General features: G+C 38.1%; 5 protein-coding genes across 7 annotated transcripts in view; 3 read left to right on the forward strand and 2 right to left on the reverse strand.

Moving 5' to 3' along the window:
* The first annotated feature begins 45,077 nt into the window (after positions 1-45,077).
* Positions 45,078-59,601, forward strand: dnaja2.S (DnaJ heat shock protein family (Hsp40) member A2 S homeolog). The gene is given in 9 exon segments (NM_001087156.2): positions 45,078-45,245; positions 51,431-51,490; positions 51,828-52,048; positions 53,498-53,578; positions 54,868-55,001; positions 56,263-56,459; positions 56,560-56,704; positions 58,180-58,307; positions 59,180-59,601. Coding segments are annotated over 9 exon segments (1,233 nt in total). The 5' UTR covers positions 45,078-45,167; the 3' UTR covers positions 59,369-59,601.
* Positions 59,602-63,777: 4,176 nt separating this feature from the next.
* cdca9.S (cell division cycle associated 9 S homeolog) lies at positions 63,778-75,917 on the reverse strand. The gene is given in 10 exon segments (NM_001092946.1): positions 63,778-63,975; positions 65,515-65,601; positions 66,447-66,564; positions 67,263-67,349; positions 68,142-68,209; positions 69,329-69,414; positions 69,491-69,551; positions 70,374-70,420; positions 70,931-71,059; positions 75,721-75,917. Coding segments are annotated over 10 exon segments (891 nt in total). The 5' UTR covers positions 75,869-75,917; the 3' UTR covers positions 63,778-63,915.
* A 5,887-nt stretch (positions 75,918-81,804) lies between these two features.
* On the reverse strand, positions 81,805-103,931 carry LOC108715485 (alanine aminotransferase 2). The gene is made up of 11 exons (XM_041561275.1): positions 103,273-103,931; positions 100,419-100,508; positions 99,329-99,437; positions 94,206-94,339; positions 93,394-93,637; positions 91,934-92,013; positions 91,666-91,802; positions 89,169-89,343; positions 88,714-88,869; positions 87,662-87,774; positions 81,805-87,543 (listed from the first exon to the last, which is right to left on the reverse strand). The coding sequence occupies exons 1-11, from the start codon at positions 103,558-103,560 to the stop codon at positions 87,453-87,455; spliced, it is 1,617 nt and encodes a 538-aa protein (XP_041417209.1). The 5' UTR covers positions 103,561-103,931; the 3' UTR covers positions 81,805-87,452.
* Positions 103,932-106,509: 2,578 nt separating this feature from the next.
* LOC108715486 (UPF0547 protein C16orf87 homolog) lies at positions 106,510-117,018 on the forward strand. The gene is made up of 4 exons (XM_018260676.2): positions 106,510-106,666; positions 111,212-111,308; positions 113,509-113,691; positions 116,523-117,018. The coding sequence occupies exons 1-4, from the start codon at positions 106,631-106,633 to the stop codon at positions 116,639-116,641; spliced, it is 435 nt and encodes a 144-aa protein (XP_018116165.1). The 5' UTR covers positions 106,510-106,630; the 3' UTR covers positions 116,642-117,018.
* Positions 117,019-127,559: 10,541 nt separating this feature from the next.
* Positions 127,560-144,179, forward strand: part of LOC108715487 (myosin light chain kinase family member 4) — a 36,956-nt gene continuing 20,336 nt past the window's right edge. The window contains exons 1-3 of one of the 3 annotated variants that reach the window (XM_018260679.2): positions 127,560-127,729; positions 143,429-143,519; positions 144,128-144,179. The exon at positions 144,128-144,179 is cut by the window's right edge and continues 375 nt beyond it. In XM_018260679.2, coding sequence (XP_018116168.1) covers positions 127,637-127,729; positions 143,429-143,519; positions 144,128-144,179 — 236 coding nt within the window. In that variant the 5' untranslated portion in view covers positions 127,560-127,636. Of the gene's footprint in view, positions 127,730-139,652; positions 140,347-143,428; positions 143,520-144,127 lie in introns of those variants that run through there. The other 2 variants (XM_018260677.2, XM_018260678.2) reach the window with 2 other exon arrangements.

The following is a 144,179-nucleotide window of genomic DNA, read 5'->3' on the forward strand; positions in this document are numbered from 1 at the left end:
TACATTGATTTATAATGTACTACAGACATAGCTAGCAAAAGTAAAAATACCTCAAAAAGAATCAGGAAAAACATTAAGTAGCTTAAATAGCCTGATCTTTTACCAAATGCTGAATATACACAGCAGTCATTAATTCAATAGAAGTAGGTAATTGTAATCTGTTATAAAGGGCTTGTTCAGAATTGGTGTGTCAATCCAGTATGTTTCCATAGTAATGAGATTGTAAAAATTGTATTAGACATTAGGCACCTTGCAAATTACAGCATGCTTTCATTATTGAAGTTTAATGTGTGTCCTGTACCTCACTAATGTGAAAGCAATGGTTTGCAGTGTAGTCTTACATATGTCTTTGCACTGCCTGAAAACCTTTATTAGCAATGTATTTGAACCCATCCCATCATGTTCCAGCCAATCACTTGCACACTCATTATCTCTACAACTTACACCCCAGTTTTGCAATCGCACCTTAATTTAAGGGAAATCATTGCTACTGTAGAAACATCCATTAATCTGTAGTGAATGTTTAATAAATGTTTGATAAATTGTCTTTATTTTTACAGGGTTTTGTATGTTTAATGACTTATTTGTGAATTTGTCAACCAAACTTTTTTTTTTATTGCTGAAACAAACACACTCATGCTTTAAGTCACTAACAGATTTTACTTGCTGGAGTTTTAATTGAGAATAATAATCAAAAACTGACCTTGAAAAATACCCCACGGTGGGGTTATTTTTTTATTTGCAGTTATTGACATTTTCCTCATCTTACTTCCCTAACCTGCATTATAAAATGCTATTTTGTTGGAAATGATTAAAAATACAGATTTGTGTGAGGCTACATTTTGATATAATTATCTCTATGCTCCTCCTTATCATCTGCAAGCAGGCCCCTAGAAACCAGGTAAAAGTTAACAAGGAATAAGGAGAACTAATGTTTAAACAAAGCTGAAATTCTGATTTAAAAATCAAAATTATACTCACTTCTGAGTACAAAATGTTTCTTTTATATGTAAGGTGATGGTACTTACTATACAATCAAACCCTAACCTAGCACTGTTGGGCTACACAGGAGGTCTGGTAAATTGTTCTTAAAGGGGAACTCCACAAAAAAATAACAAGCTTTTTGAAAAGTAAACATAATGTCAAGCAACTTTGCAATATACATCATTTAAAAAATATGCAGACTTTTCATGATTTTTTATGGTTTCTGACAGTTCCCTAAGCCTAGCCGCCTGTTCTCTTGTTGATCTGTCTGACTACTTTGCTGAGCTGGCTGACTACTGTTACTTTCTACCAACTAAGCTGTCCTTAGACTGCATCCTCCAAACCCCACAATTCCCTGCACATGTGATTTCAATAAGGAATGGAACATCAAAATGCAAATGCAATGTGAGTTATGTAGTACCTGCATGCTGTCTGTAAGCCAGTGGTCCCCAACCAGTAGCTTGTGAGCAACATATTGCTCTCCAACCCCTTGGATGTTACTCCCAGTAGCCTCAAAACAGGTGCTTATTTTTGAGTTCCAGGTTTGAAGGCCTGGATGAAAAGTTATGGTTGCATAAAAACCAGGTGTACTGCCAAACAGAACCTCAATGTAGGTTGATAATCCACATAGGGGCTACCAAATGGCCAATCACAGCCCTTATTTGGCACCCCAAGAACATTTTCATGCTTGAGTTGCTCCCTAACTCCTTTTACTTCAGAATGTTGCTCACGGGCTGAAAAGGTTGGAGATCCCAGCTGTAAGCTGTGGAGAAGTTGTTACAATTTGTAACATCAGTGTTTTAGCCCTTCCTTCCCTGCCAGGATTTCAAATGATGCAGAAAGAGAAGAACTGTTAACCAGCTGGATTTCAGCATAGAAAATGACATTTATTCATACTTTTTGAAGAAACAGGAAACTGCGATGGGTATATTAGGGGTTTCTGTGTTATGTGGGCCTCTTTATCAAATTTTGGTTTGGAAGCCAGAGTTCCCCTTTAAATGGAACAGGCTGGTCATACCCACACTGAAGAACTAGTGAAGTGGAAAGAACAAGTTTATAAATATATGGATGATATGGGTACTTAATTCTAAAATGAAAACCCCGGATGTGTTTTTCACCTCCAATCCCTAATTCTTCTATACTTTTTCTTCTATTTCTTTCTTTAATTGCAATGTTTCTTTTAATTTATGTAATGATACTTATGAGTATTAAAAAATCAATAAAAAGATATTAAAAAAATTGTAAATTTCAACTTTTGAAGCAATAGGAGGCCGCTTGAGGTGAGTTTATCGTCTCTCATCCTGGTATTAACATTAGCAACATCCGGCATGCACTGATTAACACACACTGTACTGATGAATTCCAACTTTTTTATGGTAGAGTGGGCTTATTATCATTGATAGCTTCAGGCCTCTTAGATCCTTCATCTGGCCCATATGTGTTCATTGTTGTTCCTGCCTTCTGAAATAACATTCTAGATATTCTAGAATCCATTAAAAAAGGATGTGTGAATAATATCTTTTGTTTATAACAATATTTGCCTCTTTCCCTGCCAAATAGACCATTTGAAAAGGTAATATAAGGTGTATTATTATTGCCATATTTTATATATTTCAAATATGACTACGAAACCTGGGGCCAATCACTACTGATCTGAGCTTTTATCTGAGTTTCTGGAACCACTAAACCTATATACATTGCATATAGGAGAATGATTAATTACTTGAATTCATTTGACAGTTTACAACAGACTACAACACATTACAATCTAATTTGCATAAATAATGCTAATTTGAGTAAGATCTTGACCATGACATAAAGAAAACACATTATAACTTGGTAAATGATTTGAAGAAGGTATCCTAAAGAGGGTGTAACCAAAAAAATTGCTACAACATTTAATTTCTTTAATAAACCTGTTAATCACATTATTAGAATAGTGTTTGCTTTCAAAACCTGTTAATTATATGCCTGTAAGTTTGACATCTGCCTTGAGAAAAAAACAGTGCCACAGAAATATTTACATTGTAAATATTGATCTGTTATGCCCATGACACACCAACAATTTGCAATATGGATGAGGGAATCTGCATGCAAACTAAATTCATGATATAAATGGTTGCCATTTATACCAGTCTTTGCTATTCCAATTGAATGTACAGGTACAAATGTAGCAGCAGCTGCAGATGGAGCCAAATGTATTGATGCACTGGTTACACTTCACAACACTCATTGAATGGAAAACTGTCTCTGACTGTAAGAAGATGCTTCATATGAACCATTATTTTGTAGAGCAGGAGGAGATGTTGGTGATGTAGACAATACTATTGTAAAACAAATTACCGTTGGTTTCACTTATACTAGCAACCAGGAACTAGTTTGAAAATCAGAATAAAAAACAAATAGGAGAAAACATACTCAATAATAAGTTCTACCAGTAATAACAATGTTGCCTTGGAGGTTGCCAGGGTTACCAGGGTCAGTGACCCCAACAACAAGAATCATTTTAAGTTTCTAGATGGAAAGTGCAGAATAGGATGTAAGTTCAAAACCCTAATATATGATGACCACTAAATCTTATCGTGATAAAATGTAATATAAAAAACAGCTATGTCACCTTCCCCTCACTCTAATTTGCTAAGTGGGGCAGAAAACAAAATAATGATTGCTCTCAACCAGAAATCCATAGAGGTAGAAAGAAGGGAATTCATGTAGGACACATGTAGGATAGAGCACCTTGGAGCCCATGAAATGACATGATTATCTGAAGACTCATGTCAATGTTAGCACCAACCAGAGCCAGAGGATGATCAAAGCACCTAAGCATGGCTTTACATTTAAGTCACACATAAGAGATTATTACACATGAGAGGTTTTGATGCTGCTACTAGCATGTTTATTAAAAGCCATGCTCCACTAGTCTCCCATACCTTTCTCCCATCCTATTTCCTTTATTTCTTTCAATTTAAATACAGAGGCTTCAGTAAGACATTAGCAACGTTCAAGTGTAAATGTGCCTTCAAGCAAATGCCTAAACCATAGTTGCTGTATAATTTTATTTATTAGACATGAGAATGATTGAATATTTTCTGCACATTCAATTCCATATTATTTGTAGAAATTTCCATCATTTCCATAACTGAAAAAAGTCATTTGGAAGAAGATTGAAAAAACACAGACCACAAAGATATCTGTGCCTAGGAGTGCTAATAAAAAACAAAGGGTCCTCTAATATAGAAGAGCAGAAAATGAATTACAAGTTTCCCAGTATATAGGTTTAAAACATCAAAAGAGAGATCTTAATTTAGAGCGATCTAGTTCATTCAGTTACTTGGGGATCTTATATCTTTCCTAGGTATTGCTTCATTCAAGGTAGTGATTTATTGGAGGCAACCTATTAAATTATACACAGCTAACAACATAACCACAAACAAAAAATGAATATATATAGTGAATATATAAATGAATATATAGGAGTAGATGCTGGTACTGGCCCAGGTGGATGTTATAAATGATCATTTAAAGGGAAAGTTCACACTTTTGCAAAGTCTTAGTCAAAAGAAATGCTCTTCTAAATACAATAGTCTAGCAAAAATTGATCATTTATGCTGTATTTAAAATCAAAGTGTACCCTTACTGTATTACAGAACAGAGATCTGGAGCAGATAAGAAGCTTCAGTGAGGAAATTGTGGCTTTATAAGCTAATGCTCAGGTTACACACATTTACTTGTACAGCATTAATTTGCTGCCAATGGAATTAATGGCATGCAAATAATTAATTAATTAAGGCATGCGCAGTAGTACTTAAAGTAACACTGTTCATATTGAAGATTCCTACTGGCTGATCATGTCTTCATTTATACTGACAGGGGTCAGTGACCCCCCCCTTCTCCAGGGGGGAAAAAGGCATGAGCAGTAGGGGTGCTGCACCAATGAGGCAGGTTGAAAACTCACCTCAGAGAGCAGAGCCGAGCAGGTTAACAGGGGTGGGAAAAAAGCATCTCCTGGTACCCTTAACAGTTTGATTTTCAAATTTTAACTGGAAATTCAGCTTTTTAGCGCAACAGAGCACAATTGCACTTTCTGCACTAGTGATGCAGTTCCCCCAGACCCCCTCTAGCGCTGGAAAAGATAATCGCTGGGAGGGCAAGTGGGCGGCCTCAGACAGCTCCTGCATTAGAAACGGCGCTGAAAGCTGCACTGTTCTTATTGAACATTCCCACTGGTTGAACATGTCTGCATTTATGTAGTGGAGGGGGCCAGAGGGGAAGACCAAAGGTGCTTAAAATAAAGGCTACTTTAATTGTTAATAATAATAAAGCAATCCATTTTTGTTAAACTAATGTATTTGGACACTTACTGGTTTAAAGTGACTGTATACAGAGATAAAAAGTATACAAATGTGACAGAGCCTGGAAAAGAAATAAATAATGCCCAATACTCCAAGGCAGTGATCCCCAACCAGTAGCTCGTGAGCAACATGTTGCTCTCCAACCCCTTGGATGTTGCTCTCAGTGGCCTCAAATCAGGAGCTTATTTTTTAAATTCGAGGCTTGGAGGCAAGTTTTGGTTGTATAAAAACCAGGTGTACTGCCAAACAGAGCCTCAGTGTAGGTTGACAATCCACATAGGGGCTACCAAATGACCTTATCACAGCCCTTATTTGGCACCCCAAGAATATTTTTCGTGCTTGTGTTGCTCCCCAACTCCTTTTAATTCTGAATTTTGCTCAGGGGTTCAAAAGGTTGGGGATCCCTGCTCCAAGGAATAGATGCAAATGATTTGATAACGCCAACACACAATGCTATGTTGTGAATACATCTACCTAATCTTGTGCATTGAACAGAAGAAAGGGGCCTGTAGCATGTGCCAAAGCACAGGTTATGTAAGATTATACAGTGAGGAGGGAGGAGTAAGGAAGTGCAGTATATGAAGGGATTGCTATGCCAGTGGAATAGAGGGGTGGAAGATAATATATAACAGACAGCTGAGATTGTTTATAGAAGAAACTCATGTTTAAACAAAAAACAATGTGGGGTTCACGTTTCATTTCAATCAAAATAAGGTTGTTTATGTTTTGTCCCCTTAAAAGAAATGATGAAGAGAAGCCTGAAGCAAATAAAATCAAAATACTGTAATCCCAAGTAAAAAAAAAATATCAAAAGAATAATTTATGATCACAAGTATAAAACGCGTCACAAATCATAAAACATACTGGTGCCCATACTTGTAGTAAGTGCCAAATTATTGTACCATGCAAAATTATGGGATGAACAGAATTCAAGATCAGAAAAACATTGAAGCTCTGGTTGTAGTCACTGTGGACAGCCCATCTCTCTTCCGAGCAGAGCAGAGAACTAATTGTGAAATATGAAATTGAAACAGGAGCTCCGGTGGCAGTAATGGAAGCAATCATTGTCTGAAAAATCCTCCATCTAGAATTATGTGTATTAAAGTTATAACATTGTAATATAGGCTCATTTCTTGGGAAATGTCTGTACATTTGTAATGTTTTCTTTTCCGTGCACATAAATGTCAGCATTGCTAAAGAAGCACTGCATGTTCCAGCCTAATGGCAGCTGCTGCAGGAAGTGAGAGATGGGATCTTACCTTCTGAATAATGCGTGTTTAATTCTGGGATCCGTTCAGTCAAATACTGTAAATCAAGCCTGCCTAGAAAATTCAGATATCTGTAAATCAACACGATAAGGAAAATAAGTCGACTGGAAGGAAAAAGATGCATAATTGCTAGCAGATTTTTTTTTTTAAAAAAGCAAAGGTGATAGGAAAGTCATGCTAAAGAAACTAAACAACTAAATGTAACTGCAGTCATCTCAAGAATAGATTCCAGCATTAACTATGTACCACAGGCTTAGACTGTTTTAGGGTGCTAGATGCATACTTTTATAAATTACCATGAGGGCAGGGTCCTAGCACTCTAAAAATGGCTTTGCACTAGATAATATACCTCTATATTTCTACATGTATGCTTAGTTTCATTGCAATGCACTACTGACAGCATGTTGAGTTGTTGGCTTGAGAAAGCACATGTAAAGATCATTTATATCTAAAATAAATTAAACATATTTGTAAAAAAAAAAAAAGTTACCATCCACTACAATTTATTGCATTTTGTTTTACTATAGTGAAGATTACCTTTAAAGTAAACGTTTAAAAAACGTTTAAAATAAGTGAATGTAAAATTGATGAGGGTGCTATACTAAGCACTATTGCAATGTAAATTCATTCATTATTGTTACTTTTTAATTTCAAGACATTAAAGGATACATGTACTGTTACAATGGCACCACCTGCTGGTCATTTTCTGACCAGTCTGACCACCAAGTAGTCAAGGAAGTGGACTGCTCTGATGTTCTTCTGATTAGGAAAAACCTTTCTTTTTCAACCTTTCTTAACCATAATAACATCAGACAAGCCCTGTTGTAACAAACTTGATTCATATTAACAGTACATGTATCATCTTATATCTTGGAATTAAAAAAAAATAATGAATGAATGTACATTGCAAAAGAGCTTAGAATAGCGCTTTCATCAATTTTATATTGGCTTATTTTAAAGGTTAACTTAGCCTTTAATATATTTAACAGGTTAGGATTAGAATCAAAACAGATACATGTTTTTTTGCTGCATTTGCATTTTACATCTTTCACTTAAAATGGAAACATAACACAGCAAAGGGGTTGCATAATTGTAGACATTATGGTTTATAAGGCATAAAATGGTTTCCCTGTTACAATGCCACTCAACTGTTTCACATTATTCATGGTCTCTTCTCAGAAAAGATGGCAATTTAATTTCACAAATATATTAATCAAGAGGTACGGGTACAGCATATTAAAAGTACTGGATAGTATTCGTTTTTACTGATGTTAAATAAATATTCAGTTTAGCCATTTCACGTTAAAGCTGATGTATGAATCACTTTCTGATGAAAAACCTAGAGACTAAGGGAATTTAATTTGTCAACACAAAACACTGTTTAGTAAAATGTCACCAATCATATCATTTTATGCTATTATTAATCTCTTTTTTCATAGGTTGGTAGATTTTCTCAATGCAGGTTGAATGATTTATGAATCTGAAAAACACCATTACAAGATATTGTGCATTAAATAGGAACCCCGATAAATATACATCTGTTTTATTTGGACAGACAATCACAGCTAACTCTACTTAATGTAAACATTAAAAGAAAATGGGATATGCAGCTGCAGGTGCAATCCAAGCTGTAATATAGTATAAGGATAATTTGTGCAAATATTAAAAAAAATACAAAAATGAATCAAAGTTTTAAGAAACATTAAAACCAGCTACAATCACAGTGTCTAAATATTTCTGTAGTGAGCAAATTATCAGCTCACATTGATGTTATATGGTGTATGATCAGCAGCAAATATGCAGTGGGGTAAAGAATATAAATGTTTTCTCTCTAGTACCACATTCGCTAGTTTCCCCCTTCACCCGTTCCAGCCTGACTCATCATCCTCTTTATTCTGTCAAGTCCATTCCTGATCTTCGTCCTCTCCGTCCTGCTCCACTCTACACCTGTTCCAGTGACTCATCACCCTCGTCAAACCATTCCTGCCTTTCCTTGCCGTTTTCCCTTTGGCACAGACAGCCCCTGCCTCAAGGACTCATCCTTCCCTCATCAACCTCCACAGCGCCCCCTACCTAATCCTTGACAATGTTATTGACATCTGCAGGATTTATGTCAAATCAAGGAGACCAAAGGGCCTATTAACAATGTCCCACGCAATGTGTAAAAAAGGCCACAATTGGCCTTTTTTGCACTTGCAAATATCCACAGGCCTCTGTGCTCCAAAAAGAATAAGCTTTGAATGTAACACTGCCATTCTATTCAAGAGGGGTGTGGGTGGATACACATATACGTAGGGAGAACGTCTCAATGATTGTACCAATAAAAACCCAATATAGGTTCATTTTCTACTCTAGGGTTTCTTCTTCTACTAGAAGACCGCCCATCAACGTAATACTCATTAAAGGCTAAACAAAGAAAAATAATTGTCAAACCATTTGTGAACCTGAGTATCAAAGGGCTGATTTATTATAATCGGGCCCCCATGTCAATATTACTGTCTTTATTGGTGGTAAGACTCTCTGTAACACCAACAGTAATAAATGGTGGGGATCAACAAGAATTAATAAGAGGTTGGCCAAATATACTTTACTATACACTAAACTGCCTAACATATAGAGTCATGGATTCTAAACAAATAAACAAATAGCGAGTGACAATAGTGTAGATTATAAAAAACATTTAAAAATTTTTATTGATGAAAATAAAAATGTGAGGTTAAAAGCGCATATCAGGCAAATAGTCTGTGCAGGAAACAAGCAGCTGGATCCTGTCACATTGCATGTGGACATTAATTGGCATACTTATCAGCATTCATCTTGAGTCCTGCAAATGTAGCCAATATGTAAGCCTTTCTACTCCACTGTGCTCCTGTACTTTTCAGCTCCTGCAGTCCTTCACATTTTTTACTGATATTATCAGCATGCAGTTAAGGGGTTGTACGGCCAGCTTATTCCTGCTCCCTGGTTTTATCCCTGTAGCAGCTCCCTATCAGGGGATGGCTACTGCACATAGCAGTGGTGATGGGGCAGTCCCATCTAGTTCTCCTTGTCAGAAGGAAAGAGATAGATAGAGCACCGTTAATTCTAAACCCAGCAGAGGGTTTTTAATGTAATAACTGGAGCCCAGGCTGAAGCCAAAGCAGATGAACATCTCCCAAATATGGCCATTTGGACTAAGTCAAAGACTAATACATTTTACTAATAAGTTTCACTTTCATGCACTGTTTACAAGAGCAAATGACAAAATTATATCTATGTTCTATTTTTAACACTAAAAGGAGTTGACGTTTTGATCACAGGTTGTGTTCTTTAGAAGTCATTCATTAATGTGAAACATATACAGTATGTTGGGAGAAATGTTAGCCCTAGCTGTTTCATATAACTATATACAGGGACTAGCACTTTACTTACCATCTGTAGTTAGGAGCATCCACTCTGCTTCAGGATAGTACTTTTACTGTACATGAACTTCTACTTATTTACTTTTATTGTATACATAGAGAGACAGTGTCCCTAGACAAAATTATCTTCATCATTTCTTTAAGAGCACAAGCTGTTTATATGGTATTTAGCAATTGTTTTAATAATTGATGGTGTTTAGTCAGATGCAAATTACCCCTTTGTAAGTTTGGTCCTTGTTAGCACTAAGGTCACAGGAAATGGCATTTTACTTGCTGCTAGTTTAGGACTTTCTGAGCTATTTATCACAGAGGGAGGCCAGAATCAGCTGTGAGATCCAGATGCCAGTTGGCTTCATGCTGTCTTCCTGCAGCCTTGAACACAGTAGCACATGCCTGAACACTGTCAAAATGTCTGTACACAAAGCGCAGTACTAACATTATCAGTGAAACAAAAGCTGATAACCCTATATAGTACTTTTACCAGTAGTTAGTCATATCTTTGTCTTGAAAAAAAAAAAAAACATTTTAGGATATACCACTATAAAATACAGTGTTGATATTTTAGCTTTTCTAACATTTGGGGGGACATTAACACATGCTAGTGTTGGATTTTTTTCTTAATAATGTATACAACTCTTCGTATGCCACATGCAACATATATGCATAAGTATCTGGAACCCATAGCATTGCAATTTGAATTATGTACATATGTGTGGAATGGAAGGTTTTTTTTGTTATTTTTAAAGGTCAAAAATGTTCCCTAGTGCTGTGCAATAAGGTATAGAGATACAGGGGGATGTGAAAACATTTATAAACACTTTGGGGCAAATTTACTAAAGGGCGAAGTGACTAGCACTGGCGTAACTTCGCTAGTGAAGTAGATAGACTCTAGCAGTACTTTGTACTCTAACACCAGACGAAGTTGCGCTCTGGCGAACGAATGTAACTACGCTAATTCACTAAGATTGAGATTTGACTGAACATTACCTCTTGTGCCAGACTTGCTGTCACCAGCTCAGACCAGTTGAAGTGCAATAGAGTAGATAGGAGTTGGTCAAAAAATAGTTGAAATTTTTTCTAAGTCCCAAAAAACGCTGGCGTCTTTTTCTTTTTACAGGGTGCAAAAGATCGTAAATTTTTTTTGGTTTACCCGACTTCCCCCCTACATTTCCTAACATATGGCACATAAACTATACACTGGGCACATGTGTAGGGCAATATAACAACTCTAGTTTATTTTATTAAGGTTCCCTGGGCTTGTGTAATGTAATGTATTGGCTACAGCATATACGGTACGTCCATTTAACTTTAACTTCCCGCCATATGCAAATTTGCCAGCACTAGTGTAACTTCGCTTTGCTTGCCGCAGTAACACTAGCGCAACTTTGCAAGTGTTCAGCGCCCTGGACGTAACTTCGGATTTTCGTGAATTAGCGTTGTCCTGACGAATCTACGCCTGGTGAAGTGTTGCAATGTCAGTGAAGCCGTCGCTGGCGCAATTTTGGAGGTAAGTACATTTGCCCCTTTGGCTGCAGGCACACTAGCATAGGCTCTGCTGCTTTTATCCTGCGTATTTTATTTGTGTGAGTACACATAAGTGGAAGTGATTAAAATAAATGAAGATGGGGCAGAGAACAGATTCACTTTTCTCTGCCTTAAAAAAATATGCAGGCTTAGATCAGTGTGCTTGCAGCCTTAAAGGACAAAGACCCTCCCCATTGGTTGTGTCCCACAATCTTTTGGCACATTAACCCCCTACAAAGCTGGTCAGTTTAGGTTTCTCAAAGAAGCTTACAAAAGCTTATTGTAGTTGTGCACATGTACTGAAATCAGAGCCTCGCTTCTGAGCCCGTGTCTAAGTCTGATACTCTGCAGCTTAAGGTGGCCATAGATGCAAAGATCCGCTCGTTTGGCAACATCGCCAAACGAGCGGACCTTTCCCCGATATGCCATTAACAAACATGGCTATATCGGGTGTAATCTGATTGTTCGGCCGTATGGCCGAACGATCCGATTACGATGTGCCCTGGGTTCCGGCGGGATAGGTCGGGTCAAAATCAAACCTGACCGATCGACCAAACGACGATTTCCGCTGGACAAAAGATGTCGGCACACGCCATCTGTGTGTCTATGGCCACCTTTAGACTTAAAAGAATTAACAACAAACTTTTGAAACCAGGTGTTCTATTTGTGATCTGCTGGGGACTGAGTGGATAATGGACCAGATTGGTGAGACCATAACGTTTATTTTAATGTGCCCTTTAGGGAGGTGGCACATGTGAAGATTCAGGGGAGATTAGTCGCCCAGTGATAAATCTTCTCCTCTTCGGGCGACTAATCTCCCCAAAATGCCTTCCCACGGCAAGAATACGAATCGCCGGCAGGATGGTATATGAATTGTTTCGGATTTCCAAAGTCACCCGAAGTTTCCTCGTGAGGCAAATTCGGAAATGTATGCCATTCTGCCGACGATTCATATTCTTGTCAGGGAAGTGATTTGAGGAGATTAGTTGCCCGAAGAATGGGAGATTTGTCACTGGGCGACTAATCTCCCCTGAATCTTCACATGTGCCACCAGAACTTCATTCTTTCTGGGGGTTTCCCGGTCATTTAAACTGTTTGTACACTTTAAAATCTGCATGCTTGTCAAGGTCCTACATGCTGGGCCAAATTGGGTTGACTTGATCAGTGCTGGGCCTAGCCGAAGGGCCACCTTGCCCGCACATTCCTTGCCATGAATGAGTGCATGTAAACATGGTGGCGACAGTGGGGTCAAGTAATGAGCAGCAGTGGGGGGATGAGGGTTGGAGTAGAAGTAGGCAGAGAGAAGAAGTACTTCTTGCTCCCCCCACCATTGTGCCTCTTCTGCCAGTTTCAGACTTGGATCTGATCATTTGCCAAGGATTCAGAAGCCTACAGAGACCCATTGTTTGAGGACAACATCAACATACTAAATGCAGCCCCTGCCAAACAGGATTTTCATTTGTGACCAATTGTGACTGATCATAATGGATAAATATTCAATGAGCCAACAGTTGAGAGGCCCAGATGCGTGGGCCAATAAGCTGCTAAGTATTTCTGTAATTTGGAGTTTTCTAGATCTAGAAAATGGGTTTCCAGATATGCTCTTGCCACTGGTTTGTCCTTCTTGCCTCCTCTTTGCAAAATGTTTGCCGCAGCCTGTGACATTTTAGACGGTTGCTCAAGGCTGCATTGGTTTCTAACAAAATGACTGAATTAAAGTGGACCTTTCACCCAGACACAAAAATCTGTATAATAAAAGTCCTTTTCAAATTAAACATGAAATCCAATTTCTATTTTTTATTAAAGCATTCATAGCTGCAGTAAACTCATTTAAAAATCTCAGCTGTCAATCAAATATTGTCTGCCCCTCCTCTATGCCAATGGCATAGAGGCAGGGCAGACAATTACTTTCACTTTCCATTCAGCACTTTCTAGATGTCACTGCTCTCCACACATTCCCCCATTCTCTTCATCATTTAATTGTGTAGCCAGGGCATGGGAATGGACATTGGGTCCCCCATTCTGGTGCACAAACAAGATTCTGAGATGATGCAAGGTTTTCCTAAAAAACAGTGTCCACAAAATGGCTGCTGCCTGCTTGCTATAAATTTGAAATCCCAGACTGAAGGAAACACGAGTCAAATAATTTATATAGTGTAATTAAAGTTCATTTTGCTTGAGTAATGTGATAAAATAGGATTTTGAATAATTTCTTTGGGTGACGGGTCCCCTTTAATCACTTTTCAGCCCTACTGCAAGTGCATTCCAGGTGGATGCATACAAGGTATTTTAATTTCTATGTGTTACTGATTCTTTAAGAAAATATACTATCGCTCCGATGCCAGGTACAAAAAAAATCGCACAACTTCGAGACACACACGTGATCCGAAGTTGTGCGATTTTTTTTGTACCTGGCATCGGAGCGATTGTTGGAATGTGAATTGTGCTCTAACAGTCGCGGGAAAGAATCAGATTCCGAGGAAGCAGAGAAACGAGTGGATCTTAGGGCAGTTCAGGTGTGTTGAACATTATCAGATGAAACATGTGGAGCTGCTGCTGATTTATTGATCCAAAATGTGGAGATGCTGATGTATGTGCCTAGATTCAGCAAAGGCACAGTTTGGGGGACACAACAGCCCAGAAGCAAGGCACCACGAGGGAGTCTGGAGTGAGTTAACAGGACTACCCCTTGGGACCCCACACAAACGTTTTATTGGACTGAATGCGCAAAACCCGCCAGGGTAAATGTGAGTGTAAAATTCTTTTAATTGATTTTAATTAGTTTTTAATAAAAAACGGTATTACACTATCACTGGTTTTATTCCTGGCTTGGGACCTGGAAGGAGCGGCGAACCCTGAAGGAGGGACCAGAAAGGGCTTCTCGTTATATGCATAACACCACAGCAGTGGTTTGTAAGTAGGCATTTTGCATAGAAAGTGGAGGCGCTTCACCCCTGGAATATATTTCGGTTTACAGGAAAGGCATCGTCTTTTCTTCACCTCAATCGCTAATTTATCCCCCCATTAACAGTCACCTGAAGGGAAAAGGGGAGAATACACCTATTTAACATCTAGTGTATGCACGGGGTGATATCCCATATTATGAACGTATTACGCTATGCTTGTTTTTAATTTATGTTGCCACAGGCGCTGATCTCTTCTTATACATATCCCTTTGGGAGTATATATACGCTTGATTTTGAACATTCTGTCTATATTAGAATATATATAAAAAAATAAACATCCTCAGAAATGAAATAATTTTTTTTAAAGAAATCTGTGTATGTAAGGATGTGGCAATTTGTCTCTGAATGTGTTGCACAGCAATACATCGCTGTATGTAGGTCACACTGAAAGCTGCATTATGTTGCCATGAGACATACTTGGGAAATCTGTAATATGCACGGCTAATGTATATGCACAAAAGGTTTGCAGCTAGAACTCACAACAGATTCTGGTGCATGCAGAAAATATGTGAACACATAATATTGTGCTTATTTAAAGCCAACCATCACACTATTTTTTAACATCTGGTGAAACATCACAGCCAAAAAGAAGCACATGTCCTGCACATACCTGTGCTGGCCATTGGATTACTTCTGCTTGTGATTCAATGAGTAACATTACTGCTCAAATTTTTATTAAGAGGGTAGCACATTCTACACATCTCTAAATATGCTAAAAAACACATACTACTCAGGATCTGTATGTGTGAAAGAGTTTGAATTAATATAATAGCCATGGAAGCAGAAAAACCACCATATAACCCACATGTAAAGAATTGTGAGTAGGAGCTGCATCTCATGCAGAGTCCTATTATTAAAAGGGTTGTTCACATTTGAGTTAACTTTTAGTATGCTGTAGAGAGTGACAGTTTGCAGTTGGTTTTCATTTCTATTAATTACCCTTAGAGCCATGCATTGCTTTGAATAAGAGATTGGAATATAAATAGGTGGGTGTCTGAATAGATGAGTAATGCAAAGCAATATAACAATAACAATACATTTGTAGAGCGTTTTTTAGATGGGGTCAGTGACCTCCATTTGAAAGCTGGAAGGAGTCAGATGAGCAATAATATGATGAGCAATTGAAAAGTTACTTAGAATTTGCCATTCTATAACATACTAAAAGTTGTACTAGCAGTATGTACACGGCTTTGATGGTTACTTGAGACTGGGGACCCCCCAATTATATCTGGCAAAGTGTCAATAGCAGGTACATGGCAGCAGCGTGAGTGGGTACATAAGGATGTATTTAGATAAATAAGAAAACATAATTTTATGTTTTTTTTAACATGAAAAAATGATGGGCAATATCTGATTTAAAGAGAAAAAAACCTCTCTCAGTTCTAGTTTTTTCCACTAATTCAATAAAGTGTTCACGTGACAGTTTCTCTCACTGAATTGCATCTGACTCCGTGGAAAAATCTAAAATTGAATTCTCATCAAATTGAATCTGGGCCATAGTTCCTTATCTTTCCCATCCATGGTCTGCAAATTGAACATGAGTCTGAAAGGGGTACAGTGCTTACTTTTGGTTTAAAACTGTGCCCCGGCCTCCCCCTCCATTTACATGTATTAGAAAGTGTCAAAAAAAGTCTTGTATTCTATTTTCCATCTCACATAAGGCTGCAGCATTTTCTGTCATGTTCTGTCTGTAAATATATATATATATATATATATATATATATATCCAGAACCAAAGCGAGCACTCTCAGGTCTTATTAGTCCAATAAAAGTGTTTTTATTTAGCAAACAGAAGCTGACGTTTCAGCTAGCACTCTGAGACTCACTTTGAGAAAGGCTAGAGTGCTAGCTGAAACGTCAGCTTCTGTTTGCTAAATAAAAACACTTTTATTGGACTAATAAGACCTGAGAGTGCTCGCTTTGGTTCTGGATATTCATGAAGCTTTCTTGCTGATAGCACCCAGGCAAATAACACAGCGAATTACAAGTTGTGCCGGCTCTTCATAGATTCTATGAATTTGTCTATATACTGTATATATATATATATATATATATATTTATATATATATATATATATATATATATATATATATATATATATATATATATATATATATATATATATATACAGTATATAGACAAATACAAGAGTCCTCTGCACTCAACCCATTATCAATATATTTAAGACAGAGACATTTTGTGCATGCTACTGAAAAATGCCTTACCCTTTAAACAAAACAGGGATTGTTTGTCCATATATTGCAATATATTTAAGCTGGCCAACTACATCAAGGTCATCCCATATCTGGCCAGTCCTACGCTTAATTTTTATCTGATTCATTAAGAATTCTATTGCTTCATTATACATTTTACAAAGGAACTAAGTTTTACCTGCAACTTACTAGCTGCTTTCAAAGTAAAACTCCCAAACTTGGCTGCCCTCTTATTAGACACCAGTGGGATCACCTGACTATAGCTGGGAGGGGTGGGAGCTACAACATGGAGCTGGTCACTGCTCCTGTATAAGTATATATATATATATATATATATATATATATATATATATATATATATATATATATATATATATATATATATATATATATAATGTCCAAACAGGTGAACGCACTCTTTCCGGATTTTAAATACATAAATGGGTGCGTAGGTCAAATCTTCCAATATAATAAAGCAAATGGACCCGCACTCCTTAGTAATCGTGAAGAAATAGATGTGCTTTATTTATGGAAATGCATTGTGAATAAAGCACATCTATTTCTTCACGATTACTAAGGAGTGCGGGTCCATTTGCTTTATTATATATATATATATACAGTATATATATATATATATATATATATATATATATATATATATATACACAGTATATATATATATATACAGTATATATATATATATATATATATATATATATATATATATATATACAGTATATATATATATATATATATATATATATATACAGTATATATATATATATATATACATATATATACAGTATATATATATATATATATATACATATATATACAGTATATATATATATATATATATATATATATATATACATATACAGTATATATATATATATATATATATATATATATAGTCGATTCACAAAGTTAATTAACCCTCGATATTCGACTGGGAATTAAAATCCTTCGAATATCGAAGTCGAAGGATTTTACTGCAAATAGTGCGATTGAACGATCGAAGGATTATTCATTCGATCGAACGATAAAATCCTTCGTATCTAACGATTCGAAGGATTTCAATTCAACGATCGAAGGAATATCCTTCGATCAAAAAAACTTAGGAAAGCCTATGGAGACCTTCCCCATAGGCTAACATTGATTTCGGTAGCTTTTAGATGGCGAACTAGGGGGTCGAAGTTTTTTCTTAAAGAGACAGTACTTCGACTATCGAATGGTCGAATAGTCAAACGATTTTTAGTACGAATCCTTCGATTCGAAGTCGTAGTCGTAGTCGAAGGTCGTAGTAGCCCATTTGATGGTCGAAGTAGCCCAAAAAACACTTCGAAATTCGAAGTTTTTTTACTTCGAATCCTTCACTCGAAGTTAGTGAATCGGCCCCTTAATGTTTGCAAGCAAGACATCAGTTTTTGCTGAACTGATAAATGTAGGAAAGAATTCCTTCGTGAAAGCTAGTTACATGGAAAATGATGATGGACATCATAAATACAAATAAGGTAACCATTTTGCTGGTTAAAAAATGGTTTGTCTACAGAACAAATTGGAGCTGAATTAATTGAATGTGTGTGATTCAGAACAACGCTCATTATAAGATTCAAAGACCAGCAAATTGCTGCCATACACAAAAAAAGCAAGATTATACATTGCTGGAAAAACTCCAAAATTAATATAAAATATTGTATTCTGTATCACTGTGTACATTATGGAATGAAACAACAACATTAAAAACTTGCGTGAAAACTTTGCTCTTGTAAACATTGCGAAAGGGGAGGCAGTAAGACTATCACAATGTAGAAATACCAATAATGCTGCAGAGAAAACCATCCCTATAGCTGTATAAATAATGCCAAGGGATTCAATGAAATGAAAGGAATGAGTTTAAAGAACATGTAAAAGTCAAAATATACAGAATTGGCAGGGTTGCTATTGCCGTTGAGCTAAAACTGGAGGCACATTGAATTTGTGGATTCAACCACTGGAAAGTGTATAAAGTACATATTATGGCATGCCGCTCCTGCTTTCAGTATTGTTCCCAAAACTGCATCATTGAGTCTACTGTGTCAACACAAGTCACATTTGTGATCAGAAAGAAACACAAAAAATGTCATCCCTCAAAATAAATGATCATCAATCATACACTTTGGGGATATTGCCATTAAAAAACAAGACTTGTTTTAAATATAGCAGAGTAAATAATCATGGTGAAGTTGCTGCCCCAGTGCCAATGGGGTAACTGTGATAAAATAGTAAAAAAGAGATTCTGTACTTTACATTAGTCAGTGTATGCCTTTAAAGGGCACCTGTTGGGCAAAAATATTATCCACAACCAAAGGTGCGGGCTGATGGAGCCCCGCACTCTGGTTGGGGGTAACAGTAGTTTTTTTTAATAAAATTGCCCTCCACCAAACTGGGAAGGAGCGCCCGGTGTGAGCAGCCATGTCAGTCAGAGTTCACGGGCAAATGTGCTTCTGACGTAATATCAGGGGTCACTGAGGAAGTGTGTCAGCATGAAACTTATCTCACTCAAGACAACTTTTCAGCAAACTGTCCGTATCCATGGTTAAATGGGCATTCTTTGATTTACAAACATATATGTATACATTTCAAGAACATAACATAAGATAGATGTACTTGCTCGCACAATTAATTGAATGTGTGTGATTCAGAACAATGCTCATTATTAGATTCAAAGACCAGCAAATTGCTGCCATACACAAAAAAGCAAGAGTATACATTTCTATAAAGATTTGAATCTTTTTAATCCTTGCTGCAGTCTCCAGCTCTTGCTGTGCTCTGTTGATTCAGACGATTGCAAGTTGTGTTCTCCACAAGCTACAGACTCCAGGCAGCTGCACCAGAGTCAGAGAAACAAGCGCGTATGTGGATTTATGAACTTGCTAATGAGAGCCATTGAACACGTTCTAAAGCCTTGGTAGGGTGACCAGAAGAAAAGTTGGGTCCCGGGCTGAGTGCACAAGGGAAAAGTACATCTGCCATAAGCCTCTTTCTTTGAGGCTTCTTTCCAGTTTTACCCTTAGAGCCCAAGATTTAAAGCACTGTCCAGTTGAAAACAATTAACTCCAATGTGCCTAAGATGTTTATTGTAAATTAAAGGAAAACTATATCCCCAAAATGAATACTTGAGCAACAGATAGTTTATATCAAATTAAGTGGCATGTTAAAGAATCTTATCAAACTGGAATAAATATTGCCCTTTTACATCTCTTGCCTTGAACCACCATTTTGTGATGTCTCAGAGATCACCTGACCGGAAATAATGCAGCTCTAACTATAACGGGATGAAGTGAGGAAGCAAAAGACTTTGTCCATTAGTTGGCTCATGTGACCTAACATGTATGGTTTGTTTGTGTGCACGGTGAATATTATGATCCCAGGGGGGCGGCCCTTGTTTTTTAAAATGGCAGTTTTCTATTTATGATTACCCAATGGTAGATACCACTAAAAAAGTATATTATTATGAAAATGGTTTATTTACATGAAGCAGGGTTTTACATATGAGCTGTTTTATGCAATATCTTTTTTTATAGAGACCTACATTGTTTGAGGGGTATAGTTTTCCTTAAAGTGCATATCTAATGTGCCCAGTCCACTTGGGATAAATAGTCATCAGATGATGATCATCTGTAGATGATGCTAGATAGGCAAACATGCCAATTACACGCACTTGCACACATTTAAATATTGATAAATGATAAATTCTAGTCATAGTAAATGTGTTTTTCAAAAATAAATATTGCTGAATCCAAAAATATCACATTCTAACAATCATTTGAGTGTGGCACCAGCAAAACTGATAAAGCCACCGCCTACACCAATGGTGCTTCTTTGTGATCAGTTTGGCCTGGTCAGTTGAAAACAATTTCTGTCCATGTCGCAGTTATGCTAAAACAAACTTTAATACTGCTTTGCCTAAAGTTCCACCAAGAGATTGTAATACATACCAGTTTTATCCATAAGACCTAATCTAGAAAATCTTTCTTTCACAAACTGATGCTGCTGTCAGCAAACTGTCTGTACCCATGGTTAAATGGGCATTCTTTGATTTACAAACATATATGTATACATTTCAAGAACATAACATAAGATAGATGTACTTGCTCGAACAATGGTTTCTCACGTTTAGAAGCGGCAATAGCATAAAGAATATACAGCTTTACAGAATTCTACATAATCCTACATGAACCAGAGAGAAAAGCAAGAAATTGTGCTTTTCATCTGTGTGCCAATTAAATGGATAAAAAGCTGTTTATTTCTATAAATATGTATGAGAAATGACATGAATCTTACCTTTTGAAGCTGATTTTTCTTTCGGTGGAAAGAAATAGAATTATGGAATGGAATAGCGCCAACATCTGAAGACAGTTCATGTCAGTCACTGACATAAGAGTATTCATGTAATAGTTATTAGTTGCTAAGAAACTTGTGAACCCTCCATGTATATTTCACCATAAATGGTATTGACGTATTTATAGAGCACAGGCCTGTATGCTTTGAATAGAATTTAACATATTGTGAAATTGTATTTCTCTCAATATAAGGACAAAAGTTGCATTTTTTAACATTTATTTTGTTTTTTCTCCCACTGCTTCATGATTATTTTTCATACTCTAGAGCAAAATTCTATAGTTATATGAGGGTCTAGGGATTAGCTTTCTCCCTGTAATTATCAGTTCCCACTCAGTTTAATCGCTTTAGATAGAGGACCTGCATTATGGATAGGAGATATAGCATATATAATACACAAAAGCCATGAATATTTTGTAAATTATATCCTTATAAATGGTGACTAGTGATGTCATCAGTTATAAACGGTGAGTAGTGATGTAATTTTTGTCACATGCCTCACTAAAACCTGTGTATTATAATAAAGTACCCCTTGTTGCAAAATATGAGAATTTTGATTATGGCCAATTTTGGACTATTTTTGGACTTTTTGGAATTTTCTTTTTGTATTTATAATGCAATTTACTTTTTGCACCTATATTCCACATTGTATTAATAACTTATTCAATTCTATATATATGAATGTTACGGTTTGGAAAATGTGTATAGAATCACTGTGGGTCTAATTGAAGTGTTTACCCAGAATACCCTAGGTTTAATTGGGTTAAAGGTTATTTTGGATATATATATGAGCACATGGCAATGGTCTTTGCACACTTGATAAAGGGTATCTGCCGAATCATGTCGTGTAACCACAACCTGGAATAACTCTGGATTGGCAGTTCTAGATGGGACTGATCTAGTAGTGGTGGGGAGGAGAGCAGAGACAGTCCTAAACAGATTGTGGTTGTAGGGGATTGAATTATTAGGAAAGTGGATAGGGTAATCTGTTGTCCCCTACAACCAGTTTGCTGTTTTTCTGGTGCCAGGATTTTCCATGTGGTTGATTGAATAGACAAATTATTGGGTGGGGCTAAGCATGACTCTGCTGTCTTAATACATATTGGAGCTAACAACAAAATTAATGGTAGATGGAGGACCTTAAAGAATTTTGACTGTGCCATGTGCAAGTTTAGACAGACTTTAGAGCTCAGGGAGCTAAATGTGTGGCTAAAGGCTTGGTGTTGGAAGGAAGGGTCTGGGTTCCTAGAGCACTGGGATACATAGTTATACATAGTCGTGACAGATTGCACCTCGATAGAAAAGGGGCCATTATGCTAGGAGAAAGAATGGCTGGAGGAGTCTTTAAACTAGGAAAGGGGGGGGTCGGTGGCTGAGCTAAAGAATTAGGGGGGAAGCTATGGAAGACTGAGAAGTGCGATTAGTAAGGAGTCATGAGGAAGAGTCAGGCCCAGATTTGTGCCGAGGCCAGGCCTAGGGCGGCGACATTTTAGGTGGTTTTTTACATAATAAGTTGTCTTATTCCAGGCAGTGTCATTCTGTGGCTACTAAAGCAAATAAAAAAAAGCATTAAGTCAAGGGATGAAAAAATAATTTAGCATTTTTATAGGTCCCTGGTAAGGCCTCATCTGCAGTATGCAGTGCAGTTTTAAGCTCCAGTTCTGGGGAGGGATATAAATGAGATGGAGAGAGTGCAGAGACATACAACTTAACTGGTTGGATGGATGGAAGACTTAAATTATAAGGGTAGAATCTCAAGGTGGGGGTTGTGTTCTCTGGAAAAATGATGATTGTTATGGGACATGAATACACTTTACAAGTACATAAGTGGACAAATAGCAGGGGACCTTTTTTTACCATAAAGAAGATCACTATACCAGAGGCCATCCCTTTAGACCAGAGGAAAATACATTTTATTTAAAGCAAAGTAGGTGGTTCTTCACAGTGTGGCCAGCGAGGCTGTGGAATATCCTGCCGGATGATGTTGTGATGGCTGATTCTGTTAATGCTTTTAAGAGGGCACAACAGATATATAAATAGATTCCTTTATTGGTCACATACAAAGTTACACAAGTACAACCTGTATCCAAGGCTACTGTGATACTAAACTCTACAATTAATATAGATATTGGTATATATAGTTTATGTGAGTGTATGGAGGGATCAGTGTGTGTGTGTGTGTATGTATGGGCGTTGGGTTTAAATTTGAAGGGCTTAAACTTGATGGACTTTGGTCTTTCCTTAACCCGATTTAACTATGTAACTATGTGAGCTTTAAGGTTCTGCTTGTTCACATAGCAAAACTCTTCAGTTAAGGTCTATGGTTTGCTTTTTTTTTGCTCTGGCAATTATAGAAGCCAAAGACTTGATTTTGTTACAATTTTTACCCCCCTTTATAATTTTTTTAATAAAAAAATTAGTGTGAAATTCCTTTAATATCATTGCAATGCGGTAAATCCTTGCGGAGGTATATTACTATAAACAATTTTACATGAGCACACACCACACAGCTGATGGAAACAAGTGACATAAAGGGAGGTAGGATAATGAGCGGGAAGAGAGGTAGTCCAGTATATTAGAGAAGGTGGATTATGAGGATGTAAAAATCGAGGGGAGTAAGATTGTGACTGGAATTTTATAATCTACTCAGTTTACTTTGAATCTGCTTCTGGCTATACTGCTGCTTCATTTTACAACTCCTCCTACTAAAAACCTAGTTGTTACCGGATACTGGACTTAATACCTTTTCCACAGATTTCTGCTCTGCAACTGACAGTTTACATTGGTAATTGCTGACTTTATTTTTACCTGCCACTTAGCTGACATTCTGAGCTGTTTATATGCATGGTGTACTTGTAATTTTCATTTGCTTTACTGGGCTGGTCAGAACCTCTACCACTTTACATACCTGTAGTACCCCCTATGTTTCATCTGTTGCAATCTCTCCATCCCTTCTGGCCTCCCCAGATATATTTACCCATGGGCTACTTTATTATCTTCAGTCACTAAGCATGATGTCTAACACTCTCTCCATGAAACCAAATAGTTAGCAATATTTTTCTCATTTGCACTAACACCTTGCTTCTGGTTTCAGGGAATATCAATCCCAATCCTGGGCCTTCCTCTATTCCTTTCTGCTGCCACCCTTACCCCACCATACACCCCTGCACCCAAAGTGGAGCCATAGCAACTTGGTTCATATCCCACATCTCCCCAAATCTGGAATGCCCTCTCTCTCTCTCTCTCTCTCTCTCTCTCTCTCTCTCTCTCTCTCTCTCTCTCTCTCTCAAACAAAATAACTACTGTGCATGATCTCTTTTTCTCACGCTCTGCTTGCTATTACTAAAACCGGGCTACAACCTTCAGACTCTGCCCTTGAAGGTCACCAACGATATTCATGTTGCTAAGGACCAGGGACACTATTCCATACGTATTCTCTTGATATCTCTGCAGCATTCAATACAGTAAACCATTGTCTTCTTTTAAATCATCTCCAAACATTTGGTATTAGTGGTTCTGCTTTTCATGATTGGCATCCTATCTCTTCATGCGCACCTTCAGTGTAACAGTTTCTGACAAAACTTCTCAACCTGTTGATCTCTCTGTTGGGGTTCCCCAATGTTCTGTCCTGGGGCCTTTTCTCTTTTAACATTCTCTCTCTTAGTGACCTCATCACATCCTTTGGGTTCTCCTATCACCATTATGCAAATGACACACATATCTTCCTTTTCTGTCTTGATCTCAGCCCTGCTGACGCAATGCCTTACTGCAGTTGCGTCTTGGATGGCTGCTCGTGGTTCACCTTTAAGGTATCCTTTAGTATTTTATAGAATGACCAGTTCTAATCAACTTTTCAATTGGTTTTCATTATTTATTTTTTATAGTTTTTTAAATATTTGTCTTTTTCTTCTGACTCTTTACAACTTTCAAATGGGCGTCGCTGACCCCTTCTGAAAAGCATCGGCTCTGTAAGGCTACAAATGTATTGTTATTGCTAATTTTTATTACTCATCTTTTTATTGAGGCCCACTCCTATTCATAGTCCAGTCTCTTATTCAAATCAATGCATGGTTGCTAGGGTAATTGGACCCTAGCTGCCCGATTGCTTAAAAAGCAAATTGAAGAGCTGCTGAATAAAAAACTAAATAACTCAAAAATCCACCCCTTTAAGCTTGACATGTTGAAGACTGAACTGCTTATCTTCCCACCAAAACCTGACCCCCTCCCTCTGTTTAACATTACAGTTGAAAATGTCATTCTACATCCAGTCATCCAAGGCAGGTGTCTGGGTATCACTTTAGACCCATCACTCACCTGAGCATGGTGCTTCTTTCTAAGAAACATTGCAAAGCCCCTTCCTCTGCCCCTACACTACCAGAACACTGGTCCAGGGTCTCATACTCTTCAGGTTAGACTGCTATAACATATTTTTAGCTGATCTCCCTGAATCATGTTTCCACCCATGGTCTCAATGCATCTAAATCACTCCCTTCCTCCTCACTACTTAAATCTGTCTCCTGGTGCATAAAATACAAGGGGAGCATAAAATACAAAATACTTATCCAGTCTTTCAGATCCGTTCATTCTTCTGTTCCTCTTTATATATCAGATCTCATCACCCCATACATTCCCTCCTGGGCCCTTCTCTCAGCTCAAGACTCTACTGACCATACAGTTCACCATAACAGCTGAGTCACGCATAAAACCTTTTTTACTGACTACACCACTCTCTGGAATGTTTTATCATCGTGCATCAGGAAAGCTGCCACACTAACACTTTTCTTTAAGAACCATCTACTAGATGAAGCACTTCACTAGCCTTCCTCTGCAGCAACACATCCTTAGCCTACACACTTATATCCCACCTCCTTGTTCTTTCTGTTTTTTTACTCTCTTCCTAATAGATTGTAAGCTTCTTGGGACAGGGACCTCATCCAAGCTGCGTATTGAAAGCTCTTCATTGCTAAAGAATTTATTTATCTATTGTTAATGTAAAACTTAATTATTACTATACTATGATGAAATCAAAACTGAAAAGAGTTGGTGTATTAACTGGGATAGATTGGGATTAATGAAACATGATTTGGGAAGTTGGGGAGAGATGGGAAACTACAGTATGTGGTTTAAAGTAAGAGTGACATATTAAGCAGATGTGGTGAAGGAAGAATGCTAAATTTTACTTTATATGTTTTGGTCTTACATGAGCAGCTGACAGGAGAAGATAATATGACCAGAACAGATGGAGTAACTGGTATGATTAACTGAATAAGACAGGCATGGCTAGGTACAGTAGATGCTAATGACAGATGGAATACATGCTAGAATGAGCTGGTGGCATGGGCAGATGAAGCAGGTGTCAGTGCCAGGTGGAAAAGGCAGTAGTGACATTTTGAAGAAATTCATCTCTTGGCGTGATCCACTACAAATTAAGACTAGTGATGGGCGAATTGGTCTTGTTTTGCTTCGCCATGAAAAATTTGCGAACCGACGATTTTGGGTGCCGGTGCCCATTATAGTCAATGTCGGAATGTCGCCGGCGTTGACAAAACTTTGTCAACGCGAATTCGCACCTGGCGAATAAATTCACCCATCACTAATTAAGACACAAGAACCAGAACAAGTAACAGTGGTATGGCAGATGGAGGTTATGGTATGTACAGTTTGTAGTGGTATGACTAAATCCTAGCACCTATAACCAGCTGAATGTTCAGTATACGTGTACAGTATATTAATTGGAAGAAGGTTTGTGAATCTTATAGTTTGCGCCAGTGCACAGTGAATGTAATAAAACTTTTTACTGAAAATGTTGTTATGTTTGCTCCAAAAGATTACGACACCTTTAAGCACTTCTTAAAAGTGGGCAATGCGCAGTTAAAATTCGCAATGTGCAATTACAATTGGCAATGTAAGGTTTATTTAAGAAAGAGTATTACATTGCGAAATGAGACTTTTTATTCTTATGTGTGCTACTTGTTTTGCTCTTTGCGACTTTTATTACATTCCCCCAATAATGTATAAACACTCTCTATATATATTTATCTCTATAGATATTTTTCCACTGTATGTATTTTAATGGCATGCCGGATTTATGAGCTTTGGAAAGTGAAGCTATAACTAAAACATAAATATTATATTAATAGAGACTGAAGATGAAGGCATTTGATCTTAGGCTAATCTATAACCTTCTTTCTATAGGCCAGACATCTAGGCATGACATCACACACTTTAACAACAAGGAGCAAATCAAACTCACATGTCTGATTGCACCTGATTCTAATTTTCGGGATTTGAGCTAGTAATAAAAGTACTGGTGCACTTATGTTTTCCAAATGCTAAACTTTCATTTATGTTCACTTACATTACACGAAGGACTACAAAATGTACATTGATATATAATATTTGTTATATCACCTTAATCTATTAGTATAGATGAAATGAAGAATTAATATCTATAAGACATTATGAGGGTGATTTAGTAAATTAGGTGCTAAACTTGGAAGTGCAGCAACCTAGAATGAATCAACCTTCAAGAATGAAAATTATTTGCCTGCCATTTTGCACCCAGAACTACACCTACGGTAGCAATTGAAAATAAGCTCTTGTGTGTGAAACAGAGTTATTAATCACCCGCTACCATTTAGTGGATATTGTTTTAGCTATGTTTTAACTTTAATAGGTTTAACCTGCCAGAAGCTTATATCATAATTCACAGGCTTCAAGGTACTTAGTGGTGGCTGAAAGGTAATCTGATCCTCAGGGCAACCTCCACCAACATACTCCATAATGTAGGTGTGATACAAGTTAAAGAGACAAGAGATGAAGAAACTGAGCCACCTCAACATTATTAGTTTGACAATGGTTACAAGAACAGGGAATGAGATTCAGCCACAGATTTATAAAATTGATTAATAATTGTTACACAACAACACAAAAATGGCACAAAGATATACAAAACAATGTATATGTAAACTATGACTGCCATATTTAAGAACTATCATCATTCTGTCATTCTAAAGGAAATAATTAAATACTTGTGGTTGATTTCCTTTTGCTAGCTTTGCTAGAATAACTATAAGACCATAGGGGTCAATTACTTAGAACTTGGAGAAAAATGTATGGTGCAGAGCAGAGTGTCGGCAGGCATAACATAGCACTGAAATTACCCCATGCCATGCCCTTTGCACCCTTACACTTAGGGGGTTATTTTTTATAAAATCGGACTTTTAAAAAATCATGAATTTTTTGGAATTTATTAAACCCAGAGGATGTAAAAGTCCAAATCTGAAATCTGGCATCTCAGACCTGTTGAGGTTGCATATAAGTCAATGGGAGAAGTCCCAATGATTTTTTGATGTGCGCTGGGTTTCGTGCAATACCCCGAAGTTTTCTGAGTTTTCTGGGGAAAATTCCGTAAAAATCGTGACAATCGGATGAAAAATTCGAAAAAAATTGGATAAAAGATCAAAAAATTGTGAAAATCTGAAAATGTAATAATAAATAAGCATAAAAAGCCAGAGCGGCTTTGATCGGAGTTTGTTGCAGAAAATATTGAGATAAATTCGAAATTTGATAAATAACCCCATTAGTAATTGATCCCTTATGACTAAATACCAAAATAGCAAAACATTTTCAAACATTTCATAGAAAGCTGATAATGGTTACCTCAAGTGCATCTAAAGCACAGTGGATCTGTGTTCTCACAGTGGGCTGTGAGGGGGTAGGAAACTCTTTTATTGGGGTTGATTTAGAGACAAATTAACAACACTACAAAAGTTAGAACAAACCTCTGATATACTTTTATAGCAGAAGTAAGGAAAACAACCGTTTTCTGTCCCTTTGTGACCTCTCCCCATAAACGCCAGAATCCTTTCACAACAAAACAGACATATGTGTAATATGTGGATCAAAAAATACAGTGATTTATTCATTTTACACATGATCATTAGCACATTCTTCTAACAAAAGTAAGTGCTATTTTCATCTGAGGTAACATGCGATTTCAAACTTATGTGAACAGATGACAAATCAGAGTAATTAAACCTATAGAAAACTGGCAGATGGTCTATGGAAATTATTACTAAACAAACCAAAATCTTTAGCAGTCAAAACAACATATAAACCACTCACCAACTGCTGATCTCCTAGCTCAATTCATCAAATGTTTCCCAGTTAACCTCCCCAGACCAGTGCCACCCTGCTATGGCATCTTTTACAGAAAGAAAGCAGTACAAACACCCCTGCTGCATTGTTTGCTCTAAAGTGATATCTGCCTGATAGCACAGTTTCCTTATAAAGCCCAGGGCCTACAAAGAATCTTTCCCTTACCTATCCCGTTTGTCCCACATGCACAATTTAAAATGAACCCCATAAACCTCTGTCAAATCAGCATTAAGCAAGCTATAACTCAAGCTTCAGTTAATTAGGTTCTGTGATGTCTTTACAGAAGCCTGTAACCATATGCTCAAAACAAGCAGTACCAAACCCTTAATAAACAACTGTGTATTAATAAACACATGCTGTGAGATCTTTTAAGGAAACATAAAAGTAAGGATAGCCTTTCAAAATGGAACAGCCCAAGTATAGCTAGTGGGAAGGTAAACTACTAACTTCTACCTGGGTTTGGATGTTTACATGAACTAGCACAATGAATGGATGTCCTGCAGCAATCCTTAGCACTTGCTGGATTTAAGGACAACATGGGTACTTAAAGCACTTTAAATAATGTCATTTCTGGTGTGCCAATGAATAAATAATAGCATTTCTGTACATTTTCACTAGTATGCTGAGTGTTAACTCCTAACATAATAGGGAAACACTGACAGATACTCAGTCAAAGGCAGGTGGTTGTTGCTGTGCACACTGTACTATGTGCCTTGCAAAATAAAAGCAGGCTAAGCTGGTGCATTGGAGTTAGACGCAGGTTGCAGAGATGTGCACAGGAGCAAACACCTTTACAAATAATTCAAATGTGTTTAATTTTGCATTTCAGTGTTTTGTCCTGCTTGCCTTAAATGATCTCTGCCATCCATCAAGCATCAAATAAGCATTTATTTTGCTTAAAAATATTAATTATTAATTGCTATCTAAATTCAAAACTGCCTATTGTACTATTTGCAGAACATAACTTTCATATGATTGCTGTCTTTCAATTGCCATTTGCTCTATCTAGTAGAGCAAATGGCAATTTCCCCCAATTCTAATCCTTAATGATGAATTGGGGAAAATTGGCATTTGCTCTACTAGATAAATGTATAAAAAGTCAAGCTTGAATGCCTTGAGATTTTGGGTGAATATGTATAGTAAAAGCTGTCCTAAATACACTTGGAACTGTTGAGGGAAAATATTTTTTCGAAATGTATCCAGCTCCAAAAATCAGATTTCTGCATTGAAATCCGTTTTTTAAAAGAGCAAACAGATTTTTGTATATTTCTATCGAAATTTGTCATGGGGCTAGATATATTGTTAGTTTCCCATGTGCCCTCGGGTCATGTGACTTGCTACACTGCAAGGTGGGGTGATATCACACCGCCCAGAAGCCCATCAGCAGCCTATCAACAGAACAATGGGCAGCTAACCACATAGCAGCTATCTGACACCTCTGTTTTGGATTTGTTTGCATTGCTAAACTCTGCTTTTTCCTGCTTGGGTGCTATTCTTGTGTCTACCATTAAGCAGGTCTAGGGAGCTTGACCTAGGTCATGGTAAAATACTTTGGGAAGGACAGAAACAATAGCTGTCTTAAAGCAGTTCCATCCTGAAGTGCTGGCTCCTCAAAGCTCCGAATTAGGCACAATGCACTGAGATGGCTGCCTCCACACCAAAATACATTTGTTGGTTCAAGAATAAATTTTAAATAGTAGAGGGAATTATTTGCAATGTCAACAGTGTAATTTAAAAATAGAAAGAAATTATAAAAATCATGCCAGAATCCTTTTAATGACCAATACATTGAACTTTACATTATCTGCACCAAATTCATGAGCCAAGACAGCCCTGACCTAGCTGTACCCTCAAGGGGTTTGAAATAAAAAAGTTTAAAACCAAACCTAAAGCCAGCAACCCAACATTTCACTAGAATGGTGGCGGCATGGCAGCAATTACCACTCACACTATGGGGAAGAGTGGCCCTATTTAAGATGGTATTTCTTCCCAAATTGTTGTACCTGTTCCGAAATTCTCAAGTGCATATACCAAACAAATTCTTTCAAAGCATTGAGAAGGTCACATTGACCTTTATATGGAACAATAAGGCCCCCAGAATAGCGAAAGAGACATTGTACGCGCCACTGGATAGTGGGGGACTGGTGCTGCCCAATCTCAGGGTTTATTACCTGGTGGCGCAGGCAGCGTATGTTGACTGGTGGCTTGTGCCTAGTGCGGAAAACATGAACATGCAACTGCAGGCCTCATTTCTGGGTTCTTTGGAAGCCATGCAAAATGTCCCATATAGAGCACTAACAGACATTCCTAAAGATTTGGTGGTAATAACAACAACGCACAAGGCCTGGACGTCAGCATTACGTATAACGGGAGTAGATCCCCCACTTTTATCCCCAAACCTACCACTTTGGAGGAACTCTAATCTTATACACTTTGTGGACCTACCCAATTTTCAAGAGTGGCCACTTGGGGCCATAAAAAAACTTAAGGATGTGCTGGTAGAGGACGCTTTTATCCCATATGTGACCCTCAGGGATAATGATACCGGGTAACCCTAGACTTCATTACTATTTTTAACTAAGAGAAGCCTTTACAAGGCAATTCCGATCTCAGTCATTAGTATTTGAGGACTATCCACTGATTAGGCTTATAAGCTCTGAGACGCCGGCAAAGCTCACATCTCAGATCTACGCGCTGCTAGTCCGAGCCCAAACAGCCCCATTTCACCGAATCTACCTTAAATGGCGAGATACACTAGGGGATTTGGGAGAAGACCAATGGGAGGAGGTGAATGAGAACTTATACCATTTTCTGGTATCCTCCCGAGAAAGACTGATACAATACAAATGTTTACACCAGGTTTATTTGACACCCACCAAACTTCACAGATTTGGTAAAAGGGATAATAGTAACTGTCATAGATGTCAGACGGATCAGGCAGACCTCCTACACATGACTTGGCAATGTCCTCATATACAAAACTTTTGGAGAGCAGTCACAACCTATCTATCAGAGCAGCTGGCCCTTCCCCCATTGCTGTCTCCCCACTGTTGTTTGTTGGGGGTGCTGGAAGGAGTGGTTGTGGGCAAGTATATGACTCTTCTCATTAGAGGACTATTATATTACGCATTATATATGTATTATTATGAGATGGATGGGGCCTAGGGTACACACGCTGGGAATGTGGAAATGTCAAGTTAATAATGTTTTACCTATGATTAAACTTACCTACCTGCCACAGGGCTGTCCAGAGAAATTTGGAAAAATTTGGCAGCCATGGACTGAGGCTGAAGGCCTTAACGACTAGGATGTTTGAGCTTAAATTGAAATGCGCATGCCTACCTGAGAATTGTATGTATATCCTGATAAATACGAGTGAACCCCAGGTGGAACTGTTCCCCCCCATGTTGTATTGTTTATATATGTATATATATTAAGAGACTACAGTAAGGTCAAATATGGCCAAGAAGAGATTTAGGAAATATAAGAGAAGTGGGAAAATGTGTATGAAAGACATTACAGTATTGTATTAACTACTAAATGAAGTATGGTATATATAGGAGATTTATTTAGGATCGAATTGAAAATTAGAATTTTCAAATTTGTTCATGGTCAAAACTGTCAAATTTGAATTATCCAAACTCGATTTGAGTTTTTTAAAAATTCAAAATTGATTTTTTAGATTTATCATATTCTGACCCTTTAAGAATTCAAATTTGACTATTAGCCACCTAAAACCTGCCAAATTACTGTTTAAGTCAATGGGAGAGGTCCAAGGATCAATTGGGAGATGTTTGCAGCCTTCCTGACATTCAAGTTTTTTTCAGAGAAAATTAGAATCTAATTCGATTCAAGTTTTCGGGTTGTTTAAATTTGTTTCGAGTTTTAATAACTCGATTTTATTAATAAATTTCAGCAAGTCGAATTTCGAATTCATTCGAATTTAAGGGACTTGCATGCATTTGAAATTCGACACTTGATAAAAGTTAAAATAACTGACAAAGAAAACAAGTTTTATTTTTAGGAAACACACTTTTAACAAAACTTAATGAATAATCTAGCAGATGGAAGATCTGGGTATAGCACGACATAAGATGCATATATTATCACCAGATATTGTACATGAAAGTATAATTGCAATTACAATGCTTGAAAACATATAATATATTAAGAAAATGCTATTTTTAACAGCATCAGTAAAATATGTCTATTTAATATACCATAATTACCACTAACTCAAATTAACAGTAATTGCGAATGTGTGAATATAAATTAGAACATACTGGCAGAACTAGGAGGAAATAAGAAATGAATATAACAAGCACTGGGCCGTCACTGAATCTTGTTCAGACTTAGTTAATTTGTCTAGACACTAAAAACCAGTTGTGATTTCCTTAAATGAAAGGGTGCAACTGTCACAAATAAATCCACCCCTCCCACTATTTCTTTAATATGTATTTTTAATCTTATAGTTTTATAAGGGTTTTTACTTTGTTGCATTCTAAAATCTAGTCAAAGCATACTGTAAGAATCCTTGATAAAGGCCCTAATGGGGGCTGAAACGTTGGATAACAGTTAATATATTCACTAAATAGTGTGGGTCCCTTAAAGGAGAAGGAAAGTGTAAAATAGAATAAGGCTAGAAATGCTGTATTTTGTATACTAAACATAAACATGAACTTACTGCACCACAAGCCTAATCAAACAAATGATTTATGCTTTCAAAGTTGGCCACAGGGGGTCACCATCTTGTAACTTTGTTATACATCTTTGTCTGACAAAGGCAATGCACATGCTCAGTGTGGTCTGGGCTGCTTAGGGATCGTCATAAACAAAGCTGCTTGTGTTCTGCATGGCTGGAAAGTAAGGCAGGGGCTCCCCCTGCTGTTCATAAGTTTGATTGTTTCCCTGCAGCAGTAAATGAAGGGAGAATGTCACTGCATACAGTCAGGTTTTTTTAAAAAACGGTACACATTTTTAATTTAAAGTATATTGGAGATAGGTTTCTTTTTCATTAAAGAAAGTAAAAATTGGATTTTACTTTTTTGCCTTTCCTTGTCCTTTAAAGAGTGATATATATATAAAACAGCGTTCAACGGACATTGATTACAGGTAATGCTAGAATGCACATAAAAAATAAAACAAGCTAGGGACCGCCATTCGGGGTTTACCTTGACGTGGTATGGTGGCTTATCAATTTTATGATCATAACTTTGTAACAAAATAACCCCTATTTGGGTACATATGTAATAGCATTTATTATACTTATATATATATATATATACTTTAAAGCCTTTAGAGTGCTCCCACAACCCCCCTGTTTTGATATTATATATATATATATATATATATATATATATATATATATATATATATATATATATACATACATGTATATATAGATAATCAATGTCGGCAGGTGCCCACTGGGAGCCTTTAAAAGTTAAAAACTTATTTTATTTATTAATACATTTTTAAAAAGAACAGGCCAACGTTTCGGTCCCCGTTTAAGACCTTTATCAACACCTATATATATATATATATATATATTTATATATATATATATATATATTATATATATATATATATATATATTTATATATATATATATATATATATATATATATAATAGCGCTGGTGTCGGCACTCCCAAATCATCAAAATCAAAGAAGCAAAAGTGCTGGTTAGAGCAGGTTTATTTTATCCTGCTCTAACCAGCACTTTTGCTTCTTTGATGATTTGGGAGTGCCGACACCAGCGCTATTGTACAATTTTTTTTTGCTCTGGCACCCATACGTCGCTATTCTTTTGGTTGTGCGCTCCATACTTTGCTTCTATATATATATATATATATATATATATATATTTATATATATATGTCCAAGCAGAATGAGTGCACACTGGGGACCTTTATTTTAAAACCATAATTGTATTAAGTTAATTAAAAAATAGGCCAGCGTTTCGGTCTACATCTAAGACCTATATATATATATATATATATATATATATATATATATATATATATATATATATATATATATATATATATATATATCCTTGATAAAGGTCCCATATTTGGAAAAATATGAGTGATGATTCAATAAAATCATTTTAAAATACAAGTGGAGTGCTGGTCCAATTTGAACTTTGTATGATAACCTTTGACCAAGCACCCACCACGGGACCACGACAGAGTGCGGATAATTTTTGAAACAGTATATATATATATATATATATATATATATATATATATATATATATATTGTATATATAGCATTCAAGTGGGGGTATTACCCAACTAGCCAGAATGTCCATGCAAATATGGGTTGCGTTTTTGGGCAATCAGTTAACAAACAAAACAGATATTGTTGTTTTCTCTTCCAACACCTTTTTCAGTTCCATTGGTTTCAGATAGTTCACCAGAAATAAAGACTCCAATTACTTTTGTAAGGCTATAGTAAATTGAGCATTACCGTTACTAACTATTCACTTTACCCCTATAGTTACTACAGGTGATATCTATTATTCTCAGGGGGTGAACCGTGTGGAGGCAGGGTACAATGTAAGCAGCAATATTTCCAAACAATGGGCACCAGTGGTTCTTAGAAAATTAATCAGAACTGATTTATTTAGAACAAATCCACAAAGGGGAATATGGTAACGATACAGGCACAGCCACTGAGAAATCAGTTCATACTCACAATCATGACCATTAGCTGAGCAATCCCTTCAATAGAGCTTGAAAGAGGGGTATCATATAGTCTACCAAGAGAGTCTCTTCTTCCTCTGGGTGCACCTTGTAAGTGGTACCCAAATGAGAATCCATTTAATCCCTATAACCTGTACACTGCTTCCCTGACTAGGCAACAATGCCAATGAGAATCAAATCCCTTCTATACTCCTAGATGGACCCAAGAGCTGCTCATCAAGGTAGCCCTAAACCTGGCTATCTCACTTAGACAGACCTGTGTCAAGATCTAGCTGCCCCTTACTAAATCCTGCACTAATAATGGCTCCATGGGTGGCTCCCATGCAGTTAGGGGAGTCCCTGGCAAAAGCCTCTGGAAAAAAGTCCTTGGAAGTATATGGCTTTCCTTTAGCATACTGCCACCTTGTGGCCAAACTCAGGAAAGCTAGGGGTCATGCTTTTAACCAGAAAGGGAAGAATTACTCCTCCAATAACTTAGTGGCCAAAGCTTAGAGGAATATACAATACATGAGGATACAATTTATCATGTGATTTTTTTATGATGATTTCTCCAATATTGAAGTTCAGAGTTTCATTTTCACATTCTTTCTTATGTCTTTCTGAAGCAACTGCAAACTGTTCTAAATTGATACATTATTTGATACATTTCTTACCTTTGGCCCTACAGAGTGGAATCCCTGGGTTCAGAACAAGGCAATATAAGACTGTTAAAGGGTAAGTAAACCTTATAAATAAGTGAATGTAAAATTGATGAGGGTGCTATTGTAAGCACTTTTGCAATTAACATTCAGTGTTTTTTTTTTTAATTCCAAGGTTTTAAAGGATACATGAAGGGGGTTATTTGTCAAAGTCAAAATTTATCTCAATATTTCCTGCTACAAATTGCGATCAAATCCGCTCGGGTTTTTTACGCTTATTTATTATTATATTTCGCGAAAATTCAGATTTTCAAGATTTTTTTGGATTTTTCATCAGATTTTCACGATTTTACAAGATTTTTCGCCCGAAAACTCAGATTTTTGACATAAAACTCAGAAAACTTTGGGGTATTGCACTAAACCCAGTGCACATCAAAAATCATTGGGACTTCTCCTATTGACTTATATGCAACCTTGACAGGTCTGAGATGCCGGATTTTCTGATTCAGACTTTTCCATCCTCGAGGTTTAATAAATTGCGAAAAATTCGTGATTTTTTAAAAGTCAGATTTCATTAAAAAAAAAAAAGTTTCATGATTTTTGCATTCAGAGTTTAGTAAATAACTCCTGTACTGTTAATATGAATGAATTTGTTACAACAGTGCATCCTGCTGGTCATTTTCCGACCAGTCTGACCATCAAGTAGCCAAGGAAGTTGTCAGGAGAAAGAAAGAGGCTGATCTGATGTTCTTCTGCTTAGGAAATATTTAAGAAAGTTTCAAATTTTTTCCCTAAGCAGAAGAACATCAGATCAGCCTCTTTCTTTCTCCTGACAACTTCCTTGGCTACTTGGTGGTCAGACTGGTCGGAAAATGACCAGCAGGTGGCACTGTTGTAACAAAAGTCATTTATATTAACAGTACATTTATCCCTTAATTAGGGATGCACCGAATCCACTATTTTGGATTCGGCCGAACCCCCGAATCTTTCACTAAAGATTCGGCCGAATGCCGAACAGAAACGGAACCCTAATTAGGAGTGGGAAGGGGAAAACATTTTTACTTCCTTGTTTTGTGACAAAAAGTTACACAATTTACCTCCCCGCCCCTAATTTGTATATGCAAATTAGGATTCGAATTCGGTTCGGCCAGGCAGAAGGATTCGGCCGAATCCGAATCCTGCTGAAAAAGGCCAAATCCTGGCCGAATCCTGAACCGAATCCCGGATCCGGTGCATCCCTACCCTTAATACACGGGTCCCCAACCTTTTTCACTCGTGAGCAACATTCAAATGTAAAAAAAGTTGGGGAGCAACACGAGAATGGAAAATATTTCCGGGGGGTGCCAAATAAGCCAAAATACTCCCAACCTTGTTCCTACAACTGGGCATGTATGTTGAATAAAGCCCTAAGAAGTTTAGAACATGTTCAACCTTCTACAGATTTCAAAAGAAAGTAGAATAGCAAAACTGCAGAAGTGGGGAAAGCAGTAATCTCTCATTTCTAAACACGAATCTGTAGCCAATAATTTGGAAAATTGTATTGAACTGAATACATATCAGCGCTGTCATTCGAAGACAAAGTACCAAAATGAAGATGAATACTCTGAGCAGGAAAACACTTTAGCACCTTTCCAGAATAATGCTCTTCTTACAGCAATCACATTCATCATTTTCTACACGAGTCAGTGTTTTAGACTTACAGAATTATTACCATTACATTTTATTTACAAAATGGTCATTTTTCTTTGTGCTGTCCAATTTGCAAATCAGGCAAATAAAATGCAAGAGCAAAAAACGTGAATATATTGTCGAAGACAAATTGCAATGTGTTTGGCTACGGAATACATATCAGAGAGGACTATTGCTAAAATATATTAAGTGGACAAGCACCCTAAACATTTTTTTGAGCTTAGAATATAAAGATTGTGGGGGCCATTTTGAATGCTGCTGTTATCTGTGGGAGGGCAGCAATAGTGAAAGCACCCAATGTGCCCCTAGCCAAATAATTAACTCTTTAAAACCATAACCAATTCTTATTAAAAATTGCTGCTGGAAGGAACTGACTTTGCTGATTTTTTTTTAGGGATAGATGTTGATTTGATATGGTTGACACTGCTTAATGACAGTGATTTGAGTGCTTTGGCACAAAGGTCCCCCTGTTAGTACTTTCTGTGACATAAACTATGGTGCTTGCCATTTAATACCATCTGGAATAGTGACAGGTAGACACGGGTGTTTTGACCATTGCTGTTTTCTGCCAGAAAACTAAACAAAATCCAAAAAGTGCTCATCTAAAGGCATTTGTGCCCAAGGGTAATTTGCACGTGTTTGTGTGTGTAACTAGACTGGAAAAGGAGATTAAACTATCAGGTTAGAATCTCAAGGTTGGGATTGTTTTGTTCTGGAGCAAAGGTGCTTGTGAGGGAACCAACTTACAATTTACAAGCTCATTAGAGGACATTATAGACAAATGGCAGGGGACCTTTTTACCCATAAAGTGGATCACTGTACCAGAGGCCTCCCCTTTAGACTAGAAGAAAAGAACTTTCATTTGAAGCAACGTAGGGGGTTCTTCACAGTCAGGACAGTGAGGTTGTGGAATGCACTGCCGGGTGATGTTGTGATGGCTGATTCAGTTAATGCCTTTAAGAATGGCTTGGATGATTTCTTGAACAAACATAATATCAAAGGCTATTGTGTTCTTAAAGGGGTGGACCACCTTTACATTATCTTTTAGTATGTTATAGAATGCCTAATTGTAAGCAACTTTTTAATTGGCCTTCATTTTTTTTTCAATAGTTTTTTTTTATTTATTTGCCTTTATCTTCTGACACTTTCTGACTTTCAAATGGGGCTCACTGACCCATCTAAAAAACACATTTTTGGTTATTGCTACTTTTTATTACTTATCTTTCTATTCAGGCTTACTCGTATTCATATTCCAGTCTCTTATTCAAATCAATACATAGCCACTAGGGTAACTGGACCCTAGCAACCAGATTGCTAAAACTGCAAACTGAAAAGCTGTTGAATAAAAAGTTAAATAACGCAAAAACCAAAAATAATAAAAATGAAAAACAATTGCAAATTGTCTCAGAATATCCCACTCTACATCACACCAAACCTTAATTTAAAGAACAACTCCTTAAAGATCTACAGCTAGTTAGTACAGGTATGGGACCTATTATCCAGAAGACTTGGGCCCTGGGTTTTCCGGATAAGGGGTCTTTCCGTAATTTGGATCTACATACCTAAAGTCTACTAGAAAATCATGTAAACATTAATTAAACTCAATAAGCTGGTTCTGGTTCCAATAAGGATTAATTCAATCTTACTTTGGATCAAGTTCAAGGTATTGTTTTATTATTACAGAGAAAAAGGAAATCATTTTTAAAAATTTGGATTATTTGATTATAATGGAGTCTCTATGGGAGACTTTCTGGATAACGGGCTTCCGGATAACGGGTTTCCGGATAACAGATCCCATACCGTATAGATATTGGTGTATATATAGTTACTATATGTGAGCGTATAGTTAAGTGTGTATAACTATTTTGGAGGGATTAAACTTAATGAACTTTAGTCTTTTTTGTCAACCCTAATTAACTATATCAACTTTTCATCTAATAAACAAAATCAAGACAATTATAGGGAGTTTTCAAGTTAGATGCCAAATGTGTTTTTATGACTGCATTCTTGGCTTTTATTTTTAAAAGGAGAAGTTATATATATGCTAAATACCTACAGTATTTCTTATTTCAACTGGCCAAAATAAGCAGAATGCAAAATTCATGCCGATCCAGTTTATATGTAATGCAAAGGCTCCCCCTACTGTTAATAACTCATATCATAAAACTTAGTTAAAAAATACAGAAAATAGCCACATAAGCAGATACTGACCTGTGCATTACAAATCATATATTTCAATCATTCATTTAATTCATTCTAAATAACTGTCTATTTTTAGCAGCCAGTTTAATTAATTAGCATGGATGATCTGTGCCTACAAAGATGCCCCCCGTAGCTCCCCCCCATCTTCATTTCTGCTGATTCACTGCACATGCTCTGTGCTGCTGTCACTTACTGAGTTTAGGGGCCAACTCAAAATATACAGTACACAGAATATAAATGTCACGCTATGAGGCTGATTAGTAATTAATACAGATAATTACTACATGGCAGCACAGAAACCAGTGCAACTAACATCAGAATTTAATAATCTGCCTTGTACTATCAGTTTATATTACAGACAAACCTAATTTTCTGCTTGATAATTTGCAACAACCCCTAAACTTTGCTTCTCAACAGCTGCTCAGAGTCCACTGAGCATGTGAGTGTTCCAGACACTTTCCAAAGTTATTGATTCCTACTGTAAATACAGACGCACCACCAGTTTGTTAAAAAAGTTCTATTCTAGTTGTTCAACATATAGCAGTTCAATCAGCAGGATGATTCATACAGCATCAAGAGACATGGAAGATTGTCACTTATATATAAATATATGCTTGCTGTCTTTCTTTTGTATTACGTCATCAGGTATAATATTCTTGGGCACGTAAAAATACCAAAGGAGAAGGAAACCCCCTGGGCGCAAAAACCCTCCCCTGTGTTGCTCCCCCTCCCTCCTCCCCCCTGGCCTACCTGTCCCACTGGGCAAATGCCCCTTGTTACTTACCCCTCTGAGCAGGTGCAGTACAGGGAGTTCACAGACGCCATCTTCTCCCAAGCGATCTTCTTCCTGCTTTGACAGGCGTTTTGGCGCATGCGCAGTAGGAGCATTTCGCCGGTACGGATCTACTGCGCATGAGCCAAAAGTCACAAAGCTTTCCGAGACTTTTTCGTGACTTTTGGCGCATGCGCAGTAGATCCGTACCGGCGAAAAAGATCGCTTGGGAGAAGATGGCGTCTGTGAACTCCGTGGACTGGACCTGCGCAGAGGGGTAAGTAACAAATTAGGGGCATTTGCCCAGTGGGACAGGTAGGCCAGGGGGGAGGAGGGAGCAGCACAGGGGAGGAGGGAGGGTTTTTGCCCCCAGGGGGTTTCCTTCTTCTTTAAATATGTCTAAGAAGTTTAGCCTTCTCTAACACCAAAATTTACATTGCTGAATTGCCTTTAAGGGGACCCGTCACCTATATATATATAAAAGCTGTATAATGAAAGTTCTTTGCAAATTAAACACTGAACCCAAACTCTTTTTTACATTAAAACATCCATACCTGTTATAAAGGTATTAAATATCTGAGCTGTCAATCAAATGTTACCTGCCCCTCCTCTATGCCTGAGGCATAGAGGTGGGATAGTCAATAACTTTCACTTTCCATTCAGCAATTCCTGCATTTCATTGCTCTCGTCACACCCCCCCCCCTTCCCTCCTTACAGTCTATAATTGTGTAGGGCACTGTGCATGGGCATTAGGTCCCCCATTCTGGCGCATACACAAGATTTTGGGGTGACACACAACTTGTCTTAATAAAAGATTGCCACAAATGGCTCCTGCCTGCTTGCTGTGATTGTGTAATTCCAAGACTGAAGGAAGCAAAATGTAAATAATAAATATAGTGAAAGTAAAGTTTATTTTGCTCAACTAACATAATAGAAAATATTATGGAATTATTTCTTAAGGTGACAGGTCCCCTTTAAGAATCTACTTTACAAACCAACCCCAATCACATAAGTGGAACCCAACTGCAAGTACAAGCCCATGGCTGCCAGATCTGATCTATGCCTCGGCCACAAAATACACAATTACTTTAGGGTTTATTTGAAATGGTATATATATATATATGTGAAGGGGGGCATGTGCTTGTCCTCTGAGATGGCCTATGACTAAATGCTGAGAAGCATGAAACGTGTTGGGCTCCATGTGGGGTAATGTTGTTCTTTTAAAGATGTTTTTGTAAATATAATTCTTATATAGCATGACCATAGAGTAATTTTTGGATTCTGCAAATATTCGAATTGGAACTGTTTCCATGGTCAAGGTGTGATAAATCTCACATTCAGATTTACATTCGAGTTGGTGCTTTCAAATTTGAATTTGTGAGTTTTGACGCACAAAAAAATTTGAAATTCAATTTTACCATTTGAACCTTAATAAATCTGCCCCTTCAATAGGATTCAAGGAGTATTGTAAATGTTGTATAGGTATGTATTCAGGAATAGGAATATTTTTTTTATAATTTAAAAAATATCAGATGAAAGGAAATTGAAATTGTCTTGTTAAGTAAAAATGAGCTTCAATCACAACTGGAGAAGCTATGCAGCACATCTGCAAAGAGAAGGATTGACCATGAACCAGTAGGATTTTAAAACTGCAGCCTTCCATAGGACTGAGTATGTTACAGAATTGACAATATTCTAAGGGGGTTATTTACTAAACTTAAAAAAAATCACAAATTTTTTGGAATTTATTAAACCCCGAGGATGGAAAAGACCAAATCGGAAAATCCGGCATCTCAGACCTGTCGAGGTTGCATATAAGTCAACGGGAGAAGTCCCAATGATTTTTTGATGTGCACTGGGTTTCTTGCAATACCCCGAAGTTTTCAGAGTTTTCAGGCAAAAAAGTATAATAAATCTGAGTTTTCGGGTGAAAACCCTGAAAAAAATAGTGAAAATCAGTTTTTTTTTTCCTGCAAAGCAAATTTTCTGGAATATGTAATAATAAATAAGATTTAAATACCCGAGCCGATTTGATCAGAGTTTATAGCAGAAAATGTTAAGATAAAATCGGACTTTGATAAATAACCCCCTAGATTAGTATAATGCGACAGATTGCAGTAGACAACAAAGTGTGATATACTGTATAGAAGATAAAGAATATACAGTAAACATGAAAACCTTCACACTGAGGGGCATATTTATGAAGGGTCGAATTTCGATTTGAAAATTCTAATTCAAAAAGACCAACCGAAATTAAGTCGAATAGGTCCGTTTTCGATCGAATAGGTCTGATCAAATTAGATTTGAATTTTTTCCCCCAAAAAAACTTTGATTTTTCAAAGTCCACCAATTGACTCCATATAGGTTCTAGAAGGTCCCCCATAGGCTAAAACAACAAAATAAATTTGCCCCCTATAGGGTTGCCACTTGGCCGATATTTTACCGGCCTGGCCGGTAAAAATGATGCTTGATGCCAATGTTATTAATAGGGAAAAATGGCAAGATTATAGGAAGGCCGGTATTTTTTTCCAGAAAAGGTGGCAACCCTAACCCATACCTCCCAACTGTCCCTTTTTCGGAGGGACAGTCCCTCTTTTTACAGCTCAACCCGCAGTCCCTCATTTGTACTGGAAAGTCCCTCTTTTCTCTGCACTGAACAGCCAGAAAAAGAAACAAAGTTTCTCACTTAATTGGCTTTTAGCAGAGAGCCCAGAACACCTAACAGGTGCAAATAAGATACTTTGTAACAATTTTGAGACACAAAAAAACAGTTTAGATAAGGAGAAGTATTTTCAAACTTTCATAAACTGCCAAATTTTGTAAAATGAACATAGTAATTAGGGAGTGTGGCCACAGAAAGGGGCGTGGCCAAACCATTTTGCTGTTCTACGTGTGAAAAACATTTTTGTCCCTCTTTTTACTTCCAAAATGTTGGGAGGTATGCCTAACCCCCTAGTGTGCCTACTCTGCTAATAAACACATTGCAGTTTAAAAATACTGCCTGGAGCTGTTTGATTCAACTGCTTTCCTGAATATTGTACCTTAAGGCGTAACACAGACACCTGAATCTGCAGCCACAAGGAATTGAAATTTGGGGCCTGAACCAAAAACTTCTTTACTGTCATTGCGATAAGCAGGGCCCCTCAATCTGCTGCTAAATGTGCACTGCTAATGTATCTTTTGGGTGGTTTAGTCAGACATCCCTGTGTTGCTGAGTTCATTCATTAATATAGGTGATAAACTGCACCACTGCTGTAACCCTTAGCAACCATTTGGGGATTATATCAATCTGATACAGGACTCGGGTCAATAACTGCTAGGCCAAGGCATGCTGCATTCATATAACATACATTAGTGACATGCTCACAAAAAAACAGATTCTAGTTCTAAGAACAGGGACAATTAAGAGTCAAACCAAGGACTAGGTGGCCAATTGTGGTTTTATCTGTCGCACTACCAGCCTCAGCCTGGCATAAATTACCAAAAATTACAGACCCACCAATGGCGCCAGTTTCAAAAATGGCGCCTGTTAGAATGTAACGTTACCATAGCAACACATTTACGGTCAGGTATTTGTCTATTTTTTTTTTTTCGTATGTTTATTACGAATACTATTTGGTACTGTAGTCGCCTAGTTGATCCCTCTGCATTATAACGGAGCCTACTGTAGTCGCAAGACTTGCATTCTAGTAAAGCACTACTGCTTCTCAAGTAAGTTCCAAATGCGCCATAGGTAGAGGGGCGGGCTGGTGACGACACAAGGCGGGGTCACGTGCGAGTGACGCTGACGCACAGCGTTTCCGGTCTCTCTCTTTCAGTCCTTGTCCCCAACGGAGGGCTCTCGGCTTCTTCCGTCTTCTCGCTCTCTAAAGGCCCTCCGCCGCCGCCTTCTTTCAGCACCCCGCCATGTCCAACGTCGTGGATACGAAGCTCTACGACATCCTTGGGGTGCTTCCCGGTGCAAGTGAGAACGACTTAAAGAAGGTATTTGTGCGGGGTGATTGGTTGAAGAACACACCGGCTTTTTGAGGCCTTCGCAGTAAAGCCACAAAGATAGAGACAAGGGAGCAGGCGTTATTGCGATTGTAGAGATGGGGTCAACGCAGGGTTGAAGTGTAGACCGCGTACTTGGCCCCTCCTCCATATTGTTATTTCTTAACGGAGTCTTGTTACATATAGGGCCAATGCTGCTTGTGATCAGCTGCTTGTGAACTCTTACCCCGACATTTTATTTGCTTAACAAGGACATAATGCCCCCATATTCTGTGAACTGTGAACACGCACCCCTTTTAAGCTGAAGTGTATCCGAGGATGCTGGGAAATGTAGTACCAGCACAACTGGCTGCTCAGGTTTAGACCTGCCTTATTGGTTTTCATAGTTCAAGCAGGTTCCATCTTGAATGCAGTTGCCCATTCATTCTTCTTAGGCAGGTTACTTCATTCGGATCCAGTGGAAAACCCAATTGCTTTATTCTTTTTTAGGAATAAACATCCCCAAAATAGTAGAAAGTTCTCTTGTAATAAATGATACAATTGTATACCCTGTTGTTGAATTTGATTTGAGTGAATGAGGCTTTTGCTAAACATGCTGAAAATGTTTATTTCTTGAGCTTAACGGGGAAGCCAGAAGCCTATATAATGGGCCGTTACAACAAAGGGTTAAAGGAAGGGCGTTTATGCAGTGGTGTATCAATCTCTTGCATATACATAAGTCTAAGGGGCGATTTAAGTCAAATTTACTAATGATTTTTTTCCTGGATTCAAGAAAATGACTGCAAAAAAAATTGCAATCACCAGCAAACTAGGGACGTATTGCCACTTTAAAGGGGTTATTCACTTTTAAATTAATCTTTAGTATGATAGCGATATTCTGCGACAATTTGCAATTGGTTTTTATTATGTGCGGCTTTTGTTATTTCGCTTTTTATTCAGCAGCTCTCCAGTTTGCAATTTCAGCAGTCTGGTGGCTAGGGTCCAAATTACCCTAGCAACCACGTAGTGGAGGGGCTTAATAGAAATGTGAGTAACAAAAAGTAGCAATAACAATAAGTGTGTAGACTTACAGAGCATTAGGTTTTCAGATGGGACCAGTAATCCCCATTTGAAAGCTAGAAAGAGTCAGGAGAAGGCGGCAAATAATTCAAAAATAAAATAATAAAGACCAATTGAAAAATTGCCCAGATTTGGCCATTCTATTGCATATTAAAAGTTAACTTGAAGGTGAAGCACCCCTCTAAGAGACGATGGGGGTCGGTCACTGCTTATCTGTTGTGTGTCCCATGGCTACACAGCAGGTTGTTTATATAAACAATAGTGTTTCTGAAGCAGACACACCTGTTGTACCAATGCAGGGCTACTGTACATATTGCCATTTCTTTAAAACAATTTAATTTTTAGATGTTACTGTTGATTAATCTCACACTACAATTAGGGGCTTATTTGGGCCATTTAAGCGTATCGGAGGCTTCAACTTTATAATTATATCATTACCCATTTAACTTTTCACAGTATCAGTAGCATCAATTTGTGTATGTTTTCATTGAGTTCCAACGATAAAGCTATTTTTTGTCAACGGATGTTCTATTTTCCTGTGTAAGAACCAAGCCTATTGTATTTTACCCATCTTCTCTTTTATCTGCTATATAAATATGGCATTTGCCCATTTTAACCCTCCAGCATTTACATAATTGTATTATATTTTACTGTTTTTGGTCCTTTAAGAAGTCTAAGTATACAAGCAATGTATAATTATTGTTGAGTATTCTCTTAATTATGTAAAATATTCCAGTCAGACATTGTCTTGCAGTTTCATCATAGCAAAAATATTAAAATGAGTTCTTCATAATTGCTATTTTGCAAAGATAGCAGATGCTGACTTAATGTATTTTAATTGCATGCTCTTGGCACAACTAGCCTATGTTCTAGAGCAGGGGTCCCAAACCTTTTATATGCGTGAGCTACATTCAAGTGGAAAACATGTTGGGGAGCAACACAAGCATGAAAAACATTTTCCAGGGCTGCCAAATAGCTTTTGAGTGGCTATAACAAACAAGGAAAAGTTGTGCTCACCACTATTTTTTAAAAACCATTAGGCAGTGGTGCAATGAGGCTGTGACCACAAAATTCACATAGACAAATGCAAGAGGTCCTCTGCACTCAACCCATTATCAATATATTTAAGACCGAGACATTTTTGAGTGGCTGTTTGCTAGCCCCTATGGGAACTGGAAGCCTACGGAATGTTCTGTTTGCCATTACTTTGGGTTCTTATGCACACAAAATTCTGGAATTCAAAGCCTGGAATTCAAAAATAGGCCCCTTCTTTGAGGTCCCGGAGAGCAACATCCAAGGGTTTGGTGAGCAACATGTTGCTCAGGAGCCACTGGTTGGGGAATCCAGTTCTAGAGTGGAAGAGTAGTTTCATCAAATGCTCTTTAGTGATATGTTATTAGGCAAGGACATAAGATAAGCAGATGTAGATATGATTGCTAATATCCAGATAAAAAAAATAATTTCCTAGTGGCAATGACCCATATAAAAATCGCCTACAGAAAAATCACAAAAAAACAGATTTAGTGCACCTTATTGGAAAAGGATAACGCAATAGTGTTATACAAGCTTCTCAAATCAGTCCTTGTCTCTCCATGTGCTTCATAGGAAATTCACTTTCTCTCTACTAAGACTAAAGGTGGCCATAGACGCACAGATAATATCTTATGAAACAAATTTTCGTACGATATTTGGTGCATGTATGGTGGGGAAAGAACAGACCGATATCGGCAGAAGATATTGGTCGATCGGGCTGGACCGAAAATTTTGGTTGGGTGGCTTTGAAGACACCCAAACATCGGCCATTGTTAGTGCTGAATCGTCAGATACAGGTAGAATTCTATTGTTTCTACCTGTATATCTGACGATTCCGCTCTACACATGTGTATTGAAAGGAACGATCTTTCTTGGAAAGATCTTTTCCAAGAAAGATCGTAATTAAGTCTATGGCCACCTTAAGGCACATTGCATCACTGTTCCCTTTGTTTGTCAGGGCAATATAAAAGATAAAAAATACCTTGTGTATAGGTATAGGACCTATTATCCAGATTGCTTGGACCTGGGTTTTTTTTTTCAGATCAGCAATGCTTTTGGAATTTGTATCGCCCCATTAAAGGGATTTTGTCAGTGTTTTGGTCCAATTTTAATTTCTAAATTACATTCTGTACATTGCAAATAATACAATATACCATTTAAATTTATTCTTACAACAATAAATCTATTGTTTTACCTGTAATATTGGTGTGTAGGCAGCCATGTCAGGTCATTGTGCCTGATCCTGAGCTTCAGCACTTCACCATGGAACTGCTTTCAAATAAGCTATTGTTTCTCCTACTCAATGTAACAGCAGGAGTCATGACTTGGATGATCCAAACTTGGATTTATACTATTGAGTGCTATTCTCATATGGATGGGTAGATGTGAGCATTTTTATCAATGCTGTTGTCAGGGAATGGTTGTCTTGTTACCTGACTTTTTCTGCTTATAGGCGGCTGGGGGTAAAGGGAAGGGGTTGATGTAATTCCAACTTGCAGGAAAGGTGGCCATAGCTCAGTGGTCCCCAACCAGTAGCTGGCAGGCAATATGTTGCTCACCAACCCCTTGGCTGTTGGTCCCAGTGGCCTCAAAGCAGGTGGTTATTTTTGAATTCCTGGCTTGGAGGCAAGTTATAATTGTATAAAAGCTAGATATACTGCCAAGTAGATCCTCCTGTAGGCTGCTAGTCCACATAGAAGCTACCATATATCCAATCACAGCCCTTATTTAGCATCCCCAGGGGCTTATTTCTTATTTTCCCCATCCATTGTTTTGTAGCTAATATGCCAGAACACAATAAAGGCCAAGATGTAGTTCATCAGTGAATGCATGTATTGTTTAAAGGCTTTCTGTATCAATTTCCCTGCTAAATTTTGCTTTGTATTAAGGCCCCCATAGACACAAAGATTTTTCTTTGATGAACGACCGTTTTTAGTGCAATCCAACCAATCCGTCAAATTATCGTGAGGTTAATGGGAATCGAACGATCCTGCATCTAACGATTTTTCATCCGACATCGGTCAGAAAATTGATTGGCCAGGTTAGAAAATTTTCATCGCCCACAGTGAAATCTATCTATTGTCCAATTGTTTGCAGGGCCAAGCAGGCAGCTCCCCTCAGTTTTCCTGGCTTCAACTAGACCACATCGCTTGAAATGGTCTTTTTAGTTGATGGACAAATTGTACATTTAAACAATCGTTTCAAGAAAAGCTTGGTATAATGAAAAGATCTTTTAAAAATCTTTACATCTATGGCCAGCTTAAGGCTTATGATAACACCGTTTTATTGCATCTTATTGTAAAGACTTGTATTGTTCCTGCTGCAGCTATGTGTGTGAAAAGCCATGAGTAACTTTTTGTCTAACCACACCTGCAATGACGATCTGTGGAATGTGTTGCACATCTCTTGTTATTTTCTGACTGAACTGGCAATTAACAATGGAAGTATATATGTATAAAGATTAGAGTACCGGGCCCTTAGATGCTTTGTACATATTTTTTATTTAATGTGCAGTATATTGGTCTCCTGTTATAAAACAAGAATTCCGTTGAGAAAAACGAAGTGCTATTGTTATTACACAGTAAATTATCAAGATAACACTTTTATTGGACTTTTAACTATAGAAAAGTCATAATTAAACATCTCTTAGGGCAACAATAATCCGTCCTTTTAAGTCACTAAAATGTGATGTGCAGCTAGAGACTGGGAATAATTGAACAGCTTCAGGTCATGGGTGTTTTAGAGGGCAATAGAATAGTTTAGAGCTAGTTTCTTGTCTAGTAGCAAACTGATGTTTTCTTTTACACATGGGGCCAGTAAACTGCTTGTTTCTTACTATCTTCACTATTCCTGGTGGAAATGTTTAGTACTACAAGCAACTTTTAGTTCATTAACTGTTAGGGGGTTACTTCTCAATCTCAATTTTTGTCCTGTTTTAAATTAAAAAAGTCAGACCAAACTAGAATCCACAATTTACCCTTAATTATCATTTTAAAAAACACAAAAAAAATTGGAAATCGCTAAACAACTTTTTCAGATTGTCGCAAGAAAAACGCAACTTTTTTGATTGTTGCGTGATGAAAGCAAATTTTCCGGATTTGACACCTGAAAAGTCTGATTTTTACTCTTGAATTTGGAGGAATCGGCAGAAAAGCCCAAAATGTTCAGATTATCGTACGAGACCCAGAGCAGACCATAATATCTTCAAATTGCAAATACTACTTCTGACATTGACTTCAACAGGACCTCATCAGATTGAAAATTGAGTATTTTCAGTTTGGACTTTTTGTATCTTTAGAATATAAGAAATTGCCAAGAAATCAAGGTTTTTTTAGAGTAAAAATTTGAATTTTATAGTAAAAAATAAAAATAAAAAAACCTTCAACATTTAAGTTTTTTGTTTTTTTTTTGCATTCAGACTAGTAAATAATCCTCTTGAAGGGATTATGTCTTGATTTTTATCATGTAGTTTTTAGTTCTAATCACACTGTTTAGACTGCAGATAATTCACTCTACAATATAAAATGTAATTCCTGAACCAGCAAGTGTGTTTTTTTTTTTTTTAGTTGTAAAAAAAAAAGAGCCAGCACTTTAGGATGGAACTGCTTTCTGGCAGGCTGTTGTTTCTCTTCAATGTAACTGAATGTGTCCCAGTGGGACCTGGATTTTACTAGCGCTGTTCTTAGAGATATCACTCCACAACTTGCAGAGTGACTGAAGTTTATCAGAGCACAAGTCACATGACTGGGGGTAGCTGGGAAACTGACAATATGTCTAGCCTCATGTCAGATTTCAAAATTAAATGTAAAAAAAATCTGATTGCTCTTTTGAGAAATGTATTTGAGTGCAGAATTCTGCTGGAGCAGCACTATTAACTGATGCGTTTTGAATTTTTTTCCCCCCATGACAGTATCCCTTTAATGTTCTCAAGTTTCAGAATGCTCTTTTCATTGTGGCTGCCACTGTTAATAGAATTTTTCAACAGACTTATGCAGTCTTTTTCTGTTTTGAATAATTAGATAAAAACCCGTTTACTGAAATATTGGCATAGAAGTGCTTCAAATTGTATTTATTCTCCCTACTAGGCATATCGCAAATTGGCTAAGGAATATCACCCTGACAAGAACCCAAATGCAGGAGATAAGGTAAGCAACCATTTGTTTACGACCATCAAAAAAAAGAAGGGTATATAGCCACTTCTAAAACTTCACTGGGTTGTCCTATATATAATATATTATTTTTATTTAGCCCACCTCAGACCTAATTTTCACATTATAGCTCTCCCTCCACTGGTTTCAAATGCAAGCTTTCCATAAGAATATAATACTTTTTATAAATGATGTCAACCAGTATCTCTTCCATTGTATTTTGCATTATAAGCTTACAGGTGTCAAAGATTAAAACTGGGAACTTAATACCGTGAGACAATATCTTGGGTTTTTTTCCCTTAAAATATCTTCTTTTCTCCTCATTATCTTGCAGTTCAAAGAAATAAGTTTTGCTTATGAAGTTCTGTCCAATCCAGAAAAGCGTGAACAATACGACCGATATGGAGAACAGGGTCTACGTGAAGGAAGTGGGGGGAGTGGCATGGACGATATATTTTCACACATATTTGGCGGCAGTCTCTTTGGGTTCATGGGTGGTCAAAGTCGTAGTCGCAATGGGAGAAGAAGAGGAGAAGACATGATGCATCCACTTAAGTTAGTATCTATATGTAGTGGGCAGTTGTAGTTGCAGTTAATCTGTAATTTTGTTATTTTCATTAAATAATAAAATGGTCTGATAACTTGCAGGCTGTGGACTTAGTGATTTTGGATTGATTTTTAGTTTTAAAGTAACAGTAATACCAAAAAAATGGAAGTGTTTTGAAGTAATTCAAATATAATGTACTGCTGCCTTGCACTGGTACAACGGGTGTATTTGCTTCAGAAAGACTACTATAGTTTATATAAATAAGCTACTGTGTAGCTACGGGGCAGCCATTGAAGAAGCCATTGACACAGGCTACATAGTTGATAATAGATGCACTCTGTTGAATGCCATTGTATTATATTACAAAACTTATCTGGTATCTGCTCTGTAGCCTGTACCCTTTCTCCTTTTTCAGTTTGAAGGACTGCCCCTATGGCAACACAGCAGCCTATTTATATAAACTATAGTAGTCTTTCTGAAGTATAGACACCTAACTGTTACCAATGCAGATCAACAGTACATTATACTTCAATTACGTTAAAACACTTGTGTTTTGCTGTTCCTTTAACTTGCATTAATCCATAGCACAAATAAAAAAGTTTGAGCACCACTTGCAGGCTTCGGTAGCAAAATCTTTTAAAATATTTTCAAGTTGATTAAAGGATAACAGGATTTGGAAATCTGATTTAATGTTAATTAAATCTTTAAAACCCAAAAGAACTGAAGCTGTGCCTCAGTAAATGAAAGCTCATTCTTTCATTGAACGCAAGACTTGAGTTTAATGGGTAATTAAAGCTCTTAAAGGAATTGTTCAATGTAAAAATTAAAAATGGCTAAATAGGCTGTCCAAAATAAAAATTGTTTCTAATATGCAGTAGTTAGTTAGCCAAAAATGTAATGTATAAAGGCTGGAGTGACTGGATGTGTAACATAATAGCCACAACACTAATTCCTACTTTTCAGCTCTCTTGGTTTCCAGGCAGTATCCAATCAGTGACTTGATGGAGGGGCACAGGGGTCATAACTGTTTGCTTTTGAATCTGAGCTGCATGCAAGGGTCAATTGCAAACTCACTGAACTGTTATGTCCCATGTGGCCCCCCTTCAAGTCACTGACGAACTCAGAGTTAGAGAGCTGAAAAGCAGAAAGTAGAGTTCTGGCAATTATTGTGGTTGAACATCCAGTCGCTCCAGCTTTTATACAGTACATTTTTGCCTAGCTAACTATATTAGAAACATTTTTTATTTTGCACGGGCTATATTTTTACCCCATTTGTATTTTTCCCACTGAATTGTTCTTTTAAAAGGCATCCTTACCATTTAATGTACTCATGTACTAGCCTACAGTTATAGCAGCCCTGAAGCAAAAGTTAACTTTCAGGATTGCCTCTATGCTTTTAGCAACAGTAAAATGTTTTGTGTTTTCTTATGCATATCATTTTTTTTTAATTATTCCAGGGTGTCTTTAGAAGATTTATACAATGGCAAGACAACCAAACTTCAGCTCAGCAAGAATGTTCTGTGTAGCTCCTGTAATGGGTATGTTCTGCTTTATTGATATTGTTACCTCTATACGTATATTTTGCAAGTACAGCCTCTAAGAATAATGCACTTAGTCTTTAATTAGCAGAGTCCTTTTTCTTTCTCAATGCCAGTTTATTTCAGTATCAGGTGAACTTATTTACTGGGTTCAGTATACTAGAAATGCATTCAGATTTTTTCATTCTAGCGGGACATAGGAAAATTCAACTAGATATAATCTGGCAAAGGGGAATGTAACTCCTTGTTAAGCAGAGTGTCCATGGAGATGCTCATTCTTCCGGGACTTAAAATAGATTGTCTATTAGAATTCTAAAGCAAACTGATGAGTGGTGAAATGTTTTCACTAACAATGTGTCCACGTGCTTTTGACTAAAATTCTACTAGATACTGATAAGCAATGTTTTTCAAGGAATATTTGCTAGATGCTAACTTCCAGCAGTGTTTTACATTTTAAATATTCACCAGCAAATATGTTCTGTAAACTTTAACTTTATTTTGACCTCTTACAGACTTTCAAAACAGTAGTTGTGTATGGAGTTGTCTGGCTTTCTTTGCTTATAAAACAGTACACTGTGGCACTACCACAAGGAACACATTGAAGTGATTAAAATTTTGAATATACTAAAATTGTAAAAAGAAAAAAATGGAAGAATATGCCAAATCCAGGATTCAATGAGTTTCCCTGAACTAAATTTAAATCTTTCATGACTTATAACTTTAGAGCTGTGGCCAACTGTAGTGACAATTTTATTTGGGGGGGCTCATACTGTCATTATTTTTATGGTGTCGTTTTTATTTCTAAATTACATTGCTTACACTGCAAATAATTCACGCTTCCATATAAAATTGTATTCCTGAACCAACAAGTATATATTTTTTAGCTCATTTTGCCTGATCCTGTGCTTTCAGAAAGAGCCAGGACTAAATGATGGAACTGCTTTCAGGCAGGCTATTGTTTCTCCAACTCAATGTAACTGAAGGAGTTGTAGTAGGACTTGGATTTTTACTATTAACTGCTGTTCTTATATCTACCAGGGAGTGGTTATCTTCACATTGTTCTATTGTAAAGATACTGGGGGGGTTTGATATAACTCTAACTTGTAGTACAGCAGTAAAGCGTGACTAAAGTTTATCAGAGCACATGTGACATGACTGGGGGCACCTGGGAACTGACAATATGTCTAGAAACTTAAACTGAAAAACATTTTTTTTTTTCCCCCCCCATTGGAGTCTATGGTCTTCATTTTTGTTGTGTAACTACTATGGGGTATTGTATTTTCTTTTAGGCAAGGTGGTAAAACGGGTGCAGTTCAGAAGTGCTCAGCCTGCAGAGGACGGGGTGTCCGTGTCATGATTAGACAGCTGGCTCCAGGCATGGTACAACAGATGCAGTCTGTGTGCTCCGACTGCAATGGTGAAGGTAAGTTATATCCATCTTTTCATGTGAATGTGGCATGAGGTGTCCTTTGCAGAGTCTAAAATACTTGGTTCTTGATCATTGTTCTAATATTTCTCTTGCTTTAAGCTGTGCTGAAATTGAAACAATTGTGTATTTAGCAACTCTTGTGCGGTAAAAAAAGAGAAGTGTTGAAATCACCAGAAACAAATGGCCACACTAATATGTTCACTTTTCAGCCTGTAATGGATCTGGACTGTCATGTGCTTTTTATGATCAGCAACAGCCATGATTTTGGCCATTTCTTAGCCAGCTAAAATACATGTCTGCAGAGAATATGAGTGCCACTGATCTGAACCTTGATCTTGATGGACTGAATATTTGTCCTTTTAATGGAAAACTAAACCCTAAAAATGAATAGGGCTAAAAATACAATGTTTTATATACTGAACTTACTGCACATGTCTAAAATTTCTGCTTCTCAATGATCCAGGACTTCAAACTTGTCACAGGGGGTCACCATCTTGGAAAGTGTCACATGCTCAGTGAGCTCTGAGCAGCTGTTGAGAAGCTAAGCTTAGGGGTTGTTGCAAATTATCAAGCAGAAATGAGGTTGGCCTGTCATAAGATGATGCTACACGGCTGAATATTAAATTCTGATGTTAGTTGCACTCATTTCTGTACTGCCATGTAGTAATTATCCATATTAATTACTTATCCTCCTTATACTGTGATATTTATGTTCTATCTGTACTGTATATTTTGAGTCAGTCCCTAAGCTCAGCAGCTCAGAGCACCTGCAGTGAATCAGCAGAAAAGAAGGTGGGAAGCTACTGGGGCATCTTTGGAGGCACAGATCTTTACTGCTAAATGACTTTGGTTGTCTGGGGCTGGTACAGAAGCCCAAAACATAATGTATAACATTTCTAGCCTTCTTTAGTTTAACTTTCCTTGTCTTTAAATATGGCATATGTACAACTGCTATGTACTTGCAGCCATGTCCATAATGAGATTCATAATAGTTCCTGGCATTTAAGTACTCTGATGCCCAAAAAACTGCAACAGATCTAAAAAATATTGTAGGTGTATGGCATCTTCTAGCAGCTATTAACTCTTACTGTGCACAATGACATTTTTTTAAATGGGAACTATCGTGAATATGAAAACGTAACGTACAATTCCTCGTTGAAATAAGAAACCTATCATAAAGTTAACAAGTTTTCGTGTGTTCTAGACTTCCTATAATGCCTACCTTATCTAATTTCTTTATGTGTTTGTTTTTTAGGAGAAGTAATTAATGAAAAAGATCGTTGTAAAAAATGCGAAGGCAGTAAAGTGATTAAAGAGGTTAAGATTATAGAAGTTCATGTTGATAAAGGCATGAAACATGGTCAGAGAATCACATTCAGTGGGGAAGCAGACCAAGCTCCCGGAGTAGAACCAGGAGATATTGTTCTAGTTCTACAGGAAAAGGATCATGAGGTAAGATGCAAGCTGTTTTAATCATGACAATTGACTGTTCAAGAACCTGTAATTGTCCTCATTATGGAAAATTACTTTTATATTTTATTTATTTTTTAAGGTTTTCCAAAGGGATGGAAATGACTTGCACATGACACACAAGATTGGACTTGTTGAAGCCTTGTGTGGCTTTCAGTTCACATTTAAGCATCTTGATGCTCGTCAGATTGTTGTCAAATATCCTGCAGGCAAAGTTATTGAGCCAGGTAAATCTTTTTATTTATTTTTTATCCCTTTGGTTAGTGAGCAGTTGTTTTTAATTTAAAGGGGAACTCGGATGAAAATTTAAAGAGACGCTGACACCAGAAATTAAACTTTTTTTGCATCTATCATAATATTGCCTTTGAAAGCAATTTATAACTTTGCCATGAAGTATTTGCGCAATACTTTTATATTGCCTGTCTGATTCCACATGTTCCTCTGCCATATTTGTGCAGCAGGAGAAACTTTAACTGACAAGTTAAGAAGGGACAGTCAGGTTGGCAAAACAGTCAGGTTTAGAAACTTCGGCTAACAATAACTTACAAAACTAACATCGCAGCAAGAAACGATCAACATGACCTATAGGTAACTATAGGTACATTCATTTTAAAAAGTAGTATTTTTAGTGTCAGTATCACTTTAATATAAGCTTCGGCATACTGAAATAAGAAACTTTCTAAATACAATCAATTAAATATTGTTCTGTTTCTGAAATAATAAAGTTCATCTTCTCTATTCTCAGCATCAGTTTCTCTTCATTCTCTCCATGCACCAGTTGGGTGTCAGATATTCATTGACAGTTAGATACAATATATCTGATAGGAGGGCTCCGTTTACCTAGAAGATGTATTAGAGCTCACTCTATTAAAATCACCAGACATCATGTCTCTCTACATGCAAAAGGCATTTTATTATTATTTTATTAGATTTTGTTTGTACTTTAATAGGTTATTTGAGTGAGCTCTAATTCATCAGCTAAAAAAGGAAGCCCCCCCATAAGATAAATTTGTATTGGTCAATGACCGTTACACCCAACTCCTGCATAAAGACAGAATGAAGAGAAACAGATGCTGAGAGAGGGATAGTGAAGATAAACTTGATTATTTCAGAAACAGTACAGAATATTTAATTGATAATATTTAGAAAGTTTCTTATTTCAGTATGATGAAGCTGATATAAAATTTTAATTTTCACAATAGTTCCCCTTTAAGTTTCTACTAGGGATGCACCGGATCCTGGATTTGGATTTGACTTGGATGATTTCAATTCCCATTAATATTTTTGGGTTTGGCTGTGACTTTAAAACTCTGGAAAACTTATGCAATGTTTGTATCTATCTCAGATTTGAATATGCGAATTAGGCTGATGGAATTGGTTCACTAATCAGGCAGACCTTTTGTAGAAAGGATTCTGCATTTGGCCGAATTCAAGTTATGAATTAGTAGGGCTGTTCTAGTATGTGAACAGCAGTTTTGTGCTCTTTGCCAGCATTATTAAATTCAAGAAGACATTTAGCATTAGAATTGTTACTTCAAGCCATAAGGATTATGCATAACGTTGACATTAATAACTTCTCCACTGGTATTCACGAAACAGGATTTTATTGCTTTAAAAAAACATGGAATTAATCATTTGTCTGCACAAGTGTGTTTTACTTTTGTTTTAAACACTGAGTAAACTCTTGTCTTTCCATACACAGGCTCTGTTCGTGTAGTTAGAGGTGAAGGCATGCCACAGTACCGCAACCCCTTTGAAAAAGGAGATCTCTTCATCAAATTTGATGTTGTTTTTCCAGAAAACAACTGGATTAACCCTGAAAAGCTTACAGTGAGTAATTATTTATCGAACAAAAAGTGATCCCCTTATTGAATATAATTACCCTGCGGTAGAAGCTGAGGTCTGACCTAAGTCAGTGCCAGTAAATAATTTAAAAATTAGTGGGGTACTTTTTCTTCAATTTTTAAAAAGTGAGTAATTATTTGTGTGAGATATACTGAAGTTTTTTATAGTTACATTTCTTAAATTTTAGGCTGCTATTGGTCAATCTCGAGCTCCCTTCTGTTTTCTTCCTGTTTTTTGTTTTTATGCATATGGATATGGATTTTTTAGTCTAATCTAATTATTCTGTCGCAGGCCAATAGAAATAAACAGTTTTGGTCACTCACCATGGAAACCTTTAATGATTTTTGATAGGGTACATGTGTGAACCAAAACATTTAACGTACATTGATATGAAATGATTGTATTATTATTGCATGGGCCTTTATTTTCTACATGGACACCCTTGGGGGTCTGCCTAGGGCTGCAGTTTTGAAGAGGTGACCCACAGATTTATGTATAGAAGAAAAATATCACGTTTCCAACATTTTTCAAACTTCCCTGCTGCTGTGAAATTCAGTTGTGAAGCCTCCCCTCTCCAATCTGTTTGGTACAAGGCCATCCTTTTTTTTTTATTTTTATTTTTTTGTGTGCAAGTCAGATAGTAAAGGTTTTACCTAGGGCAGCATCATGTATTAAGGCAGTGCTGTAGATTAATCTATTTAAATTGTTTGTGAACCCTGTCCAGGTATAGATCCTAGCCTCCCACGGTTTCTTCAAGCCTCCTAACAGACTAAAAGTTTTTTTCTCTGAATTGTGATGGTTTATTAATGCTAGTCGTTTAGTTTTTATAATGTGGCACTTTTTTGATTTCTGTACAGGAACTGGAGGATCTTCTGCCATCCAGACCAGAAGCCCCCGCAATATCTGGTGAAACAGAGGAAGTAGACCTGCAAGAATTTGATAGCACTCGAGGATCTTCAGGTGGTCAGAGACGTGAAGCGTATAATGATAGTTCTGATGATGAGAGCAGCCACCATGGTCCGGGAGTACAGTGTGCACACCAGTAAATATTTGGGGCGGGGGGGGAGTTATGCAATTGGATTTTCGTTTAAATTTTGCCTGGTTTTGTTTCTGCGACCTGGCTGAGTTGCCCAAACAATCAATATCTGATGGACATTTTTGTTGCTGTATGTGTACCTTTTTAATTAGTTCCATAGTATTTACAGAGTGTATAATTTAAAATAACCATTATGCTTACATGCAGTTTTGACTGTTCCATAGCAAAATAAAACACTCAAAAGAAAGACACAAGACGTATAATTTTTGGTCTTGGTATCCCATGCTTGATTTTTACCTGTTTATGTAGATTTTACGTTTCATATTTTAAATCCATACATTGTAAAAACAAAAAAAAGTGTACAATTTTGTCCTGGTGCATTTGTATTTGGCTGCACTTGCATAAGCTGCTACAAATAGAATAAATAATTTCATAACCTGTATCAATCTGCGATGCACGGCAATTTTGTTGGTCTTGCACAGTGAGCTTGGGTCACAGATGGATGTGTGGGGAGAGGAGAAAATATGGCCAGTTTCTTTTAAACTTCTTGTCAATAGTTTCTCAAATTAAATAAAAAATATTGGTGTGTAATTTTCTTGAATTCACAACTTATTTTACCATGCCAAAGATGTCTTTAAGATGAAAAAGCAGTGGGATACAGCACCTTTCAATTTAAACATTGGGGGGGTCTGGAATTGTTTTTCTTGTGTCAGCTTCTCTTTAGGATGATCCTTGTGCCAACTGGGGCATGGTCCAGGACTCTAGATCAAAAAGTTGCAGCGGTGCATAGCAAAAAAAAAACAAAACAAAAAAAAACACTAAAGGACATGTAAACCCCCATGCAAAAAATCACTGAAGAGCCTCTTTGAAATCTTTAAATACTTGCCACTCTGGTTGTTCAAAGGCTAACAGTAAGGCTGCAGTCTCCCCTTAATCACTTAGGATTCCTTCTACTCCTCTAACCCACTCTGTCCCCTCCTTTGGGAATTTCCTTTGGCTGTTGGCTCATGAGCATGCTTAGTTCTTCTCAACTCAGATTAATAAACACACCCTCCAGCCCATGAAGATATGACATTGCTGGTTCCAATAGAAACTCTAGCTGTCTGTTCCTATTTTTTAATTGTAAACCCCTCTCCTGAGCTCAGAGTAACAATTACAGTGCTCCTTCCAAGCAGGGCTTGTCATCATAAGAAATTCTGCCTGTGTTAGCCTGCATTCTTTAATTTCATGAACTTTACATTGCATATGTGCAGTTTGTAGATAAAACATGCACTTGTGTGTCAGAGGGAAAATGGCCCTGAGTGAAAGCTATTTGTTTTAAATAAAATGTTACAACGCAGACAAACAGAGGGGATGTATGCAGTTCAAAACTTGTTTCTGTCCCCGCCCACTTTTGATGATGTCACTTTTTTTTGATGGTGGTCGGCAGGTTGTGGATCAAAGTGGGTAAATTTTCAGGTTTCGGTCCGGGTTTTAGAAATTGGTTCCGCGCAGGACTCTCCCGAAGAGGTTACAATATGCCAAAGAACACACTGAGTGGCCTAAAGAGAGATGGCACAGCAACTAATGAAAGCAAGATTGTCCTTTGGGTCTAGAGGCCACAGACAGTTCGTCAGATGACCCCCACACACTGAATTCAAGTCACAGTACTCTGTGAAGACAGTGAAACATGGTGGCACAAACATCATGATATGGGGATGTTTCTCATACTATGGTGTTGGGCCTATTTATCACACACCAGGGATCAGTTTAAATACGTCAAAATAGTTAGAGGTCATGTTGCCTTATGCCGAAGAGGAAATGCCCTTGAAATGGATGTTTCAACAAGACAACGACCCCAAACACACCAGTAACAGCCTAATATTCCCCTTTCTTCACTTTCTGTAAAGGAATAACAGAACTTTGATTTGGAATACTATGTGCAGAGTTCCAAATGCATTTGTGTGTGTATAGAAATAAAAGCTATAAGGATTTTGAGCTTTATTTACTTTTTAAACACACTGCTATTATTCTGAACACAACTGTATACATCTACAGTAGACTGAAGGGAAATATGTTGCATCTTTACACACCTTGCTTAAAAGTAGCTCATTGAATAGGAAATGTGCTGAAATTACATTTGCTTATTTTAATTTGAAAAGAAAATCCTATTTTGCCATTATGATGAATGTATTTGAAAGTCAGACTATGTTCACTGAACTTGCCCTCCTCCTTTAGGGCTAGTCCACACGGGGAGATAGCCACGCGTTTGCGGTCGCGGCGACAAAGCGCCGCGCCAGTCGCCGCAGGCGACAGTTTTGTATGGGCGCCTATGTAAAAACGCCTGTGCTAACCACACGAGGCGATGCGCTTTTCAACAGTCGCCTGAAAATGCCTCGCCAGGCTTTTTCAGGCGAATGTTGAAAAGCGCATCGCCTCGTGTGGTTAGCACAGGCGTTTTTACATAGGCGCCCATACAAAACTGTCGCCTGCGCCGGTCGCGGCGACTGGCGCGGCGCTTTGTCACCGCAAACGCGTGGCTATCTCCCCGTGTGGAATAGCCCTTAACGGGGCCATTTGATCAGAGCTCCCGATTAGCCTGTAGGCCATAGGCAGATGGAATGTTGGCTCAGCTGCTCTGCATATTTTTTCAGTCAGAGAAGAGGGTCTGCTGCATGCCCTATCTCCATTGATTTGAATAATGCTTGTGTGCAGTCACGGAGTGTAGGTTGGCCTAAAAATACCTGCGTTTGCATATTTGGACCAACCCCAGCTTGACAAAGCAGAGCCGCATCTAAATATGCAGGCTGAGAGCAGTCTGCCCTTGGTCTTAGGTCAATGAGCCAACTTCACACGCTATGGTTCCATTTTTCTGTTCACCAGTGGAGAAGCATGTGGAGGAGATTAGCACAGGCAACTAATCTCCTTCTGACATTGCCCTTAAACAAACCTATGTAAGTAGCAGTCTTGGAGGGGCTTATCATTGTGAACTGGCAATTAGTTTATCAGCTCCTTCAAAGTTCTTTGGGATCAGAAGTAACAGGGAGTACAAGTAAAACTGGCTATATTCTTGTTTAGTGCCAGAAATAGAAACCATAGTTATGTCTTATTAAAACAATAGAATATGTTCCACACAAGCCCTATTCATTCAGTTAGTGTTGAAAGAGATGTATACTGTCCCTTTTATGATTAACACAACTCCAAAGAATTAAGAGGGGTTGCCAAACTTTTTTGTGACTGTATACTAACCACCCTAAGCAGCAACACAGTTTGATCAGGCAGGGGTGGGGCTTTGGCTGCTATTGCATTATTCCTATTTTCAGTAATGAATGATAGACCCACCCCTCCTTTTAGCCTAGACATGGAGCATAGGGTCCCTCTGCAGCCCTGTTACATTTTGAAAACGTAAAATATTTAAGGCATGTTTTTCTTTGGACCTTTACAATTAGAGGAAGGGACATATATTCCTAGGAGCACAACACTCTCCTTTTACTACAATACGACTTCTATAAGCAACAAAGATTGCCCCCACTCTTAATTGCATCTTATTACAAATGTCTGGGATTTATAGAACCAAGTCACCTTCTTATATAGAACTAGCCGCCCTCTTGTTCCCTTATTTATTAGGTTCTACATTATTTCAAACTCACCCTAATTTGCAAGTTGTATACACAGTCACCATTTCAAATAGGACTTAATTTATAGAAAAATTGCTACATAGTAAACCCATGTGCCTGGTGTAGAATTTCTCATTGCCAAAAAGCCACCCAAGTTATAGCGATCAGTCAAACCAGCCTAGGAACTAAGTGCCAGTTTGGTTATGATACAGCTCCGCATGCGTAGTTATTTTTGCACAGTTTGTACACGACTATTGTTTGCAGGTTATTAGCATTGCAAGGACAGATTAAATCTTTAAAGGGATACTGTCCTGGGAAATAAAGAAAAAAAAATTTCCCCAAAGCACATCAGTTCATAGTGCAGCAGACTTTTTCAGTGCAGAAGAGCAAACAAGATTTTTTTTAATATTTATTTTGAAATCAGACATGGGGCTAGACAGTCAGTTTCCCAGCTGCCACTTGTCATGTGACTTCCTTCCCCCCCCCCCAGCAGCCTAACAGAACAATGGGAAGGTAACGAGATAGCAGCTCCCTAACACAAGATAACAGCTGCCTGGTAGATCTACGAACAACACTCAATAGTAAAATCCAGGTCCCACTGAGACACATTCAGTTACATTGAGGAGAAACAGCAGCCTGACAGAAAGCAGTTCCATCCCAAAGTGCTGGCTCTTTCTGAAAGCACATGACCAGGCAAAACCGACATGACCCGAGATGGCTGCTTACACACCAATATTATAAATTTCAGAAATTAAGTTTTATATTTGAGTGAATTATTTGCAGTGTAAACAGTAATTCAGAAATAAAAACTACACCATAAAAATTGTGACAGAATCCATTTAAAGTGTTTATTAGTACACAAAGCCATTACAGATAAAAAGTACAAAAACAAAAAGCAGACATTAATACTTTACAGAATTTGTGGCTGGAGACAAACATACAAAGATTCCATAAGTCAAAGTCAGAGGGTATTCCCGTGGTGCTGAATGGAAGCTTTTGCACATAGGCTGGTTAGCTGGCCCTGAAAAGAAATACACCGATTGGTAAGTGGACTCTGAGTAGTACTACACAGATAAACCCATTTACATTTACAAAGGAATTAACTCTCTTCAACATTTTTATTGAGTTTTCCAAAAACAAAAAAAAACAAGCAAGATTTACTTATCACAGCGCAAATGGAGTGTGATTAAGCTATTTAACTGCATGCATACATCATGCTGTATACAACACAAAGGCATAATAACATGTAAAAAAAAAAAAAAAAAAAGAAATTATAAATGACATATTAGTGTAATGAGTCCCTTGACCCATACAAAGTTTATTAACTAGATCTACTATAAGCTAACAAAAGCAACATACAACTAAAACAAATCTAAACCTTGCATGGTGGAGTTATAACAACACTAAGTATTATGTAGATACCAAGTTAATTTTGTTGCCCAGACATTAGGAGAGTTAGATCTGTAACAGCTCCTGAGTTTTAGTTTTGTGTTTAGAGTCTATTTGATCAAAGCAAAGTGACCAATTTTCAAAAAATGTAGTTTTAATATGTGGTTCCTCAAATTTAATTTTTATGGCCTCTTGCCAGCATAACTGGTTTAGATATGCTAAGATTTCTTTTAGGGAAGGGGTAGACTCTAAAATCCAGAGCAGAAATAGGGCCCTCTTAGTAGCCGCCATAAAGCGTAAAATTAAGTTTGAGATCAAAACAGGGTCGGATTTACAATGTCTACTCAATGTAAAAGAAGGGGGGCCAATATTTAAAAGGGCATAAACTGGAGATACATTAAATTTATTTTCAACTTTGAGCTGATAAAATCTTTTGCTTTTTGCCAAACTAAAGTAATGTGGGGGCAGCTCCAAAGATAATGAAAAAGATTTACATTTTCCTGATTACATTTGGGACAAAACGATACTTGACCTAAACCCTTAAAAGAACGAAAAAGTTTTCCATAACCAAGATGGATTAATTTAAAATGTTGAGTTTTCCATTCCTCAGAGAAAAAACATTTGTTAAACTTAACCAGTGAAGAAGTTAATTGAGATGGGGTAATGTCACATAAAAAGGTAGTTGGACCATCTCAGAGCCGTATCTGAAAGGGGGTGTTTTTGGTCCGGAGGGGGACCCCAAAAAGTACGAGCCAAATAGCTGATGTTTAAGAGCCCTACATTGGCGCTCAGATTGATTATCGTCTCTGCTATCCAGTGTTTCTGAATGGCAAACCACCTTTTATTAGAAACAGAGAGAATGCACTTTTAATAATCATATATTGGTAGTGGTCAGAGATTTTTAAGTTCGATTGATTTTTAAGGAATTACTCTTTGTAACAAACCAGTTCAGTTGTATATGGCTGACCCGCACAGTTGTACTCAAGTTCCCCATCCTCTGTACAGCTGCACTTTTAGTTGGATTTTCTGAGAATGTTCATGTATTTTGCTATACTCATACTGAACATAAGTTATATTGCAGGTTTGGTTTCTCTTTTACAATGTTTATTACTGGCCATTAACACCAAAACACCTTAAAGCACAGGGGAACAGTAATTGGATGATTTCTTACCACTAGGTTGTGAATGTGCTGCACTGTATCTCCTCTCAGTAGCTCCACATTTAGACTGTCCAAATCATCTCCTGCTGAAAAGACAGTCTGAACACACAAAAGAAAATTGGAAAGTTAAAAATCACTGTCCAAATATTACTTTCGGAGGGATTTGGAGAGGGTAAGCAAGGCCATGGTTACATACTTCCATGCGACTGAATGGAAGCTGCATTTGCTTTAACCTGTAGGGCTAAGGTAGGTGCTCCTGTGTGCTCTGGGACGGACAACAGTATGCTGACCTAGATTTAGGTAGATCTGCCAGAATCATGAAGGTGTGCCCCCCCCCCCCCCAGAACAAAGCAAACCGGTTTAATGGATTTGTAGTTGTTTCAGGGACACTCTTGCCAATACTTTTTAATATATTGGCTGTACTGTAATGGTGGGCTCTATAAGTTTCCAACGAGGGCCAGATTTGGGGAGGTGAAAATGTGGCCATTCAGCCTGACATTCGCCGTAATATTTGGGCACATTAGTGAAATGATCTGCCACCTGGTCTATACTGCTGCCTGTGTGCTGAAGGTGTTAGTTATAGACACATACTGGCACGCCGCTCTAGCTATGCGATTCCTGATCACACTGTGCTGGTGGGCGCGTTATTATTCATTTTATGAAGGAGTCTGACTCAGTGTAAATTTGAAAATGGCCCACGGGCCAGACTTTGGACATACCTGCCATAGTTTTTCTACCAAGCCAACCCTTGCAAACTAGAATTCAGTCTCTAACCAAAGAAGCCCATAGCTATCCGACCATGGTCCATGACAGGACCCTCCAAGGGATTTTTATGGTTCCAAGCTTTCACAATCGACTGTTGCATACCATTGTACAATTTATTTGTTATCCAAGCAGTGCCAGAATAAGGCTACTCCATACCACATTTAATGTGTAGGTTTTACCTTCCCATCAGCCAGTGGTATCTTGACAAACGGGACACCTTCATCCAAAAAAGCACCGTCTCCAAAGGTGAACATTGTATCACTCCGGGCAGAACGAGTTAGTGGAGTCATCGCTGTTCTGGAAAGACGTTTAAGAAAAGAAAAAGTAATTTTAAATACGGGTCTAGCACGACATAAGTACTGAAATGTACATTAATAAACAAGCAGGCAGATTAATGGCCTTTGTTTTTAAATTTGCCCCCCGTATTTGCCAATATAGGAAAGGGACCTTGTACAATACTTTCTGCTGTGCTAAAAAAAAAAGTGCCAACTGGAGCCCTTAGCCACTTATGAAAAAAAAAATATGGCTAACACCTTCAGCACACAGGCAGCAGTATAGACCTAGTGGCAGATCATTTCACTAATGTGCCAAAAATATTACGGCTTACTGTATTTAATGCATAAAGAGGTATTGAACCCCATGTCTCCTACTTAATGACATACATACGCCAATTGATCTGTGTAGGCGTTAGGACTATGGTTGCATTTCTTACAAAACAGGTTTGTGACTGCTTTTTCCCTGTGAATAAAAACTAGGTAGAGAGATAAGGAAGTCATTTGTGCAGTACTTCTTGCTCCACAGAATTCCATTCACTGCCTTCTGATCATTTAAATACCCCGACAACTAAGGTAGAATAAGGAAAGATAAAACACCTTTGACCTATTTGCAACTGGTCAAAAATGCAGAAGTGAAGGGGTGCATCTGTAGAGTAATTGCTATACATAGTACAGGTATTATGATGGTGCAATAACAATCCACTTTTAGATGGCTTATACCTTGAGGACCGCTGGGCTGGTTTGCTGGATGAATTGGTTACCAATAGCTTTTTAGAAGCTTTGTCTAAAGGTGTGGCAGATACAGACCTAGAAGCACAAGAAATCCATTCAATATTTTTAGTCACAGCATTAGTTTTATATATTGTGTAGAAGGTTGAGATTGAGCCGCTCTTGCTGGATCAGATCTATATAGTTCAGGGGTAGGCAACCCACGGCTCCAGAGCCTCATGCGGCTCTTCATCCCGTTTGCTGCGGCAAACGGGATGCAGTCTATACAGCCCTTGCACCTGCTGGTGGCTTCTTGAGCGTGCGACCACGCCAGCAGGTGCGAGGGCTGTATAGATGTCCCAGGAGAGACAGGCAAGATCGAGCCGCAGCAAGATGATTCATCATGGTCCTTACCATGGTCACACACTCAAGACAAGAGAGGGAAGATCAATATGGAGCTTCGGAAACAGAAGTCACATTAAACAGATGAGAACATTAGCATTTAATAGGGCTATTCAGTGTTTAATTTATTTCAAAGTAGGCCTACACATATACACTGCACTTCTGTTTGTTGTATTCTGTTGTTGTAACAGTTAAAAAAAAAAAAAAAGTTAAATCTTTTAAAAGTTGTGTTATGTTTTGTGGCTCCAGACTATTTTTCTTTTGTGGAAGAGGGGGCAAAATGGCTCTTTTGATAGTAAAGGTTTCTGACCCCTGATATAGTTGTTAAGAAGCCATATCACAGACAAAAAACTATTTTGGAGTGATAAAACACTAAATGTGCTAGAGGTGTAGTTACTGATACAGTTATATTTTAAACTTGAAAATTATAAGCAAACACCATTGCTAGTACAGTATATGTAAAGGATGCTTCATGCAAGTAATAAATACCTGGTTAGAGCAGTAGTTTTCTTGCCATTTTTACCAGTAAGTGAAAGCATAGATTTGCTTTTTGGCACCTAAAATAAATTAATAGACATTGGTAATAAATAGAACTTAACCCCATATAGCAATTGCAAAAAACTAGTATCAGTTGTACAGAAGATGCCCATATTCCAGTATAAATATGATCTTCACCATAGAATTCCTCCCTTGTTGTATATAACCCTCTGCAACCAGATCCAAAATGTTTTTGTTTTTTTTTTTTTGTTTTTTTATGTAGACTGTACTACTGCTGCGGATTAAGTGTAGGGTTGGGATGACCTAGTGAAGCTGAACTACTTAAGAATTGCAAACCAATATTTGCAAATAGACATGGCAGATATTAAAGCAACAATGCCAGTGGGATAAGAAAATTAAGATGTTATTAGAATTAGGAAAGACATTTTCCATTAATAAGTTAAATTTGCAGTCTACTACGAGACATGGGATAACTATTCACAGATGAAATACCTTTTGTTTATATGGTCCCACTTCCCAAGAGTAGGATTAGTATACGTGACGTACAGAAGACACTGTCAGGGGTTCAGAAGACATATCTATACCTCTCTGTAACCAAAAGCCATATATATTTTAGGCTAGGCAAGGATCGTAACAAGACCAGATCCTACCAAATCTATCAAATATACTAAAATTTTGACTTGAGTTTTAGCAAGTAAATTAGGAAAGGTTATCTGATATACAAGTCTAGAGCAGTCTAGGAACATCAGATGCTGTATGTGAATCATCAGATCTGTCCTAATAACCAATATGGACTGGTTTTAAGTAATTTTGGTAATTCAATTCTCACAAATGTCAACCACATACAATAAAATGCAACAGAAGCTGCATTATTTCGAAATTCCTCCAGTGCATCCGTGTATGAAGCCATCAGATATCAAGGGAACTTGCTTCCAATGAAAGGTGCCTTCCAATCATTTAGATAACTAGAAGGTTTAGCTGGAGAAAAACTATAATTGTCTGACTTTTGTGGCTAGACTAGAAATGTTTTTGATGTTCAGAGTATCACATCTTTGGTAATATTGCATACTACATGTGTTTTGGAGGTTATTACACCTCGTACCTTAGTGTGGTCAGATCATTTCAACATGTGCATAACTGCAACAGTAGCCATAAGCTGTACTGTTCTTCTAGGTTACCTTTTGTACAGTCCTGTTCTTTGCGCTGGTTGTCATCACTTTTGTTCTCACATCATCCTGATATTCTACATTTGTGGTGACCTTAACTGGCATGGGGAAAACAAAGGTTTTGAATCTCTCAGCGTATGCAGATTTTCGAAACAACCTTTTGTTCATACATACCCTTCTTACTGTTTTTTCGGACTAGTTTTGGCTCGGATAGTTCATCAACTGAACAGTCAAGCTGTTTTTTTAAAAAAAGATAAAAAAATAAAATAAGTCTTTTATTCAAGAAGTAGCACATTTTTATACTGTTAGTTATAGCTGATGTGTCAAAAATATATACATTCTATTTTTTTGTGACTAAAGATACAATTTTGGGGTAGTAAGTAACATTCTTAGGAAGAACAACTGGAATAACATGAACTTTAGGCACAAAATATAGACCGAGTCGGCAGCTTACCGGCTCTATAAAAGGGCCTTTTGGATATTATATGTTGGGCCATGGATATTATAATCTATAAACCAATCTTTAAATTTAAAATAGCCTGAGATTTCAGTTCTCATTTTAAGGGGCCAAATAAACCCACTCAAATTAATCTAAAACCAATACTCAAACTAAGTTATCCATTAGTATTTTTTTTTTATTTATTTTTTTATCAAATTAGGAATATATATTTTAAAGAAATCAGCACAATCAGTTTCAAAATTGGGAATATATATATTTTAAATAAATAGGCGTAATCAGTTTCAAAACAATCCTTTTATATTATTTGGCTTACATTTAATACAAGGTACATAACCCATTAATTCAGCCGATAAAAAGCTCTACCATAAAAGACATGGAGCAGACCATTTATTGTGAATGTTATTACAGCACTCACAATATATACAGACACTATAGAGTTGAATGTTTTTATCAGAATTAATTCATGTTGTAGAAAGTTGATAAAGACAACTTAATTTTCAATTATAAACTTTGGCCTGCAGGGTAACATTATCTGTGTTCATTCATGCCTTCTACCTTTACAGCTTTTTTTGATTCTTGGGTGATTAGAATAGATACCTTCACGGCAGCTGCGGCAACAGCACTCTTGTCACCTCCCATTAAGCCTATAATTAAAAAGGGAATAACAATATAAAAAGCAACATCTTACCAAGATGAGAAATTGCTAAACCATCCCATGAGGTGTCCGCATAAAAACAAAAATGCAAAAGAAAGGGAAGCAGGAAAACTTTACATGATGTGGATGAATCATAACCTTTAAAGCTTAAGTCAGTGGTCCCCAACCAGTAGCTCGTGGGCAACATGTTGCTCACCAGCCCCCTGCTTGTTGCTCCCAGTGGCCTCAAAGCAAGTGCTTATTTTTGAATTTCTGGCTTGGAGGCAAGTTTTGGTTGTATAAAAACCAGGTCTACTGCCAAACATAATCTCCTGTAGGCTGTCAGTCCACATAGCCAAACACAGCCCTTATTTGTCACCCCTTATTTTGTGCTTGTGTTGCTCCCAATCTCTTTTTACATCTGAATGTGGCTCACAGGTAAAAAAAGGTTGGAGATCCCTGGCTTAAGTGAATGGTCACCAAAGCTACTTCTAGGAGGTTGACTTCACATAGCACTTACTAAGATAGTCTTGGACTTTCATGTGTCGGATAGCCAGGGGCATCTTCAAGAGCTCCACTTCCAAAGCTTTATCTGCTGTAGTGCTCAAAGATTCCAGATCTTTCTTTAGTTCTGCCAGTCTGTCTTTTCCTAGGGTGCCATAAATATACAATAGAATTATAATGTATGCCATTAAAGTGCAGGACTGCAAGATACAGTGTTTTTGAAGTATATTTGTAGGCAGAGGGGACTCATTAAGTAATCGCAGCAAATAATCCGGCGCAACCAAATGTATGCACATGCAAATACATTTGTGTTACATTGCCCATAAAATATTTTTGCAAAAGCTTTTTTTTTTTTTTTTTTTTTTTAATGTGCATATTTCAAATAGGCAATTATAGCTCAAGTAATGAGATCTTTCTTGGGGGCATGGCTACAGTGCACAAGTATTACAGGAGTTAGGCAATTGGTGCGCCTACAGGGCTCCATTGATATTACGTCTGGTAGTTTGTGGTGTTACTTCTCATGTAGTTGTGGCCAATACCGGTAGTATGTGTGAATCAGTCTGGTTTCCTGCAACACAAAATGTCAGCGTCCAAAGAAACATAAAACATTTGTGAATTAATAAATAAAAAACTGTTTAACCTTTTCAGTGGCACGCTAATAAAGGAGCCCCACTGTGATCTTGTTTTTAATGCGGACAATATCAACACCACTGATCAATTAAGGGTTAGTTATGTTCATGTGCTTCAGTATATTTCAGCATATACTAGTTAACATTCCATAGGTACAACTGTAATTTCAAGTGAAAGAGGGAAGTAAGGATCATTTTATGGGTCCTCTGCAAATCATTCACCTGCATAGGGTAATACTTAACATTATCTATCTATCTATCTATCTATATACACATATACACATATACCTCTCATGTTAACGAATAACATAATGAAGAACAATTAGTATAGGAAAAAATTGTAGGGCAGCAGTGGCAGACGGCCGTATTTCCCCAATGCCCGCCCCCCTCCCACGCAAGCACCGGAGCATTGAGGAGCTGCAAGTCCCCAGTGTTCCTTAGTATACAGCTGGGCAGCATGCCATCTCTAAAATGTTTCCGCCTCCCCACAAATTGGGGCCTGGTGGCAGAAGGATCAGGCTACGCACAGTAAGTTAGCTTATAATGGCTTGGATATAAATCTTTATCCAAACTTTGAAACAAGAATTCTTCATCTTGTAGGGATCTATTGACCCAACAAATTAGATCGTTTACAAGTTAAAATATATGGCACACTATGCCCCACATCTTATGCAGTTTTCGCAGACAGTCCCTTAACTTCTTATCTAATGGGCTCACCTTGTTAGTTAGGTCACACTGTAAAGGCCAAATATTCGACAGTTCACGTAGTATGAAGGAGGCCACAAATATCCGCAGTATTGTGCTGCAGCTTTTTATTCCAAATTCCACAATTCGTTGTGGAACTTGGAATAAAAAGTTGCAGCACAGTACTGCGGATGTTTGTGGCCTCCTTCATACTATTCTCGACTATGCCCCATATGGACTGGAATGTCCTGATAAAACATTTAACATATTTATTGCCGACATCCATTCAGTAGTTCGTTATAAATGGTTTAAAGCGGTTCTTCAAAACAGCTTACAAAAATGTTGGTCTACTTATACACAAACCCAAGCCATCAGTTGACAGTATTCCATTTATTCATATCCTTTCTACAGGTGCCCAGGTCATCTACCACAGTCAGTACTCCAGTTATAGGTGTCTGTCTAGCCATTACTCGCACCAGCTCTGATCAAGTTGGTTTAAAAAGGCTCATTCACATTCTATTCTAGCAAGGACCTAACCTCACTATACTTGTTGTAGTCAAGAACTGCTCAGTTACCCGACTCCTACAACAAACTTTTACAAAACTAGGCCTACTGCAAGATCTTCCACAGGAGTTCAAAGATGGGTTCTTCTCCTTTTGTACTAAAGAGCAGTTCATCTTGTGCTTGGGAGTCTACAGGAACCTCCTCCCACCCAAACCTTATCAAGCATGCTAACCAGTCAGGGAGCACCTTATAATAAAGTTGTACAAAATCAGTTGCTTACAGCATTAATGTTTGTTTTCATGTTGTTCAAGAGCTGATAACTAATAGCTGATTTGTTTTGTGTGTTTACTCCACTGGTACAATGGGCATCTGTCGGTAAATGTGAAATAAAATGATTCAGGAACTGAAAGGTTTAGGAATGGTTTTGAAGGCAGTGGCATAGATACTTTCCTAAATTGTAAGAGACCATTCGGGTTAATGTAAGGTGTACCTTGTGAAGTAAGCCCAAGGTTATCAAGTGGCATCATTATGGGCTTTTTTCACTTTATATTTATATCCCAAGATAAGGTGTGATCTGGAGCAAAGTAAACAATAACAATAGAATTAAGTACAAGATGGGTCATAAAATCTTAAATATGCAAAAATATGAAATAAATTTCGGTGAATGGCAGTTTATGGTCATCAAAATAATCATATTTAGTTTGTGATAAATATAAAAGACAATTATCAATTGAAAACAAAGAGTGGTCTGTCCACTTTAATGTGCAAAATAAATATGTACTATTAAGAAAGACTTTTAAGACATTGCCACATTAAGCTCAGAAGAGAATATGTTAAAGAAGCATTTTTTTTTCTGAAGGAACTCTACAACAAGGAGACAACATGAAGAGGAAAATGGTAAGGTAGTATAAGGAAGCACTTCTTTACAGAAAACGGGATGCTTATTCTTTACCACTTCCAGAATCCCATGCTAAACATTCCTTCTGAGAGAATAGTGACTGGTAATTTCATAGAAAGCGAGTAAGGGCAGCAGAACATGTTAGCTGTAGTTAAAACACCCTTCCTGAAATTGTGGATCACTTTTTTAAAAAAGCGAATGAACCTCAAAATTGTCAACCCATGTAGTTATCAATATACTGGGAATATGTAACATAGGAAACATTGTAAGCATTTTTGCACTAGCCGTGGCCCTGTATACATTCTTATAGCATTGTTAACATAGAAATACCAATTTCTGCTTTAAGCACTGTAAAGAAAAACATGTGCTAAACTAGTGCAACGCTATTGCCCTGAATAAATAATGCAGACAGAGGAACTGCAGCATAGTCATCAAAATTTAGAAAACTATTTGTGGATTCTACATTTAGCAATGATCCGAGATACTAAGCCTCTGGGTGATCAGTAATCATACCTGCAATATGTAAATAGTCTAACTACTGTTTTTCATTTATAGGGAAAAGGAGACTTCTATAGCAGTGGGCGAATAAATTCGGCAGGTGCAAATTCGCTGCGAATTGGCACGTCGCCACCGAAAAAGTAAAAAAATAATTTCTGGACGCGCCACGGAGAAGTCGCTTGCATCTAAACCAACGTGCATCAACATTATTCGGACGTCCATTGACTTTAACGCCAGCCTCAGAATTGACGCGAGCTGTAAGGTTTGTGATTCGCAAATTTTCACCATTTCGCCCATCACTGGACTTCTATCCTTATTGCTACACAAATGATATCAACCTCTCTCTCCCAAAGGCTTTAATGAGACCTACCTCTTAAGGGTCTCAACCAGGACGGCGTCATGCCTTTATAACCAAGCACACATTAAAATACATATGTTACTTGGATTATTAGTTAAGTTACATAGCATATCACTTATAATGCAGCTCAGACTGCATCTTGCTATTAATTGGCCATGTAACAAGTTATATAATCCCAAATTATAGGTATTTAAATTGCCATAGTCATGGCAGTAGTAATATTTAGAGCAACTATTTTTGCTTTTTTAATATGGGACCTTTAAGGCAGACCACATACACCCCCCCCCCCCGAGTGTATACTGAACCTATAAAAATCAACACACATGGAATACAGATTCTGCAGATATGAAAGGCAGCCCTTAATGGTTTGAGGGTAGAAGTTGATTGATTCTGACAAGGAAGTGGTAGTGAGCCCTGACTGGAAGCAGATGAAGCAAGAGGAATGTTAAGCTTGTAAATATGAATGTATTGTGATGCAACACAATCTCTCTACAGTTCTATACCTGGTTATTCTCCCTCTTAAGGGTCAGGGCACACAGGCAGATTCGGGGAGATTAGTCGCCCGGCAACAAATCTTGAACTGCCTTCCCTGGTGACTAATCTCCCTGTGCCTTTGTGCCCTGACCCTAAATGGGTTGTTCACCTTTAAATCAACTCTTAGTATGATGTAGAGAGTGATATTCTAAGACAATTTGCAATTGGTTTTCATTTTTTATTATTTGTGGTTTTTGAGTTATTTATCTTTTTATTCAGCAGATCTTCAATATCAGCAATCTGGTCCATATTACCCTGGCAACCACGCATTGATTTGAATGAGACTGGAATAGGAGAGGCCTGAATAGAAAGAAGTAATAAAAAGTAGCAATCACAATACATTTGTAGCCTTACAGAGCATTTGTTTTTAGATGGGTCAGTGACATCCATTTGAAAACTGGAAAGAGCCAGAAGAAAAAGGCAAATAACTCAAAAAAGTAAAAAAAACAAAACAAATAATGAAGACCAATTGGAATTGGTCATTCTATAACATACTAAACATTACCTCAAAGGTGAACTACACCTTTAATAGGGGAATGCTGGAACATGTGCAAATGGCACACCTGCTCAGGAGTGTTTACAGTTCCGGGCAACAAAAGGAAGGCATATGGACTAACTCATGGTTTACTACAGCTACACAGAGAAGTAGAATTAGTTAGTTGCTCTACAAGACCGTAAAAACTTTAGATCTTTAAACATACCTTGTTGCACAAAGTCCTGCATGAACAGTCTGATCTTCTCTTTCTTATGCTCCTGAACTGCATCATTCCTTTCAAACATCCCAACCCCAGAGTCCCCACTTCCCTCACCCCGAGTTCCTAAGCGATTTCTGTTCCTCTTGGGCGGCATTTTTCCTAACAGGCAAGAGCAGACCTCAAAATATGTCCATGTGGGTTTTATTAAGGCAACTAAGGGTTGGTTATAGGACACACCTCCAGATAGATCCACTACCAGCTTCTAGGGAAGAGCTTCCCATTGGCTCATTTTGAATTCAGCGGAACATTCATGATTAACCCATTGCCTTGTGTTATAAACCACCCCAAGTGTACATAGTGCCTTACAAAGCTTAAGCAATGTGTTCCATGCAAAAAAACACAGGGGTACAGTGAATATAAATACATTTGTTTTGGAATAAGGTTTTTGTCCCAAAGGCCTTAAAATCTCTAAGCAGTTAATCAGCAATTAACTTAAACTTGTCTTCTGTATTTAGGGCAATGTCCCCCCATGTGACTTGCAGCCTGTGTGTCATCTCCCATTAAAATCAGTGAAGCATATTTTCCCCCTGCTGCACATAGACATTCATGTGACTGAATGAGACCATAGGCTTCATACCATAGGTACAACAATACGTCTGTGCAACCCTTTTAGTGTGTAACAAGGGCAAAACATCATTATATCAGTCACTCAGCCACAGCCGCAAATGTGTTCACCTCGCATTTAACTCCAATTATGCTTTTAGCTTGCCAAATCTCACCTTAAAGGGCACCTTCAGGTTAACTTCTAGTATGTTATAGAATGGACAATTCTAAGCAACTTTTCAATTGGTCTTCATTATTTATTTTTTATAGTTTATGCATTATTTGCCTTCTTCTCCTGGCTCTTTCTTACTTTCAAAAGGGGGTCACTGACCCCATCTAAAAACAAATGCTCTGTAAAGCTACAAATGTATTGTTATTGCTACTTTTTTATTACTCATCCTTCTGTTCTGACCCTCCCCTATCAATATTCCATATTCTCATTCAAAGCAATGCACGGTTGCTAGGGAAATTTGGACCCTAGCAACCAGATTACTGACACTGCAAACTGGAGAGTTGCTGAATAAAAAGCTTAATAACCACAAATTAGATTGTCTCAGAATATCACTCCCTACATCATACTAAAAGTTAACTCAAAGTTGAACAACCCCTTTAACTGGCCTTCAGGCTGGCCAACCACTACTCAGGAGATGGCACCACCATTTGGGCAATGTTTGGTACTGTAAGTTAGTACAGGGTTGCACAGATATTTATTAATGTCATTATGTTATCACCAATAGGAATTTTCAGCGTGGATAGGATGACCTGTTCTTAGCAACTTTTCCATTGGTCTTCATTTTTAATAGTTTTTGAATGATTTGTCCTTGTTCTGGCTCTTTCCCGCTTTCAGAAAGGGGTCACTGACCCTGGCAGCCAAAAATCTATTGCTCTTTGAATCTACAATTAAATTGTTATTAACACTTTGTCTGTTCAAGGCCATATCCTATTCATCTTCAAGCCTTCATTTACACTACTGCCTGGTTGCAAGGTTAAACTGGACCCTAGCAACCAGATAGCAGCTCAAATACCAAACTGGAATCCTCCACTATGTTTTTATACCAATAATTATATAAATAATTATGTTGGTTTGAAAAAAACAACATATTGTTCTTCGACTACAGCTTCTTCTTTTTAGCGCCCCCGATTTTCTAAACTCTTCTCCTCTTACATTTTTAGGGGTACAACACCCAAACCCTCTGCACTTCTTCGTCCTATAACAGGTTGTTTGTTCTTTTCTCAGTAACCCCGCCCTCTGTCTTTTTGTTCCAAACATCCCAATTTTTCCATTGACTTTGACAGGGAAGATTTGCAAACTGCTGCCAGCTTTGAAGCTGCACTCAACAAAGTTGAATCACATAATCATGGGATCACCCTGAATGAACTGATGTTTGTTGTATGCCCAAAAGTGGAAGGAGCCAACAACAGCCAATCAAATTTCACCTATTGACTTTCAAAGGGGAAATTTAAATTGGTGCCACTTTTACGGTTTTGAGGCTACACTCACCAAACTTGAATCACATAGTTATTGGGTGAACTTTAATGAAAATGCGATATTGGTTGGACGCGCAAAAGTGAGAGGAGCCAACAACAGCAATAACTTTGAAGGGGGACATTTAAATTGCTGCTACTCTTACAGCTTTGAGGCCACACTCACCAAACTTGAATCGCATAGTCATGGGGTCATCTTGAATGAAAAGTAAATATTTATTGGATACCCCAATGTAGGCGGAGCTACCAACAGCCAATCAGATTTCACCCTTTAACTTTCAATGGGGGAATTGAACCTGCTGCCAAATTTCACACACAGTATTAGCACCAGGGTCCCAAAACTCTTCACAGTTGGTCACTAGGGGACTGCAGTTTTAGTTTAAAAAAGTAGGTGGAGCCACCAACAGCCAATCAGAGTTACCTCATTGATTGTAATTGCAAAATGTAAACTGCTGCCATTCTCACGTTTCATGCACGTATTCCCAAACTTTTCAGAGTTGGTCAGAGTTAAAGGTTGAAAAAAGTGGTTGAACAACAGCCAATCAAATTTCATTCAATGAGTTCACATGTTTTTTGAAACCATCTAGTTATTTTTGATTTACTTCAAAAATTGTATTTATAGATGGAAACCCTCATACGAATGTAAGGTTTGTCTGTTGTATGTTACCTAACAAATATTCATGGTACAGGTATGGGATCTGTTATCTGGAAACCCATTATCCAGAATGCCCCAAATTAAGGAAAGGCCATCTCCCATAGACTGCATTTTATCCATATAATCCAAATGTTTCAAAATAATTTCCTTTTTCTCTGTAATAATAAAACAATAGCATATACTTGATATAATTAATCCTTGTGGAAGCAGAACCAGCCTATTGGGTTTATTTAATGTTTACATGATTTTCTAGTAGACTTACGGTATAAAGATCCAAATTACGGAAAGCCCCGGATCATTCTGCATAACAGGTCCCATGCCTGTACAATGAAATACAATTTTTACAAATGATATCCTGAAAAAGCTATTTCAGTACCTTATATAGAAGGGGATGTGTGTCCATACATATTTATATAACTGCCAAAGCATCATATGCAATTAAAAATGACAAAAAACGGAAGACAAAATAGTATTTTGCTCCTTTTTCCACATATTATAATGTTGGTCCATTAGGTATGATTACAAGGTTTGTGGCTCTAGTCCTAATGAGGGAGAAGGGGGTGAAGTTATTCAAAATGCCTAAAGAAAATTACAGTACAAATTGTTGTTGATCATTTTTACAAAAGCCTCAATTTAGTTACTTGAATGTAGCATTTGTTTTACACTTTGACTCTAAATAGTTGTTTTATGCACCAGTTTTATAGATTTGGAGTACCATATACGAATCACACAAATTTGCCTGAACAACTTAAAATGCAATGGTGGTGGTGTTTTTGTTATTAATGTAGTTTTGTGGGGTACAATTGCACCAGCATTAGTGAATACACTTGAGGCAACTCTGGTTGACTGGAAGACAAATAGTACTGTTAAGATGGTCAAACACTGGCCAACACTTCAACCAATTCAGTGTCAAATGGACAGAATTGTACGAGTGTCTCTACATGGCAGGTCCACCTTTATTGTTATGGTTGTTTGAGCCAACTCCTCAAATGATCTGAAGCTTAGAGGAGCTTCATCTTCTCTTCCTGATGAGCTGATGCACCAAGCACCGGCCGACATGGTGCAACTTGGCTGAAGAATCTTTAAACCTGCATAATCTATGCAGGTCTGTACTGGGATTCACAATAAGCCATGGCATTCCAAGTACACCGAGGCAAAGCCAGCCCATTAAATAGTGACTGGCTATGGCAACTTACAACTGTGCCAGAACCCTCAGATTGCCAGTCCAGGCCTGGATCTATGAACTGCCTGATGTCCAAAGCACAAAGATATGGGTTTGGATTGTATATATTCCCAATTTGTCCAGCTTTAGCATTTGTTTTGGAGCTGCAGTGATGGCAGAGGCCAGCGTTCTCACCAGAATGTTGGACAAAGTACCTACAGAAAACATTATGGCGCTTGACATACATGGAATATTGTCATGAACTATAACTTCCAGTAACTAGCAATGAGAATTTTATCACCAAGTACTGTTTATAAGGATATAATTTGCAGGATATTCATGGCTTTGTGTATTATATATATCTGTGCATGAGTATACACGAGTGTACTGTATAGTATACAGTATATTCGGTGACACTTGTTTTATTCAATAAATCAGTGCTAAATTAGTTGTCAATTATATTTTTAAACACAACTGTGTTTTTGTGAGTTCCAAATGCAACCTTTTATTCCACGGTCTCTTGAACACATCCATTGTGCAAGAATGTAGTAAGTTGCATCTAAAAAATTAGATACAAATATGAGTAAAACCAGGCAGACAGAATATAATGGAATCATTAATTTTATGTGCACTTAAACCTGCCCTTATGTAACTACCTACCTCAGACCTACTGCTTCTGGTTCATGCTTCAACCATCAGCCTGAATTACTCAGGACATCTAGGGGCACATTTACAAAGCTCGAGTGAAGGATTCGAATTAAAAAAACTTCGAATTTCGAAGTGTTTTTTGGGCTACTTCGACCATCGAATGGGCTAGTTCAACCTTCGACTACGACTTCAACTATGAATCGAACGATTCGAAGTAAAAATCGTTCGACTATTCGACCATTCGATAATCGAAGTACTGTCTCTTTAAGAAAAACTTCGACCCCCTAGTTCGGCAGCTAAAAGTTACCGAACTCAATGTTAGCCTATGGGGAAGGTCCCCATAGGCTTGCCTGTGCTTTTTTGATCGAAGGATATTCCTTCGATCGTTGTATTAAAATCCTTCGAATCGTTTGATTCGAAGGATTTGATCGTTCGATCGTAGGATTATCGCTAAATCGTTTGACTTCGATATTCGAAGTCGAACGATTTTAGTTCCTAGTCGAATATCGAGGGTTAATTAACCCTCGATATTCGACCCTTAGTAAATCTGCCCCTAAATCATGCAGGTTCCAAGTTAATCTAATGGAAGATATACAGTCTGAGAAGAGGGAATGAACGATAGTGGAGAACCATTTCAATGTTGTTCTCCAGCAGATAATGGCAATTGTGAAATGAACTTGGTAAAGATTTTCTTATTCTACAATAGCTTCACAAAACTAATTGTTCCTCTGCTCAGTGTGGCTTAGTAGCTGGTTATTATGAACACCAATCACACTGTATAATCATGTTTATATTTCCTGCATTGCTGTGGATATTGGTTTTCACATTGCATCTATTGCTGAGTAAGCAAACCGTTTAGCAGAGTTGAAATTCAGTTGAGCTGTTTTGCAAATACATGTATGTGTCCCCTATCACTGCAGGCAGACATAATGTATGCATCTGTCCTAGAGAGTTGTAACTCTTATAGAAACTAGAGTGCACATATTGTTATAGAAAAACACAACTTAAAAGCAGAGAAATAACTTTTATTTCAGAAATCTTATAAAACTACTTCACCAGGAAATGAAAGTGCCCTAAAAGCATTTTATATAACCTAAAGGGCAGATTTAGCAAATTTATTATACCCTTAAGAAAAAATCTCCTGCAGATCAAGATTTGTAGCCAGTGTAATATCATTTTGTTAGGCATACAGTACATAGAACAGATCTTATAAAATGCCTACAAAAACAAAATAAACCCAAACTATGAATATCATCATTATCATCGCTGATGTTTTCATCACAAGACTTAAACACTGATTGAATTTCTGCCTGATATTAAAGGGGCATGTCTTAATTTTTTTAGTGATCTGTGAAATATTTACAGTCTTTTTGATTGCAATCTCTCAGACTTGGAATTTTCACAGCTACCTGGTTGCAATTAAAAGCCAGGGTCAGTGACCCCACCAAACGTATATCATTGTCAGTTGCAGACTTAAAATAGGCAACACAGGAATGCTAATTATTAAGGAACAAATACAAAAAAAGACCAATTGAAGCATTGTTTAGAATAGTTTAATCTTTAAACGCTAACCGTTCAAACTGTACATAGTTATAGAGTCTCTCAATGTGGGCTCCATCTGCAGACAGAATAGAAAGATTTCTATGCAGATTCAGAGTTACATATGTTATTATACACTTTTCTTGTGTACAGTTAGCACAAATCATACAACCAGCAGACTACAAGGGGTAACTAGGGCTTGGAATTAAGGCAGAAAGAATTGGAATTGGTCAAATCAACTGGACTTTGTTTTTTTTTCCTGAAGACATTTCACCAGTCATCTAGCTGGCTTTCTGAATTCAGAATTGAGAAAGCCAATTGGAAAACTGGTGAAACATCTTCAAGAAAAACACAGCAAGTCCAGTTGATTTTACTTATTACTACAGATATACCATGACCTGGATAAATGAGAACCTTCACAAACATTGTCATTTCTGCACCTGCAGTTTGCTTGTATTTTCTCCCCTATATTTTTGAGATCATATTCAGTGTTATACATTTTCTTTGGCAATAAATTATAGACTTAATCTATAATTCACTTCAGCATGAAAGTAAAATGAGTCATACAATCACCAACGCTGAAATTATACCTTTGCTGTGCATTGCTGTGCTCACTATTGTATTTATAATAGGCGGAGTGCCAAGTTCCTTTTCAAGTACATTGGCTGTGTAAATTGTGTGCGATTGGAAATGCCCAGTAGAGCTCTATTGTAACAGAATTCAGCACAACTGCCAAACAGGAAATTTTCTGTATACGTAGCTACATTGTGCATCAAGATTTGATTGGCAAGTTCCACCGAAACTACTATTTTTCCATATCCCTGTGATATGTACAGTGTCGGACTGGCCAACCGGGATACCAGCAAAACTCCTGGTGGACCCAGGTGTAAGTGGGCCTCTTGCTTTAGCTTATTTCATGGTCATTCCCTATTTCTTTATTGAAAAAAAGAGGCTTAATAATGGAAGAATAGAGTATAATAAGTAGGTATAAAAGACTAGTAGAATAAAGAGGTTGAGTAAGGAGAGGAGGAAAAAGAGTTCGAAAAGTGGGGCCACGGTCTAAGGTTCTCTGGTGGGCCCCTGAGATCCCAGTCGACACTGAATATGTAAAAGGAATTCAGACAAAAGACGCAAACTCTACTAAAACACATAAAACAGTGAAAAATGTGGTATATCTGAGACAAAAGCATGGTCTCATGAATAGGTTGTATAGACGTAGAAAGAGGTAATGTGTATTTCCACTATCTTGTAGACCTACAAAGAACAAAATAATTAAGTAACACAATCTTTTCTAAAGTAAGGCCTTTTTATTTATAGACAGACATTCTCTTTTAAAAAGGTATTTACTTTGCAAATATATAATTAGTTCAAGCATTAATATAAGCTCTTTTTTTCTTGTTGTTTTCTAGCTTATGGTGCCTTCTGGATACTATGGATAGGTCAATTCTTATCGATGGTAATACATGTAACATTTTAGTCAATATCCATGTGCAAGAGAGCTTCCACTAATACAATGTGGGCAGAACGATGCTCTGTAGCCGCTGCATTTAATATGCATCTGCTATGGCCAGGCAGGTGTGGAATGAGGTTACAGGGACTTTAATACATATCAATTATCTGTTTAAAAACATACATGGGTTGTATGGCCAGACATGCCATCATTTTACCAATAATCTGGCCACTTCCTAAAGACAAGATGACTTCATTAAAGAAATTATAAGTTCTAACTGATATGAATCAAACCAAATGAAAAAAAAGAAGGCCCTTGTGAAATTAAGCATTGCTACTACAAAAGTACCCAGGGCAGGTGCAAACAGGACCACCAGATTGGGGTGTTACAAATAATAATCACTGGGGGGTACATAACATTTTTGCATCCCCCCTTGGTTATAACTTTCCTTCTCCTTTAAAAGACAAGGAAAAGCTTAATTAGTGGGGGGATGTCAATTTGTTAGGAATTCCCAAGTGATTATAATTGCTAACCTCAGACCACAGGCTGGTGCCAAAAAAATGCACTGGCCCAGGGTACATAGTGAGTGCCACTATGCTATCCTATTTCATATTCCTGTGATGCGGTTTCCTGAGCTGAAGACATGCATATCAGAGGAAAGGTTCTGCTTTTAGCATCCAAGTTTCAGTTTTACTCTACTGCAAAGCCCAGCCACAAGGATCCCTGGGTGAGTCGACAAGATGGTGGTGCTCACTCAAATACTACCCAGGACTGGTGTGTTTTGGATATGTGCTAAACTTGTAACTGTAGAAATCCTTTAGGTTCCACCAACTTGAAGTTTTGTAAATATGCCCCATAGTTATATTTATGAATTGTAACATTTAAACATTAACATTTTATCTTATAGAATACAAATGAGAAGACCAGTTGTGGCACATTGTTGAGCAGCACTACAACTTGTCAGCTGCCTAGGTCTATGAAAAGTCAGTATAAAATAAAATAGAATAGCAATCAAACCAGGGGTTACCTGCTGCTTAATCACTACAGTAGATACAGAAAGATTGCGTTTCAATACGCACAAATATTCGTTTCATGGCCACAATACCACTGTATGAAATTTGCACCACATCCTGTTGCGGCCGTGGCAGTATAAAGCCTGCAGGGCTCCACTACATTGTGGTCCATAACCATTTTAAGTAATGCACTTAGGTAATGCACTTAGGTGTTCTAAATGAGTCCAGAGATAAAAGTGTAACAGTAATTCCATGTAACAGAGGGAACAGAGCTTTAAGGATCAGGAATCTGAAGGATTCTATAGACACGATAGTATGCAATTAAAGGAGAAAAAGCAGGACAATTAAGGATAACTACAATAGTTGGTAATATATACATGTAAGGCATAATAAATTAGTTAATCCAGCAGCTAGAATCCCTGTTCAGTGCACTTCAGCATTTCAAGAACACCTAGGAGCAGATTTATCAAGGTTCAAACTGGGAATTCGAATTTTCGAGTTGGATGTTTGGTCAAAACTCACAAATTCTCGATATGATATTTATTATACCTGGACCCTGGGAACAATTCGAATTCGAATATTCGCCACCTAAAACCTGTCGAGTTTATGTATAAGTCAATGGCAGAGGTCCAGTGACCCATTTTAAGATGTTAATAGCCTTCTTGACATTCAAGTTTTTTTTTTTCAGAGAAAAAACACGATTCGAGTTAAGTCGAATTTGATTCGGGTCTGTAATATTCGTTCAGGTTTTAGACGTTCACATTTTTTTCTTAAATAGCCTCCCAGTCGAATTGTGAGTATATTCTAATTTATTCTTATAAAAAAAAAAAAATAATTCACATGAATTCAAATTCGACCTTTGATAAATGGGCCTCGCCATGTACAGCTAATGCAAATCCTCCAACTTCCAGCAGGGTTATTTGAACACTCCTTGCCATATATTTTTACCATCTTGCCTATATATTCATACAAACTTTGCCTTTGTTTTGCCATCAAAATGGACTGCAGGGCATAAAAAAAGTTCCCCAAAAATGTTTTTGCTAAAGGCACACACTGTACAGTGTACATAATACACAAACTATTTTACAAGATGTTACGCACTAAAATAAAGAGGTATCTGGTGTGTGTGTGGGATGACTAATGTTATTAAAGGGGTATTAAATGAAGTTATTAAAAGGGTTGAATATAAAATAATCCTCTAAAATATCAATACACAGCTGATAAAGTACAATCAACTAAAAAACTGTAATAAAAAAAGTTCATTAACTGAAAAGATGCAGAATACTACAGCGGAGACTATTTGGAATTGCATTTAAAAAATAGGCAGGGCATTCCATTTCAGAATACTTTTCTGGTATCCCCTAAAGTTAGCATTGCAAGATGTATAATGTATGCTACAGTTGAACCCCTAAAGCCACTCTCTTTGGCATAGAAATGTGGCTCTTTAAACTACTTTGAAGAGCTATATGTACTGCAGTGTGCTCAACCCCTACAGTATTTCCAGTGGTAAAAGCCCAGCAAGGTCCCTTAGCAACAGTAGAAAATTCACGGATCGGCACACACTCTATTTATCTGCAGTTGGGGACGTGTCCCCTCTTTTTATTAATTTTTCACCACAAAGATCAACGTTTCAGGGGTTTCAACCTCCCTTTATCAGGATAAAATCTCAAGTGTCGCACACACCTTTATGTGCAAAGCCTCATCTTTTTCTCCCATGATTCAATACTTTACCATACACCTTTTGTTATTCACCCCCTTAAACATATCAATTCTTCAGTTCCACCCCATTGCAAAAAGTCCATTGTATATAAAAAGTCCTTCGTAGTTCAAAGTGCACATTCATAATAAAAACCTTTTATAATGGTTCCTAATAAATAGTAAAATACCCCCATATTTAAAACCATTGGGAATGATATAAAAAAGTTGTGATGCTTTTTGGATTTGGCAACTCAAAATGCTTTCTCCAAAGGGCCTCAATGAGAATTTTAGTTTAACATGTTTTTTTGTAATGGCATGGTTTTAAGTGGATTGTGATCCCTAAACTTTTCTATCTTCCTGTTTTTTACAGATGAGAAATATCCATGGGTTAACTATGAAACCGAGTGGTGGTTAAAAATTCACTGGTAGTGAGTAATGGTTATAAATGTCCTTTGTATGGTTAATGCATTTAATACATTGCATTATTTATATGGCTAAATGCACTTTAATGTATTTTACTATTTATTAGGAACCATTATAAAAGGTTTTTATTATGAATGTGTACTTTGAACTATGAAGGACTTTTTATATGCAATGGACTTTTTGCAATGGGGTGGAACTGAAGAATTGATATGTTTAAGGGGGTGAATAAGAAAAGGTGTATGGTAAAGTATTGAATCATGGGAGAAAAAGGTGGGGCTTTGCACGTAAAGGTGTGTGCGATACTTGAGATTTTATCCTGATGAAGGGAGGTTGAAACCCCCTGAAACTTTTCTTTGTGGTGAAAAATTAATAAAGAGGGGTCACGTCCCCGACTGCAGATAAATAGTGTGTGTGCGGATCCGTGAATTTTTTACTGTAGCCATGGGGGCAGCCATCCAAGCAGGGAAAAACATGAGAAAAGGCACAGTTTACATAGCACATAACACTATAAGCCCTGTCCAATACAATGGAGTTTTTATCTGTTCTGCTACTGTATGTAACCTGTGCCTCTTTTTTCAGCTTGAATAGCTACACAGCAGCTTGTTTATATAAACTATATTTGTGAAGCAAATGCCAGTTTTACCAGTGCAGAGCAACAGTACATTATGTTTTAATTACTTTGGTGTTTCGGTTTCTTTTAAAACAGAGGAGTCTGAATTGGAGGAACCATACACTGAGGAGTCGGAGTCAAAGATTTATGTATGGACTCCGCAGCGAACTTATATATACCCAATATGGGCCAACACAGCTTTTAGCACTCCTGAAAGTAGCATTTTTAGAACAGTATGATTTAAATGAGACTTGGTATTCTAAGTATATTTCTTCTTCTGCCAAATAGTTGTCCTGTATCAGACATATATTCCTGGCCAGCCGGTAGAGTAATAATATTAAGCCCTCTTTAAAAAAGCCCACAACCAGCAGCACCTATGTTTTTTTGCAGCACCAGACTGCCAATGTTTTCAGTCTAATTCACATTTGTTAGTATAATGTCACTGCAGCACCTCATGCATAGTCTTCAAGGAACTGTATATGGAAGTCTTTGACTTTTTGCAACAGAATCTTCAGTTTTTCTTCAGTAGGAAGTATGGTCATTCTAGAAATAAAAGGATGAAAATATATTAGCACTCTGTGGAATTAAATGTGTTTTTCACATTGCTAAATTCTTGTTGATACATGAATAAGCCCCCCAGGGCTGAAAATCATTTGACTACCTAAAATGATGGGTTCCCTCTTTCTGGCCAAATCCACTGCCTGGGACAACACAAATGCCAGTTTCTTCCAATAGGCGCATACAGTAATACATGTCTGGAGCCATTTGGTGTTCCTGCAGAGGGGTGATAATCATCAATTGGATACAAACATTACAATATAAAATAAGTTAGTAAGACTGTTTATTGCTAAATGAAATTAAAAAAAATGTTATGCTAGAGAATAACATATCTAATAAAAATATAGGAAAAGTATTGTTATTGCATTTTGTCTCCCTTCTAGTGGGTACCTTATAAACCCCTGCTTACTTTTCTTCCATTGTATTATTCATTAAAACTCTATGAAATTAAGTGCAACCTGATAATTAGCCTGTCACTGATTCTGCTTTTGCCTTAACAGGAAAAAGGCATTCAATAGTATGTAATTTGTATGCTAGCTTTTAGGCTAGTATGAAGGACAGAACAGCTTTAAAGGAACAGTAACACCAAAAAAAATTAAAAAATGAAAATATAAGCACTGCTCCAGTACAGCTGGTGTGTTTGCTTCAGAAACTCTACTATATTTTATATAAACAAATGTATCCACGCGAGCAGCTATTCAAAGGAAAGGCACAGGGTATATAGAAGAAAACAGATATGTACTGAAAAATTCCATTGTATACTACAGTGCTTATCTGTGTATCCTGTGATTGAATAGTTTCACCCACGGCAACACAGCAGCTTGCTTATATAAAATGTAGTGTTTCATAAACAAACACCAGTTTTACCAACACAGGGCACCAATACATTATATTGTCATTCCTTTAAAACACTTTTTTTGTGTTACTGTTCCTTTAAGAACTAAGCTCTTTTGGTGTTGGAGAGAGCTTTGCACTTTCTACACATGCAATCACATTCCAGTCTGGGTCCAGTGGCCAGAATGATAATCAGATGAAGGGCATGGGGTGTGGAATAGACACAAATGTCATTAGTCAGGTCAAACCTAGCCAGTCTGACTGCTTATGTTGCATTAACAATGTTATAATCTCTCAGGTGCCCTTTAAAGCTCCACTGACCTTAGCCTTTTCAATTGCTTTATCTGGAATGAAGATTCTTGGAAAGGCATACATGGCTCCCTGCAGTGGATTGCACTGAATGCCTGGCACTTGGTTAAGCAATTCTTCTGTCAGTTTAGCCTTCACTGTAAGATTACTCAGAATAATGTCCTTTTCCTGTGAAAACAAATAGGGAAAAAAAAAAAAAAAAAGTGTCTAATAAAGTCATTCACTCTTAGAAAATGTTGGTATTAAGGATTACATATTTGTTGTTTTTATCCAGGTCCTGCCATGAGTACTAAATAAAGACATTTTATTTTAGGACAATTAGGTGCTGTATGTTACATTTACTTCAATATGAGAATGGACTGTGGCCATTAATTGTACGTGCACCAGATATTCCTGATCAAGGGGTTATTGGAACAGATTTCTTGCAAAGATTCGTCAACACCAGAATAATGTAGACTAGCACCTACTTTTATGAACTGTTCATATGATTCTTCCCCAGGTTGTGGTGGGTTCACTACAACATCCATAGCTGCCTGGCCCGACACTGGAGGACACAGGCGAACAGAAAGCAATTTCAGCAGCTGCGCTGTAACATCTGGGTGCAGGTTCACCACCTCCATATAGCCTCCTCTGTAGCCACACCTAGGAACAGCATTAATACAATATCATTTAAAATAACTAAAATAATTCATCAATGACTAAGCCACAGCCATATAGAAAACTTTTACCCTATTCAAGTTGAAAGGCAAGATGAACTGCATGCAGGTACTATGTACACAAGAAAATGGATGGACTAATACCCTGGCACAAACATCTCAAAGCTTAAATATAACATTATTCTAAGAAGGGTGAAGCAGACAGTAAGGGGTACATAACATTGTAGATAAATATCCATATGTTTTAAAAGAGAACTAAAGCTTAAAGGGATACTGTCAAGGGAAAAACATTTTTTTTCAAAATGAATCAGTTAATAGTGCTACTCCAGTAGAATGCTGCACTGAAATCCATTTCTCAAAAGAGCAAACACATTTTTTTATATTCAATTTTGAAATCTGACATGGGGCTAGACATATTGTCAATTTCCCAGCTGCCCCAAGTCATGTGACTTGTGCTCTGATAAACTTCAATCACTCTTTACTGCAAGTTAGAGTGATATCACCCCCCTAACTTCCCCCCCCCCAGCAGCCAAACAAAAGAACAATGGGAAGGTAACCAGATAGCAGCTCCCTAACACAAGATAAAACAGCTGCCTGGTAGATCTAAGAACAACATTCAATAGTAAAAACCCATGTCCCACTGAGACACATTCATTCACATTGAGAAGGAAAAACAGCTGCCAGAAAGCATTTCTCTCCTCAAGTGCAGGCACAAGTCACATGACCAGGGGCAACTGGGAAATTGACAAAATGTCTAGACCCATGTCAGATTTCAAAATTGAATATAAAAAAATCTGTTTGCTCTTTTAAGAAATGGATTTCAGTGCAGAATTCTGCTGGAGTAGCACTATTAACTGATGCGTTTTGGAAAAAATAAAAAAATACATGTCTTCCGATGACAGGATCCCTTTAACTAAAAAAGGAAGCTAGAAATCTTGTACATTATGTGTTGGGCTTCTACCAGCCCAAAGCCACACCAGCCCTTTAGCAGTAAAGACCTGTGCCTCCAAAGATGTCCCTGTAGCTCCCCATCTTCTTTTCTGCTGATTCACTGCACATGTTCTGTGCTTCTGTAATTTACGGAGCTTAGGGACCCACTCAAAATATACAGTACACATAGAATATGTGTCACAACATAGGGCTGAATAGTAATTAATACAGATTAGTACATTGCAGCACACAAACCAGTTCAACTCGCATCATAATTTAATAATCAGCCTTCTAACGTCAGTGAATATTACAAGCCAACCTCATTTGCTTGATTATTTGTGACAACCCCTAAAGCAGGGTTTCTAAAAAGCTGCTCAAAGTTCACCAAGCATGTGAGTGTCAGACACTTTCCAAGATGGTGACAAGTTTAAATTCCTGGATCATGCTTCTATTCAGAAGTTGAAACTTTAGGCGCAATAAGTTCAGTATATAAAATATGGCATTTTCAGCCATTCATTTTTAGGGCTTAGTTCTCCTTTAACGTTTACATTATTTAAACTAGGATCCTGCAACTTAGGGAAGCAAATTCCAACAAGTTTTCAGCAGATTCTAGAGAGAAAAAAATAAACCTGTGTGCAGAATTTACTGACTTTCCAAGAGCAACGTAAATTAAAAACGTAGTATCGCAGATCTCTTCTTTTGGTTATGCAGGTTATCAACTAAGCATATAATTAACTTATATAGAATTCAACAATTTACTTTCCAAATTAGGTATTATAGTTCAGCACATTGTCTTATGGAGCAGCTTAGTCCCAGAAACTATACTAAAACTGCATTCTAGCATTTTATTTATCTTGTTTGTAACTGCATGCCACTCTTTCATCTTGTTCAAGTGTAAGAGCATGTGAACATAAACATCTTAGTGTACTTTTGGTTAGCATTTGTCTGGCATTAGCTATAGAACTCATTTGTCCCACCAATTCATCTTCTACAAGTTTAGAGATCCAATTACAATGCTGAGACAATATGCAAGGTACTAATATGCAGCTATGTCTAAACATGTGTACCTCTGTGCTTACTTCTCATCCTGGTGGTAATAGAACTTGGTTACATTAGCCATATATTAATTAGTTTATCAAATGCTACCATGCAGCTCAGGAGTGCCATTTTGGCTGTTGAAATATTTAGCAAGAATCGCTTCCACCTTGAAACACCTAAGGAAATTGTCCCTAAATACAAATGATTATTATAATTTCCCTTTTCTAGTTCTAATGTAATAAATGTTTCATTTTATCAGACAGGATTATAAAAATATTGTAATTATCACAGCCTTATATTTATAGAAGTATTCTCAGAACTGGATATATAGATGACATACTCTCCCATATATCCCTTTGAGGTTGAGTGGAAAGAGGCAAGCTCCACATTGTTAAAATATTCTGGTCCCATTTCATACAGAACTTTCTTGAAAGAGTGAAACTGGCAATTTTTGGAGTATATATTATCCTGATAGACCTGAAAGACAAAACCAATATGTAATAAAGGAAAGGCTGTCTCCAGTATACAGACTTACAGTCGTGATGTGTCCGTTCAAATGTACACAAAGGATTTATCCAAATCCATGCATCCCTTATTTTTACACATACCTCATCCGCAAGAAGAAACAGCCCCTCCTCCAAGGCAAAATGGATCACCTCTTCAATGCAATGTTTATTCTGCACTTGACCTAAACAAAGAAACTTATGAATGCTTTACCTCACAGGCTTGCACCATGCAAAGAAGAAGCAGTTATAAAAGAATGACATCTTACAAGACTTCCGTCTTGAATATAGTAAACTAGTATACAATACTTAATCTTCTGGTATCACCTGGACCCCTGGTTTCATCGGGCTCGGGACTCAGAACTAGGGATGCACCGAATCCAGGATTCTGCCTTTTTCAGCAGGATTCGGTCGAATCCTTCTGCCCAACCGATATGAATCCTAATTTGCATATGCAAATTAGGGGCGAGAGGGAAATTGTGTGACTTTTTGTCACAAAACAAGGAATTAAAAAATGTTTTCTACTTCCCACCCCTAATTTGCATATGCAAATTATTATTTGTATTCAGTTCGGTATTCAGCAGTATCTTTCACAAAGGATTCGGGGGTTCGGCCGAAACCCCGTACTAATTTTTAGTAGGAGTAAACATTGTATGTATACATTTTAAATTATGGTAAGATGTTTAGTTAAAGGGAAACTATCACGAAAATTCAATATAAGCTTCATCATACTGAAATAAGAAACTTTCTAAATACAATCAATTAAAACTTCTGTACTGTTTCTTAAATAATCAAGTTTATCTTCACTATTCCTCTCTCAGCATCAGTTTCTCTTCATTCTGTCTTCATGCAGGAGCTGGGTGTCAGATAATCATTAACAGTTAGATCAAATATATCTTATAGGGGGCTTATTTTGCCTAGAAATGTATTAGAGCTCACTCAACAGAAATCCTGTCTCTCTACATGCAGAATTTATGCAAAAGGCTGTTATTTTGTTAGATTTTGTTTGTACTGGAATCAGTTATTTCAATGAGCTCTAATACATCTGCTAGGAAAGGGAGCCCCCTATAAGATATATTGGATTATTCATCTGACACTGAACTTGATTATTTTAGAAACCATGTAGAATATTCAATTGATTGTATTTACAAAGTTTCTTATTTGAGTATGTTGAAGCTTATATAAATTTTCCATTTTCGTGACAGTTCCACTTTAATAATAATAGCCAAAAATACAAAAAAAAATCTCAAGCCTGCTTACCATTAGGTGGTTCGTTTTGGTTAATCAAGTTTCTGACATGGACACCTAAAGGGCCCTATTTCCTAAAAACAAAACAAAAAACAAGCAAGCAGCAGCTAATACAACCCCTGAAGAAATTCTTCAACAAAGAATTTTGCCGGAAGAGGAATGCCCAAAATTGCCTACCATTGACTTTACTGGCAACTCCCTCCCTCTCTTCCAGGAGGATTTGGCCACTTCAGTTTACACTTTACGGAGAAACAACATCTGTGTGATTTTGAAATGTCAGTCTAAGTTAGTATATTTTATGATGAAGTCATATGTACCTGTTGGGTTTCCAGGATTGATGATACAAAGCACCTTAGGATTGCAGTATTCCTTGGCATGGTAAAAAGCTCTTCGTAGCTCATTAACATCCAGTGCCCAACAATTTTCTTCATCAAGATAGTAATTAACCTGGATGGCATTCAGCTCAGAGATAGCAGCAGAGTACAAGGGGTATTGTGGGATTGGAATCATAACTCCAGTTCTTGATTGCCCCTCTCCTGACACAAGGATCTTCAGAATACTCTGCAAACAGTAGGAGAGTCACTAACAACACAACTAGGGATAAAGGAGCTTAATAAAAAGTCACTTTATTATATTGTTTGATTTTGCAATCACCGGTGACATGGTCTAGACTAAGCAGTCCAACAAGGGGAAGTTAATTTTCCATGTAAGTTAGATTGTTAAGGACAATAACAGCAATTTAGTGGTCAACCTAGGGGCATATTTATCAGAGGGAGTAGCAGAGGTCGCCTTAAATTGCCAAAGGGAAATTTCTAAACTCTTATCTAATTGTAAAGAATTATTCAGGAAAGTAAAATGTCCATGTCCCTGTGGCAAGTTTGGTTTCATTCTTTGATAAATATACCCCTATGTCTGAACTACACCAATGGACACAATTTGCAAACACAAAACAAATTTTCAAATTCAATTAAATTAAAAAATGAAAGTTGATCATCATTTTTATGAAAATGTTTTAACAATTTGCATTTCTTTTCACCTACCTCCAGCCAAAAATAGTCACCACAACGCATGTCATTACCTACGCTAAATTACCGTTATCAATATTTTCAACTTGAATTAGGCCACTCACAGATATTCCATCACTTGCTCCAGTGGTTAGGTAAATATTATCTGGGTGTGCAGGAACACCTTCATCCCGTTTCTCTATGTATCTGGCAACATCTTCTCGAATACAGTTCACTCCCTGGCTTGCACTGTATGAACCTGAAAAACAAAACAATATGTTTAAAGGGATAATGTCATGCGGTTTTTTTTTCAAAACACATCAGTTAATTAGTGCTGGTCGAGCAGAATTCTGCACTGAAATCAGTTTTTCAAAACAGCAAACAGATTTTTTTATATTTCATTGAAATCTGACATGGGGGCTAGCCATATTGTCATTTTCCCAGCTGCCCCATGTCATGTGACTTGTGTTCTGCTAAAGTTCAGTCACTCTTTACTGCAAGTTGAAGTGATATTACCCCCCACCTTCCCCCACCCTAACAACAGAACAATGGGAAGGTAACCAGATAGTAGCTCCCTAACACAAGATAACAGCTGCCTGGTAGATATAAGAACAACACTCAATAGTAAAATCCAGGTCCCACTGCGACACATTCAGTTACATAGAGTAGGAGAAACAACAGCCTGCCAGAAAGGCACCCTAAAGTGCTGGCTCTTTCTGAAAGCACAAGACTGTTCACAAGGGCTCCTCCATGACATGTGGGTATTTTCCAAGTGACAGCACTCCAGATCATTTTCATTAAAACTGCCTTTAATTATCTAATTTCTCTGGCCAGAAACATGATAATTAAAGGCAATTTTAATGAAAACGATCTGGAACACAATTCTGCAAACAGGCTTATACGTACTACAATGTACAACCCCACAGATTAGGTTACATCTAAATCAGATTATTAATGTCATCCAGAAACACATTAAAGTGATATTGGCACTTGGTCATACGGAAATGTTTCATTGGTCTACCAACAGGTCAACATTTCGATAGGGACGGGAAGACCTGTGTCCCCCTATCGACTACAGAGAAACAGATTTAACAGCGAGTATCAAAAAATCCTGTTTTCTCTGTCATCTCAGGGGGACACAGGGAACTTAAAGCAGCCCCAGACCAGCAGGGAGGGGGCGAAATAAGGTTAGAATATCAAACCTAGTACCCTCATTGCTAGATGGACTGTGGGTCGCTAACTGGAAAGAAGAAGATTGGCTTGTTCTCTTATCTCCCTCTGTTTGTCCAGGGGTAATGATACCCGCTGTGTTAGTGTATTGAACTGGAGACCCAAGAACATCATCTGGGTGACATATTGGATTTGTCCCAGTTGGTGGTCCAACCGAAGCTCTGGAGCAACATATTGCTAAACGAAGGTCTTTTCTGCACTTTTCTGTTGTTCTGGCCTTCAGGAACAGATCGTCGAGGTACGGGGTCACCTAGATTCCCTGAAGTTGTAGGGTTGCTGCTGTTACTGCCATGAGTTTGGTGAACACCCTGGGGGCTGAGGACAACCCGAATGGGAGTGCCACAAACTGGTAGTGGCGATTCTTGAAGGCAAATCTGAGAAAACGGTGGCGAGGAGGTCATATTGGTATGTGGAGATATGCATCCTTGATGTCCAAGGAAATCATTAGTTGTCCCTGCTCAATCCCTCGGATGACTGATTGTAGGGTCTCAATCTTGAACCATACTGAACTTATGTGTTTGTTGAGGAATTTCAGATCCAGTACTGGTTGGAATGAGCCATCCTTCTTTGGGACCAGGAACAGGTTGGAGTAAAAACCTGAGAATGTCTCTGACGGGGGAACTGGTATGATCACTCCATTCTGTTTCATGTTTGCAATGCAGTCCAGGAAAGCCTGAGCTTTGTTGGGTTTGGATGAGACTCTGGTCATGAGGAATTTTCTGGGGGGTGGGGAAGAAAAGTCCAGATGGTAGCCTTTGGAAATGATTTTGTTGACCCAAGCGTCTGACGAATTCCACACCTCCCTGAATCGTAGCAATCTGCCCCCTATTGATTGCCGAGACTCCGAAGGGGGTGCCAGTCAGCCAGAAGTGGACTTGTCGGCTGAAGGTTTCTTGTGGAACTTCTTGGATTTCCAAGGCGTGCGTCCCTTATCGCCTGGTTGTGAGCGAAACTGGGAGCGTTGAGGAGGGCTGTTTCGTCTGGAGAATCTTCCGCTGTGGCCACAAAAAAACTTTCCTCGCCTGGAAGACGTTGTAGTTCTGTTCTTGTTTTCAGGAAGAAAAGTGCTTTTCCCTCCTGTGGCCTGGGAAATGATCTTTTCAAGTTCTTCCCCAAAGAGTCGTTGTTCCTTGAAGTGGAGCGAGGTTAGAGATTTCTTGGAGCTGAGATCAGCCGTCCAGTTTTTTAGCCAGAGAGTTCTGCGGGCAGCCACGGATAGTGCTGAGGTGCGTGCGATAATCTGAGTTCTGTCTAGAGTTGAGTAGTAGAGTCTGATGGGTCCTTAAAAGCTGCGGCATCTGTGACTGGCGCGGTTGTGGACTTCGAGAGTCTGGTGATGGTGGCATGGACCATTTTTCCACCAAATCCTTGGTGAATGGATAGGACTTAGATTTAGATTAAATTTTCGAGTAGCCTGGAACTTTCGTTCAGGGGAGTTCCATTCATCGCGTATTATACTGGTTAGGTGATCATGCGATGGGAAACATGCTGAGGATTTGCGTTTCCTCTTGAATAAATTTGCAGATGAAGTTTGTTGCTCTGCTGTCTGTGTGATCTTTAGTACTTCCATCACACTCTTGATTATGTTGTTAACGTCACGAGGGACCTCTCTGCACTTGGTCTCCTCCTCATTCTCCCCCTCTTCCTCTAAGGAAACATCAGATGGGGGGGAGTTCGCCCTGTGATTGAGAAGCATCCCCTCCCGCTGAAGGCCCATCAGATGGAGTATGGGTGTCATCATCAGCTTTGGGGCTGGGAGGTCTTTTGCGCTTTCCGCTGGGTTTTTGACCTAGCTTGGCTATGGCCCTGCCCAGATTGTCAGCAATGGAAGGTAGACTCTGTATGGATGCCAGAGACTGTGAAAGCTGAATGGCCCATAATGGGGCTGGGGGGTTAGATGATGTGCCTGCCGCCCCATACTGTGCAGCAATATCCTGTGAAGACTCCCCATATTGAGGATATATGGGTGGGTGGGTTCCTGAGAAGGTGCGGACCCCTGTCCCTTGGAGCAAGATCTGCAGAGGGACTCAGCCTGGCCCCAGGAATTTTAGACTGACAATTTTTGCAGGCAAAGTAAGTCACCTGTGCTGCTGGTGCTCTCCCCCCCCCCCTGCCCTTGGGAAAAGTCTGTACCTGCTGAGGCATGGCTGGTTGGAAGTGGTTTGGACTCCCTGAGCACTTAAGGAGCGACTGTCCTTTAACCTGCTTCCTGAAGGGGAGAGTGGGGCCGAAAGAAAATGGCGCCTGGAACGCATCAGATGTTTATGGGGAGAGCAACCCGGGAAGACAGAGCATGAACACAATCATGGTACTCACCCCGGTGCCTCACCGTTCAGATCTGCTGTCCCTATTGGCTGGCAGGTTTTATCTGTTTGGGTCGGATATAGCCTGGTATGGCTAGGGAATGAATTTCATCCAGTAGACAGCAGTCTTTATTCTTATTTGGACAGCAACATCATGCAACGTTTTGAGTGGCACTCCACTCTTTGTCAAGTGGAGAAAAGGGAGTGCTGTCTACTGGATGAAATTTGTATACCTTGGAGCAGCCATTGTGAATAGGCTACTAGACGTGCACCCAATTATCAAATTTGGGCAGAAAAGTAAGTGCGGTCTGATTTGCTTTTATATGGCTAGGGAATGACCCAGGTGAAGTATCCCTCAATGGGGGGGTTCACTCTAAGGAAACATGCATTCCTGCACTTGGAGACACCCCATAATGGTGAATGAATGCTTCTGAATAGAAGACAGAGTCCATCCTCCTTGGAATCAGGACACTTAAAAACGGAGGTATGGTTATATGTGTGGGGTTAAAGGAGAAGGAAAGCTACAAAGGCATTTTATTGCCAATAGATTAACTGCAATAGTGCAAGCTAGATTGCTATATTTATTATGTAGAATGTTTTACCATACCGGAGTAAAAAGCTCTAGAAACTCTCTGTTTGTTTAGAATAGGTGTGACATCACTTCCTGCCTGAGTCTCTCGATGCTCTGGGCTCAGATAACAGTTGAGAAGGGAGGGGGGGGGAAGAGGAGCAAACTGAACATGCTCTTGCCCAGGGCAATCAGGTTTAAGCTGAAGGCAGGAAGTCTGATACAGAAGCCCATGTGACTGTACACAATAGAAGGAAAGAAATGCAGTGTTTCTTTTGACAGGGAACTCAGAGCAACATTACATTGGGGGTTTACTGGTATATTTAGATGGACCTTTCTGATAAGGCCTATTTAGTTTTAACCTTTCCTTCTCCTTTAAGCCAGATCCCTGGCACACCCCCTTTATTCTTAGAGTTGTTTCTCGTCGTCTTAGGGGGACACAGGGAACTCGGGGTTAAGCTCCACCCTCCAGGAGGCAGGACACTATCTTCCACTTTAACCGGTCTGTGTTGGCCAGTGACACAGCTTCTTCTTCTAGTTCTGTCTCAAAATTATATTTGGCTTTGTGGGGCGTGTATAGAAAATCTGCTTGGGGCATGGTTTAAATTAGTCTTTTCAGTCTTTCACTAGATCCACTGGTGGACACAGGCATGTAATGTGGGGCTGAGGGAATAAAATGAGGGATGTGTATCCCTCTAAAGCCATATGGACACGCTCCTGTTAACAACTAGGATGAGCCAGTCTTTAAATTGTGTTTTAAATCTGTTAATCCAGAAAGACAAATCCTGTTTGGCTCATTAGGGAATAACCATGCTCAAGTTAATCCTATATATTTTGCAGGTAAAGTTGTTGTAACATGTTAGCCAGTAAAAATGTTATAGGGCAACCCTTTTGAAATCAAAAAAAAAAAAATAACAGTGGTATAAAGGTAATACCTTTATTGGCAAAGTAACAGAATTATAGCATGCTTTCAGAACATTTTAGTTCCTTTTTTTTCTTTTTCAAGCTGATTAAGGAACTTGAAAAATGAACTAAAATGTTCTGAAAGCATGCTATGACACACACACACTACTACTACTGCAGTGAGATGTTTAAGGTAAGGCATGGAAAATCGGATGTTCATGATTAACAGTATAATTATTCTCACCCAAACTCTGTCCGCTACAGGAGTCCAAAATACGCCTTGCTCTTCTCTTTGCATCCTTGGGGAAACTTGGATTATCCAAAAGATCTGGATAGGTGCACAGAGCTACCACCTGGAACCAAATACAATTTAGACATATACCTGGCAGATTAAAAAGGACAGATTTTAATTTCTTTGAGGGGAACAACTAGGCAACTATTTGTATTTGCAAATAAACCAAACAAACATAGTGGTGTTGCTCACTTTTATTGGCTACCAGCCATTTCAACATGACATTTTAATGTTGTTACAACAATTAACATTCTGGTTTTTTTAAGTACCCAGAAGTTCCTGTTTGTTTAGAGCACTTCTTGGAATTAGGGAAAATATAAGCAGGGGAAATCACACAGGGATGCTTCAGGTGACTTGAAAGTTGGACAAAAATGTGGCCTAACAACCACTTGTCTCAGGGCTTCTCAGGTAATTGCATCCATCCGCTTTTGTTGCCATTGTGTTTTTGGGCTACTTAAAAAGCCAGCGTTTTGAGCTATTATTCACATATTTGAAATTATTTTTTTGTAACATTTTCCATTAGGGAATCATTGTTTATTTATTATATTGTAGGTGCAAAAATGTGTACCAGTACAATAACTTACAGTAACAAACAAATTTTTTATTCACCTGGCACGACAGGGGTGGGAGTGGAAGTAAAAGGCTGCGAGTTCATATTAATGGAATGAAAAGCAAGTGAGGTCATATATGTGGAGGAAGGGACCCAGAAGATTCAGGCTGGGGCTCTATGGTTTATTGGTGCCTCCTGTTTACGTAAGTCGACATCACAGAGAAGCTAAGACACGTATCTATTGTTACAATCATTATTTGAGTTATTTTCTTAATACTCTAAAGATAAATAACCCTTCTAGAAAAAAAGTATATATACATATATTTTTGTTTACTGAATATTGCTCTAACAATGAAATTTATGTGCTACCAGCTCATGAAAATAATCAAGGGAAGCACAGGCTATATAAGCAAAATATTTATAAAACTTGTGATAAGAATGTCTGGGTTTGTATCGCATACAGGAGCAGATAAATATAGTACAGTGAAATACCTGTCTTAGAAATGTAATTGGTTGCTGTCCCATTGCATGAGCATCTCCGATATTCGCTTTGATCACCTCGTCAAATGGTTTTTTGACTCCCTATGGTGAAAAAAAAAAAAAAAAACCACAATATAGTTTTTAAAATCTTTAATACATATAACTATACATTTTCAAATAAATCAATATTTAAATAATATTTTCCATGGAACAGAAAGCTAACAATGCTATTATGAATGCAGATCATAATGGGACAACATCAGTAAAAGTAGAGCTCGCATTAGTAAAGTATGGGCACTCCTGCGAAGATAGGTGGTCATAATACATGTAATTTGGAAATAACAAATGTAATTGTATTGTAATGATAGGATTCTCTGGGAGTGGATACTAGAGGTCCCGATTAGGACAATAACAAAAAAATACTTTTCTTTATAATACAAATTCTTCAAGGACAACGAAATCCAGATTCTCTGGGGGGCTGACAATATGTTGGGCACCCCCAGTGAATGTAATTGTAAAGTAATTACCCCCCGAGGGGGTGCTCTTTTAAACAAAATTCACTGGCCCAGTAAAAATCAGAATGCCAAGCAGCAATGTAACATACCTTTCTAGGACGTACTCTTCTAAATGCATTTAGGTTTTACTTTGCAGGCCATGGTATGGTCCTGTGCCACAATTCATCTCTTGCTGGTATTACTGGGTTATCTGTTTACATTTTCTGTTTCAATTTTTGACTTTTTTTTTTTTTTAGAAGGTATTAAGCATACATTGTAGTTGTAGTTGTACTTTAATATACATGTTAACAGAAAAATCACATTGCAATAGAACCTATTACAGAGTCAGGAAGAAGCAAGCTTACTGCCTTAGATAGATAAGCAAAAGGGAAATTTTCTACATTTAGACTCCATGATCCATCTGCCCTGGTAAGTGTCAACAATAGGATGGAAAAGGGCATATGTATTTTAGAAAATGTTACATATGTATTAAACAGGCTTTTATCTTTTTATATAATGGTAAATTCCTTCTCTGGTTAGGAAACCCCCAACAACTAAAAATCCTTCCCCTTTGTGTTATACCTGTAGAGTAGGCATTTGACTCATTTTCATATTTTCAAGCAGGATAGAAAACAAAAAGGTGTACAGGTCATGAGTATAAAAGCCCCTTTACAAACCTGCCCCTAAATACCAGATCCTATCACAGTGCCTCTGAAATGAACTACAGCTCTCAAATGGAAGTTACATAACCTGAGCAGAAAGAACCCTACAGCTACCCAAACTATGAATTGTAGCACACAAATGTAAAGCATAAGGTAGAGGACAGCAGGTCATAAATCTAATAAGCAGATGAAAGGGAAAACAAGGGAGTGACAGAGATATTGCATTACTTTACATGCCAACATAAAGACAGCGTGCTGGGGAAGCCCTCATGGAGGAGGTAATAACGTAATGTGGACACAGATGGAAAATTGTTTTTGAACTGTGGGGAACCGCTGCATACCAAATGCTCTGAATTTGTGTTTTTATGTATTGTACTTTACTGTACTTACAGGGTAGTTTCAAGGAAAGAAATCTGAAAAGGTTGCTGCAAAAACCAAAAGCCTACCACTCAAACCAGCTAGAGGCAACCCTGTTATTATTTTTATAGAGCCAACCTGTGTAATCTGTAAAGTGCCGTGCAACATCATTTACATCAGTCCCTGTCCTAACACACCACATTCACACACGCTATGGTCAATTTAATCAGAAATCACTGAACCTGCCTCTATGTTTCAAGAATGTAGGAGGGAACAGGAGCACCCAAAGGGAACCCACACAGGCACAGGGAAAACTTGCCATTGGCTGGAATGGAACCTAGAATCCCAGCACCTCAAGGTAGCAGTGCAGTGCTTTTTGCACCACTGTGTGATGAAGTGCCTCTCAAACCTTGTATGGCCTGCACATTTGTGCATGCATTACACTACAGCTTCTGCTCACTTGCTGAATGCCAAAATTTCCTAAAACAAAGGTACACAGACAGCAAGGGAAAGCTGAAAGGGGCACAACTTATGGGTGATGTACAGGTCTCGGTCAATGGAAACTAGATGGACAACATTAGATGCTGAAGAGGGTGTTAAACCAAAAAACAGATTAAAAAAATCACAAGTTATTTGTATAGAACAGTTCTGCAATTTACACTGATTTTGTATTTTTAGTGGTTTCTGTGATATTTTCAGTTTTAGATGAGGCTTTTAGTTTTGTAACTCACTTTGAAAGAGACAACTTGAAAGCTAATTACAAGCTTAATGTAAATTGCAAAAATGTTTAGAGAAGTATTAATTGTAAGCTCACGTCACTTCAACTTTTTTGGTTTATATACCCTTCAATCACCGATGGGCACTCAGCCACAGGGTAAAAATAATCAGTCGTTGCAAGGTAATGGAGGAGGAGCACAAGTGAACAATTAGTGAGGACTTCAGGTTCATAACTAGTGGGCGCTGATGTGGTTCCAATAAGCAGATTCTATTGGGAGCAACATGTGTTATGGCAACTCAAGCAAGTCAGTGCTCTCTCTCTGGGTACCTAAGGGGTCCTTGAATGTAATTATAGGAGTATTTAATGGGCATCTGGGGGAACTGTGGAGGAGGCACCAGTGAGGGGGGGGCTGTGGAGGTGGCACCAGTGAGGGGGGAACTGTGGAGGTGGCACCAGTGAGGGGGGAACTGTGGAGGGGGGAACTGTGGAGGTGGCACCAGTGAGGGGGAACTGTGGAGGTGGCACCAGTGAGGGGGGAACTGTGGAGGTGGCACCAGTGAGGGGGGAACTGTGGAGGTGGCACCAGTGAGGGGGGAACTGTGGAGGTGGCACCAGTGAGGGGGGGTGATACTCACATTTTGCATCTCTTTTTCTATTTCTCCAGCTTTCAGTACAATGGGACCGCGGACCGCGTACTCTACCGCCCGAACTTGAGGGTTCATGGACTGCAGGGTGAGAATCTTCCGGCGGGCTCTCCCGGTCCCGGCATGGTGAACTGCTGGAGACTCCACCGCGCTGCAATAAGGTGACTGCCCCGAGACTGCCATCCTCCGTTGCCCATTACGAGAATGATTGTGCCACTCACACCCCTTTCGCCAAGCCACCCGCCTGCCGAACATCTGGATCACACTCACGCCCGCCATCCCTAATGTCTTCTTCCTCTTTCTCACAAAGATGCCACGTTCTTCTATAGACTATAAAAATGCCCAATGCAATGAGCAGACGTGGGGGATCTTTTGCTCCGTGTGTAAACTGTCACCGCATGCAGCTTTATAGGCGAAATCCCAATCTCCTGAACAGAATCAATGCGCAACGTGGAGACAAGCTGAAGCCACAAGGCGCTAAGGGAGTTGTAGTTTAAATGAATACGAGGTACCAAAATAACTGCGCGGTTCGAACTACAAAGCCCAGTATGCACCTCGAGATAGAGGGTTTGGCGGGTTTTCTGTTCTAAGCGGATGAACTACTGGGAGGATGAATCCCAAATCGGTACTGGCCTGTCACTATACTGGGAAGGTTGCAGCTGTGTCTGTGCCTTTATTGAATGGACAGTACTGAGTACACGCCCCTACATTTAGTTGGCTGCCAAAGCAATGCAAAGCTTCAGTTACAATAGCAGCTCCAGTTACATTTCCATAGTATCCTACAACACGTTTAGTAGTTAGAATTAAATTAGTTAACTTGAAAATTCTAAATTCAATTCTAAAGTTACAGTGATGGATAAGGACAATACAATCACATGATTTATATAATGAAATACCCAGGTTTAATATTGTACCCTAATATGGAGTATTGCTTCTTGTGGGTCTGGATAATGGGTCTCTTGGCAAAATTGCCCAAGCATTAGTCCAGAGTCAAACTTGGCCTTCGGAACCCCTGGGAAAAAATCTAGTGACTCCACCAATCGGGTCTGCTGACTGCTCTCTGTGACACGATAATGGCATTATGTTCCTTGAGGTTGTAGCCCTGTGGGCCCCGGACACTCCAGTTCAACTCTGTATTAGTATATTTTCACTTGTAGCGGTGTAGCGTTCCCCTGCAGCCCATCAAAGGCATGCAAATCATTACTAAATATATCCCAAACATTGGCATCGTCTTGTAAAATATAATAATAGAGGTCACAGAGGAGTCCCATGACTGTAAAGAAGGTATTAAAAGTCACCTTATAGCTCCATAGAGCTGAATAAAAACACTGTCTTATGACATGGAACACCTCTGTAATTTCTAATATCCTTACATACAGACAGAGGCCCAAACAACTCCCACATGGCCAATTATGAGTGACTATAAGGCATCTTACAGCAGCCCCTCTGGCTTTTACCAGAATCCACAGATTGCTAGTCCAGGCCTGTGCAATATTCCATATTATATATTGCTGGTTATGTGAGAAAAATATACATTAGTAAGTACTTCTGGAATATATTTCCAGATTTAATTACCCAATGAACCTACTCAATTGCCCTTTTTAAAAAATTACAGACAGTCATCACCACCTGATCTCAGTTTAGGGATGTGGATCCCCGACTGCCCCTATGCCTCTGGAAAAAAAACTCTGCATCTAAAATACTTGGGGGACCCTGGACACCAATGTTTTTTTTTTTTACTTGTACGGGTCCCTGGCCACCAATGTTTTTTTTTACTTTGAGGGGGGCCTAGCCACCAAGAGTTTTTTTACTTGTAGGGGGGCCACACCACCAATGTCTTTTTTACTTGGGGGGGCCAAGCCACCAAGAGTTTTTTTTTTTACTTGTATCGGGGCCACACCACCAATGTTTTTTTTGTACTTGTAGGGCGGCTCAGAAAATGTAGTTGTACAGGGCCCCACAAATTCTGATGGGGCCCTGTTGGGAAGTACACTCCTACACTGCTCTTGAAGATTCCCTGTCTTGGAACCAGAGGCACGCACAGAAGTAGAATATACAGCGAGAAGACATGGGTATGGGATGGGTGAAGCGTACGATGACAACATTTTGTGGGTTAGGATTGGGTGCAGGTTGTGTGTTTTCTGACCTGCTCATCACTAGTATGCACTGAGCACCTCCTTGACTGAGGTTTTGAAGCAGGGCATATGCCAGCTCAACAAAGTAGTCACAAAGATCAGCAGAAGAGCAAGGGGTTAGGCTTAGGCAACCATTAAAAATCATGAAAAGTCTGCATATTTTTCAATTGATCTATATTTCAAAGTTGGTTGAAATTATTTTTACTTTTCAAAAAGCTTAAGTTATGTTTTTGTGGAGTTCCCCTTTAATGAAAACCCCAGTGATTCTGCTCAGCAAGGACAAAGATAAGAACTGTATCAAGTAAATGTCGCTATAATATCAAAGGCTATTGTGATACTAAACGCTATAGTTAGTATAGATATGGGTATATATAATTTATGTGAATGTAGGGAGGGGTGTGTGTATGGATGCTGGGTTTTCATTTGGAGGGGTTGAACTTGATGGCAGGCCCGGACTGGCAATCTGTGGGTTCTGGCAAATGCCATAGAAAGGCAGTATTTAGACGGCTGGTGGAGGTTGTTTGGGCCTCTGTGTAGGCTGATTGGGCCTCTGTGTACATGAAATGCCAGGGCCTATTTTAATTCTCAGTCCGGACCTGCTTGATGGACTTTGTCTTTTTTCAACCCAATTTAACTATGTAACTAACTATGTATCTATGAATTTAGAACAGTTTGGAGGGTCGGCGACCCCCCCACCCAGAGCTGCTTTAGAAAGGTGAAAAATTAGACTTACACTTCAATATTAGAAAAATGGTCACATATAGAAAGCAGAAAGTAATTGGAAAAAGTCTTTATTTCTGTTGAACTATCTGAAACCAACTGAACTGAAAAAAGTGTTGGAAGGTGAACAACCCCCTTTAAGACAATATTATTACATCACATTTTTTTCCGGTGCCTGTCCGGCTCTGCTATTATTATAATACAGTTACGAGAATTCAAGGAATTTGGCCATGACCTTGCGCACGCCCACCCAACTGATTCTTTTTTATTCGCTGGGCCAATATCCGCCCATTGCAACACCCGCTATGACGCACTGGAAAGGCTACACCAACTAGGGGCGTGGCTTAGCTCAGTCAATAGCTAAAAAATTAAAACGTCATCTTTCGAGCGAGGGCGGCTTCTGCTGCCAAGATATGTAGGTGGGGCGGGAGCGAGCGCCGGAGACGCGCGAAGAGGGAGGCGCCTGTCCTAATACAGAGCCAAGAGAGTAAAAAATGGCCACCAAGTCGTGTCCGCAGTGTGACCAACAGGTGAGAAGTGGTACTAGCCCTTGGCAAGCCTTATTATGCAGTATGGGGGTGTGGGATATGCGCTAAGCCCAATTATATTTTATTTATATAAAATGTATGTTATGATTCCAGTTTGTTAGTATAACACTGATTTACACTAGTCTCACTAATTATAGGCATGATCACAAACATCTTGCAGTTACCATAGTTTCTTCCCCTTCTTTAAATCGGCGTGGAACGTGCTGCTGCTGCTGCTGCTTCATGTGTGAGCTGATAAGCCAGATGCTTTCTGTTCATGGTTTGTGCTGTGAGTGTTGGCACATGGGTGCACTGACAATGCTCTCCTTATTATAGTCACGGCTTGTCATTGGGCTAGGGCATCTCTGTCCTGTCATTTCTAACCAATCAGGTATGGGATGTGAAGATGAAGCCTAGTAAAATACTATTTAGCTATAAATTAAAAGAAAAAAAAAATAGGATTGTTTTGCCTTGAACGTGGATTTTAATAGCTTGGTTATCAAGTTTCTTATTATCGCACAGCAAATCAATCAGGCATGAAGGACTGAATATTAAATACCACTAATAGGAAGTGTCATTCCTGTCTTTCAAAGCTTTCTGGATAATGGATCCCATGTGACACCCTCTGTTTTGTCACTACAGAATACATGGTTTAGTGTGGGGTGGCCTGGCACCAGCAGGGTATTATGGGACACTGTGACTTTTTGATTATATTTTATTCCCATAACCCAAGTTCAATAATTGAACTCCAGCTTTCGGTCATCAAGAACACGCATATCCACAATTAAACACATCCCCTTTGATTTTAAAGAGATACTGACACCAGAAAATAATCTTTTTTTTTTTTTATATCTATCAAAACATGATATTTAGAATTTTGCCATAAAAGTATTTGCCTGATGCTTTTACATTACTTTTCTTACCTCTATGTTCCTCTATGAGGGGGCTGCCATATTTGTGCAGCAGGAGTCCGTTAGCATTAGAAAGTCTTACTGACAGGCTGAGAAGGGACAGTCAGGTTGGCAAAACTGTCAGGTTTAGGAACGTAAAGTAATAATTACTTACAAAAGCAGAACTATCCGTGAAAAACAAGACCTATAGGTAACTTTTAATGTAGATTCATTTTTTTGAAAAGAAACATTTTAGTGTCAGTATCACTTTAAGGGCTCTTACACATGAGCGTTCTGACCTGCGCTCCCCTGCGTTCCATTTTTTGGCGTTCAGCCGCAGGGGAGCGCAGGAATAGACGCAAGTCATTATTTGAAATGGGGCTGTACTCACTCAGGCGCGTGTAGGCGCCGAACGCAGGTTCAGACGCAACATGCTGCATTTTTCCTGCGTTCGGCGCCTACACGCGCCTGAGTGAGTACAGCCCCATTTCAAATAATGACTTGCGTCTATTCCTGCGCTCCCCTGCGGCTGAACGCCAAAAAACGGAACGCAGGGGAGCGCAGGTCAGAACGCTCATGTGTAAGAGCCCTTAAGTTTCCTGGCCAGGATTATATACAATTTTCACATGAGTAGTCAGATGCAAACTGCTATCCAAGACCTTTTTTTTATGGTACAAACTGTCGAATTAGACTAGGGAATTATCCAAACTCAATTTGAGTTTTTTTAAAAAAAGTTCAAATTTGATTTTTGAGATTTATCATACTCTGGCCCTTTAAGAATTTGACTATTCGACATACAAAGCCTGCCCAATTACTGTTTAAATCAATCGGAGAGGTCCAGGGATCAATTTGGAGATGTTTGCAGCCTTCCTGACATTCAAGTTTTTTTCGGAGAAAAAACTCGAATCAAATTTGATTGAATTCGAATCAAATTTGATTCAAGTTTTCAGGTTGTTTAAATGAGTTTGAGTTTTAATAATTCGATTTTATTAATACATTTCTCCAAGTCGAATTTCGAATTCATTTGAATTTAAGGGAGTTTAAAAAACTCCCATGAATTCGGAATTCGACACTTGATAAATGTGCCTCCCTATGTCAATTGTTTATTTTTGATGATGTATTTCTTTAATGTTCCCAGTTGAAGCCAAATGTTTTTAATTTCAAAGCAGAAATGAATTATTATATTACTACAAACAGCTTATATTTTTATCTCCTATTTTATTGTTTTTTATAGGTGTAGAATTTTTAGTACTGGTTGGATATTGCATTAAAAGGCTTCTGTATATGCAGTGCTAATCCCTTTCTGTATGTTTTATTGTATGCCATTATTAAAGCACAGGGATTTATAGTGCATTTTTGATGTGCTCGCCTTGAATTTATAGGTGAATAGTTTTAAAGGGACAATGTTATCAGCTCTCTCTAAAATGTATGTGGCAAATGGCTGATTAGTGGTTTGTTCAGCTGTGTGTTTTTGTATAGAAATATATAAGTCAGCAATATACTTTATGGTATACTCACTATAGCACTTCTTCATTTTTATATCACACAAGCAACTAGGAAATTCTCTGCGTTCTTATAGGGACTTCCTGGCAGGGCCACCATCAGGGGGTCACAGGGGGGACAGTTGTCCCCGACCCGCAGGATTTTGTGTCTAAGGGGGGGGCCTGGCCATGCTTCACTTACTTGATTAGCCGGACCCCCCTGCTTTCAGCAGCAGCTCTGTGCACAGAAGATTTTCTCCTATTAAGAGAAACCTTTAAGTATAAGTTCCGGTAAATCTGCATTGGGATTGGACTCCCTTATCAAATCCCTGTACAGCTTTACCGGGACTTATTCTTGAAGGACCACGAGGGTACAAGTAAGTGGAGCATGGCCGGGCCCCCCCTTAGACACTAAACCCTGGCAAGCAATTTTTTTTAAAACTTTGGGGGGATCTGGCCAATTTTTTTTTTTACTTGCAGGGGGGCCCCTGATCACCAATGGCTTTTTATAACTTGTGGGGGGGGGTCAGGCCATCAATTTTTTTTTTACTTGCAGGGGGCCCCTGAACACCAATGGTTTTTTTTTAAAAAAAAAAAAACTTATGGTGGGCCCTGGTCGCAAATGTTTTTTTTTAACTTATAGGGGGCCCTGATCACCAATTGTTTTTTACACGTTAAATGGTGTTAAAAGTCTAAACTAACATGGTGTATCTATTTGTCTGTTTCTGAGGGCTTAAAAAATGTGCATTTGCTGAAAAGTATGAGTACATCAAATGTATTTTTGAAACTCAACTGAATTTTTGAGGCCAATGTGCATTTCTTCATTGTATTGTATTTTGAATGTGTCTCAGACACAAACAATTGCAGCATATTGCCCACAAATTTAACTGGCCTTGTGTCAGTGCCCCCTTTAGGTCCCAATTGGAGGGCCCACCCCTCAGCTTGGGAATTATAGTAATGGTGAAATCATGTAATTAACCATTTAGTACTAAGCTCAATTTTGCTGCTTGAGAAACTATGGGTGTAATTCAAGTATAAGGGACTCATTTTTTTTAGTCTCTTAAAATTGATTTTTACAGGTATGGGACCTGTTATCCAGAATGCTTGGGACCTTGGGTTTTTCCGGATAACATATCTTTCTATAATTTGGATCTTCATAACTTTAGTCTACTAGAAAATCATGTAAACATTAAATAATTTGGTTTTGCTTCCAATAAGGAATTAGTTGGATCAAGTACAAGGCAATGTTTTATTTTTATTTTTATTATTATTATTATTATTATTATTATTATTATTACAGAGAAAAAGGAAATAATTTTTTTTTAAAATCTGTATTATTTGGATAAGATGGAATTTATGGGAGACAGTCCTTCAGTAATTTGGAGATTTCTGGATAATGGGTTTAAAGGTAATGGATTCCATACCTGTATACTAAATTGTGTTATATAGGTAAACTTTGATTTATAATTATTAACAAATTGAACTTGCTTCTGGATCCTGTGTAAATTATTCCAAAATGCTATGAGCAACGAAACAGATGGGAAACATTTATTCCGTGGTCAGGTATTGACGTCAGAAGACACAACTACAGTCCTGGTTTCCTTTCATAATGCTATTTACTTGCTCTGACAATTGGATCTGGCCTTTTATAGTACGATGCTATTATCAAAACACTGCACAAAAGGGAAATTATGAACAAATCAATGGTTGTGTCAAAAAAATATTTGACTTGTTTAGTTCCCTTTGTGTTTTCGTGGAAAATAGTATTGGTAGGTAGGCAATAAATAGCAGTGCTGTCTGCTCCAAAACATGCCAGTGTCCACGTGCGCATGTCATGGGTTGTAGCCCACTTCCTTTGTCACGTAGACAAAGTACAAAGGAATACCTATGATACCATGAATGTGTCCCTTGTGCCATTAAGGTCCCCTTCTATTGTGCAAACCCCCTTGCCTGCCACGCCACACCTTCTCTGGGTTTATTGTAATAGGATAAACACAATAGTAGCCTTCTAGAAGGTATTAAGGAGCAATGGCTGTTCAGCAAGACTAATACTGGATGAAGAGCAACTAAAAAAATAACCAAAACTTTGGATAAATAAAGCAAACAAAAATAAAAACAAGCATTTTTAATATTTCAATTTGGCAAGCCTTGTGCTAAATGTACTGTTTACTCTTTAGGTTCCCGTTGCCTGCAAATCCTGCCCTTGTGGATATATATTTATAAGCCGAAAACTTCTACATGCAAAGCAGTCGCAGAGATTACCTCCTACATCAGGTTACCACTTCTTTGTAGATGTCTAAACCATGCTTATAACATTTAGGGGGTTGTTTATTAAACTCCTAGTCAGACTTTTAAAAGGGAAAATACCTTTTTTTTTTTCGGAGAAAACAAATACAACTTACATTCTTACACAACCTCTTCATCCCTGCTCCCAAGTATCCCTTTTTTCTGAAAACCACTCTGACTAAATCTGCACGGACCCCCCCCCCCGATTTATTAATAATTTTCATAAATTTTCTACGATTTTTTCATAAACCGCTCCAAAAGCTACGATTTTTTTCAGAAAACCAGCGCAACTGGTCTCATTAACAATCTAAGATAGTTGTGCTGGGTTTCCAAAAAATCTTAGCTTTTGGGGCGATTTTATGAAAAAATCGTAGGTTTTGAGTGCAAAATCCAAAATAAAAATAGTAGGGTTTTATAATAATTTTATCGTGACTTTTTCCACATGAATTATGAAAATTATTAATAAATGGAGGGGGGGGGGTCTGTGCAGATTTGGTCAGAGTGGTTTTCAGAAAAAAGTGAGAAATGTTTTTCTCTCCAATACTACCCTTTGTAAACTTACTGTAAGTTTCCATTTTTACACAAATTGTAACAGTGCTGTGTTATTTAGCACCCAATGACAAAATTGAGTAACTGTATTGAAATACACTAAGCATTCCTTTGATTAAAGAGAGCGAAAGAAAAAATTATACGGAGGTTCCAATTTTTCAGCACCCTCCAAGAATCCAAATTTGTTTTCCCGGGCCACCATTATTCTTCTTTTAAGAAACTCGCAGGTCCAAAGGACTTTTCATCAGGGTGCTCCTATTCTCTTTGCTCCCACACATTCCTTGCTGGGTACGTGCACAGTATAGTTAAGTCTGAAAATAACTGTACTGCAAATGCGCTCACTGAGTGTGGCACAAGGGATACTTGGGAGCAGGGATGAAGAGGGTGTGTAAGAGTTTGTAAATTGTAATTGTAAATATCATAAGTTCTAAATTATAGCATTAGCGTGGCTTTAATGATTTATACATCATAATAAATACCATGCCAGACAACATAACATTTCCCCCATATGCCCACCTTCAGGTGGTTCAAATCAGCTAGAACAAACAATCCAGTCACAATGACAGCAAATTCAGGCTGTAGAGCAAGAACTGCATAGGCTTGTTAAAGGAAAAGGAAAGTTAAACTAAAGAAGTAGCTAGAAATGATGTACATTTTGTTTTTTGCTTCGTACCAGCCCAAGGCAACCGCATCCCTTTAGCAGGGAAGATATGTGTCTCCAAAGATGCCCCAGTAGCTCCCCATCTTCTTTTCTGCTGATTCACTGCACATGCTCTGTGCTGTTGTCACTTACTGAGCTTAGGGACCGACTCAAAATATACAGTACACATAGAATATAAATGTCACAGTATAAAGCTGAATAGTAATTAATATGGATAATTACTACATGGGAGCACAGAAACCAGTACAACTAGCATCAGAATTTAATAATCAGCCCTGTAGCATCAGCTTATATTACAGGCCAACCTCATTTTCTGCTTGATAATTTGTGACGACCCCTAAGCTTAGCTTCTCAATAGCTGCTCAGAGCCCACTGAGCATGTAAGTGTCGCAGACACTTTCCAAGATGGTGACCCCCTGTGACAAGTTTGAAGACCTGGATCATTGCTGTTATTGAGAAGCTGAAACTTTAATCTGGTGCAATAAGTTCATTATGTAAAACATGGTATTTTTAGCCCTATTAATTTCTAGGGTTTAGTTCTCCTTTAATGTGGTCCTCACCCTGCAGCCTGCATTTGCTGTTGTTTTGAATGCTTGGCCTAGCTGATTTCACCCATCTGCCTAATCGATATTTTGCATTTTTTTGGGCAGACTGGAACAATTGGTCAGCACTCACCCAAACCACAAGCTCGATAGACAGGTGCACGTGCAAGGTTGTCCACTCCAACTTGCTAGATAATTCAATAACAAAATCACAGCACCATCCAAATTGTGTATAATCTTAAAAAAGATGGTGCTGTGATTTTGTTATTGAGTTTTTTGGGCAGGCCCATTGTTGGGACTTGTATTGTCACCTTTAAAATATATTTCACATTTGTATTTTGAGTACAGCTGTCCTCAATTACACACTGGTCACACTACGTTGTTTTGGTTACAGTGCAGTTAAAGGCAGCTTCCTATTCGTCCCTTTTTTATTTAGAAAATCGATCAGATCCAAAAAGACGTCGAACTGAGCGGATCAAAAGAGAGAGAATACACACTACAGTAAATAGAGATTTAGAGAACAGGAAAAGATCACGATCTAACAGCCAGTCTGAAGCATCAAGACGGGGAAGAGGCCGACCAAAAACAGCAACAACAAAAAAGCAAGAAGAAGAGAAAGGTAGAAGATAATTTCTCAACAGATGTTAAATCTGTCTCTTCTATTAAAAGGAAAGTGCATCCAGTTTGTAGGGTTATTTAATTAAAATAAAAACATTCCTACTCATTACAACGTTACTTAACGGGGAACTCCACAGAAACATAACTTATGCTTTTTGAAAAGTTAACTTAATTTCAAGCAACTTCACGTTTGCAATATACATCAGTTAAAAAATATGCAGACTTTTCATGATTTTTAATGGTTTGAAACAATTCCCTGATCTCTCTGACTACTTTGCTGAGATGGCTGACTACTGTTACTTTGTATCAACATCCTGCTGTCCTCAGCCTGCATCCTCCAAATCCCACAATTCCCTGCACATGTGATTTCAATAAGGAACAGAACATCATAGTGCAATGCATTGTGGGTTATGTAGTTCCTGCATGCTGTCTGTAAACTGTGAAGAAGTTGTTACAATTTTTTACATCAGTGTTTAGTCCCTCCTTCCCTGCCAGAATTTCAAATGATGCAGAAAGAGAAGAACTGTTAAAACAGCTGGATCTCGGCATAGAAAATTGCATTTATTCATACGTAAATGTGATGGGTATATTTGGGGTTTCTGTGTTGTGTGGGCCTCTTTATCAAATTTTGGTTTGTAAGCTGGAATTCCAGTAGCAAGCTTTAGACCATTTATGATATAGACCCAATAAGTGAGAAAAAAAAACTCTCAAAAGCTGGATTTGAAAGGAAGCTACTTACAGGTTGTACAATTTGCCACAGTTCTAGCCACCACAGTAGTTGATAGGGCAGTAGCCATAATAAAGCTGCCGCCACATGCATGCTGCAATTTAATTATACTAAATGGCTTTTTACTTCCATTACATATAATGTAATGTGATTTACTAGGAGTATACTTTTGCAAGTAAAATAAATTTTTCAATAAGGTTTCATCTAGGAATCCGAACCCTAATTTGCATATGCAAATTAGGGGCGGAGGGAAATTGCGTGACTGTCACAAAACAAGGAAGTCAAATTTTTTCCCCCTTTCTACCCCTAATTTGCATATGCAAATTAGGATTTGGTTCGGCCGAATCTTTCGCAAAGGATTCTGGGGTTCGGCCAAATCCAAAATAGTGGATTCGGTCCATCCTTAAGGTGGCCATACACGGAGAGATCCGCTCATTTGTCGCCAAACGAGCGGATCTCTCCCCGATATGCCCACCTTGAGGAACGGGCTGATCCGATTGTGGGCCCTAGGGCCAAATGATTGGATCCTAACGAATAGTAAAGGGAGGTTGGATTGCGGGACCGCATCAACGAATAGATGTGGCCGCAATCCTATGGGATTTTTCGTCCCATCCGACGAAAGCCGTCGGGGGGGGCCCATACACGGGCCAATAAGATGCCAACATGGTCTGTCGGCAGCTTTTATCGGCCCGTGTATGGCCACCTTTAGTTTCATATCACCAGTACTAGCATGATGAAAATGATCTCTTTTCTGCTCTGTCCAAGTGAATGGCAAACATTTCTTACTAATGCAGAAAGCATTGTTTGATGCTTCTGCGCTCAATTCTATCACTATCACTAAATCACAGTGTGACAGAAGCAATAGAACTGGAAAACAGACATCAGTATCTTAAAGGGCAAGTACACTCCTAAATTACAATCTGGCTAATAAAATAAATTATTCTATGCAACTTTCCAATATACTTTTCATGAACTGAAAAATTTCAGCCGTTTTAAGTTATTTGTAAAAACAATTGCTTTTTGAAAGTAGCATTTGCTTAACTCCAGGTTGTTACTTTTTAAACAGTGTTGCAAAATTCTTAGTTCCCAAGCCAGCACGGGTCTGTTAATCAACTGCCTTGTCTTACATTGTTTCTACAGTCTGAGCCATCAGGGCAGAGAATAGAAAGGGACAGACAAACACTGCTTTAAACTGCAATTCATACTAATAACTTAAAAACCATATAAATATTGTAATGAATATATATTGCAAAGTTGCTTAGAATTCTGTTTTGTTCTATTAGACTTTGTTCATTACCACATGGATAGAACATATGAGGGCTTGCCTATTCATGATATTCATGTTATCAGCAGTATAAAAGCTGCTAATGTTGATTTAAAAAAAAAAAAGAGATAATATACAAACCCCCACATGTAATAAAAGGCACTAAGTTTGCCCAGGAGCAGTAACCAGTAGCAACCAATAAGATGTTTGCGTTTAAACATGTGACCAGGAAATTCTACCTGCTGATTGGTTGCTATAGGTTACTGCCCCTGGGCAAACTTAGTGCCTTTAATTACATAACCCCAAAAGTCTTCAGAAAAGCACTCTGAGAAATGTTGTCTTGGTTTATGGGGAGTATATGTTCACTTTATATCAAAATACATAATATGCCATTTTTTCCTTATTTTATTTAATGGCAGAATCTGAAATAAATATTTTCTATTCTTAGTTGTTTTCCTTTTCAATTATTATTTATAATGATTTAACTTGATTTGCTGCCCCACGATTAAGTCCCTTCATATATATGCGTTGATTCTACAAGTTCTAGTGCTAAATGGGGACACTTGAGTCAGCTTGCCTGTTTATATTAGTTTGAAATTGAATACAGTTTAAACTTCGTTGAGGATAAAAGTCAGATGTTGATGAGCACCTGTCTCCCACATTGTATCTTTACTAACGTGCATACACTTGCACTTGCACTCAGCCCACCAACTGTTTAGCCTCCCAGTTGTGTGTTGTCTGCCTCTGTGATTCATTCTTAATTGTGCCCCCTTCCATGCAAGAACCACAGTTGCCATGTATTGTTAATGATGAATGATATTTCCTCTCTCTTTTTCTTTAGAAAAGCAAGAAAAAGAAGTTGATATGTATGCCAACCTGTCAGATGAAAAAGCGTTTGTGTTTTCAGTTGCTTTAGCTGAAATTAACAGGAAAATTATTAACCAAAGGCTAATACTCTGACTGTTTCCATAGAACCAACCTCCATGTTATATACAAAGTAAAGCCCATCTAGCTGTATCAGCACAGATCATGGACTCTGCATCTTTGGGGAACCCCATAGAGTATTCTGCGTGAAAGACTGTTTTTTGCCAAGAGATTCAGCATTGCTATACAGAAACTTTTTTTTTTTTTTAATGGACATTATCCAGTTTTCACCCTTTCAGAAGTGTAGTACACTCTGGCAGCCAGCCAGTGTACGTGTATTTAAATGCTTGATAAATTGATATATATATATATATATATATATATATATATATATTGTATATCTATATATTACATTTTTTTTGATAAATTAATGTATAGTTTATATAACCTTTATATATTAAACAGTTGTTACACTAAAATGTGCCCTTTGATATGGTATGTTAATGATTACATTTGCATCATTGCAGGGTATCACTCCAACAGGGGCATAATGCTTTTAAAATACATAAACCCTATAACTGTGCACTAAGGAAACTGAATTAAAATAATGGTCTTGCCTGTAACCACGAAGATTTAGGAATATCTCTGAACCTCCACATTGAATATATCAAGTTCCTGCAAATAAAACACTGTATTTTAAGCTCCACGAGAATGAAAAGGAGCAGCAATGGGTGAAGATATCAGTTTACCTTTATATCACATATGAAATCTCTCTGAACTTTTACAAGACTGGTTCCTACAAATGATATTTCTTCTCTTCTTTTTTGAGTCTGGACTACATTATCAAATCAAAACCCCACTGGTAGTGATGAAAAAATAAATTAAGCTATTCCAAAATGTTCTTTCAGAAAGCACCCTGCGGGAACGTCAAAATGCTTAGGTGGTGGAGCATATCATAACATTTCCCATAGCCTTGCTGCTATTTATTCACTTACAATTACCATACACAAGCCAATAACAGTTAGTTCTGCCAAACTGAGTCAGCAGCTTATGGCCCATCTAGTAGCCTACCTGTCTAATATCAGGCTCTTTCAGCAGGTCTCCATAGGTCCCCAGTATCATCCAGTTGTTGGCACAGGGGCCCTAGAAAGCAGATGATTCAGATTTGGCACAGTGTATCTATCTATGTACGCTTGTTTGAAGATCTTGCCAATGTAAAGTATATGCCCAGGTAAGTTAAATACAAATTAAACTAACTGGACAATATCTTCTGGATGGAGTCCTAGATTTCCTTATTGACGATAATCTAAAAAAAGTATTAAGTTCATATTGTTTTGAGAAATGATACTGTTACTGGCTAAATTCCTTCAAAAATAATGAAATATTGACCTGAATTGCTTTGTGATGATTCAAGCTTTATCACAATATAATAATATCCACCGTGTGTTCTATAGTTCTTATTGTCTAAAGGTGGCCATACACGGGCCGATAAAAGCTGCTGACAGACCGTGTCGGCAGCTTATTGGCCCGTGTATGGGGCCCCCCCGACGGGCTTCACCGATCGAGATCTGTCCGAAAGTCGGCCAGATCTCGATCGGATGGGACAGAAAATCCCGTCGGATCGCGGCCGCATCTATTCGTTGATGCGGTCCCGCGATCCGACCGCCCGTTAAGGCATCGTTAGGATCCGATCGTTGGGCCCTAGGGCCCACGATCGGATCAGCCCAATATTGCCCACCTCAAGGTGGGCATATCGGAGAGAGATCCGCTCATTTGGCGACATTGCCAAACAAGCAGATCGCTCAGTGTATGGGGACCTTTATTCCATAGAAATGTTGCACAAACCAATTGTTTTTCGGTTATAAACCTCCAACGTTCTCCAGCACATTATCAAAGGTAAAATCATGAACTGTATCCAGCAACCAAAGACATGGATTCTTAAAGACTTAAGCGTACAATAAAAGTTTTCCAAATCCTCCGTGCCGGATTTCCCCTAGGCTGGCCGCATCCTGTGCCTCTCCCCCTAAGCACACAGATTGGCTTACCTGTTCCAGTTGGCTCTTGTAGGAACCCAGAAACATAGATCGGTGAAGGGCATGCTGTCCTAAAAATATGCTGCTCTAGGCCCGGGCATTTGTGGCCTTCCCACAACTCCTCCAAGGCCAGTGGCTTAATAGAATCAAGGGGCATCCTTTCAGACCGTTTCTCTAGAACTAAACAACTTAAGAAAATTATATCCAGGCTAGGGTTGCCACCCGGCCGGTGTTTAACCTGCCTAGCCGGTAAAACACCTACCGGGGCCGGTATTACAAATTTACCAGCAATGTAGCTGCTGGTAAATTTGTAATACTCCTAACAAAAGCCCTTGGCCAAATTTACAGTTTTTGCTGTGTTCTGGCCAATCGTGCGTTCAGGCCCAGCCCCTTTATGTCAGCGCATGCCCTTTCTATGTCACGACGTTGCCCCAGGCCAGAGGTGTTATGAAAATGACTTATGCAACAGCTCTGGAGAGAAACCACATGGCATTTTTTTCAATTTCATTTTAAGTCCAGTGGTAACACAGCAGGAAAATAAAATATTATACACAATCCCAAGAACAGTCCAAGTAAATAAATGCCCAAGAGTAGTGAAGCAGCAGAACCGATATACAGGTACCTTTTCTTCTCTTTCAGTAGACTCCAAGTCTTTCCTGGTGGGCCTTGTTTTGCCCCATTGGCCCAGCATGCCAGCGAGTCCCTATTGTTCTCATGCAGGAGAGTGGAGGCGTATTGGAGTCTGGGTGACTGGATTATCTCCTCCTTGGAACCTCTGGAAGTATCAATATTAATCATTTTTATTGTCTATAAAGAACCTTTTAGGTTTTAGAAATAATTCCAAAAAAAATTATTTAAAAAGTGACATTATGTTTACAAATTGTAACTGTTTAAAATATCTTATTTACAATTTTTTTTGTAACATTTCAAGCTCATGCCACATTTGCTTTAGAGTGGATTTATGTCCTATTTCTCTGTTTTCTTGATTTAGCTTCCTTAAATATTTTTAATAAAAAGTGGCCACTTCCAGCAATTTCACCTACATCTCATTAAGTAAAGGTGGCCATACACAGGCAGATAAAGCTGCCGATATTGGTCGTTTAGACCAATTTGACAGCTAATCTTCCTGTGTATGGAGGCTTCCGACAGGTCTTTCCGTTCGATATCTGGGCACAATATTGATCGGGAAGGTTTGATTTTTCTCCCGACCTACCTGTCTGAGTCCATTGCGCACCATAGGGCTGAACATTCAGATTATCCTGATATAGCCCTGCTGTTAGTGGCATATTGGGGAAAAGATCCGCTCGCCAACGAGCAGATCTTTTAGGGGCCGATTCACTAAGGGTCGAATTTCGAAGTTAAAAATACTTCGAAATTCGACCCTCGAATTGAAATCCTTCGACTTCGAATATCGAAGTCGAAGGATTTAGCGCTAATCCTGCGATCGATCGATCGAACGATTAAATCCTTCGAATCGAACGATTCGAAGGATTTGAATCCAACGATCGAAGGAAAATCCTTCGATCAAAAAAAGGTTAGCAAGCCTATGGGGACCTTCCCCATAGGCTAACATTGACTTCGGTAGGTTTTATCTGCCGAAGTAGGGGGTCGAAGTTTTTTTTAAAGGGAAAGTACTTCGACTATCGAATGGTCGAATAGTCGAACTATTTTTACTTCGAATCGTTCGAATTGAAGTCGAAGGTCGTAGTCGAAGGTCGAAGTAGCCCATTCGATGGTCGAAGTACCCAAAAAATACTTCGAAATTCGAAGTATTTTTCATTCGAATCCTTCACTCGAGCTGAGTGAATCGGCCCCATAGTGTATGGCAACGAAGTTTACTAGGAAGCCACACTAGAGAAAAATTGCTAAGAAATCGTTGCGCTTACAAATCTTCACTGACGAAAGTACACCAGTGTTCTTTTGCTGAGACAAAATTACGTATGTTGATGAATACACAGTGATCACGAAATAACACCTGCTGTAGTTGTGGGAGGCATGGCAAAGATTTCTAAAGCGAAAATTTGCATGTAAGTAAATCTGCCCCATAGAGTGGATTTTGCTGCAAAAATGCGTACTTGTGAGTTTCTTGCCAAAATCTGCTTCATGTGTCTCCACACGAGCATACACAGTGCCTCCAGTTACAGCCACAGAAGAGAGCTGATCAGCCTCAGATAACAATAACTCGACCCTAGGCCAGCCTCCATTCAACATCTACCACCCCCTACACATGCATAGTTGCTCCTTACTTGCACTTCTCTCAACAAAAAAAAGCCCCCTCACTCGCACATTTGCAATTGTTCCTCTCGAACTGGCCTGCAAAGATTTAACTCCTGCTTGACTATTACCCCCATGCCCCAGCTGGACAGCATGCCCCCCCTTAAAATCTTCCTGCCCTAGGCCTGGGCCTTTGTGGCTTTCCTACAAATCTGGACCTGGAGTTGATGCAGCCAAATGTGTGGTATGAGCCTTAGGGCATTTGTAAAATCTGAAAAAGGATGGGGATGGCTTTGAGGGAATGCTGAAGTGGAATATTTTCTTGAGAAATACAACAGCATGAGCACAGTTAGTTTATTTATAAAATTTCTTGGACTTGTACTACAACTACATCATAATAATTTTTTATTTGATGATAAATTTAACCTGCAAAGCTAGGGGACAGTAAAGGTAAAGGCATGTGCTCTTACACATGCAAATATGTTCCTAGGGTTTTGGGAGGAGACAGAAGTTTGTCTCAAGCAGGAATATCCCCACGAATGATTGACATAATTTGCTAAGCGGCATATCCAGTTAATCTTAAAAAATGAAAGACTTCTTCTGGCATTGCCCCTCTATGTGTCTTTGACAAAGCTAGTGGGTAAAATGAATGTCAGGCACCTATTCACATTTATTTGATTCTGTAGTTTTGCATTTTTCCCTTTGCTTTCTCCACACACTGCAATTTTATTTTCCTCAGTAGTTGAAAGAACAGTGCTCCAAGACCCCTACAAGGGATTCATTATATTTTAGTTGGAATAAAGTAAGGTACTGTTTTATTATTACAAAGAAAATACAAATCATTTTTAAAAATTAGAATTTTTTGCTTAAAAGGACTCTTAAAGGAGATGGTCTTTCCGTAATTCAGAGGTATCTGGATAATTGGGTTTCTGGGTAGGATATGCCACATCTGTCGAGAAATATACACAGATATTCTGGAGGGAAGCCAGCAGCTGGGCCTCTTTGTTCCTACCAGGAGATGCTTCTCTCTTTGAGGACAAATCGTAGATATCACTCTGGAGAGCCAATTTCTTTGATCAGTAATCAACAATGCATGAATTTATTCAGCAATGCATGACATGTTTCGGATCTAGAGATCCTTCCTGTGGGTAACCAAAATCCCTTTTAAAACCAGCAAAAAGTGTGTCCATTCCCCCATGTGGCTAGACACATTCACATACATTGTAACAAAATTTCTTACAGAACACTGCCACCTACTGGCCTGCTCCGATAATGCACCAGAATATTCTGTATGTTTATACAGCATAAGTTACAGCATTTGGTTGTCTCCTACCTGCTGTGGAAAATGTCCAAGTGGTGTATTCAAGAGCATAAAAAGCTGTAATGAAAAAGGATTATATTTAGTTTACAGAAAACATTTGTAACTCAGCGCATCATTAAGTCGTAGTGGTTCAATCGTATTTAGGGTATCAATCCATTTGGCTTTGTGTTGGAGTAATAATCTCTTCCTATCGCCACCTCTACTTCGCGGAGGAACCTCTTATAATATATATACACTCTCAAATGAACCAGCAACACAGGGATATTTTTCAAAAGTAGAAAAGTGTATTTAGTGAAGCATGTTCCAGCCAACGCAACGTCTCGGTCCCTGCTGGGACCTTTCCCTGCCTTGAGAAAGGTCCCAGCAGGGACCGAAACGTGTTTTATATATATATATATATATATATATATATATATATATATATATATATACAAACAAGGTAAAGTTGTGCTCACCACTATTTTTTAAAACCATTTGAAAATTGAGCATACGACTGGCCAGATATGGGATGACTTTGACGTAGTTGGCCAGCTTAAATATATTGCAATATATGGACAAACAATCCCTGTTTTGTTTAAAGGGTAAGGCATTTTTCAGTAGCAGTATGCACAAAATGTCTCTGTCTTAAATATATTGATAATGGGTTGAGTGCAGAGGAATCTTGTATTTGTCTATATGTATTTTGCGGTCACACCCTTATTGCACCCCCGCCTAATGGTTTTAAAAAATAGTGGTGAGCACAACTTTCCCTTGTTTGTTATAGTTATACAGGAGCAGTGACCAGCTCCATGTTGTAGCTCCCACCCTTCCCAGCTATAGTCAGGTGATCCCACTGGTGTCTAATAAAAGGGCAGCCAAGTTTGGGAGTTTTACTTTGAAAGCAGCAAGTAAGTTGTAGGTAAAACTTAGTCCCTTTGTAAAATGTATAATGAAGCAATTGAATTCTTAATGAATCAGATGAAATTGAGCATAGGACTGGCCAGATATGGGATGACTTTGACGTAGTTGGCCAGCTTAAATATATTGCAATATATGGACAAACAATCCCTGTGTTGTTTAAAGGGTAAGGCATTTTTCAGTAGCTGTATGCACAAAATGTCTCTTGTCTTAAATATATTGATAATGGGTTGAGTGCAGAGGACTCTTGTATTTGTCTATATATATATATATATATATATATATATATATATATATATATATATATATATATATATATATATATAAACCTGTAACCTATATTTGTTTTGCAAACTTTTTTTCTGTAGCTAGGTGGCACTGCTGTGTTAATATAACTCACACACAGATAATACTGAATATACTGTATGTATATATACACACAGAAATAATCAAGACCCGGGGCTTTCCAGATGCACAATGTAATTTGTATCTCTTTACCTTAAGTCTACTAAAAATCATCTAGACATTGTCTTGTATCTTAAACGGGTTGTTCACCTTTAACTTTTTGTATAATATAGATATGATAATATATAATATAGAGTGATATTCTGAGACTATTTGCAATTTGCTTTCATTTTTTATTTGTGGTTTTTCAGGTATTCAGCTGCTTTCCAGTTACCAATTTCAGCAATCTGGTTGCTGGGTCCAAATTACCCTGTTTTGAATAAGAGACTGAAATATGAATAGGAGAGTCCCAAACAGAAATGTGAGAAATAAAAAGTAGCAATAACAATAAATTTGTAGCCTTACAGAGCATTTGTTTTTTAGAGGGGGTCAGTGAAATAAACAATTAAGACAAATTGAAAAGTTGCTTGTAATTGGTCACTATAACATACTAAAAGTTAACTTGAACAAGGTGCTGTATTAATATTATAGAGAACAAGGAATTCATTTTTAAACATTTGAATTATTTGATTAAAATGGGGTCTATGGGAGATGGTCTTCCCATAATTTGGATCTTTCTGGATAATGGATTGCTGGATAGCAGATCCTATATCGTGTCTCGATAATCCGTGGCGCCGATGGCAGAGCCCACTCCGTCACGGCGTCCCGTACCCGTGCCTGGTATAGATGCACGAAACGCATGCATGTAAAGCACTGTATGCTGTAATAAAGCCACACTGAAATTACACAAGGCGTCCATTGATATGTGACAAACTAAGTTTGTAATATAACCAGGGCCTTTAGTTAATAATAGGTAAAAGATTAGAATAAAAGTTGAGAATGTTGTAAAGCCAGTGCTTTTTGCTTTAATACATGAAAAATGAGATACGAGATAGCTTTTTGTAGCCTCAACCTAGACCATGATACTGAGCAATCTTTGTTTTCAGTTCTTTTGTGAGTTACTTTGAGGATCCCATGCTGTCACTCTTCAGAGGAGAGTCAAACAGAAGTACAACTTGCATTTGGCCGCCTTAAATACATTTTCTCATGATTGGACACACCTGCCTATGAAGTGCAAGGCTTAACGATCTAATCCAACCAATTTGGTGTTGCCAGTAATCAGTATTGAGCAGTTACATGCATTCAAATTAGCAAAATTACAAAGGTACCCAAATGTTTACACATCCAGTTTTTCACATTTAATTTCATAAACTGAATACTGCTTCACTAAAAATCTTTGTTCAGAAAACACCCCAGTACTCAGATGTTCCTGGAAATGAAAGACATACCACTGTTATCTTTTTTGTTGAAATTGGAGTAAATTATTATGCAGGCTGAGAGGGGTGCCAAACTTTTTCATATGACTTGTATCACATTACCTTTTTCAAAAGGTATATAGTATTTGTATTTTCATGGGATTGTACACCTGGGTTCTTACACATGGGCGTTAACTGTTGCATTGTGTGCACTGAATTTTTTGAATGATCACCCATGTGTTAGAGTCCTTACAGTTGTCTGTTCAAAGCCAACCTATCAAATTTTAGCATTCAGGGAAATTTGATTGAGACTCAGCGTTCCTGCTGTAAAAGGGAAGGGCTCCTGTTTACCGGGTTATTTTTCTGTACACATAACAAAAGGGCAATTTAGCACTTAAAGGAATAGTTCAGTGTAAATATAAATATATAAATAGATATGCTGTGCAGAATAAAAATGTTTCATGTTTAATATAATTCATTAACCAAAAATGCAAACTATAAAGGCTGGAGTGACTGGATGTCTAATAGAACAGAGCCCCACCTCCTGTTTTGCAGCTCTCTAACTCTGAGTTAATCAGCAACTTTAAGGGGGGCTACATGGGACATAACTGTTCATTGAGAATTGATCCAATTTTCGGACCGTGTGTGCAAAGTCCTGAAATTTTTCATCCGGCAGAGATCAGTCGTTTGGTCGATCGGACAGGTTAAAAGATTTCTGTCGGCTGCAGATAATATCTAGACTTTCGTACGATTGCTGTCAGGAACAGAACATCGGCTGATCTGTTCTTTTACTACTTTATTTGATCTAAATGGTTAGTGGCAGGTCGGGAGATGGGGAAGTCCGATCATTCGAGTATTTGAACGATCGGATCTTTGCATCTATGGCCAGCTTAATGTTGAAATAAATTATTTATTTTGAAATACTTCAAAATATAAGGATGCTAAAGACCTGGGTTTAATGGCTAAATACAGGCCTTTTCCTGGATACACTCTAAATATATATTATATTATTAATCAGGCATTAAATCTACTGGTCAAATAATGACCAGGGTAATGGTCATTATGTGACCATGCACCAGGCTGTGTGGTGACAAACAAGTGTGTGTGTGTGGAAACAAGATGGCAGGCAATTCCAACCCATACGGACCCCACATTTCCACAGACTTCCTACTACACTGTCTAATTCCGCTCTTTCTGCAGAACATATTCAAGTTGGAAGACGACACTTCAGTATGGCAACAACTGTGCATTGAAGCAGAGAAACATCAATACCTAAATTACAGAAGACTAATCTGGATGATATTGAATCCTCTTCTGATAAAATCATGCACAAATTCTTGCTTTCTGTACAGTTCCAACTGTGTGCAAAGATCATCGGTTTCTAGTGTATTTTTTCCTATACAACCACAAAGAAATTACATACTGTATATGGAACATTAGCATGGAGGAGGTAATGTAGATAATTAGATGCAAAAGTGGCTTCTCTATATATCGTTGTGCGTGCATGTGTGTTTGTGTAGGATCCGTTATCTGGAAACCCGTTATCCAGAAAGCTTTGAATTACGGAAAGGCTCCCTCCCATAGATTCCATTTTATCCAAATAATTCAAATTTTAAAAAATAATGGCGGCAATACAAGCCTAATGGGTTTTATAAATATTTAAATTATTTTTAGTAGATTTAATATATGAAGATCACGGAAATTACAGAAAGATCATCCAGAAAACCTCAGGTCCTGAACATTCTGGATAAAAGCTCCCATACCTGTATAATGATGTGTAGGTGCTGCACATATAAATCTTTACAACATTCATACAAATGTGAACAGCAATGTTCAAAGCAGGCTCAAGCTGCTTGTGAGGGAAACCAGTTGCTAAGGTGTTAAGCAGGCCTCATTCCACGTTGTGCCTACTGCAGATATCTGTCTTTGTGAGAGAAGAGGTGCATGTGTTAATTGAGGACTAAGTGGACAGAGGAATACTGTGTTAATTAAGGATTGAGAGGTATTGGCACCATGTTTTAACAGTAGAGAGACTAATGAATGTTCCACTGACCCCAAATGTTCCATATTAAAATGGTTTCCAAATGAACTGAAAGATTGGCTCTGTTATTGACAGTTTTGTTATATAATAGTTGAGGCTCATAGAGAGACCTTTACCAATAATCTATAATGAGTGCAATTAACACTTGCAATGAGATGTGCCCAGTGGGTGGGGCCATAGCATGCCATATATATATATATATTTTGATATAGTGATGTCCAGTTAAATATTTTAACATGACAGTCACAAGAAAGTAAGTATATATTTTTTTCCTTGGTTATTATTCAGACATTATATATTTTCAGACATGTGCAAAAATAAGTTTTCCCTGGGGGCTATATATTAGAGTGTTGGAGATAAGTTATGTAGTATGCATATCAAGCCACACCTACGTGCCCCCAATAAAAAGGGATGAGCTGCATTTTAGGGTGTTTTTGTTTTTTTATTATGTTTTTTTTGTTGAAAAAAACCATAATAGTTTACATACTGTAATTTTGATACTAGCCTTGTGCTGCCAGAGTTAAAATGAAACTTTGAGACAGAGCAAAAGAGTCTGTTCTCATTTAGCCCATAAGAGCACCTTAAAAGGATTATCTTTTGAGTAGAAAAACGGCTAAATGATTAGAAAACAAGTATTCCTATGGATTGCTTGAGCCCTTGACCTGCAGCACCATTATCTCAGTGGCAGGAAGCTGCAAGCAAAGAGGCAGATATTTCCCTTTGCCAGAGATAAGGCGGTGAAATGGCGAGGATGCCAAGTGTGCAGTCTGATAATGACATTCCTTGGCTATCAACTAAATACTGTTGTGCTAGACCCACTGAGGATTGAGTCCTTTCTATTTCTCAAAGGATTTTTGGCTTGTTGGGCGGCTGCCATAAGGAGAAATGGGAACGTTATATCAAGGATCAACACTCCACAGGTCTATTCGACTGGCTACGGGAGGATTTAGCGTCTCTGATTACATAAAGAGATTTGCGGTAATGTCTGCACCCTGAAACAGCATTGTGTTTAATGGGTTAGCAAATTTTGGAACAAAATCAGGGGAAATGTTAGAGATCCTTCTGTGTAGGATAAGAAAGCGGCCACTCATCTAGTACAATACAAAATGATACATTGTGATACATTTCTGTCAGTAGTTTCTATTTTAAACATAGTGAATCTAAGCTAATGTTTGGGGAATATAGCTGTAAAATGAACCAACCCTCTACAGAAAAAGCAATTCAGAAGTTATTGATTGCTACTGTACTTTTTACTGTCTTGACTGAAACTTAAGCTTGTCAAAGGTTCATGTAGAGATATTTAAAGTTATGGCAGGTATTGTTCATGTTATTTATTTCAATGCTATTGAATACAATATATTTACTGTTTCTTGGCTTTGTATACATGTCTGCTTTTAAAAGTGTTTTTGCGGTTGCTTTCCGTTTACTGTATTTTACAGTTTTTCAAGTACCAGTTGATAATTAGTTATTTCTCACCAGCTGTAGAATATTCAGCGCTACTGAGCATGCTCCCTGAGATTTAGGAGTCTCCATGGGTCTGTAAGCCACCCCTTCCATACCTGTCACCTGGCTTTTTTTATTTTTGTTTTTATTTTTACTATAGAGGGACGAGTGTGCCCTTCCCCCAGGCTGCAGCACCAGACATGGGCCCTTGGTTGCCTGTACAGAAAGTATGAAATTGATTAAATAGATTGGCCAGTTGGGCCTATGTTATCAAATTTGCATTTATCAAGTTCAGATTTCTGGAAGTCATTCAGGATTCATAAATCAATGTTTAATCAATAAAAGTAAGCTTTTCTGGAGTATGCTTTTCAAATGTAATAGCAGACGCAAAAGGGTCATCCTTCTCATGCTATGTCTGTTATCTACCTATGAGGAGAACTGCAGTTTTTGCTTGTAAATATTACACTACACTGCAACTTCAAAGTATGGATATGGCACAAGCTCCATAGTGTGGGAAATTTAGACAGTGATTCTGCAGTTATTAATTACATGTCACTTAACTACTAGACCATTTCTATCTTGCTTCTGTGGAGATAGACATCCACTCATGGTAACCAGTTGAACCCAAAGAAGAAGAGGCTTGTGCTCTTTCCCAGAAACAGACAGTAAATAGTCATACTATCCCATGGCCAATAAGGGATTCTTCCCTGCCAAGGGGTGTAAATAATAGAACCACTGGCACAACTAGCAGCGGCTGGGCCTGGGTGCATTCAAACACTATTGTCTGCATTGTTTAATTACATTTATCATTATATGTATTGCAGCAAAAAATATACTGAAAAGCATGTTTTAGTAAAAAGCCAAGTTTATTAATGTATCAAAGATTGAACAAAAAGAAAATGAAGAGAGTTTGGCCCTCATTTTGTAATTATTCTCGGTTGATCATCTCTTAGATGTTTCTTCAAAGAAGCATTGCTCTTAACTGATGTAAGACAGATTTCCATTAATAGTCTTTTTATGCAATCTAGTGACAATGTGGAACACCATTAGCCTAGCAAATGAAAATTAGAAGCCCAAAGTACAAAAATATATGCAGAATTGCATCCATCCAAATTCTGTTCATACAGGTACTTGTGTTTTTGTGCCAACTTGTCAGATGCTTCTGATTTGCTGAACAAGATGCAAGGTGCCGAGTACAAGAGGCTTTAGATGGTCTTACTTGCTCTGTGGATATCTCCTAATCTCCTGAGTAACTTGAAACTTGTTACAAATATCTTTAGGTTTAATACAGTGATGAGCGAATCTTTCCCATCTCGCCAAAAAATTTGCAAAACCATGGAACAATTTGTGTAACGGTGAAAACTCGCGCAACACATTCAAGTCAATGGACAATATTTTTGCTGTCAAGGATAACAGAGCTCCATAATTGACTCAATTTTTTATATATGCTTCACATACATATCAGGACTAATTACTACTAGCCATTTGCTATAAAGATATTGAAAATGAGCACATCAGAATGTGAATATGGTGTTTATTTTGCAGGTGGCATAGCAGGGCATGGAGGGAGGAGCATGATGTAGGGCTGACCATGGAGATGTAAATGTATAGACCTGTCAGTTGATAAAACTATAGGGAGAAAGCAAAAAGCACAATCTGCAAAGCATAGGATGTCCTAAACCTGTAAATATATCATAGCAATGCAATCTACACACATAATCACTTACACGTGGATTCCATGGTAGGCGTTCCATTTTCACATATTCTTCATCCCGTTACTTTCAGTTAGACAATTATTTTAAACACTATAAAGTTCAAACTTCCATGGTTATAAGGAGCCCATTAACTTTTCTATTGCGCAGAACAAGATTTCATTACATGAATAGAGTTTAGGCCTCTTATGCAGGAATGATATTGGGAAGTGAAACAATAACCCTCTGGGGCCAAGCAAGTATTCTATATACAGAGCCGTAACTAGAGGGGGCGGGCCCTGGCGCGGGTCGTGCAGCCGGGCCCCGCCCCCTCCGTACGGCTAGAAACGGCCGCATTAGAACAGTGGCGTGAGCTGCCGGGGGCCCTGAGGAGGTGCGGACCCTGGCCCAATCGCACCCCCTGCTCCCCCGGTAGTTAGGCCACTGTCTATATATAGTATAAATATAGTATAAATATAAATACTTTATACTCTTGATATCTTGATAAAGGCCTGAAAATGTGACCAAAGCATTAATTTTGCACAAATAAAAGGATTTTTAAGTTATTGCTGTAGATGTGCTTGCTGAACTGCCATTTGGCAGAAGAGATGATGATGATGATGTATATCCATCAAGTTAATTCAGTGAAAGCATTGTGTCATTGTCAGATAACTAGCATGACCCAATGGCAGCATAAATAGGAAAGCATGTACAGTATGAAGTGAAGCTTCTGACTTAAAGGGCATCTAAACTCTCTGTAAGCGTATCCAACTATGCCCCATAGTTCTCGTAAAAGACGCAAAGAGAATTCTCCAGTGAGAACCCTGTTTACAAGCCCTACATCTTACCATTAAGTTATGTTTGGATACAATTGTGTAATTTTAGCTTCATGATATTAAGCATTTTTCACTCATTCGGAGGTGAACAGAATGGTGGTTTAAATGTGTTTAAAGCTCAAGCTCTAGTAGCATAGCACATACAGCCAGGGATTCTCATTGGAGGATTGTTTAGCATTTTAATAGACTATTAGACCTGAGCTGGGGAAATGTTTTATCTGCGGTAAATTCTGGACTACATCTCCCAGCATACCTTAATGATTAATAACATGTTAAACTATATTGGCATTTGCAGTCAAAAGAAAAAGTATCCAGGGTAGTATACTGTATATAATCAAAAGTTAGGACCTGGGCCTAACTCCCTTTTTTATGGACATTCTTGTATCCATAAATCATGAATTCTTATCATGTGTGTTTAACATGAATGTAAAATATATAAAAATCATTGGAACTCAGTTGTGTAGGCAAACAGCCAATATTTGACAAAGTACATACAGATGAAGCCACTTGGATTTGTGAGTTAAATGCGTCATGACTCAGAGTTAATTGAAGAAACTGTGTTATCTAAAGTTATCTTAACTCATTTAATGCATTTAACCTTTTCATTAGCATACCAAAGCACCATTGTTCACAATGGTGAATGCTTTAATTAGATGGGATGTTGTGTCACAGTTTTCTGTGTTAAATGAGATAAATGGGATATCTGTGTTTAGTTATTCTGTGTCAAACAGACAAACCAAAGTGGCTGCATCTGTATGAACTCACTCATACTCAACCCTAAAAATATTCATCAGAAAATAACAGGGCTCGCACTAATAGCAAGACTTCATTCTTACCTTGCCATGCTGCATTCCCCTTTAGGGCCAATCACTTTTCAAGACTAATAAATGAAACAGTGACAGAAGAATGAAAGACAACTGTAATGTCTGTCTTATCAACCAGTCAGGGCTTGTAATGACCTCTATGATTTCACATATATGCTATACTGATGAAAGGGTGCTACAGCCATCTGATGCCAGGAAAAAATTCTAAGCAAGCACAGCATTACAGGGAAACTGGAACTCTTTTAGTTCTAAAGTCTATTTAGGGCAGAGGATTTTAAATTTGTTTTCACTTAAGCCTCCCTTTGGTACTTATAATTTAGTTAGACCTTCCTCGACCAAAACATGACAATTGACTATAGTGTTTTTTTCCCTGAAATTATCTCGCTCTCTTTCTTTCTCTCTCACACTGTCCTCACTGTGAAGAACCACCTACATTGCTTCAAATAAAAGTTATTTTCCTCTAGTCTAAAGGGTGTGATGATCTCCCTATATCTCCCTATAATGCTCTGTTATGTACTTATAAAGAATAATCATGTCCCCTCTCAAGTGTCTTTTTTTCCCCAGAGAACACAACCCCAACCTTGACAGTCTACCCTCATAATTTAAATCTTTCATCCAGGCTTAGTTGCACACATCTGCACTGTCTTCAGCACATTAATATCCTTCTTAAGGACTGGGGCCCAAAACTAAACTTCATACTCCAGATAAGGCCTTACCAGGGACATATAAATAGGCAAAATGATGTTGTCATCCCTTGAGTCAATGCCCTTTTGTATGGAAGACAGAACTTTATTTGCTTTAGCAGCCACAGAATGACACTGCCCAGAACTAGATGACTTGTTATCTACGAAAAATCCAAGATCCTTCTCAGATAAGGAAATCCCCAACATATTCATTATTTTCTGAATAAGAGTAATGTGTTGATGCACTTTATCTTATGGACTATTTTTATTTAGGGTTTGTAAAATAACTCTCAAGCATGTCCTAAAAAATGAAAAAGAAAAAGGTTCTGTTTTGTCCAACCCTAATAAACCAGATTTTAGATTAACCTCCAATATGTTTCTTGCCACTTTATCAGTTTTCAAGTTCATACTAATTGCTTCTGTAAGTGAATACCAGTTGGAACTGACTGCACAAATTTGGCTTGTAGTCAATTTTTAATGAAATACAAGACTGCACACGGCTCATAAGGACACACTGCCATTTTTAGAGTTGGGAGCTAGAATACTTTCATTAATGCCTCAAGTAAGTCTCATGCAGGGGCGTAACTATAGAGGAAGCAGACCCGGTGGCTGCAGGGGGTATAGGGGGCCCCATAAAGCCCTAAATGAGCAATTTCAAAATGTATTGGTAAAAAACAACCTCTGGATATTTTAGGGGCCCTAGAATTAATTTGCTGTGGGGCCCTATAATATCTAGTTACACCACTGGTCTCATGTGATAAAGATTAGAAAGTGGTCTATACACATAAACAAGAAAGCGCAGGGATTAAAAACTGCCTGGAGGAAATGATACTTCTAGGGCTCCTTTTGCATAATTTGCTGGCGAATGCAATTGGTTTGCACCCTAACACTATTGCTGGCAATAGTAGCAAGGCTAGATCAAAAATTTCCCAATTTGCCTAAAAGCCAGAAAAATGAAAACAAAACTTCAATGTAATTTATTAAAATGTGACACTTTGGAGGTAATTTACTAAAGTTCGGTCGGGTTTTTTGGTGCAAAACTCGAATTTGTCATTTTTTTTTTTTAAAACTTGAATTTTTCCGGGACTTATTAAAGTCCGATGCTGCAAAAAGCCAGAATCTGAAAATCTGCCATCTCAGACCTGCCGTAGTTGTATATAAGTTAATGGGAGAGGTCCCTATCCTATTTGGAAGTTTCTGTGGTCTGCACCGGAATTAGTTTTTTGGAAAAAGCCTGAAAAAAAATAGTATGATTTGGGAAAAACCTTAGAAACCTCAGATTTTATAGAGAGTTTTCCCCTGATCCAATTAAATTGTGATTTTTAAATAATAAATAAGGTCCAATCATGGATTCTAGTTTGGTTGGACTTTTTTAATCTAAATAATCAGAAAAACTCGGCTTTTAGCAAATAACCCTCTTTGTGTTCCTTAAACATTGCAGCAGGATTTGTAAATATGTCCTGATGTGTTTATTTTAGTACATTATTTTATTTCTTCTTTATAAATGTCTTCTGCACGTGTTTGACATCACTGGTCCATTTGCTGGAAAATCTCTTCTTTGTGACATCCCATCAGTTTCTTTCTATAATTAGCTTATTGGACATGTTTACTTATTTCACGTCTATAAAAGGATTAGGTGTACATTCTTGTTGAGATGCTCACTGTGCTGCTTACATTTTAGTCACAGAAGAAACCTTATCCAATTTCACTTTTGCTAATAGCTTCTGTTCCCCCTCTCAATAATCAATGCTCATCATGTGTGGCACAACCTGTAAGTTTAAATATTCATAAACAAGTACTTAGAAGACAAATCTGTAAGTAAGAGGAGGCAGCCAGCTTGAAATACGCTTCATAATAGGGGAAGCATGCCCAGCTAATAAAAATTGCATGGGTTTCTGGACTACCATTCCATTTGAAACCTGCACTGTAACTAGTAATCCAGCGACATCATTTTTCACTAAAATACTTCCAAAAAGTCTAAGTGACCACTTCTGTACAGGTATGGGATCTGTTATCCGGAAACCCAGTATCCAGAACATTCCAAATTACGGGAAGGCCATCTCCCATAGGGGTGATTTACTAAAGGGCAAATCCCTAGCGAAAATTCACCAGAAATCCAATTCGCAGGCACATCGCCAATTTACTAACAGGCTTAGAGGACAGTTCGCTAGTGAAAGAGACCGTCATGTAGCGCAGATTCGAGCCCTATTCACCAGGCACATTTTCACTCAGGCGAACGATCGTTATTCCGCAAATTCACTTAAGTGCAAAGTTTACAGAGATTTACCTCTTTCACCAGAGTTTATATTATTGCTGGTTATTATTGCCAGAGTTTACAGAGATGTACCTCTTTTGCCCCATTTATATTATTACTGGCGGAAAGCATTTTCAAGAGATTAGTTGCCTGCAATCAGGGTGTCAAGTTAAATGGGTGCCCCAGGCAACCGATACGTGTCCCCCCTTCCTTGTGTGAGCATGCGCACAAACGAGTAGAAGTAGGAGAGTAGAAGTAGAAGAGTCTGGGAAATTGTTACAACTGCTGGTATTTCCAGGGCCTGAATTAGGCAGAAGAGGTATGTTTCTAGCACCCCCTCACATTTGCGCCCTAAACACGAGCCTCTTCTGTTACCCCTAAGTCCAGCCCTGCATTAGCATAGACAGGAGGAAAATAATCTCCATGTGTGCCTCAACCTTAATGTTGTCTATGATAGACATAAGGAGGCTAAGCTAAGGCAAAGTAAATAAATGCATTTGAACCTCATGTGTTACAGAAAATAACACAACATACTGCAGGTATGGGATCATTTATCTGGAAACCCGTTATACAGAAAGTTCCAAACTATGGAAAGGTGATCTGCCATAGACTCCATTTTATTAAAATAATCCAAAATTTCAAAGATTATTTCCTTTTCCTCTCTAATAATATGCCTCACCTAAACGGATCTTCAGCCAATGGTAGATTCTCATACCTGGGTCTGCTAGTTGCTGACTCGGTCTGCAAAGTGTTGGTCAGCAGGTTTTATTAGCCTGTGTTTGGCCAGCCATGTCATTATTCTGATTTCTATGCTATAGGTTATTACTAGTCTTTACATTGCATGGTAAATATCCAGTTTTAAGTTAGAGATGCACATTTTAAAAACTTTTTGCAGAACTAAGTATCTTATACTAGCTGCTGCTATTATATTATTTTTGATATCATTTTTCATGTTATCATCTGTACTGATCCAAGGTACTTGAACCTCTGGCAACAGTCATTATTGGCTCAGCTGGCTAAACAGTTCCACCTATTACCCTGGCCATCTCCGTGTCCGCTACGTATGGGTTAGCTCCTCTCCTTTGACCCCAGACAGAAGACATTCCCCTTTTCCAAAAACTTAAATCAGCAATGGAAAATCACGGATAGTAAACAAATGCACCTGGACCCGCACCCCCCTCTTCAGATTCAGATTAATACAAAATACATTAATACCTTTGTTATTTTGAAGTTAATTAGGTATAAGAAAAGCAGTCACAATATGTGGGATTTTGTTTGAGGCATGTATTATTTTTCCAGGTTCTCAAGTTGCCAACTCATTTTTGCATTGTAGGTACAGTAGACTGTTCTGGCAGCAAACTCTAGCTATTCGGCCAAAATATGGGGGCGAGCCCATATTTTTTTAAAGAAAGGGGCAGGTCAGTAATGTTTAATATATTTACTTGCTACTCAGAAAGCAGAATTTGACGGTTTTATAGTTAGCATGGCCTGTAGACCAGTACAATTATGGTGAAACTTAATTATGATTGGATCTGGAGGACCTCAGCAGAAACACAAATGTAGAGAAACACAGAACTATGTTCTTGCTTTCTGTTTATGGCTATTATTATAAAGTGCAGGGGCACACACAAGATTTGTTGCCCAACAAAGTTTGGGTATCATTTGACTAATGCTCAACCATACTTTACATTGTGTTGAACTACATAATGCAACATACCTGTACTATCAAGGGTGAAAGCCTTTGTAGTGCAGCAACATCAAGGTTGTGTTTCTAACGCAGTGTTACTTAACAAAGGCTTTTTGCAACTCTCTAGGGTGAATTAATGCAAGAGAATTCCAAAGTGATAATAGTACCTGATCTGTGATAATCTGGCTACACGTGATTAGTTATTGCAACTAGAGCTGGAAGATCCAAAAGGGACATACACCCTGCAAATAACAAAGTAAAATTGCTCAAAGTGCTCTTATACTTTTAGATTTCATGAAATTAGCAGTTTTTACACACCTGGCCTACTTGGATGAGGGCTGGACACCACAGTAAATGCTTCTTTTACTGAAGCAGGAAGCTTTTTTTTTTTTTAAAGCTACTTTCCCATTATGTGATTCAAGTAGACAGGTATTGTAAAGAGATGCTTCAGTAAAATAACGTTTGGTGTCCTGCCCGGGCCAGCCTTGAGCCAAACAGTAGGGCTCTCACCTTACTGCTTTAAGGTAGGGTATATGTTCCCTTTTGCTTCCTAGACTTGAACAATTCCCTGCTCCCCCCCCAGCCTAAGTCTTACCCTCGGGAAAATGCCCCTAACCCCTCATTGTAGATTCAGCGCATCGGAGTTCACTGGCACCATCTTCTTCTCTTTGGTAATCTTCATGAAATAAGTGCTGTATCGGCGCATGCGCAGTTGGAGGCGTCTACCGATTTTTTAACCACTGCACATGCTTTGAAAGTCACAGAAATTACAGAAGCGCTGGAAGAAGACCCGAAGAGAAGAAGATAGTGCCCGTGAACTCCAATGCGATGAAACTGCAACGAGGGGTAAGTAAAGAGTTCGGGGCATTTACCGAGGGTAACACCTAGGCTGGGGGGAGCAGGATCTATGTAGGGTAGGGGATTTTTATATAAAGGGTTTGGTTCTCCTTTTATAGAATGAATGCTAACAGTAATTGTTACAAAGTGAACATCTTCCCTGATACAAAAGAAAGCACACTTCTGTGCACTTCACACAATATTCAGAAATCTTAAAGGGATTTTGTCATGGGAAAACATGTTTTTTTTTCCAAAATGCATAATTTATTAGCACTCCTTCAGCAGGATCCTCCATTGAAACCCATTTTAAAAAATAGCAAACATAACTAGACATGTCAGTTTCTCAGGTGCCCTCAGTCATGCACTGCAAATTGGAGAAATATCACCCCCCTCCCTTTCCCCCAGCAGCCTGCCAACAGAACAATGGGAAGGGAAGATAGGAGAACAGTACAATAGCAGTTATAATCCAAGTCATGACCCCTTCATTTACATTGAGTAAGAGAAACAATAGCTTATCTGAAAGCAGTTCCATTGTGAAGTGCTGGCTCTTTCTGAAAGCACATGTCCAGGCACAATGACCTGTGATGGCTGCCTACAAACCAATATTACAGCAAAAAAACATAAAATACCATTTTAAATGGTAGAACAAATTACATGCAATGCACACAGTGTAATTTAGTGCAGGTATGGGACCTGTTATCCAGAATGCTCGGGACCTGGGTCTTTCTGGATAAGAGATCTTTCTGTAATTTGGATCTTCATACCTTAAGTTGACTATTAAACATTAAATAAACTCAATAGGCTGGTTCTGCTTCCAATAAGGATTAATTATATATTAGTATGGATCATGTTTAAGTTACTGTTTTATCATTGCAGTCAAATAGGAAATCATTTGTAAAAAGTGGATTTGGTTAAAATGGAGTCTATGGGAGGTGGCCTTTCTGTAAATCGGGTCTTTCTGGATAACGGTTTCCAGATAACAGATCCCACACTTGTGATAAAAACGATATCACAAAAACCATGATAAAAGATGGCCATAAATGGCCACTTTTGGTCAGGAAAGTTGGCAGATTTAAATGATACTGTGCAATCATCTAGACAAGTATGCCAAGTTTGAGGTGAATGTTTTTGACAGACTATAGTGCAATCCTGTCAAAATGCAAATGATCTTTGAAATATAATCTATCAGTCCACCATGTTAGTAGGTGTTTACTTCATTGGCAGATGAGGAAGTGAAAAGGAGACCTTACCTTAGAATGTGCGGCTGGCAGTCGTGTTCTCGTTGGCATGCATGCTTGCACTCGTCTTGCCTTTCTCATATTCTTGCATTTGTGTCATGGTGCAATTGCTCTTTTTTATCTGCATCTGGTTTGTTACGTTGGGTTGTGATGTCATTTTCAAATATTAATACCCTACATAGATCCTGCCCAAGCCTGTTTGTGTGGTTTGCTGGTATTTGTTGTTGCCTTACCATTTAAACTTGAATCTTGCCACCTACCTCACAGCCTTGCCTGTTTTTGGTTAAGTTTTGCCTGGTCTTTACAATGTTTACACTCTGACCTCTGAAATGAGTAGGTTCCCTGGTGGGCCCAAAAGAGCTATGGTGAAGACTGGAACTAACTATGCTAGCAACCCTTTCCTTGGATTCTAGTCTAGATCATTACAGCTAGTCTAGGTGGTCATGCACATGTATTTCTACCTGTATCCGTCAGCTGTGGCCACAGGCCAATCTGTCAATGAAAGATCACCCAGTTTATGGCAATCTTTACTCTTGATTGGTGTAGGACAGAGCATCCCACTGACCAGTATCACAGCATCGCTAGGTCAGAGGGGGAATAAATACCTGATATAAATACTAAAAACACCTATCAGACATAGCACAACTGAATAATAAAGAAAAACTTTTTTTTAGTGCCAGCCTTTCTCCATCTTCTCTAAAGCTAGCTTTGATAAAGTAGGTGGTAACCATTCTACAACAGTATTACTTAAGCTTCAAATCAAGTACTATACACAAGAAAAATGCATATTGGCTCTAAAGGCTCTTGTCACTAACCTCTTCACATTATTACATACCATATTTAAATTACATTAAACTTGCTAAACTTTCATTTTATTTCTTCTTTGGTTGAGATTGTTATGAGAGAAGAGAATGGCCTGTGTAATTGCCTGGCCTTTTAAAAATGCACAGAACACAAAGGCAGTGAAACGTTTCAGTTTACAAAGATGTCCGAGCGCCAGATATTTGTATGGCTCATACCCTTGACATTGTCATCTATTTTTAACCACAAGTGACAGCCAATTTGACAAGCTTTTCAGTTCGAGACACATGTTGTTCTTTCTTTAATAAGGCTGTTTCCAATAAAAAATAAGTTATTTTTTCCCATGCATCAAGAGACTGCCTGCCTAATTTGAAAATGGTATAATGTCAGTTTAACTTGTTTGTTTGTGACAGGGAAGATGTCAGGGGTGTTAAAGATGAGATTTTGGAGAGCTTTGACTAGTTCCTCTAAACATTTCAGCTTTTAGCCTTGTCAATTCTTAACATGCTTATCAATCAACAGCCTCTCAGGAAAGAATTTAAAATGTCTCAGTGACGTCAACAGACCCCCCCCAAAAAAATGTTATATGCCAAGTTTAGCCAGTTGTTTAGAGGTCTTGCAGTGCAGAGGCCGATAGTGTAACTTTAATCTGCTTGCAGTCAAGAATGTGACGCCCATCCATCTATAACTTCCAGCGTAGAGTTGCAGATTGACTATAAAGCCTCGATACAGAACAGGAATTAGACAAAAGATTACATGCATTAAGGCCGACACTCTGAATTGGCTTGGGAGGAAAAATGAGTAAGGAAGACTCGTTAGCAACTTGTTTGGCTAAAATGTATGAGAATAAATTTGAAAAATCGAAATCCGTAAACAGGTCTCCAGGAGGGGTCAGCAACGTGGAGAAAAAGTTGAATCTGCTAAATGAGAAAATGGACAAGCTTTTACATTTTCAGGAAGATGTTATGGGAAAACTGGAAAATGTGCATCACAACATGGACATGTTGGAAAAAGGAATGGACATGCTGGCAGTATTACGTGGGCCCAGTCAACAAATTCTTCCTGAAAACATTGAGATTATTCAGAGTCCTGGACACAGTTCTTGCTCAGAATTAATAAGACTGCTAAAATCTATACACGAGGATTCTGTGATCCACAAAGAGAAGTTAGACAGTCTAGAAAGGATGGTGTCCACGATGGAAAAGGTGGTGGCCTTTGTGGGGAGTACTCTTAGGAACTCCAAAATTGTAGACTTTATTCTAAAGGGTACTGTACCATGGAAAAAGGAGTCAAAAGATGAGGTCAGTTCTGAACTGTTTACGGTTTTGCTGATATGAAATCAAGGTGTATTGTGTGAAGCTCTCTATATACAAGCATGGCAGGCATTTGTTAACTGCAGTTCAAAAATCTATAGTTATTTAGAGCTAACATTAATACTTTTAGTATAAAGTACCAAATGTCCTTGTTATTTTAAGTGAATGTATTTGGTGTTTTCTCTAGGCTCACTCACTTTTGTCTTTGCCAAATAGATGCCACTAAAAAGTCAACCCTGTGACAAGTCATCAAGCACATGGGTAACGCCGTATTTAGAGACTTATGGATTTGCAAGTTAATATCTTATATGTCAAATGCGGAGTCTCTCCATCTTACCCTTCAATGAAAAGACGTGCATATTCTTTTTTTATTTCGCCTTACTTAACTTGATTTGTATATTTATTCACTACAGTGAATTTTAGAAGGTTTATTAAAATAGCATTTACTGTCCTTTTTCCATTTGACTTATTAAAACAGTAGTTCATTCAGGAAGAATTTTGAAAATCCAGGCATTGGTTTATTTATATCAATTATTTTTCTTGTGCTTAATGGGAAAAGAGAATTTATTTTTTAGACTGTATTATTTTATTATAAAACATTTCTGCTATTTTGAGTTTTTGTTTATATGAGATGTGTATTTATGGTCTACTTTGGAGTGAAAATTAGTGAAATTGTGTGTTGGTAACAGGTACAATATTTTTCAGTTATTATTGTTTCCAGGAATAAAACACAGACATCAAGCATTATTTACTAATGGCATATGTGCAAGGGGAACAAAATTGGCCTAGTTAGGGCCATCCATGTTTCACTTGCATCCATGGGAATGCTGGTGCAGAGGGCAGTGCTGTGAGCATGTTTGAATGATGCACAAGCTACGAGGCATTCTGGCTGATGCACACTTAACTCCCCCTATGGATGCAGTGTAGTGACAAAAATTGGGAAACATTTAAAAAGAGCAAAAAAAGGGTGCTTTGTAACCTTTGCTTGCACATTTTACATGTGCCTGTAATTCATGATCAGCTAAAAGCACACTTTGGACACCCCTGCAAAACTCTATCAGGGGGTTCTGTAATTTGCAGAACTCCACCTATCATTGATCTAGCAATCATTGTCCCCTGCTGGAGCAGATGCTGGGAGCTGGAAAGACACTGGTTAGACATACAGTACCTGCTCTAATCATCTTAATGATATATTGACTTATTAAACTACATAGAATTGCACTTTGATGAACAAGTAGAAATAATAGCAATTAGTAGGAAAATCTATATTTACAATATTTAAATAAAAAAAATCTGAACTAAAGAAATAAAATATGAAAGATTTTAACTAACCCACTGTATAAAAGCCCTCCCTTTCAAAATTTAATTTTGACGTACATGTAAAATCAGAGAATAAGTGCAAATGAAAATACAAATGCTTTTCAATGTTTTTGTCTAATAGTTTCCAAATTTAACAGCAAACACTATTTTTTCTCTAAAACGCCTGCTTCCAAAGGGAAAAAAACCCCAATTTGTTTATTAGAGATAACATGTTTCTCTTTGGTACTCCGCTCTGAAGAATCAATAAACTCATACCATCAAAACAACCGCCATAAGAAAAAAACATTAGTTATGCACATATCAATTTTTGTATTGGCCACATGAAAGGTTGACGAATGTAAACTGAAGCCAAACCGTAATTTACATATGTAAATAAGAGCACAATCACCACAACAGCATCATCAGTCAACAAATATGTTTTTCCCTCAGATTTCCAGATCCTTAGGGTACAGAATCAGCTGAAACAAAGAATTCCAAATCTTGCAAACTTTGGGATTTTGCCAAATTGTGAACTAAAAACTAAAACAATAAAACTGATCCAAGTGCACTGCACGGGAAATTAGACCATCCAGCAGACTTCAGAGGCTTTGGGGAAACCTGTTGTTGCAAAGAGATCTACAGTATAAAAATATGCATGTATTGGTATATGCATGGTTGTTAGTAAAAAGCATATTCTCTAAGTTCTATAGGGTAATTTACTATTACATGGTGCAGTGAAAAGTATAAAAAAATGGATGTGCCAAATCCAATCCAAATGCTATTCACAATGGTTCTTGTGCCCATACATTCTCTTTGATAGCTGAACTTGCTTTTAAACAAGATTAAATGAAAAAAAATATCTATACAAACAGTACTGACATAAAAAGAAATACAGGTATGGGACCTATTATCCAGAATGCTCAGGACCTAGGGCTTTCCGGATAACGGGTCTTTCTGTAATTTGGATCTTCCCACCTTAAGTCTACTAGAAAATCATGTAAACATTGAATACACCCAATAGGCTGGTTTTGCTTCCAATAAGGATTAATTATATCTTAGTTGGGATCAAGTACAAGGTACTGTTTTATTATTACAGAGAAAAAGGAAATCATTTTTAAAATTTGAATTATTTGATTATAATGGAGTCTATGGGAGACGGCCTTTCCGTAATTCGGAACTTTCTGGATAATGGGTTTCCGGATAACAGATCCCATACCTGTACTTTAATAAAATGTATATTATTGAGCATTAAGGTGCAATAACTAAACTTGGTTCTTCACTGCAGATTGGAGGTACTAAGAAAATAAAAATTGTGTACGTTGTTGTTTTATAACAATGTCAAGTGTTTGGAAAAGGGGAGAAAAAAAATTCGGAAAGCTTTATAGTCTTTAATATTTTCAGGGGCCTAGGTCTTCTTTCTCTCACAAAGCAGCAGTTCTGCCATTTTGGTTGGCAAATCTTTGTAACTAAACATCTTGACCCCAGTGGTCCAAGATCCAATCTAATTCACATTTTTACATGACTGCAGGATTAAGCAATTAATATGTTGGTCATTCAGGTTTAATAGACAAGAAAGCCTTGAAAAAGACAACACAAATGACTCTATAGCCGTTTTCAATATATTATTTTATAAGAAGAAATAGATATTTAGTGACAGAAGACTTCCCAGAGCTGCCTAATAATTTGAGATGCATAAAACCAAATGCAAATATATCAAAAAGGGGTTTTTGAGTATGATTTTCCATTACTGTTTTCTCTAACACTTTGCTAGGCCAAAGATAAATCTGAAGAGAAAGAAGTTAAAACAAAGCCTGGACTTAACAGAGGAGTGGGTCAGGCTGAGGCACAGAAAGTAACTGAAGGTAAGAGTTTTTCATCCCTAAAAATCTCGCTTTAGCAATATATAGTTCTCTTATTACTCATAAGAAAATAGATGAAAACTACCAGCTCTAACTGAGCTGCCATCACAGTAGTGTCCCTTGAACTAGATATTCAGCAGATACCAGGCTTATACAATTTCACTTTAAATAAATACCTCACTACAAAAGAAATAACATAACTTACCTTTTTTGACTACCTTTAAATAAAGCAGCTGGATAACTGGAGACCTACTTGCTTGAGTCACTGACTGAGCATGGGATGTTATATAAAATAGCAATAATAAGGTGACAGGATGGGCCAGGCAAAAGACTAAGACAACACAGGGTTGTACATAGAGGGGCATTGATAACTGACATATATGTTTACACAACAGATCCTACAAGGTCAAAAGGTTCATGCAGGTAGTAGGCAATCACTGTAGAAATGTATTTAAAACAGTGAGGTTCTGAAAAAGGGAAAAAAGCATAAAACATGAGAAGTAGTTCTTCCTAAAATGCCCATCTGTAGTTTAAATAAGCTTGTATTCTGTATTGCTAAGTGTAAAGTTTGCTTTTTCTTCTACTATATGTAATATATATTAATGTTACAGATAGCAAAAGAAGCAGTGCTCTTGAAGATCTGAGCCAAAAAGCTGCACAGAG

The sequence above is a fragment of the Xenopus laevis genome, chromosome 4S (assembly GCF_017654675.1).
Source record: "Xenopus laevis strain J_2021 chromosome 4S, Xenopus_laevis_v10.1, whole genome shotgun sequence".
Classification (NCBI taxonomy): Eukaryota; Metazoa; Chordata; class Amphibia; order Anura; family Pipidae; genus Xenopus; species Xenopus laevis.

Excerpts from the sequence above, each read along its gene's own strand:
- LOC108715486 (XM_018260676.2), top strand. The coding sequence starts at position 106,631 with ATGGCCACCAAGTCGTGTCCGCAGTGTGACCAACAG. Across the intron at positions 106,667-111,211 it reads GTCCGCAGTGTGACCAACAG|GTTCCCGTTGCCTGCAAATC; the intron begins GTGAGAAGTGGT and ends TTTACTCTTTAG. Across the intron at positions 113,692-116,522 it reads AAAGCAAGAAGAAGAGAAAG|AAAAGCAAGAAAAAGAAGTT; the intron begins GTAGAAGATAAT and ends CTTTTTCTTTAG.
- LOC108715485 (XM_041561275.1), bottom strand. The coding sequence starts at position 103,560 with ATGGCGGGCGTGAGTGTGATCCAGATGTTCGGCAGGCGGGTGGCTTGG. Across the intron at positions 99,438-100,418 it reads CAATTACATTTCTAAGACAG|GTGGTAGCTCTGTGCACCTA; the intron begins GTATTTCACTGT and ends ATTTGGTTCCAG. Across the intron at positions 89,344-91,665 it reads TCAAAGGGATATATGGGAGA|GTGTGGCTACAGAGGAGGCT; the intron begins GTATGTCATCTA and ends TGCTGTTCCTAG.